The 121,896-nt window shown below is 40.7% G+C and overlaps 2 protein-coding genes across 2 annotated transcripts; one reads left to right on the top strand and one right to left on the bottom strand.

Moving 5' to 3' along the window:
- Positions 1–235: 235 nt before the first annotated feature.
- On the bottom strand, positions 236–33,402 carry scp2b (sterol carrier protein 2b). Its single transcript, XM_028588569.1, has 5 exons — positions 33,197–33,402; positions 21,653–21,752; positions 17,909–18,038; positions 17,008–17,087; positions 236–930 (listed from the first exon to the last, which is right to left on the bottom strand). Exons 1-5 carry the CDS (start codon positions 33,217–33,219, stop codon positions 835–837), a joined length of 429 nt encoding a protein of 142 aa, XP_028444370.1. The 5' UTR covers positions 33,220–33,402; the 3' UTR covers positions 236–834.
- Positions 33,403–34,781: 1,379 nt separating this feature from the next.
- On the top strand, positions 34,782–115,040 carry uhmk1 (U2AF homology motif (UHM) kinase 1). The gene is made up of 9 exons (XM_028588110.1): positions 34,782–35,579; positions 36,213–36,342; positions 94,662–94,848; positions 108,096–108,287; positions 112,379–112,473; positions 112,627–112,703; positions 112,883–112,981; positions 113,054–113,142; positions 114,249–115,040. Exons 1-9 carry the CDS (start codon positions 35,273–35,275, stop codon positions 114,393–114,395), a joined length of 1,323 nt encoding a protein of 440 aa, XP_028443911.1. The 5' UTR covers positions 34,782–35,272; the 3' UTR covers positions 114,396–115,040.
- The last annotated feature ends 6,856 nt before the right edge of the window (positions 115,041–121,896 follow it).

Genomic DNA, 121,896 nt, shown 5'->3' with positions numbered 1-121,896 from the left:
GATCATGTGAATTTAACATCTACCACACTGAATAAACCCTAAAGCTTAAACATCAGGCCAATACAGTATTTTCATTTTAACATCCATAAATTCACCATTACTATTTGATCATAAAAGTCAAGAAGCCCTCATTTTAAAAATCAGGGCCAGCATAGAATCCTAAAGTCAATGGCATTACTTAAGTGTGTGTGCTAAATACAATTACTGCTTAAGAAAAACAGACCCACGTCAAGAACACATTGCAGCAAAAGAAAATTTATTAAGTAGAAATCCTTTTAGAGGTTCATACAATAATGATAGTACAGCAGAAAAGTACAACCCCCTCTGTTAAAACATTGCGCGATCACAGTAAAAAACATGTTATTGGCTAAAAACCTTAGAGCGAACTGCAAGTCTTGGACGAGGAGGCACTTAGGCTGCTGTCCATGATTGTGGAAAATTACATCAATCTGCTCTACTCAAAACATTTCCAGACACAGTACACTAAAAGAAAGATTTCTTTAGCAACAGACATGGGAAGTTATTGAAAACTGGACATAAACTGAATTAGTATCTGTAAGTATGGAGCACTTGTCACTACTCTAGTGTACTGAGTATTATTGTGAGAGGGACTTAATTAGAGAATCTGTCTATCTTATTCTCCAGTTATATTGGCAGGGCTGCTGACTCCCCTGGTCAATCAGTGAGGTCGCTTGTAGACAAAGTGGTTCAGACCTGTAATGAGAAGCTTTACAGACCTTTGAGATTTATCTGAAACCAGACTTGCTGTAATATTCTTCGTGGTTAACTATTCAGTGTTCAGAGGTGTAGTTGCAGCTAGCTCCGACATCTCATCTACAGCTTGGCGTTGCCCGGCTGCAGCTGCAGGCTCTGCAGCTTCATGGCCAGTCCCATGTTCCCCGTGATCTTCAGCTTGCCCTGGAAAAACGCCTGTGAAACAGAGAGGGAAAAATGTCATCCAGACAGTTGTGAATCTGAAGTACGGTTCAGTCTGTATTGGAGAGAACTACATGCTGCTAGTTTTAAGAGATACTGTGAGAGATTAACTCAACCCAGGGAAAGTGGGACACAGCAAAAACTACAAAAAAGCTGATGAAATGTCAGGAAACTGCATGACACACAGGCACAGAATGGGTAGAGTTAGATAAATGAATGTTTGTGGACCGGAGTGCAGGAGGTAATGATTTAACCACTCTGAATGAGCAGAAATTCTTAGAATATTAAAAAAGTTCTCAGAAGGAAATAGAAAACTTTTTTCATAGTGTGACAGAAATTGTAGAACTGAAATTATCAATTTTTCTTTTGTATTAAAAACATCATGCAAATGGACAACCTGTCCAAACTCTAAATGTTGGGGGATAAAGCAGTGGAAAAACTGCATTTGGAGCATGTACAGCTGTCCTTCATGACATAAACAGTGCAGTGATGGCTTTTGTGGGGGACTCCTGATAATGTAACTGCTGTAAATGGCTGTGTACTGATGGCAGAGAGGTGGTCATGACATAAATCTTCCAGTACAAATGACCTTGGTTGACCTCATGATTCACTGCTTTTGCAAAGCACAATGTTTTTGGAGAACACAGCATGAAAATCATGAAAGAGAATACAATAAGATAAGATGAAGGTTTAATTCATTCCTCACTGAAAAATTATGTATGGGCAAATGCTGCAAAAAGATAAAAACTGGAGACCACTTTGGCATCACCAAGGTAAAAAAATAAAATAAAAATTGAAGTTTAGCACAAAAAAAACATAATTACCATTATCAGGATATATGAGACTAATCTTGAAGGAAATGGCTATTGCTATTTTTTTATATTTTTCTTATCAATCAATCAATCAATCAATCAATCAATCAAAATGTATTTATATAGCACTTTACAGCAACCAACATGTATCCAAAGTGCTAAACATCAGAAACCAAGAGTAAAAACATATATACAATAGAAAGAATGAACATAGAAAACAGTAAAATCAGAAAAGGTTACAAAGAAACAGAAGAATGAAATTGTCACACCACTGCTACGTATTAAAAGCCAGACTAAACAGGTAAGTTTTGAGTTTGGACCTAAAAAGAGCTACATCTGTGGTAGTGTGATTATCAGGGGGTAACTTGTTCCAGAGTCTCGGGGCAGCAACAGCAAAAGCCTGATCACCCCACCGTTTATACCTTGACCTTGGCACTGATTTGAAGAACGCAATGACCGGTTGTGCTCCCACAAAGTTAACATTTCAGACAAATACTCCGGGGCCAGACCATTTAAGGCCTTGAAAGCAAACAATACAATCTTAAAATCTATTCTAAAATGCACAGGGAGCCAATGTAGGGTGTAGAGAACGGGAGAGATATGTGCACGTCTAGATGTATTTGTTAAAAAGCGAGCAGCAGCATTTTGCACAAGTTGAAGACGTGAGATGGAGGTCTGATTCAGACCAACATAAAGAGCATTACAGTAATCCAACCTTGAACTAACAAAAGTATGAATCGCCTTTTCTAGATCATGCCTGTTAAGGAAGGGCTTAACTTTAACCTATTTAAATCCCATGAAAAGACAAAAACAAACAATGAATCAATCGGTCTCTCAATCTTTCCAACTTTCTTTACCCATTTGTGGCTCTCAGGCCCAATTCCATTTTTTTTCTCAGCTTAGTTGTTTTTTAACAACCGTACTCATACAAGAGTAAAGAGTGCATTTCTTGGATTAATACACGTTTAATGTTCTAGTGAGTTTTTCCAGCAGCATGATGGTGTATGTGGGATTGAGTCCAAATAAGATAAAGAGTGTGTGTGTGTGTGTGTTTTAAGATGCAAGATTTGTTTTTAATAGTTATTGGACAACAAGATCCTGGCACATAGTAATAATATATATCAGGCTTTGGATATACACAATACTTAGTAGGATCAATTAAAGGTACAATATGTAATATATTTACTGTAATAAATCCAAAAATGACCCCAATGCATCATCAGATATTAAGGAAACATGTTAAGTTTAAATACTATCTTTTCTGACAACAATGGTAATGTCCGTTCTGTGACAGAATATCGGTTTGTGTTTTGGCCTGTGTGTTGTTATCAACTGCCCAGTTTGACAGCCAGGCCGGGTTGCCAAATATACCTGTAAAAACGTAAACCCAGCGCACTACAGCTGTAACATTAGTGCAGTCAGTTGCGTGACCGGGTAAATATTGGAGATGTATTTTAAAGATGGAGAAAGCTTAAAGCAGTGGTTCTCAAACTTTTTTCGTCATTCCCCACTTTGGACAAGGCTGAATTTTCAAGCCCCACCTGCCCCCATCGCCCCAAAAGATGCTAATGAAATATGCAACAAGCTTAAAATGTTCCAGTAGTATCAGTATAGTAACAATTTGTATCTAAATACAAACTAATGATCTACATCCAATAACAAAAGTTAAAAAAATAAAGAAAATAAAAGTGCAGCTGTGTCAAAATTTGTATTAAGTTCAAAAATAGAAAATAAATAAAAGTGCCACTTTGCAATCTGTTAAAAAAAAGAAGAGAAATCCATTTGGCAAGACAGGTCTATTTATCCCTGCATTAGTGGCTGCAAGGAGCCTGTTTTGCATTGCACAATTTCTTAAAGCGGGGTGGCAGGCTTGATACTGCCACTCTTAAGTCATGCTCAATGTTCAGCTGAGATCTGTACTTTGTTTTCAATGATGCAACAGCTGAAAAGCCCATCTCATAGAGATATGATGTGGCATAATAATATAATCCAATAAAATAAGATATATTACACTGCAAAATGAGCACTTTTATTACACTGCATAATGAGCACTTTTACTTTTGGTACTTTAAGTACAGTATATTTGATAATACTTTTGTACTATTACTTAAGAACAATGTTGAATGCAGGACTTGTAACTGACAAGTAATTTGTAACTCTACACTGTTTTTTTTCTACTTTTACTGCAATACATGATCTGTCTTCCACCTCTGTAGATCAACAACAACAGTCGTGCATGAATAGCTGCAGCTGTGTTTAACACTGAAAACACACAGTTCAGTTCAGCATTTACTCAGGGCTCTCAAGGTTTTTCGGAAGTACCTCCTTAAATGTGTGACACTTGAGAACCCTGGTTTACTTGCAACTCCGCTACAGTAGCAGCGAACCTTACGTTACCTGCCGGTCACATCGTCTCTAAACGGTCCGCTCACAGTGAAGTCCTGCACGGATCAACAGATGTTAGAGTCCGGCGGCTGCTCGCTCCGTTTGTTATAATACGCACCGAGCAGATTAATGGAGCCGCTCGGTGTTTGGCTAGCTAATAAGCCGTTAGCCTGTTACCTTGAGCTTTGTCTGAAGACCTGAAGACGCCCAGTGGCCAGCCAGGCTTGACACACCTGACACATTCTGCACATCCTCCGATCAGTTTGACCGCTAACCCCCCATTGTTGTGTCCATTGACATATATAATAATATTGTCCATTCATCAATTAGCCTACATTAGTAACAGTTCATTTTGTTACGTATGAACTTAATCCTAGGAAAGGCGAAAAATATAAGACCTTTGTAACGAAATCCAATACTTTTAAGGCCTTAATTTGAGATTATCAAATTTAAGATTTTTTCAATGCTTTTAAGATCCCGCGGGTAGCCTATGCTGACACACACAGACACACAGAACACACGCGCGCAGTCACTCTCTAGTCTAATGCACGGTCTTGCCTGGGTGTTGGGATGTCTGGATAAAGATACTGTATATAGGCATAAAAAGGAAAATTTCCTCCCGTTTGGCGCGCCCCACCTGTCACGTCTCTATTCCCCACCAGTGGGGCGCGCCCCACACTTTGAGAACCGCTGGCTTAAAGGAACACGCCGACTTATTGGGAATTTAGCTTATTCACCGTAACCCCCAGAGTTAGACAAGTCGATACATACCCTTCTCATCTCTGTGCGTGCTGTAAGGCTGTCTGACGGCTCCAGCGGCATCAGGCCAGCACAGAACATGCAGGTGACTGGTTCCAGTAATCCTACTGCTCCGAATAAGTGACAAAATAACACCAACATGTTCCTATTTACATGTTGTGATTTGTAGAGTCACAGCGTGTACAAAAAACAACGTAACATGAGACACAGCCGTCTTCTAACTGTAAACAAACCGGGAACTATATTCTCAGGCGGAAGAATATAGTACTTGGGCGGAGTGATATGCTCGCAGCAAGCCTGTCTGAGAATATAGTTCCCGGTTTGTTTACTGTTATTTTCCTCCTGAAGAGTTAGCTAAGCATTAGCTTCAGGCTAATTTATCACGGCTACAAGGGACAGGCATTTTATGTCATTTCAACATTTGTGTACTCAAATTGAATTATATAGCTAGTACCCAAGTTGGTTACTTGCAAAAACAATTGAGACACAGCCAGTACAGTGATCCCGACTGGTCCTGGCTAATGCTGCCATGTTACCCTGCGGTAACACTGCTAACGTTACCGGAGGACCAGGCAAGCGGGCCACGGCTGTTTGCAACGTGTAGCCTGTTCAGCATCCGTAGTCGACAACGGTGAGTTATTTTAAGCCAAGAGAGGGGGGCTGTAAATCAGGAAGCGATTGTTGCCGTAATTGTAAGCAAATAAAGTGTGTTCAGTTGGAGAGGATGGCAAGGTAGTTTTATTTTTAGCGGTTCTACCGTAATTGTAAGCCGAGGAACTGTGTTTGTCCGTCGGGTGGAGAGGACGGCGAGGTTGTTGTGTGGCCCGGGCCTCCCGGTGCAAGTCGCCCTCGACGACAGTCGCCCCCAATGACCCGGGGAGTGCGCGAAAGCGGGACCCAAAGCCTGACGGTGGGGAGGCAAACGTCATGAGATATCGAGAGGTGTGAGCTGCAAGGTCTGCGGTACATTGCCGTTGCAAATGTAGTGGTTAACAGTTCATCTCCATGCATTTACAGACTACCTTTAACAATTCTTTACAAAACACAAACTTCTCAACCCCCCTGACCACAGGGGACAGCAGAGAGAAATGAGAGAGTGACTGAGAGGGTGGAGGGGGGGAGGCAGTTGTGGTGGTTGAAGGGGCAGGGGAGGTGATTAAGTTGTTGTAAATGGTGTCATAGGCGCCGATTTATGTTTTCCTCTGTGGGTGCTCACAGGCGCACACCCTTTAAAAAAAAAAAAAATAGTCAAAAATTGGTTGCATTTCAGAACCTTAGGAAATGGACAGCGGTTGACACAAACACACACACCTATTAACTCGATAATGAAGCCATAAAGTAGGCTTTCAACTCAGGACAGCGCCACTTCTCACAAATACAGATAGGATTGGAGATGAAAAGACACGTAACCGCGATCAGCTTTGTGGGAAATTAAGAGTCAATGACACCGACATAATCAATCACACTATGACAGACGCTCCACTTAGCACCAACTGCAATGTTTAATTTTAAATTAATGTAGCCTACTGGCACACACTTGGGTGCTTGAGCTCCGGAGCACCCACGGTATCGGCGCCTATGAATGGTGTTGATTTTGGATTTAAAAAGTGAGAGAAAAGAGTTGCATTTGTCCACTGTGAAGGTGGGTTAAGAATTTTGTTTATTGTAGAAAACCAGGGGAGCACGCAAAAGCAAAAACCAAAACATAACGGTAGGAGGCAAACATCAGTAAATATTGAGAAGTGTGAGCTGCAAGGTCTGTGGTACATTCCCATTAGGGGTGCACAATATATCGACTCAATATCGTTATTGCGATATCACGTTGCGCGATATTATACCGGAAGTCTCACGATAATTACGCGATATTTTGTTTACGTTGCATCCCGTCCGACATGTAACCAAAGAGTATAGAAGCAACAAGAGGAGAAACTCAATAGAACATTGTGTTGCATTCGGTCAAGATGGCGGAGCTGCACTCAATAGACCGTTCCATTGCAAGCTGCAGCACAACGTTCTACTGAGTTTAACCTCTTGTTACGTCTACACTCTTTGAAAACCTCTCGAAAAATACACTTCCCTTGGTAGCGTTGCAATTCCCCGACTCATTTCCTGGTTCTCCATAAACAACATAAAATCAAGGAGAGGGTTAACTTCTCCTGCTCCAGATTTCCCACCGTGTTCAGAAAGAATAGGGGAGACACTTTGGTTCTCTCACTATAACGTTAGAGTCGCTACTCACTCCGAAGAAAAACGCCGTCACTCTCTCACTCTACCTCGCTCTACCACACACACACACATCGGCTGGCTCGACGCACACACCAGCGGAGAAGTATAAACAAACATCAGGTGCGTGGAGTGCCTTATTTAGGTGCCACTTAAATGCCTGCGCTTCTCTCTGAAAACGGACGTTAGAGGGAACTCAACTGAAACATTGCCGCACGGGAGGCTAGTTAACAAACACTTGGCATTAGCGTTAGCTAGCTAGTTAGCGATACACCTGACAGCAGGTAACGTGAGCCTACCGTTAGCTAGCAGTTAACCGAGCATTTTAACAGAGTAAAAAATGAGGTTAAAATGACAGCTTAACGGTGAAGAGTTTGTCTGTATTTCACTTGAGAGAACTGTAACACCAGACTGTAGCTGCCGTTGTTTGAAAAACAGCACAGACTGAGCCTCGCCAGCCTCGTGCTGCATTCAAAGAAATTGTAAAATACGCTTTCCCATACAGTGTTTGGCCCATTGACATATTATATAAGGTTTGGCCTCGCCAGCCTCATGCTGCATTCAAAGTAATTGTAAAATACCTTTTCCCAGCCAGTGTTTTTTTCGTTAACAGGAATTTACTGGTGAAATAAGATAGTTATAAGTTAATGTTATTACATTTTTTAATATATATATATATATATATATATATATATATATATATATATATATATATATATATATATAATTCTTTCAATTCAGGCAACATTTTAAATGTATTGTTTTAGCACTGGGAAATATGAAATCTATTTTTGATGTGTTTTCCCATAACTTTGGCAATTTTACATATGTTTAAAAATATCGAAATTAATATCAATATCAAAATATTCATCATCGATATTGCAATATCACATTTTTTTCAATATCGTGCACCCCTAATTCCCATTGCAAATATGCCATTCACATTGAGTAAAAGGGCCAAAACTTGTCTACGTTGATTATAGCGCCCCCTAATGGCTGATCTTCGCCACATTTTGTACAGAACGGCATGCCAAATGAGCATCACAAGTTTTGTGTTGATTGGCAGAGATATTGCAATTGCAAATTTCCCATTTAAATGCATTGAGTTATTGGCCAAAACACAAACGTTGATTATAGCGCCCCCTAATGACAGAGCTTTGCCAAATTTGGTACAGAGGGTAACATTTAATTTGGCCGAGGTATACAATATGATATGTGTGTGGTACCTAGCTAGGAAAATTTGTTCGTCAAATGCGCATACTTAACATAACAAAATTCTTTTAATAACTTTTGGTCAGGTCCATCTGTAGATGCTATGTACCAGGTTTAGTGCAGATCAGTCGAACTGCCTAGGACAAGTTGGAAAAAGTTGGTTTTGCGTATTGCCCAAAAAACTTTTAAGCAGAAATGGCCGTGGCCTATATCATGAATCTAGACTTGGATCCCATAGGCCACACCCACTTTGACCCCTCAGTACCCCACTCTAGGGTTGGCCTCAAGAGTGGCCTAGATGGTACCCATCAAATTTTGTAAAAGTCAGATGAGCCGTTCATGAGATATAAACTTTTTGTACTTGCACTCCCTAGTGACCAATTTCCGTAAACGCGTGGGGGACCTCCAGAGGGTCATGGCAAACAAGAATCTAAAGTTTGGCATTGATAGCATTCATTTTGTCCGAGATATAGCAAAGTTGGTGTTTTCATAGTTAGCTACACAAATTTGTTTGTGCGTAATATACGCAATTTGTATCCTATAAAAATTATTTTAATAACTTTTTGTAAGGTCCATCTGGAGATGCTACCTGCCAAATTTCATGCCAAGTGGTCGCACGGTCTACACTCTAAGAAATATCTGTATATTAACAGTTGTATGACTGTATATTTTAACAGAAATTGTCCTTAGTACGTGATTCACAGGTGTAGTTCGGTTAATTTACACTTTGAATTGCATTATGGGAACTTCATCTCTGCCAAATCTGTTTCTGGCGGCCATATTCCATCCATGTACAAAGTGGGATAAAGCGGTACGATTTTGACCTGCATTTCAGCGGTAAGTAATTTTATGGAAAATATTAACAAGTGACTGTTTTCTTAGCAGTATTAGTTTTGAAAGGTTATATTGTCTGTTTTGGTAGCATTCAATTCTTAATTTTTGATGGTTAATGCTAATATGGTTAGCTAAAATTAATGTTAGCTAACATGAGCTAGTGTTCACAACTGCATTACCATGTGCTATTAATCAGCACTTTGAGATTTGGAGATTAAAAAACTGATTTTTTTACCAACTAAGCAGCTTTGTATGAGGTATTTTCTGTAGCGTTAGGTCAAATAAGAACCCATTATGCCCTGCTTCAACATTATTTTTTGGCTCCTTATGAATTATTTACACTACATTGTCCGTATTTTTAATCTGAGCGGGACTTTTGTGGCTCATGAAACATTAAAGCTGCAAGCAGCAATGGACAGGCCCTCGCGCCTCTATGGGCATCGGGGTTACTGGCGGACGCCGCTCCTTGTGACCGTGCATTTGCACAGCACTCGGACACTGCAAATCGTCACCAATGAAAAGGGAACTCTCTGCTGAGTTCATTGATACCTCACATAAGACTCTACCTTAAAGCGGTCACCATTTATGAAAGGGGCGTGGTTTAAGCATTGGGAGCAGGCCAAACCATCACCAATGAATAAGGAAGTCTCTGCTGAATTCATTGATACCTCACATGAGACTCTACCATAAACGGGTCACCATTTATGAAAGGGAGCGTGGCTAAGCACACAGGGGCAGGCCAAACAATCACCAATGAATAAGGAACTCTCTGCTGAGTTCAATGATACCTCACATAGGGCTGGGCGATATGGCTGAAAACTGTATCACGATATAAGTGTTTCATATCGGTCGATATCGATAATTATTGATATTTTTTATGACCTATTTAAAATAATGACCAGGAGAAAAATATATTAAATTTAAACATTTTTATTTTAAACTTAACCTTCCTCTGATTATAATCCCCTCAGTTATAAAAGCAGAAATGTCAACACAACCATGGAAAACACTCTAATTAAAATGTAAACATAGGTCTAAAATCACAATGAACACTTATCTCTTAACATTAAGATGCAAAATTAAAGAATAAGTAAGAAATGCTTAATAAAGTGTAATAAACACGGTTTGACGACATTGGTCTGTCTACGGTCAGACATTGACACTGATTTTTCCTGTTTGCTTCACAACCTCTGGTTTCTTCTGATGAAGAAAAACAAGTTATCGAAAGTTTTATTGACTGCATTTTCTATCGATATTGATTACGTGTCTATCGCGAGACATCGTTATCGTTTTATCGCCCAGCCCTAACTTCACACAAAGGTATGCCTTAAACGGTTGAAATGCTATGAAAGGGGTGTGGCTTAAGCATAGGGGGTGGGCCAAACCATCACCAATGAAGAAGGAACTCTTTGCTGAGTTCAATGACACCTCACACAAGACTACCTTAAACGGTTCAAATGTTATGAAAGTGGCCGTGGCCTGAGTAAGTGGGCATGGTTATATTATAGGGGGCAGCTCAGTATCACATGTATTACCTGCGGACACCGCTCCTTGCGACCGTGCATTTGCGCGGCACTCAGAAGCCGCAAACTGTCACCAATGAAAAGGGAACTCCCCGCCAAGTTCAACGATACCTCACACAAGACTCTACGTCATACGGTTCATTAGCTGTGAAAGGGGGCGTGGCTAAAGCATAGGGGGCGGGTCCAACAATCACCAATTAAAAAGGAAGTCTGTGCTGAGTTCAATGATACCTCACATAAGACTACCTTAAACGGGTCAAAAGTTATGAAAGGGGGCGTGGCTTAACCATAGGGGGCGGGTCAAACCATCACCAATTAAAAAGGAACTCTGCTGAGTTCAATTATACCTCACACAAGACTCTACCTTAGATGGGTAAGGTTTTATGAAAGGGGGGGGTGGCTTAACCAGAGGGGTGGGCCAAACCATCACCAATGAATAAGGAAGTCTGTGCTGAGTTCAATGATATCTCACACAAGGGTCTACATGAAACGGGTCATTAGTTATAAAAGGGGGCGTGGCTAAAGCATAGGGGGCGGGCCAAACCATCACCAATGAAGAAGGAACTCTCTGCTGAGTTCATTGATACTTCACACAAGGGTCAACCTTAAATGGTTCAAATGTTATGGAACGTGGTTCAAGTTAGGGGCGGGTCAAACCATCACCAATTAAAAAGGAAGTCTTTGTTGAGTTCAATGATACCTCACAAAACACGGGTCATTAGTTATAAAAAAATGGTAAACTCAAGTTACAACAACTTCTTTGTTCATCGCTAAACACTCAAAATGGCAGCCACGCCACGCCCACACCGTCTGACGAAAAGTTTTTCTTTTAATAACTTTTCATCGTTAAGGTGTTGGGATGTTGCAGACCAAGTTTGAAGTCCATCGGATGAAATTTCTAGGAGGAGTTTGTTAAAGTATAGCACCTTGACTTTTCTAGGGGGTGCTAGCGAGCCATTTTTGTGCGCCTATTCCCAAAACCCTTAAAATACGTAAATTTTCACCAGATTTGATGCGACCGCCAAATTTGGTGAGTTTTTGAATATATTAAGCCCCTCAAAAAGCCAATTAATTTGACAGGAAAATAATAATTAAAGCTGCGAGCAGCGATGGACGGGCCCTCGCGCGTCGGGGTTGGCGCGGCACTCAGACGCCGCGAATCGTCAACAATGAAAAGGGAACTCCCCGCCGAGTTCAACGATAGCTCACACAAGACTCTACGTCATACGGTTCATTAGCTGTGAAAGGGGGCGTGGCTAAAGCATAGGGGGAGGGTCCAACATCACCAATTAAAAATGAAGCCTCTGCTGAGATGAATGATACCTCACACAAGACTCTACCTTAAACGGTTCAAATGTTATGAAAGGGGGCGTAGCTTATGCATAGGGGGCGTGGCAAACCATCACCAATGAAGGAGGAAGTCTCTGCTGAGTTCAATGACACCTCACACAAGACTCTACCTTAAACGGTTCAAATGTTATGAAAGGGGGCGTGGCTAAAGTTTAGGGGGCGGGTCAAACCATCACCAATTAAAAGGGAAGTCGGTGCTAAGTTTAAAAAGAAGTCTATGCTGAGTTCAATGATACCTCACACAAGGGTATACCTTAAAAAGTTCAAAGGTTATGAAAGGGGGCGTGGCCTGAGTAAGTGGGCGTGGTCATATTATAGGGGGCAGCTCAGTATCAAACGTAGACCACACATTCTGAGTTTCATGCAAATCGGATGATGTTTGTCATATAAGGCGCATTTCCTCTTGCCAGCGGGGGGCGCTATGACCAAAACTCAATTTTGGCCTGTAGGTGTCCTCAGGCCTGGACCCTTGTCAATCGTGAGAAATTTCGGGCAGATACGACAATGTACACTCAAGTTACAATAACTTCTTTGTTCATCGCTAAACACTCAAAATGGCTGCCACGCCACTCCCACACCGTCTGACGAAAAGTTTTTCTTTTAATAACTTTTCATCGTTAAGGTGTTGGGATGTTACAGACCAAGTTTGAAGTCCATCGGATGAAATCTCTAGGAGGAGTTCGTTAAAGTATAGCACCTTGACTTTTAGGCCTACTTCCTGTTGCCACTAGAAGGCGCTATGACTTTAAGTAAATATTGGCCATTATTTGTCCTCAGGGTTGGACTCTTATGAATCCTGAAAAGTTTCGAGGTAATCGGACAACGTTCACTCGAGTTACACCCACTTCCTGTTTCGGCGGCGAAACGCACAAAATGGCCGCCCCGCCACAGCCACGCCCTATGACGAAAAGTTTTTCTTTTAACAACTTTTCATCTGTAACGTCTTAAGATGGCACAGACCGAGTTTGAAGTTGATCGGATGAAATCTCTAGGAGGAGTTCGTTAAAGTACGACATATGGAAATGGCCAAAATCGCACTAATTTCGAACTTTGAAATCAAAAAGGCGGACTTCCTGTTGGGTTTAGGGTATGGCTGTAATGAAGTTTTTTGTACATCTTGACATGTTACATATGTGTACCAAGTTTCGTGAGTCTACGTTAAACGCACTGCAGGGGCTAAATTTTTTTTAACTTTCTAGGGGGCGCTAGCGAGCCATTGTTGTGCGCCTCTTCGCGAAACCCTTAAAATACGTACATTTTCACCAGACTTGATGCGTCCGTTAATTTTGGTGAGTTTTTGAATATGTTAAGGCCCTCAAAAAGCCAATTCATTTGACGGGAAAAAGAATAGAAAGAAACAAACAAACAATAATTCCTTCAGTTTCAATAGGGCCTTCGCCGCTGTCGATGCTCGGGCCCTAACTAGAACTGCAAGCAGTTATGACGGGGCCCAAGCCTACGATGCCAGTTGCCTCCGATGCCAGTCGTCCCCGACGCCCCGGGGAGCCGCGCCAGTCGCCCCCGATGACATGGGAAGATGCGCCAATGCGGAACTTGGTGAATATCGAGAGGTTTGATGCACAAGGTCTGTGGTACTCTGCCGTTGCAAATGTAGTGGTTAGCAGTTCGTCTCCACGCATGTACAGACTACCTTTAACAATTCTCTACTTTAAACAAACTTCTTAACCCCCCTGACCACATGGGACAGCAGAGAGAAATGAGAGCGTGACTGAAAGGGTGGAAGGGGGTAGGCAGGTGTGGTGGTTGAAAGAGCAGGGGAGGTGGTCAGGTTGTTGTAAATGGTGTCATAGGCGCCAATTGATGTTTTCCTCCGAGGGTGCTCACAGGTGCACGTCGTTTAAAAAAAGATAAAGTAGTCAAAAGTTGTTTGCATTTTAGAACCTTAGGAAATGGACAGCGGCCGACACGAACACACGGCTATTAACTCGATAATAAAGCCGTAAAGTAGGCTTTCAACTCAGGACAGAGCCACATCTCACAAATACAGATAGGATTTGAGATGAGAAGTTTAACTGACACGTGACCGCAATCAACTTCGTGGGAAATTAAGAATCAATGCTACCGACATAACAAATCACACTATGACAGACTCTCCACTTAGCACCAACTGCAATGTTTAATTGCACGGTATCAGGGTATATGAATGGTGTTGATTTTGAATTGAAAAAGTGGGAAAAAGTTATATTTTGTCCACTGTGAAGATTGTAGAAACTTTGTCAGGTGGGTTAAGAAGTTTCTTTATTGTAGAACACCAGGGGAGCACGCAAAAGCGAAAACCAAAACCTAACGGTAGGAGGTAAACATCAGTAAATATTGAGAAGTGTGAGCTGCAAGGTCTTTGATACATTCCCATTGCAAATATTCCATTAACATTGATTAACAGGGCAAAACACTTATATGTTGATTATAGCGTCCCCTAATGGCCGATCTTTGCCAAATTTGGTACAGCCCCTCAGAACGACATGCCGAACGTGCACCACAAATTTTGTGTTGATTGCTTTTACTGTGGCAGAGATATTGCAATTGCAAATTTCCCATTGAAATGCATTGAGAAAATTGGCGGGAAAGAAATAAACGTTGCTTATAGCGCCCCCTAAAGGCCGATCTTCGCCAAATTTGGTACAGAGTATCGTCGTGAGATGTTGAACAAGGACCTCAAGTTATTTGCTGATAACGTTTAATTTGGCCGAGATATGATATATGTGTGTGGTAGCTAGCTAGGAAAATGTGTTTTGTCGTCAAATGCGCATACTTTAATGTAACAAAATTCCTTCAATAACTTTTTGTCAAGTCCATCTGGAGATGCTATCTACCAACTTTAATGTTAACAAAATTCCTTCAAGGAAATGGATGTAAAAATTTCTAATTTTGTCAAGTCCATCTGGAGATGCCTATCCATCTACCAAATTTTTGTGCAGTGGTGAATCTAGAGTTGGGTCACATTGGGTCCCATAGGCCACGCCCACTTTGACCCCTCGGTACTCCATTCTAGGGATGGCCTCAAAAATTGGCCCCAGATGGTACATCAAATATTCGGATGAGCCGTTCATGAAAAACTTTTTGTAGTTGTAGCGCCCCCTAGAGACCAATTTTTGTAAAACGCATAGGGTACCTCCAGAGGGTCATGGCAAAAAATAATCTAAAGTTTGGGGTTGATAGCATTTATTTTGGCTGAGATATGGCAAAGTTTGAAAGGGTTTTCATAGTTAGCTACACAAATTAGTTTGTGCGTTATATGCGCAATTTTTAATCGTACAAAAATTCCTTTTATAACTTTTTGTCAGGTCAGTCTGGGGATGCTAGGTTCCAAGTTTTGTGCAGATCGGTCGCACGGTCTAGGAGGAGTTCGAAAAAGTAGGTTTTTGATAAATCACAATTTTTCACGCATAAAAGTCTAGGCGGAAATGGGCGTGGCCTATATCACGTGATTCAGTTGGATCCAGGGAACGCGTAGATGTATTGTTTTTGAATGTCGGGTGTACGGTGTGGGAGTTATGGGGCCAAACGCGTTTTTGTCTGCTATAGCGCGGTCCTTGCGGGGTTTTGGACCAGTCCTGAAAATGGCAACCCCCCACAATGTACGGTTTAGGCTGCAGTCGGAGTTTTAGGCGGAGAAGAATAATGGAAAATAAAAATAATGAAAAATCCTTACAAAAACAATAGGTCCTTGCAGTTTCACTGCTCGGGCCCTAATAATATATATGATAATATATAAGAAACTTTAAAGTGTTAAATTGAGACCAGAATTTGGTGTGGTGGTAGTCTTTTATTTTACCTGACCGACAGTTCCGTGCCTTTTTTACCATCATCTGATGTGAAAATCTAATTTTCACACAGTCAAATAAATACAAAGAGTGCAGTGATTCAACAGATAAGATTTGACTCAGGTGCTTCTCGACTGTTGGTGTGAGTCAATGTTTAGAGACTAGCCCTTACATTCTGAAGTTCAACTGAAGCAAAAATGAGGCATCAGAGTTTCTTCCAAAGCTACGGTCTTTTAGTACAAAAGTCCCTCTTCATGTAATGGTTCTTCCACAGCAGCTCGGCAAGAAAACACAGTCCAGGAAAACACAGAGGGAATTTCATACTAAAAACATTGCAACTTTGGAAGATACCCACTTGATTTTACTCTATTCTTTTGTTTTGACTGCACTTTCAAATCTGTTTTTGCACAGACAGAAATGTGGATTTTGTCCCCCATCACTTACATTGGAATTGCTTTAGGAAGCGATATCTTTATGGCCAATATGTGGAGGAGAAACAATTACAGCAAATAGAAACCGTTCCAATGCACAGGTAGATGTACAGTATGTGTTGTTTCAAGACATAAAATGTTTACCTATTCTTAAAGACGAAGTGCATCAATATTAACTTTGAGTCAATGAAATAAAGGAATTCATATACTATATATTCATTAGTGAATTTCCCATTTCATAGACACAAGCTGCTCTGACAAAAATAGAGCTGATGCGTGAGTAAAGCACTTAGATGGATGGATGGGCGAGTAAAATCCATATATATATATATATATATATATATATATATATATATATATATATATATATACATACACACACACACCATCCATATATATATATATATATATATATATATATATATATATATATATATATATATATATATATATATATATATATATATATATATATATATATATATATATATATATATATATATATATATATATATTATATACATATACATATATATATATATATATATATATATATATATGTATATGTATATATATATATATAATAGCCAACCCTCATTAAGCGATCATTAACCGTTTCCCACCAAGCCCAGAGGCTCAGACATACTTCACGGCTGGTATAATGGTATAGCCTACTTGTGCCTTCTCTGAATCAGAATCATCATCAATACTACATGCAAACGTGTCCACTCAAACCACACAAAGATTGAATACTCACAGACTGTGGGTTCATCTTCCCTGTCATCAAGGCCAACAAGTCTGTATCTGACATGGCAATGGTGCAATCTGCTTTCTTAGCTGCAAGGCAGAGATACAGGAGATACGCTTAGTTAAAAAACAGAAACAGGCATCTCAGGGATATTTATTCAGTGACTTGCAGGTCTTTGAAGGTGTAAAGGCAAAAAGAAATATAAATGTCTAATAAAGCACACACAGACTAAGCAAAAAAAAAAAAAAACAGTCTGCACAGACCTTGAACTTTAAACTGCATTTCCACCTATAGTTAAGTATTAAAGTGCTCATATTATGCTCATTTTCAGGTTCATAATTGTATTTAGAGGTTATATCAGAATAGGTTTACATGGTTTAATTTTCAAAAAAACACCATATTTTTGTTGTACTGCACACTGCTGCAGCTCCTCTTTTCACCCTGTGTGTGGAGCTCTCTGTTTTAGCTACAGAGTGAGGCATCACACTTCTCTTCCATCTCTATTGGGAGTCGCACATGCGCAGTAGCTAAGTAAGGACTACTACCCAGTCAGAAGCAGAGTATGAGGGCGTGCCATGCTAGCAGCTAGGCGAGCATTATAACGTGTGTTACAAAGTGATGCATGTTCGTCACGAAAGTAAAGGCTGGACTACAATAGAGCCGTTTGGTGCAGTTTGTGAACATTGTTTTCTGTTGGAGATGGTTCCTTTGGGTGGACTTTGGGCTTTTTCACTTTGTAAACCTATAACGTGCACAAAAAAAGATATATAACACAGTAAAAGAAAGGGAAAAAAGACAAAAAGCATAATATGAGCACTTTAACAAAAGTACATTTCACAATAACTTTCCACTGTCACATGAGATAAGAGAAAGCCCTGATACGGTTTAACAGGCCCCTGAGATTTCTTACCTGCGTCATTGTGAACACAGCCTTTGCCGTTCTTCACGTCCACAAACCAAATTGCCTCCTGTCCATCTGGGCCGTCCTTTACTTTGAAGGCAAACACTCCCCCAATCTTTTTCACAAACTGCTCCCCTTCCTGTTCAAAGTACACAGAGATTTTACACACAGTAAACCTTACTAAGTTTTTCCACTACCTATATTTACAAGCTTATAGCATAGTTACTTAGCTAGGGGCCACATATTATCAGGGTCTAGGACTAGGGTTGGGTATCATTTCGGTTTTTCCCATACCTGTGCTAAAACGATTTGTTTTTGTATGTCCTCTTCATCTCCAAGAGCTTCTGCAACACAATTTTGTAAACAAAGCCATCTATCTATAAATTGCAGGAACGTCTGTCTGTGTGTGTGTTATGCGCATATCTCTTGAACCATTAGTCCAATGGATTTAAAACTTGACAGGGGTCTTGCTACGGGCAAATAGTAAGTGCAGTGCCAAGTTTGACGTTGATTGGATGATAAATGCAAAAGATATCATCGGTAAAAGAAGCACACATTGGCTTTACACACACACACACACACACACACACACACACACACACACACACACACACACACACACACACCCCCTTAGGTCTGATTACCCCACAGTTTCATTGTGATATTTTGTGATTACATTCTGAATGTGCAACATTCTCTGTCAGGTAAATCAGGAAGTTAGTAGTATACAGGGGAGTTGCATTTTAAGTGGTTTGGGGTCCTTCTCAAGTACTTTTTGGGGTTTTGGTTTTAATTCTACAAGCAGCAATACCACAGGCCAGCAATCGTCCCGTTCCAAACAGGTACATTTTCAACGGGTACATTTACACTAGTACTGAGACATTTTATGGAGCTGATAGGCTTAATTAGCTTTGTATCAAATCAACGAACGTTCATTAATATAAAATAGTTGTTGCTTTAAGTGTTAAACACATAAATACACACATAATTTAAACAAACATACCTGTCAATATACATAGTATATACTGTCATATCCACCTACCTCAGATATATCAGCAAACGTTTATATTAATTATAATAATAATTCTTTATTTATTCCAGCACCATTTGCACGTTTGCATTATCCAATCCTCAATCCAATAGAGCCGTTTGTTTACATTAGTTAACAACACCTGTTTTCCGTCAAACGTGACGCACCAGAAGAAAAAAAAACGAACGCATACTTTTCTACTTGCAATGGGAAAGTCAATCATTAGCAGATATTCCCGCTCAAAAACCTGCATATATGCGCACATTTTTGGTGGGAAAAGGATATAGGAAACTAACAAGACTGACTTGTAATTCTTATTCATAGGCCTACTATAGAGTCACACACCATTATATAGCCGGTTACGCTGCCACCTGGTGGAGATCCCAATACACTACAAACTTAAAATGGTCAATACTTTAACACAGCTATTTTGGCTGCTATAACTAAACAAAAACGTATTGGCAGATAAAAAACGTGATCAGGGCATCGCTAATGTAAATGGACTGGTTTTATATAGCACTTTTCTAGTCTTAAGGACTACTCAAAGCGCTTTTACATAGTACAGGAACCATTCACACACATTCATACACTCTCATCAGATAAACACTCACACACATTTACACAGGACACTTCGACATGGGACTGCAGGGCCAGGGATCAAACTCCCAAACTTCCGATTGGCAGGGGACTGCTGTACCACTGAGCCACAGCCACACCTCTAATCACACCTCTAATGTATGTTTAATGATATATACACTACCGGTCAAAAGTTTTAGAACACCCCAATTTGTTTTAGTTTTTTATTGAAACTTTAGCAGTTCCAATGAATAGCTTGAAATTGTACAAAAGTGGTGAACTGCCTGAGGTTAAAAAAAATTTAAGGTTACCCAAAACTGAAAAATAATGTACATTTCAGTATTTTACAAAAAGGCCTTTTTCAGGGAACAAGAAATGGTTTAACAATGTAAAGCTGTTCTGCAGGAATGGAAGTTGATCAAGCTTTGAAGTTGGTGCTACCAATTCCCACAGGTGTTCCAACTTGTTTGGATTACTTACAACCCCCTCTGTTTGTATAAAGGTATTGTTGGAACACACTGTGGTACCGTACCCTTGTGAGCATTATTTGAACAGTATTGTACTGCAGAAAGTAGAGTGTTGCTATAAAAGGCAATTAACAATGGAAGAGAGACAGACCATCATAACACTTAAGAATGTTGGTCTTTCCTACAGAGAAATTGCGAAGAAAGTCAGTGAGTACAGTATTCTTCACCATCAAAAGGCACTTAGAAACTGGGGGAAACTGACAGGAAGAGGTCTGGCAGACCCAAAGCCACAACAGAATCAGAAGACAAGTTTCTGAGAGTCAACAGCTTGCGTGATAGGCGGCTCGCAGGACAACAGCTTCAAGCCAACATGGCATCATGACTTTGGGTAAATATACACGCCACTTTCATAAAGCCAAATGGCGTGTTATTGTACGCATTTTCAGCTATCCACGTGTATGCCTACGCTGTATACAGCTGAGGTAAACATACCCACCATGTGGCCTCGCCACGTTGCGTGTTATTGCGAGAACGCGACGTACTATTGTGAGAAGCAACGTACTATTGCGAGAACAACATCACACGCCTGATAAAAAAAAAAAATGGTTGGGTTTAGGAAAAGAACACAGGGAAAGGCTTTAGTAACAAAACAGTGACAAAAACACAGAAAATAACGACAAAAACACGCTAAGGAAAACAATAAATGGTTGGGTTTAGGAAAGAAACATTGGGTAAGGCTTATTAAAAAATAAATAAAATAAAAACGGCTGAAACGGCCACACGCGGGACGCAAAGCCGGCTCTCCCGGGTGAAAGTCCTGTGTTTTGCAGCAAGAAAGCCTTTGCTAAGATGTCAATATAAGAAAAAGAGGCTTGCCTGGGCCAAGAAACATCGTCAATAGACTACTGACTGATGAAACAAAATTTGAAATCTCCGTTCATCACACAGGATTTTTGTACGCCGTCGAGTAGGCGAAAAGATGGTTCCTCAGTGGGTCAACTGTTAAAAATTGAGGAGGAAGCATGATGGTCTGGGGCTGTTTTGCTGGATCCAGGGTCGGTGATTTGTACAGAGTGAAAGGCACCCTTGGCTACCACAGCGCCATGCAGTACCCTCTGGTATGCGCCTAGTTGGTCAGGGGTTCATCCTACAGCAAGATAATGACCCAAAACATAAGTCCAAGCTATGCCAGAACTACCTTAGGAAAAAAGAACTAGATGGTAAGCTTAAAAACATGGAGTGGCCAGCACAATCACCAGACTTAAACCCCATTGAGCTGGTTTGGGATGAACTGGACAGAAAAGTGAAAGCAAAGCAACCTACAAGTGCCACACATTTATGGGAACTTCTGCAACAGAGTTGGGAAGAACTTTCTGAAGAACATTTGATTTCCATTGTAGAAATAATGCCACAAGTGTGTTCAGCTGTTATATCTGCCAAAGGGGGCTACTTTGATGAGTCAAAAATTTAGAATACATTTTAGTTTATAAATTGATTCCATGATTTAAATTGCTCATTTGTTCTATTCTTTCATTTCAGAGTGCAATAAGACATTGAACTGCATGAATTTCAATAAAAACCTGGAAAAATTGGGGTGTTCTAAAACTTTTGACTGGTAGTGTATATAGTCACAAGTCTGCAATTAATGACAATATCTTCTATTGTAAGTCATGTAATCACCTCCTGGAGCTTCTTGTTGATTTCCTGGAACACAGCGTGTGCCTTGAACCCCTCCAGTCTGTTACTAGTACTAGTGTTGCTTGAATTAATTGCTTGAATCCTTGAAAAGATAAAGGGAAATGAATGAGAATGAAAAAATTAAGGTTAGCAATGTAAGAAATTGATTAAAACCCTGCACAGAAACATACATGGTTGCTGAAGACAAAACAATCACTGATTAAACATTCACTGTGATAGTTATTGTCATGTATGGATCTTGCCATTGGATCTCACAATAGTTTGTTTACCCTTGTACATTTCAAATTGTAACAGTGTTTCCGTTATGATTTTTTCCGTCAGCGAGGGGGGTGGGGGGTGGAAATCACATTTTCACTTAATATGACCACTAATACTGTCATTACTAAGATAACATTGTGCCAAAATATGAACAATAACGTTCCCATTGGTGGGGTCATTTGCTAGTTAACCGCTATGAAAAAATCAAGCAAATAGACTACACCTTAGGATACCCGAAACAGGTGATACGTCATAGCTTATTTTAGATGCAGTTAAGCAACAAAACAAAATGCTGAGGGAACATTACGTTTTTCATGTTGGTTTTGAGCAATACACATTCCCATTAACCTACATTAACCCAACCCTACTCCCCGTGAGGGTTGGGTTCCGAACCCAATACTGTTTTTGGGTACCAAGCGAATTACGTCGGTACTACCGAGGGCCGAGTCACAATAAATCAAACAGTGCCAAATTTCGGTACCTGAGTGCGCAAATAAGTGCAAGCTTTTCTGTTCTCTCTGCAAGTTGTCAGAGAGCGGGTCTCATCACACACACAGAGCTTTGGAGCGGACAGAGCAAAACTACGCAGACTGAGTTTGTTTAAGTCACAGCAATGCTAGTTAAGCAGTTGCAAGTGTAGTTACACTTTTTATAACTCCACGCAGACACCGTTCACTATAATATTAATGGCGTATTTGGTATTTATATTGATCAATACCAGTGTAATAAGACCGATAGTTTCAGTTTCTCTCCAGTATGCACCACTGCGGTTTCATCAAACTGGTGACTCAGCGGCACCAGGCAAACAAGCAACCAACCAGCCAGGCCGGCGGCGGCCAGCAGCACACACACACAAGCAGCACAGAGACTGGGGAGAAGAATGGCAGAGAGGAAGAGGAGCACAGTGTGGCTATATTTTCAGGCCAAAAATTAAACAGCGGCAAGCTGTATAATTTGTAAAAAGGCTGTAAGATACTAACCTGACTCCGCCAGATAGATTGCTTCGCATTTGCTCGGCATATCCATCTGGGAACTTTCCGTTGGAGAACTTTTGGGAAGGGGTGAAAATACTGGTTAGATGATTGGATAAACCATCTGTCTATCACCTATGTTGGTGATAGACGGGCCAAATCAACCAATCAGATCAACGAAGCGTATGAAAATACAACCACAAGCCCCTGCTGCTGCAGGCAAGGCATAGCTCGTTAGCTCAGCAAGCAAGCAACATGTCGGTAAAGGATATTTGCCGTTTGTGTAACGAGAATTTACGAATAAAAGGCACCCTGTCAGGTTCCCGGTCCATATTCCAAAAAAAAGATCCAAGAGAAAAAAGCATTAGCAAGCAGCTAACAGAATTAGGTCTACCGCTGTCTGAAAACACTGGTTAGCGGATTGGATAATCCATCTGTCTATCACCACCTAAACCCGCCTCAAAACCAACGCTGATTGGCCCGGGTGTTTTTTGCGAACGGCTCCAAATTTTCTCTATCTCAAGATGCCAGACTGATCTGCGAGTGGAAAACTGGAGCTCGCAAGATCAGGACGGTCTCACGATTTAATACATTAAAAAGATTTTACTTTTACTTATTTCATGGTACTTTTACATGGTATTTCCTCTATGTTGATTGGCAAGTGGCGGACCGCCACGGTTAGATTCCTCCCGCCATCGTATCAGAAATGTACAAAAAGCAGTCTATCAGCAGTGATTGTTAGAGAGCACGTCAGAGAATAGCGCGAACACGTGCTTCACACCGCAAATGGGCACGGAGAAAGAAAAAGAGACAGGCTGTCCGGAGGACCCAGTTCAGTCCATCCACGCCGTAGTTGCCTACGTTACCGACTCTGGCTTTGCCTTCGGCCCATCAGTGATACCCACACTTGTTACTCAAGACCGCTAGTTAAGTTTCTCTGACAGAGACTATGATTATTACTAAGCAACGTAGATGCATCTTAAAACTGCGCAAGAAATTTAAAACAAAACCGCAAAAATCCGATGCCTTTTGTGGAATGTATATAAAAAATTTAAATACAGACTCAAGAGTGCGACTAATTTGTAAGGGTGCAACTAAGATTTTTCCTAGGTCGCACCGGTGCACCTAACGTCCTCGCATCCGCTGCCTCTCCACAAACGAAGCAATGTCGTTTATATGGATATGGTTTAATGTTGCGTTACATGACCCATTCCTTCTGTAAAGCCGTGCCTGTGTTTAGATCTCTCCTCCACACAGCCCCACCGCCATTTACACACACACAGCGCACCTACAACATGGAGAGACACAGCGCCGCCGGTCCACACTGCTGACATTTGTCTAGAGTTTTAATTGTTATTAACACAGCTGTATATTGTTAAGTATGAGAGGGAAACCTGTATTGGTACCAGTGTTTCCGCTGGTAACTCTCTGTTACTGCGGCCGCCACGGCGAAACACACATTAGAAGTTATTAAATGCAACTAACTTCAGTTGGTTGAGTAATAGCGTGTGAGACGGAGCCTGCTGGATCATAGTTCATAAAAATGCAGCGCAGTGACGATACAGACATTTCATAGCCTACACAAGACGGGTGTAACGCCGCTAATGAGTCAGCCGTCACTCTCTGAGTAGCCTAGCATATGCTTCAGTCCATCGCACTCCCTCGGTCTTTTTTTTTTCTTCTAAAGATTTCGGCCTTTATTTTGATAGGAAAGCTGAAGACATGAAAGGGGAGAGAGAGGGGGGATGACATGTAGGAAAGGGTCGCAGGTCGGAGTCAAACCTCTATATTTACCAACTGAGCTATCCGGTCGTCCTCTCTCTTTTAGTCTTTTATTGTTGTTGAAAGCTTATGAAGGAGCTTTCTCAGATATTTTTTTTATATATATCCTAGGCTATTTATTTTAGATAACTTTCATTTACATGTGTTGCAGCTGTATATTTTCAAACTGGTAAAGGAAACCCTGTCTTTGATTTTTATTTTAAATCTAAATCGGTTTTAATAAAAGAGCTTAAGAAAAGTGACTTTGACTTAAAACTGAACATTTAGCCCACTTTGTAAAAAAAATACAGAGCTATATATCGTGTATCGCCATTCAGCGTTACGGCAATGCGAGGAAAAATTTGGGTGCACCTAAATTTTGTGCTGGTGCACCTAAATAAAAAAAGTTAGGGGCACCAGTGCAACCAAGGCAAAAAGTTAGTGTGGAGCCCTGTTCCGGTTATGAGGCTTGTCCCGTGTTTGATCATATTTGGTTTGGGAGAAACTCTATCCTTAGATGTAAAACCTATAAGCAATATTACACGAGAGGTTGTGATTTAACATTTGGACGACAGTGATGCGGGCTAGCTCCGAAGTCCGTAACGCTAAGCATCATTGAAGTGCCAATGTCACTGTATCGTCAGTCAGCCAACGTAATTTAACGTTAGCTTTGTAGAGATCGTAGGATTTCACAAACTGAAGAAATACTGCACATATGAACACAAAAACTACTTTGCCAGCTCAATCGTGTTGTATCAAAAAGATATTTGCTGAAAATATTTTTTATATCGACAGCTTCAGCTCCTGTACGTGCGCCACATGTAGCTAGTAGCTGTTTTTAACATAGCACCTTGTCGTGTCATCGTGTCGAAGTCTCTCTGTTTACCTACTGTTAAAATGCTACAAGGGTTGGATTCAGGTTAAGGTGGGGGGGGGGGGGAACAGATCTCGACGGGGTTCGAAAAACACCGGCACAACTGACGTAGCTAGCTAATGCTAACATTTCCATTTGGTGGCAAGTCGTAATCCTGTAACGTTACACACTGTGTACATTTTTTTCTGCGAGACATGCAAAGCATCTGCCTAAATGAGCACAAAGAAGCAGCAGCTAACAGCAGCTCCGCTCTGTTCAATATTTCCCTAATTAATTATACGTCATTTCACTCACAACAACCCATCCACTATGGCTAATTAGAATGATAATTTTTATGACTCAATCTGCAATAAACGGCTGGTTGCTATGGACACTGCTAAGAAACCACGGATGGAGCTAGCATGTTGTTTGAATCACGTGTGTAATGAATATTACAACTATTAGGCTTATCGTGTTTTCATCATATTTGGGATATAATGTTTACATGGCAGAAAAATCAGGTTGTGTTCTCTCTCTCTCTCATATCATTATGTTGAATGTAGCTTTAAAAAAAAAAAAAAAAAAAAAAAAAAAAAAAAAAAAAGACAAAAATGTATTGACAGTAAACAAATATCAAGAAAAGAGGTTTGATCCCTGGTCGGATCTGCTTGTTGTAGGCCTATTTAAGGACATTTTACATGGTGCAGCAGATCTGCCAGCTGGTCGTAGCCATTATGCTAACTAAAGCTGGTTTTCATAGTGTATCACAGGGAGGAAGATTCGTTATATACATATGTACATAATATAAACAATTATACATAACGACGGGTCCTCATTCTGATGAGGAAAAACAAGTATTTGACCCCTGGAGAAGAGAGGACCAGATGTGAGTCAGTTGGGAGGGCTCAGACACATAGAAGCCTCCAAATCGGATGAAAGGGCATGGAGATGCCCAAGAGCTTCGCAGCACAGATTTCTGCCACTGACATGCCTCTGAACAGGGCTGTCGATACATGTAGACAGAGCCTGTGTAGAATGTTGCCACCACCATGCCCTGGGGGGGCTTTGGGTTGTACTCGGTGTTCGCCCCCAAACTGACGTTTATAGGCCTGGGTGATAGCCTCGCCTCTTCAGCCAGTGGGACAGGCCTGTTGTTTTTCTTGACAGGGGGACCCCCTTGGGATTGTTCCATGTAGTGGACAAACAGCTGCCTTGTGTCCAGTTCCCCCCTTGTGGTTTTGGGATGATTCCTATCCGATGATCAGGGACACCCCACGAGGCAAGATCTTGTGTGGAAACCAGGTTGGCGGTGGTGTGGTGCTTCTTATTTGTGATAACTGCAAACCAAGGGCTTTCCGATTCTCTGTAACCCATGAGCCTTGTGCAGATCAACAATCTTGTCCCTGGTGATGTCCCTGGTTGAATGTGACTCCTCATGGTGGTGATGTTGGATGCTGGTTGTTTGGGTGTTGACATGTCTTTTATACAGGCAGGTGAGGCAGGTGTATTTGATGTAGATAATTGGTTCGGATTGGGGCTGTGTCTTAAAGAGACTAAAACCAGGGAAAAAACCCTGGATGGTTAAAATTCCCTCTTTGGGACCATATGATTAAAAGGAATTTGTTAAACTTTTGGTGTGAAGGAAGGGTTGGGCTGTAGGGTGGCTGCCGCCCCTCTGATTGGGAGTTCCTGTAGTGGACAAACAGCTGCTGTGTCCGCCTTTATGTCCGCCGACGTAAAACATACTGTGATAACGCACGCACGGGCACAATCTGTGAGAGGCCTCCTCAGCGTCGTTGTTATGAGGCAGGGAAAAAACCCTGGAGGAAAAAACCCTCGACCGAAAGGAATTTGTTAAACTTTTGGTGTGAAGGAAGGGTTGGGCTGTGGGGTGGCTGCGCTCCGTGACTCTGATTGAGAGACAGGACGGCGAGACTGACAGCGCACACTTGCTTGGCTGATGTCAGTGCAAGGAGGGCGCCGTTTTTAGAGACAGCAACCTGAGAGGGGCTTGTGCCAGGGGCTCGAAGGGGCTTCCCAGAGCTCGGAGTACCAGGGTCAGATCCCATTGGGCGTGAGAGAACGCACGGCAGGTTTCTGCCGCCGGACCCCCTTTCAAAAAAACGTTTAACTAGGGGTGCGCAAAAACCGTTCTCTCTCCATAGCCTTCGTGGCAAGATGAAATGGCCGCGGCGTGAGGCTTTGACCGTGGATGGGGCCAAGTCGTTATCTACCAGTGTTTGGAGATAAGTCAGTACGACGGGCAGGGGGCACGATATGGGGTCTGACTCCCTCACCGCACCAGCGGTGGAAAGCGGACCAACGCGCGTAACACGCTGTTGTAGAGGGAGCTCGCGCTCTGAATGGTGCGCACCACGGCAGGTGGCAAGCCTAACCTCTGCAAGCGTTCCCGCTCAGCAGCCAGCCCCACAGTCGCTGGGTTATCACCGGGGGTGGGCTATCGCGCCGTCCAGCTGTGACAGGGCGTCCCTCGTGCCCACGGCAATTGCCAGGGGGGAGCCGCCAGCAGCTGGACCAGCGTCGGGGAACCAGGATGCGTTAAGTGCGCTCCGGTGCCACCAGGATGACCGACAGGCCTTCCTCCTGGATGCGTTCAGGAGGCGAGGGATCAGAGGGACCGGGGGGAAAGTGTATAGGAGGGTTCTGGGCCAGGGATGGTGGGAGAAAGCGTCCGCGCCCAGGAGTGGGTTGTCCCGTGAGCTCAAGGAAAACCACAGGCGCACTGTGTGTTTTCTCGTGAGGCGAACAGGTCCACCTCTGCTTCCCGAACCTGCTCCACAGCTTCCGCCGACGATAGTGGGATTCAATTTCCACTCGTTGTGAGAGGTCCCCCCCCCCGACATTAGGTCTGCCGCCCGGTTTAGTATCCCGGGGATGTGGACGGCCCTGAGGGACAGCAGATGACTGTGAGACCACAGCAGGAGGCTCCTGGCTATTTCCAATAGCCGGGCCGAGGGTACGCCACCCTGGCGATTTATGAACACCGCTGCTGTGACATTGTCTGTCTGCACCACAACATGTCTCCCTGCTACCTTCGGGGCGAAGTGCTTCAAGACCTTCAGCACCGTGGACAGCTCCAGGCAGTTTATGTGTGGGAGGGGAGGAGGAGGCCATTCCCCTCCCACCACCTGTGATTCGCACATTCCTCCCCAGGGACGCATCCGTGTACACTGTCACGTATGACGTCATTCTGCCCAGGGGAACCCCAGCTGACAGGGTCTGGGGGTTTCCCCAGTATGACAGGTCTGACTGCAGAGAGGGAGGGATAGTCAGCATTCGCCACTTGTGGCGTATGGGGTGGATGTGCTGACGAAGGAACCACCTCTGGATTTTCCTCATGTGGAGAAGTCCCAGGGGTACTACCATGTATCCCGCGGACATCATGCCCAGAAGGCGCATGATAGACAGCGCTGACACCTTTGCTTGGGCGTGGTGCGCGACAGGAGAGAAAGCAGCGCATCTTGCCTCGGCGTTGACAGCCTGGCCCTCATAACAATCGAGTTTAGCACTACGCCCAGATAAACTATCGATTGTGAGGGAACCAATGCGCTTTTCTGCCAGTTTATGGCGAAACCGAGTGTCTGCAGGTGCTGCAGGACTGACACGGTGTGTAGCGCCGCCGTTTCCCGAGAGGGAGCCAGGATGAGCAAATCGTCCAGATAAAACAGGACTCCGACGCCTTTTTTCCGCAACGGCTGAAGTGCCGTCTCCATGCACTTGGAAAAAGTGCGAGGGGCCAGTGAGTAACCGAATGGCAGTCGGTTGTACTGAAAAGGAGCCCCTCGGAAAAAGAAGCGCAGGAATTTCCTGTGTCTGGGGATGACTTGGATGTGAAAGTAAGAGTCTTTCAGATCCACGGATGTAAACCACTCCTGGTGGCGCACGCATTCCAACACGTTTGATAGTCAACATGTGGAATGGACGGACCATGACGCACCGGTTGAACTGGGACAGGTCGAGGATGGGACGAAACCCGCCTGACTTTTGGCGTGAGAAAGTATAGTAAAAACCCTCGTTCTCCTCCCCCGGAGGAACACGGGAAATTGCTCCCTTTGACAGCAGTTCCCGTAATTCTGACGTCATGGCGTCTGATTCCGCCTGGGACAGCACAGTTGTCTCCAACACGCCCGCAAAGCGAGGCGGGGGGGAGGCGAACTAGAATGTGTAGCCCCGTGATATCAGTTTTGACATCCACAAGTCCATGTGTGTCAGTCTGATCCATGCCGCGCTGTGCTCTGAGAGCGGGGGCGCGCATGTCTGTGTGTTGTTCACAGACATAGCTAGCAGGAAGCGTAGAGCCCGTCCCGCCGCTGGGCGAGACATGGGTAGAACGTATCGCCCAGCCCATGGTAGGGCCCTGTAGAAAGGGTGGCGAGTCATCGTCGTCCTCATCCCGCTGGCATAGCCAGGGGGAGGAGGACAACTGAGCAGCGCTAAGTGTAGCGGCATGGCGTCTGCTCCTGCTGTCTGCATAGTGAGAGAGCGGTGCAGCTCCGCGAGCAGCGGTGACCTGGTGTGTGCTTGTGTGGGGAACATCTGTCATATTATCAGTGTAGTGTTCAGTGGGAACAAGGGCTGCTAGGTTGAGGGGAAACTGCTCTTTAGAAAGACTTGAGTGGCCCTTAAAAAGGGCCGTTGTGTTTCCGATTCTCAACCGTGGAGGGACAGACGTTCCCCGCGCCCGTCATTGCCACCGCCGCTGCTTGGTGGGTGGCTCGGGGCGGGTTAGACCAGGTGGGGGCCGCCTTCATGATCCTTCGACCCCGTGAAGCCTGCCGGTCGGGGGCCGGCTGTCGCTGCGGTGGGGCAGGCGGAGGGGCGGAGATCGAAGCCTGGGAGGGCGCAGCCGCAGCAGAGGCTGTGGGGCGTTTCCTCTTATGGCGGCTGGTGGAGCGGTGGCGCTGTTGTTGAGGTGCTGCCTTCCAGGAGCCAAGCCGCCTTAGCCGCTCCGCCTCTTCGGCTGCCTGGTGGAGGTGGGATGTGGCCGTCTGTAGACGAGGTCCAAATAGTCCATCGGGAGCTATGGGACCGTACAGAAGCTCGCGCCTGACCTCCGTGGGTAGCTGTGACGTGTGGAGCCAGATATTTCGCTGGGCCACAGTCTGCCACACCTGGACCCTCGACAACGCCACCGTGGTCGCCGTGCTGAGGGTGAGGATGGCAGTCATAGCCTTGCCGATCTCCGTAGCTAGCTCCGGAGGAAGCGCCTCCGGGTTGGTGGCCATGGCGGAGACGGCGGAGGCTAGCAAGGCTATGTTGTTTTGCGCCGCTAAGCCCTGGGCCGCACACTGGTGAGACCGGTCAGTGACTTGGACGCAAACCTGGTCCTGGGGGACGGGGGGGTCGGCTTCCGGTGGCCGAAGAAGGTAGCCTTCGGAAGCAGGATTGACGCCAGGCTCTGCTCCAGAGGGGGGAGCAAAGGAAAGCCTGCCTCTGTGTCGCCATGAACCCGTGTGAACGGGGCATAGCGCGAGACTGGCGCCCTCAGTTTCCCTGGCTGAGAGAGAGCCTCCTCCACAAAAGGCCGAAGCTCCGTGAAGCGCGGCCAGAGTGGGGCCCGTTTGGACGGCGGCTCCTGAGAGTAGAGGTCACCGCTCAGGAGGCCGCGAGAGGGGGCTGGCGGCTCCGCTGGAAGCGCTATGCCCCTCTGGTCCGCTGCCCTTTTTATGATCTCCGGCAGGTCCATAAAAAAGAGCCTTGGTGGTGGAGGGTGGAGCCACCTGCGGCAGAAGGGAAGACCGCTGAGGCGGTGCCCCTGGCCGTTCTGGAGACGGGGAGAGCCGTAGCGGAAAGGCATCGATCCCTGTCTCCAGATCCAGTCCTCCCAGTGGGGAGGAAGGAAACCCGGTGAGAGAGTAGTCTTTCGGGGGAGACGAGTCATTGGACTCGTGCCCGTTGAAGACGCCCTCTTCCAGCGGTTCCAGGGCGTCGACGGTGTCGCGTCGGTCCGCCCAGCTGCCGTCCCCCTCTCCGTCGACCTCAAAGGCCAGAAAAGCGTCCGCCCGCCGTTGAAGCTCTTTAGAAGGCAGGCGGGCGCAGAACGGGCAGGAGGCGTCGGAGGTGAGAGCCTTGCCGGCAGGAGAGGTGCCGAGGCAGGTCTCGCAGCGGGGGTGGAGGTCCGGCGAGAAGATGTAGCCGGCCTCGCAGGAGGGGCAGAGGCGGACGCCGCTGGAGCTGGTAGTTTTCATTACCTTCTTCATAACTGCTCTTGCTTGAAGAAAAAGTGGGAGCATAGCAACGGGTCCGCCCTGTTTTTATACAGTAATTGCGGACGTAGCTGAAGCCCGTGCGGCACGCAAGGGCGGGAAAGAAAATCTTCACGACTGCGCATGCGCGAAGGGATAAACCCATAGCGTGGCTTAGAGGGCGAAGCCTATACGAAATAGAACTGCTGCTTGATGATTATTACCGAAGCCTGGCTGAACACACTCACTCATCCCAGATGGCAGCTAGCAGCTAACAGGGTAGGTAAATTTAAACAATGTCGGAGTTGAAAACGCATCTTGTTGTCATGTAAGGGCCCTGTTCATGTTGCACAGACATTTTAATTGCATTTTGTGTCTGCCGTTTTAGCTAAGTGGGAGCTCTGGGCATTAGCTGTAGTAGCTCTGTGTTGCTGTCAATTCGTCTCGTTTTTTTGGCTAGCAACAGTACTCACATACGTATAGCGATCAAAATTAACGTAAAAATTGCCCGGAGTTCTCCTTTAAGTCATGTTCTGTCCTTAACACACAGGCCAAAACAAATACAAACATTCCATCCCAGAATACAGACTTTAGCATTGTTGTCAGAGAAGATAGGATTTAAAGTTAGCATGTTTCCTTAATATTTTGTGACAAATTGTGGTCATTCTTTTATTAAATACAGTAAATATATATATAAAATATTGGACCTTGAAAATTTCAGTTTTCACTGTTGATTTGTTTAACTGTTAAGTTAAAAAAATACATCTTTCCAAAAGACAATGAGTAATCGTGTTAAATAATTTCAATATTGACCAAAATAATGGTGATTATGATTTTTTTCATAAAGGAGCATCCCTAATATGGCTGTATCGCAGCACTGTATATCTGGTAAAACAGCTGACATGACACAGCACAAAGCCCACTTAATCATTTATTACTTGCACAAAAAATGACTGTGGCCTCCCCCTTTTACACCTTCACTTCCTAGTTCACAGTCGGTGAAACATCAAAACAGCCACTTTCAGTTAAATCCAGGATGTCACCATCGTTATGCACCTGTCAGCTAGCTAGCCGAGGAGAAGCTGACACTGCACAACAAAACAAACTAACAAACTGACTGTGCTGGTAACATTAGTCCACAATCAGCTAATGAAAAGGATAGCAGTACATTTATGTAACGTTAGCCTACTTCTATCACAGATTTACGGCAGTTAAAACTACATACAACTACAATATCGTTTGTGCTAATTATGTTGTAACCAACGGCAAGCTAAAGTCTTGTAGTATTGTATCAAAGAGCTAGCTAGAGTTAAGTAGCTAGAGACTTCAACATACGTTAACGTAACTAACATTAGCTGTTTGTTTGATATTTCGTAGCTACTTGGAACAACAAGGGTGACCTTAATGAATGATTTAAAAACATGTAACCTTAACATGTCACAATAATACGGTACGTTACGGTGTTTAGTATTCTTACCTTGGTGTCAGTATTTCAGGCATTTTGCTAGAACGGTAGGTGAACAGAGAGTGCCGCAATTTTAACAGACCAACAGCTAACGTTAGCTTGTACTTTGACTGCTGTGCTGTCCATATATATATACAATGGCCTGCTGTCTGGTTTGCTAACTAACACTTCCTTGTTTCTTCGAAGGAAAAAAAGATGTCACGCGTCATATCATTACGGTAAAACACATGCGCAGTAAAATCTAGACTGCACCCAAAGGTTCAGAGATGGTTTAGAATAATAATAATAATAATAGTATAAATGTTTTTGATAGGTTCTTGCAATAGCAGTTTTTGATTGAAAAAAAAAAAATAATTTCAGTTTTAAAGGAAACCCCTTTTTAACTTTGTTATTATTACAGAATTTGTCTCCAACTAGTCACATTTCCTGCCAATTCATGTCTGAGAAATCTGAGTAAATCTTGTATGTAATTCCTGATGTGTTTATTTGAGCATTTATTCTTGTAATGTCAACCAAGAAACTACTATTAAATGGATCGATCATTGAAACTTTGATTATCAACATATCCTAATTTTATTCTAGTCATTTATGTGTTTATTTGCCAACCTTATGCTTGTTTTTGTTTTTTAAATGCAGTGCTTACTTGTGTTCAATTTGTTGTTGTTTGTTTAGGACTCTTGTAATTGTAATTGCTCGCTATATATTTTTTTCTTTTCTTCCTATTAAATGGATAAACCCCCTAGGGTTTTCTTAATCTCATTGAAATCTTTATTTTATTACTTTATTTTCTTTTGTTACTGCTGTCTTGATTTTCTTGTGCAAAATAAACAAATAAAAATCCTAATTTCAAAAATTGCATATTTAGTCATTTATTTTTATGCCATGCCCTAAGCGCACGCCATGCGCTTAGTGCGCTTAGATCGTTAAAATAGGGCCCAAGGAGTATATTAGATTCAGTAAAGCACAGTCCAGTTAAATCTTTAAAAGTAGTAATATCCTTGGATTCTGCAGCAACAATACAAAGTTTTAAGTCAGGACAAACGACAAGGAAAGATCTATTTATAGAGGTACATTCGAAGCTCCTAAATTTACAGCATCTAGGAATAGATATTCATTTTTGTTGAATTCCGGCACATGTGGGTAGAGGGAAATGAAATAGTGGACAATATGGCTTAAAGTGCATTACATAAAAATAATAAACTAAACGTTAGGTTGTGAAAAGCAGAAGTAAAATCAATCATTCATCAGAGAGTTAATATTAAATAGCAGGAAATCTTGGAAAACGATACAAAAGGTAGAGAGTATTACAAAATTCAAAAGGCGGTTAGGGTGAGAAGATATGAACGTAAAGGTAGAAAAGAAGATGTCAGGTTTACTCGGTTAAATTGTAATACAATTAACCAGATAAATGTAAGCCATATTTACATAAACAAGTAGGCCTGATACAAAAGTTGGAACTGTAAAAATCAGCAGGTTTTTGCAAATCCTTCAGAAAGAGAACATTCATGTACCATTAGTCTATGGTACCATTGAGAGGAAGTATTGGGATACGCCTTACCGGAAGGGGGCAGACTGCAGGTAAAGATGCACCGGAAAGTAGAGACGAGGAAAGTAGAAACGGAAGTAAGACTGATATCAACAACCTGAGTTACAACTTAGGCAAAACTTGATTGCAGTTAAAGCTATTAACGTTCAACTTTAACGTTATTGTATTCGATACAAATGTTGTATTATGGGGAAAGCATTTCCCTGTGTGTCGTGGAAGTGGTTTGTTTTTGTGCTGAAACTCAGTGGCTAACGTTAGTTTAGCCATTTGGAGCAGCTAACTTTTTCTCAGCTGACTTGCGTGAATTAATTTTGACAGCCTCAGTAACTTTAAGCAAACAGTAACAGTCTAATATGCCCAGGAAGTGCTATATTTTTATCAAGGTTGCGGGCGCAGCTGGATTGTCTGCTAGCTGTCGTTGACACGTCCTAGTAGTTTTACGTGGCGTTGATATAGCCCGGTTTGCTCGCAATGCTTCTGCAGCTGCCCCCCCTTGTCAACTAACGTTAGCTGGCTCCTCTCCTCCTGTGTGTTGTTGCCCGATGGCTCACTGCGGTTCCCCCGAGACGAGCCCAAAGGTACAGGCACCGCGTCCCGAAAGCATCGAACCGACACAGGGTAGCGTAGACCGAAGCATAAAGCCGGTACTGTTCGAGATCTTCGGCGAGATATGGACGGTTCAATCACGGCTCGGCCAGGGAGTCTCAGCCTCGGTGTACCGGGTCAGCTCAGGCAGAGCCACCACCACCGCCGCTGTCAAGGAGTTTCAGGCCGACACTCATGGAGGAGATTACGGGTATCACAAGGAGAGGTCCGTGCTGGAAAATATCCAGGGACATAAAAACATTGGTAAAAACATTAACGTTAGCCTGTTTTACTAAAATATGTTGACCTGTGTCCGTGGTAGGAGGCAAAGAATACTCGAGGGCTGCCCCCTTTTAGTAAATTAGTTGACTTAATGCTGAATAAATTATTGGCAAGAAACTCATGAGCACATCGTAAGCGCACGATTTAAAGTGGTGCTTTTGCGTGATTAAATGTCATTACTTACTATGAGCTAACAGATTAATGCTTTCATGAAAGAGTATATAATACTACTGTTTTCCTTATGTCATGTCTTTTACAAATAGAAAATGCCAAATCATTTTATTTGAATTTTGCTTGTCTGTGGAATACACCTGGTAGAATATTTTGTAAAACAATTCACGAAAAAATATGATCAGCTTTTTAATTCTGCATATGATAACCTATGAAACCATATCTGATTTCAGTAAAACATTAAATTTGTCAGTGTTCAGCAAAAATAATTATGGGTGACAATTTTTGCTCTATAAACATATTGAAAAAACAAACTTGTATTGTCATTATCCTGTAGTAAATGGTATTGTCTAGTAGGAGGGTTCATTTACTTTTTCTTAAACGTGATACAGTGCAACAGTGTAGACCTAGCTGCTTGTAATGACAGCTTTGTTCTCCTCTCAGTGACACTGTACGGGGTGTTCACCAACCACAGCTGTATGGGTGTTGCCACCCGCTGTCTTCTGCTGGAGCTCTTGGATGTCAGTGTATCTGATCTGTTGGTGAGAGGCAGCAGTGGTACCCAGGTTGGTAGGTAAGTGAAGAGATGCCCCTGCTTCTCATACAGTATAGCCTAACTGACTGTACAAGGTTGCCTGTTCAGCAAGAGTGGCTGCACCATGTATAGATTTGATTGCTTAGGGCTCCAGACTAACTTTTTTTTTTACTAGGAGTACTGTAGCCCCTAACTTAAAAAAAGGGAGGGGCACACACAGAAAATTAGGGGTGCACACCTTAAAGGGTAACTACTGTTTTTTTTCAACCTGGACCCTATTTTCCTATGTTTTTGTGTCTAAGTGACTGATGGGAACAACAATCTTTGACCTTGAGCAAGAAAGCTGCAGTCGGCAGCGGCGATGCAAGCTACAATGTAAGTTAATAGGGCAATTGTCCAGCTTGTATTTACCTTCACAAAAGTGCTCGTTTTGCCACTGACAGGCTCAGATTAATATTCTAAGTGTCTGACAACATGGAAAGGATCCCTTCAGAGATAGTCCTTTTAAAACCTCTTTGAGACCTTTCTGTTTAACCAGAAACCGCTCTAAACATGTAAATCGGTAAACTATGTGTTTATTTCAACCAAAGCTAGAGTTGAGATGGTTGGAAAAGTGGAAAGACGACCTAAAATTCCTTTTCATAGTTTTTTTATTTTGTTTCTGTCGGCTTTGAATGAAGTGTATTTTACGATGCTAAAATTACTGTTTATTCGCATGGAGTCTGGTGGGTTTAGCAAATGCGATTTTGCGGATGTTTTTATGTTTTAAAAAAAAAAGGATCTTGCTCTTTAACAGAAAGGTCTACCTCCTTAGAAATCCTTTCCTTAATATGGTCAGACTTCTAGAATATTAATTTGAGCCTGTCAGTGTCAAAACAAGCAAATATTTTTGAGAGAGCAAGACAAAGGGGACTGCAGTATGCATTCAAGGGATATATCTATGACATAATATGCAACCGATTAGAGAATAATTTTATCAACATTTTTATTTGAAACCGGGACAATGCACAAATAAACATTAAACTTGTAATACAAGAGAATATGTCTTGGGCCAGATTGAAGCTAAAGCCTATAGGTCCCAGCGCAAGCAACAGCCGCCTCATATGCTGACCATTCAAATGGGAAACACACAAATTGAGGAACAGCTATGTTCATGCACAGCAGGGTAAGTGAAATTTGAAAATCTAATAATTATAAATCAAACAGTTTATCCATAAGTCTTAATAAACACAAGACATTAGTCTGACCACTTTGCAATGTTAACATTCTCCCGCTTATATTTTTAGTGCGCCAGGCTACTGCTCACACATCGTGGGTCTAATATACGCCTTAACCTGGCAAGAGCCAGAGATGCTGAGCTTAGCCATACATCATCAACAACACAAACAAAGTCCTCCTGCACGAGTCTACCACAGCAGTGGCACAAGCCAAGGGGTAACAAAATAAGGGCAGTGCCAATATCATTGGTAGTTGTCGCTAAATATATATAATATGTTTTAAAGTTTAAAGTATTTAGTTGGGAATGGGGCCTCCCACACTGCTTGATCCATGCCTGGCATTTCTCCCTTTGGGTTTTAGTTTTCGGGAAGGGAAAAAATTCCACCACCCTGTCCAAACTTTTAGGATACCGGGTATCAGATTTGCCCAATCCATACGCACAACGCTTTGGCATGTTTCCCTCGCTTGAAAGCTTGCCAGACCTCCCGCGCCTAGTTACGGTTGCTAAGCCACTAGACCTGGCGCTAATACGGCACCGGTGCCTTAACGACCGTTATCTACCGGACCGAATAGCAAAGCGGATTTCGGTGCCTTATTTAGGTGCCACTTAAATGCCTGCGCTGCTCTCTGATGCTCCAAAAACGGACGTTAGAGGGAACTGAAACATCACCACACGGGACACTAGTTAACACTACACTTGGCAGCAGGAAACGTTAGCCTACAGTTAGCTAGCAGCTGGAGTAAACACGGTTAAAATGCTGACAGCTAAACTGTGTAACAGTGTTTCTGTATTTCACTGTAGAGGATTCTAACACCAGACTGTATCTGCCGTTGTCTGAAAAACAACAAAGACTCAGCCTCGCCAGCGTCTTGCTGCATTCAAAGTAATTGTAAAATACCCTTTTCCCATCCAGTGGTTGTTTTTGTTGTTAACAGGAATTTACTGGTGAAATAAGTTATTGTTATTACATTCATAATAAATCATTTAATTTTGACCCTGTGGCCTTAGCAATACACAAGCCGTTCTTTTGTGCTCCTTTTTTGTTTTTTTAAGATCAACTTTTTATTGTTTTATATTTTTGAACAGACAAATACAATTGAACAAGGTGCTCCATTTTTTATGTGTGTGTGTGTGTATATATATATATATATATATATATATATATATATATATATATTATATTTAAGCTCTTTCATTTAACTTACATTGTTTCGCCGCTGCAGCGATCTTGCTTAATACTGGACCAATTTCAAAGATGGCTGTTCCCATCAGGTTGAAAAGAAAAACGGTAGTTACCTTTTAAATCGACCTGCTAGAAATATCAAACAAATACAAAAATGGCTTGCTCATTTCTCTGTCGACAAGAAAACAGTTGTCTTAAACTGGAAATCAAAAAACGCAAAAAATATCAACAACTGGATCAACCTATCAGAATACATATCTATGGAAAAGATAACAGCTCATAACAATAACCATCTCATAGCATTTACATAAAGATGGTGCCCGTTCTTACACTCCTTTGGGCTGGGCTAATGCTGGGCACATTCCCATACACCTAAATTCCTTTACCTCTACATATTATGTTTTCATACTGACACACGCACACACACACACACACACACACACACACACACACTTGTATATTCAAGCTATTGTTTATGTTTGCCGTCTACTGACCATCTTCGCTTGACTTATTCATCTATTCTTTTCATGCTTCTCTTGCTCACATACAAATCCATTCACTGCTTGTCATTTCAACAATTTTTTCATAGTGTTTTAATTGTACTTACTTTCTATTGTAATGACCAGACTTAATAATGAAGACCATGGCTACCCTTAATATATTAATAATAGCATTGTCTCATTGTATTATGTTTATTATTATTGATGTTACTCTTACCATCCCGGGTTTTTTTCTGGCTCAGAATAGGCCTTTTGGTTGACGCATTAAGCAAGTCTTTTTGAGCATGAATCAAACACTAAATCTCCTGCATTCTGTTACATTTTATGCAACAACTCTTTATTCATGTGAAGGAAAAAAAATGGACGTTAAAACTGGGATCCAATTAGTGCTAGCTTCACAGTGGAGCGCTCAAGTCCAGTCACAACTATGCAGCAGCTTGCTCATCAGTGAAAGCTGCATTCGTAAAATATAGCAGCTGTGGATAAGACTAGTTGACCGCTGGAAGTTAAAGACGTTTTGGCGCTGGTGATTTTCCTGTGGCGCTGACTAAAACCTCTTCGGGGGGCGCCAAAAAAATTCTCTATGCAGGAAAAACCTTGATTAACATTAACACACAAACCTGCCAACTGACTTTGTGGTTGCACAGGTACTCACTCGCCTAGCAACATTGAGGCTAAAGCAAACCATCTCTTTATTCTGTTATAGTAATGAGCTTACGTCTGTTACATAAAAGCCAGTGCTCACTGCATCCAAAGAGAACTCTGGCTGGTCTAATAAGAGTTGATAAAATGTGCTGTGTTCTACGGTGTTAAATCATGCCATGTTATCTGAGGTGGCCAGTGAGTTTTTGCGCATGTATCATGCTTGCTTTTTGATTGGAGAAAAAGATTCCTTTGCATGTCGTTGAGGGTTGGTGCCTACTGGCGCCCAGCACCAGATATTACCACTCAAACTAGCAAACTGACCCAATTTTAATACCTAAGGAGTAAATCTCATCAGCATCAGTGAGCCAATAAGCATGCAGCATGGTTCTACCAAGATCTAATATTGCTGGTGATTGGCTGTCTATCGTAACACTTCGTAGAGACGAGCAGGAAAAACTCTGTTGCGCTCACATAGTAGGAGCTCAAAATAAATAAAAAGATTTGTGCTATAATGTGTAATGTTGTAATTTCCTTGTGTTTTATTAAATTGGTATCGAAAAATAATTATTGTTTAGGAACTGGTATTGAAGGCACGGTATTGGTATCGGTATCTACATTTTTTATCATTATATTCAGTATAATGGCTAAGCCTAAAAACTTAAAGCCACTGAGGGGCTGCCATACGGACTTAAAACAAACAAACAAACAGTCTTTGGCTAGTAAACTAGCTGACGCGCTCTCTTCTAACTTACACTGCTCCGTAGCCTACTGTGGAAATCACTGACATCAACAAACATTTCATCGTCTCCGTGAGTTTGCGCAGTGTAGCGATTTAATGCGCCAAAAACTGTTTGTGCTCCTTCGCTTAACAGCACCCCTAGTTACCTGTTGAAAGGTTCCTACCTATATAGACGTAACTCATATGCCTACTAGTGCCACCAGTGGACAATTTGTGTCCTACACCCAAACCAATGAAAATGGCTGTTACATTCAGTATTCCTGTAAGGGGGCTTTCACATCTGGGACCTGGGCCCGGATCCGACTGCAATTGACCCCAAAGTCCAGTTTCTTTAATAAATATGAACAAGGCTTGAGTTAACTTTTTCCCAAGGAGCATGTTTTGCTCCCAAGTTGAAAATGTAGGAGTGACTTACATAAGGGAACTGTTATTACTGTTGTAGCTAATTTGTACAATAATATAATGATCTTATGAATAAATACCATTATAAAATGTACCGCGTATTAATGGCAGGGTTTAACGCAACTGGGTTTTAATTTTCTTTGAGTTAGGCCAGCCCATATCCCGATTTTAGCCGATTCCAATTTCGTTTTTTCTAACCACAGCACACACAAATATTTATTTTCTATCTTTTCTTAAATAGAACATTTTACATTTTGCATAGAACATTTTTTTAATAGATAATCGATTGCTATAAAATAGAACTATATAAATTACTCCTGGTGTGGGAAATTCACACACATCTAAAGTGCAATGTTAGAACCATTTCCTTCTTTTCACATCCAATATCCAACTTAATATAATAAATATAGCCTTGCAGTATAAAGATATTTCTCAAAACGCACACGCAGGCCTGTTTGAACGTCAACAGTAACGTTACCTGAAAACATAAACGTCACCACTCATTTTACACACAGTTTAGCAACAAACTAAACGCTGGGGGAAGATTACGACATTTTTAATTGGTTGGTTGGTTTTGAGCGGTATGCATCCCCACTAACCTGGAAAGCATTTTAAACAGTAACGTTAATACAGCATGTCGGGTTAATACAGCATGTTGGAGGAATACAGCGTCTCTTTTTTTTGTTTTTTTTAATACAATCACCGCTCGCTAATGTTAGCTTCTTGTTTCATCTGGGGTCTGATCAACAGTAAATTCATCAAAGTCAGTGTGCCCAACGCTATTTTTCAATAAACTGTAGCTGTCATATTTCACGGGACCCGTGGTTTTCATGTTCCATGTGCATTTGACCGGCATGAAATCGGCATATGTCAGACTGACCTGCCGGTCGCCGGTCATGACTGAGCACGTGAAAATCCGCCAATTCCGGTCACTGGCCGGTCAATCGGTGCATCTCTAGTTTTAATGCGTGCTCCAGTACGGTTTGCATTAGGTGTTAAAACCAACTGTACCAAAACCGAATTGGACTACTATTTAACGCGACTATGAAGCGGTTTTAACCGGTCATTAAACTGTCTCACTGTAATAATGATGCCATACAGACAGCAGTCGGACAAAGCTTATCGAAAGCCAAAGCTAAAATTAGCAGCTTTGGGAGGCTGGCTTGATTTTGGCACTGGGATTTGCTTTGGCTGGCTATAAACCTCTTTATGGGCGCCAAAACTTTCTCTATGCAGGAAAAACCCTGCCATCATTCCTACTGTTATGCATTATACAGTGAGGCAAAAATGTATTTAGTCAGCCACCAATTGTGTGAGTTCTCCCACTTAAAAAGATGAGAGAGGCCTGTAATTTTCATCATAGGCACACTTCAACCATGAGAGACAAAATGAGAAAAAAAATCCAGAAAATCACATTGTAGGATTTTTAATGAATTTATTTGCAAATTATGGTGGAAAATAAGTATTTGGTCAATAACAGGTCAAACGTTTTCTGTAAGTCTGTAAGGTTTTCACACACTGTTGCTGGTGTTTTGGCCCATTCCTCCATGCAGATCTCTAGAGCAGTGATGATTTGGGGCTGTCGCTGGGCAACACGGACTTTCAACTCCCTCCAAATATTTTCTATGGGGTTGAGATCTGGAGACTGGCTAGGCCACTCCAGAACCTTGAAATGCTTCTTACGAAGCCACTCCTTCGTTGCCCGGGCGGTGTGTTTGGGATCATTGTCATGCTGAAAGACCCAGCCACGTTTCATCTTCAATGCCCTTGCTGATGGAAGGAGGTTTTCACTCAAAATCTCACGATACATGGCCCCATTCGTTCTTTCCTTTACATGGATCAGTCGTCCTGGTCCCTTTGCAGAAAAACAGCCCCAAAGCATGATGTTTCCACCCCCATGCTTCACAGTAGGTATGGTGTTCTTTGGATGCAACTTAGCATTCTTTCTCCTCCAAACACAACTGGTTGAGTTTTTACCAAAAAGTTCTATTTTGGTTTCGTCTGACCATATGACATTCTCCCAATCTTCTTCTGGATCATCCAAATGCTCTCTAGCAAACTTCAGACGGGCCTGGATATGTACTGGCTTAAGCAGGGGGACACGTCTGGCACTGCAGGATTTGAGTCCCTGGCAGCGTAGTGTGTTACTGATGGTAGCCTTTGTTACTTTGGTCCCAGCTCTCTGCAGGTCATTCACTAGGTCCCCCTGTGTGGTTCTGGGATTTTTGCTCACCGTTCTTGTGATCATTTTGACCCCATGGGGTGAGATCTTGCGTGGAGCCCCAGATTGAGGGAGATTATCAGTGGTCTTGTATGTCTTCCATTTTCTAATAATTGCTCCCACAGTTGATTTCTTCACACCAAGCTGCTTACCTATTGCAGATTCAGTCTTCCCAGCCTGGTGCAGGTCTACAATTTTGTTTCTGGTGTCCTTTGTCTCTTTGGTCTTGGTTCATAGTGGAGTTTGGAGTGTGACTGTTTGAGGTTGTGGACAGGTGTCTTTTATACTGATAACAAGTTCAAATAGGTGCCATTAATACAGGTAACGAGTGGAGGACAGATGAGCCTCTTAAAGAAGAAGTTATAGGTCTGTGAGAGCCAGAAATCTTGCTTGTTTGTAGGTGACCAAATACTTATTTTACTGAAGAATTTACCAATTAATTCATTAAAAATCCTACAATGTGATTTTCTTTTCTCATTTTGTCTCTCATAGTTGAAGTGTACCTATGATGAAAATTACAGGCCTCTCTCATCTTTTTAAGTGGGAGGACTTGCACAATTGGTGGCTGACTACACACTTAAAAATGATGGGTTAAAAATAACCCAACTTGGGTTGTTTTATAACCCAACCGCTGGATCACTATTGCACCGGACCAACAGTAGTTAATTTGACCCAGCAAGATGGGTTGGTCATTTTTAACCCAACAGATGAGTTAAATATTCTACCCAAATGCTGGGTCAAATTAATTAAAATTCTGGGTTGATTCAACTACATATTTGTTATATAGTGTACCCAAATGCTGGGTCAAATTAATTATAATTCTGGGTTGATTCAACTACATATTTGTATAGTGTACCCAAATGCTGGGTCAAATTAATTACAATTCTGGATTGATTCAACTACATATTTAATATATAGTGTACCCAAATGCTGGGTCAAATTAATTACAATTCTGGGTTGATTCAACTACATATTTGTTATATAGTGTACCCGAATGCTGGGCAAAATTAACCCATATGCCAGATTAATTCTAACACATTACAATACAATTTAAGAAAATAAATTGCAATAAAACTGTTAAACTACAAACCTAGAACAGAATACATGCTAGATGTATGCATATATTATTTAATAAACACTTAAACAATACAAAAACAACATAATGGAATCTTTGAAAAAAATGTATTATATCAACAATATAGTGGAACTGGTGCAGTTCATATCACTCAGGTAGGAAAACATTCAGAGCAAAACAACAATTATGAATGAACTGGCTGAACATTCAACAGGTCTATAGTGAACAAATTCAAATTCCTATTAAAAAGCTGCTATTAAGAGCCATTAGCTCTACTTGCAAGCAAGTATTCTACTTTGAATAAACTTTACCATTTTAGACTCCCCTCCTGGCATTTCACGTGACCAAGTTTCAAACAACTTTGATGCAGCATCCCCATGCAGGACAAGCCTGTGCAATCTATAAAATGGAAAACACATTTTTAAAACAAATTCAATGTGGCACACTAATAAAACATTATAAACAATGCATCCTTATATGTAACATCATATTTCCCTATACCTACCATGCCTTTGGTCATTAGGTGAGGGAACTCTTCGAGGATCTGATCGATGGTCCAATTGTTGTCCCTAATCCACTTGGCCCTGTAGACTGCTGTGTTCCGCATGTAGGTCTCTATCTGGCTGAGTGGCTGAGAATTATTTCTCAACCATTCTTTAAGCTGTGACCCACGTTCGTCTGATATGGTACATTCTGTAAAAAAGAACAAGAATGTTGTCATTCACTGAAATATGGATGTTTTGCTTCATCAAATAATTTTTCAGTTTAATAATTACCTAGTATGAGAGCCCTTGCAAGAGCGCCATCATCTGGCGTTTTTGGTGGTGTCTGTGCCGTGCTCCGTGACCTGCTGGTTGATCTCAGCCGCTTCCTGACGTTCCGCAGCCTTTCCTCCAGGAATCCAATGGCCGGCTCTATTCATCTATTGGAGTCACTTTGACATATTACATGGAATAATTACATTACATTACATGGAATTGTTAATGACAAAGCTATCCATTGATCTGAAACAAACACAAAAAGAGCTTAAGCAAAGATACAATTGCTATTGTATTAACTATTCAGATATCATCATGTAAAAGCAATGCAGACTAACAGCAGAATGTAATCCAATGTGAAGATAACAGCCATTTTATTTATGTGACAATGTGAATTGTTTTTACCTTTTTACAAGAATATTTGTGGCTGCTCAAAGCATAGCCTTCCGGGCACGAGTGTCAGTACAACAGTACAGCAGTGATTCCCAAACTTTTTATTATATATATATAACCCTTAACTCAAGTGGCCCTTGTCGTTTGCCAGGCCGCCATTTTAAATAAGCATTTGTTCTTATCTATTGTGGGTCACCACATTACTTAAATAAATGCACATAAATGCATTTAGTCAGACATATCAGGTTATCTCACTGTTTTTACATACTTTAATCAATCATACACTGTTATGCCTTCACATTTCACATTAAAAGCTTCAGGAAAAACAAGCGCGTTCATTTATAGCCAGTTAAAATAATATAGCTAGCAAAGCAACTAACTGACAGCCTGTTGGCTAGTAAACTATCTAGCTAGCTAGCTAGTTTGTTAACTGGCGAATCACCTGGCTAGCTTGAAACTAGCTGGCAAATTAGTCTGGTGAATTCAATAAACATGACCATATGCCCATGGGCATTATGAACTTGTTTCATTAATTCATTAATATAATTCAGACCAAACGGATAAGCTGTAGGCTATCCATGCTTCCATGATAACGGCTAAATGGCTAACGTTAGCTAGCTACGTTGTTAGCCAAACTAACCAACTAGCCTCACAATATAAAGATAGTACTTTAGTAACGCAACACAGACAATGTGAATTAGACATGTAGCTAGTGTACACAAACCTTTTTATTATTTATTTGCCTCGTTGGATGACCAGACTGGTTCTCTGCTGTGACAAGCGCTCGGTGTGTGGACTCTGGTGTTGATCTGATGACGTTCGAAGCACAAACAACCCAAGTGCTGGGTCAACCGATGTATGTTGGGTTGATGGATTTTGACTCAACGCATGAGTTGCACAAAATAACCCAACTTCCATATAAATAACCCATAATGGGTAAAACATTTCATAACCCAGCGGTTGGGTAGATGAAATAACCCAGCATCTTTTAGGGTGTAAATACTTTTTTGCCCCACTGTATACCTATATTAATTATATTATTATTTAAATGTGGGTATACAACAGCATTACTATTATACTAAAATAGACGTAATAAATACCGTTAAAATGCATAGAAATTTTATTTTTATGTTATTGCCTACTATACTTTTCTCTCTGATTACTATTATTATTATCAATATTTATTTATCCTTTCATTTCACTAATCACTTAGCCTGGGAGGTGGGGTCGGGCTGGATGGGGTGGTGTCCTCGTGGCTGGCCTCTGATGGCGTGGGGTTAGAAAAAATAAATAAATAAATCCCGAAAAAAAAAAAAAAAAAAAAAAAAATTAAATGCCACTTCTTAGCAGACAAACTCCCTCCCACTCGGGTCTGGGAGAGGTCCACATACAGGATGTTGCATCTGGGTGGGAAAGACAACGGGCCGGCGACCACCCAAGGGTTTGGTCGGCGGCTCAGAGAAAGACATCACAAAGTTTAAACACAAAAAAATTAAATAAACTAACACGGGGGCGGGGGGAGCTGCCCCACCCCGCCTGTCTCCTGGGGGGAGCTGCCCCACCCCGCCTGTCTCCTGCTAGGTCTTTCGGTCGTGCTGTGGCAGCCCCGGCGCAGGGTCCAGCCTCTCTTCCCACTCCACATAAAGTTCAGCAAGATAGACATCGCCACCGCCAATTATGTTACCATTACTAGTATATTGTAATATCATAAATACCATTAGCCTATATTATACTTATGTATTATTCACACTAGGGGTGGACGATATATATCGTTTACGATAATATCATCAATGTTGTGTTAACGATGTGCAAATTTACATTATCGAGTATTTAAATTACCAAGAAAAAAATACTTCAAAACACTTATTGGAACGCTACACATTCACTAATGTCAACAAAGATGGCGGCGCGCAATTGTGTAGCGGCTACTAGCTCTCCTGTCGGTGCCTATTTATACAAGTACAGCCACACTGAACTAATCAATATAGAACTTCGATACAACACAGCTGTTACGAGAGACTTCCAGGCGGTTCACAACATCCCAAAGGACACAGCCAGACCGGGCGCTCCAGGTTGTTGTCGGCGCTAGCACGCCGAGCTAGCTACCGGCAGGATGAGAAAATAACTACGGCAAGAGTCAGACCAGAGGCGGAGGACTGCATTTTTGTGCATAATGAATGGCGTAACAACAGCAGGATCGTTGCCCCGCACGGCTCATCTGACCTGGAGCCCTGTTGGTAATATACAGGCCATTTTATTTACCACGAAAACAGCACACTGCCGTCTACATAGCCCCAGACGCTAACGTTAGCACAACTTTGGCTCACTGCTAACCATCGTGAACAAACTGCAGCGCGGGGGCGGGGGATACATATTGTAGCAGGGGACTTTAACAAGGCGTCCTTAAAGCCAGTACTCCCCAGCTTTTTCCAGCATGTAGATTGTGTTACTAGAGGGAAGAACACAGTAGACCATGTATACTCTAACATCAAGAAAGCACACAGAACTGCTCTCCCTCACCTGGGCCAGTCAGATCACATCCAACTATTCCTGATCCCAGCATACATCAGTCAGATCACATAAACTACTCCTGATCCCAGCATAAGTCCCGGTCAGAAGGACTATACAGCCAAGTAGAAGGACTATCAAAACCTGGCCTGACACTGCCCTATCACAGCTCCAGGACTGCTTCCAATAAGGACATGGTTGTGTGCCATATGTTACAGAACAGAGCCCTTTGTTTATTATTATGATTTCATCTTGCTTGTATGCTGCATAACTTACATTACAGCAGAGGTGTACAACTGAATGTGTACTCAGAGTTCAATGTTCCTACACTAGTTCAATTAGTATTAGTATAGTAGTATTTTGTCTTTGAATTGTTTTTACTTGAATACTTAAATTTTAAAGAAAATAAGAACTGTTTTCATTCAACATTGTGCCCATTATTATCATCAGTGATTAAGTAACTCAGACTTTTAAAAACACATTTTTAAAGGATATCGTCTAATTATCGTTATCGTCAAAATCGGAAAAAATATCGAGATATTATTTTTTGTCCATATCGCCCACCTCTAATTCACACCATTTATTATTGAATAAATATTTTATACGTGACAAAAGTGCTGATACAGCTATACTAATATTCAATTATGTTTTTATTTATTGATTACAATTGTACTTTTTTTTTTTTTTTTTTTTTTACTTTTTACTCTGGTTTAGTTGTTTTTCTTCTTAAAAAAAAAAAAAAAAAGAATTAAAAATGTATATATCTCAATTATTATCATCTCTGCCACAATTATTACATTCCATCCTACTAAGGCTCACCAAACATGTACGCTGGTCATCCAAACATCAATACATGAATACATCATCCATACACACATTTTCCTTTAAATATGACTTGCACATTTGTACATTCAATCTTCAATCACACCAACCTTTAATGAAACCGCTGTATATATTTTTTGACTATCTGTAATTATGTTTGTCTACGTATATCTGTTTGCTCTATATGTCATCTTTTTGTAACACACTATCTTCACAAATAATTTTTTTTTAAAAAAATCAACCTGCAATGCAATATTTCACATTTACCCCATTGTAATTTTTTAATTGAATGGTGCTTTACAAATGCACATTCAGAAATGTAAACCATGTATTATTATCATCAATTATAACCAGTGGCGGCTGGTGATAATTATTTTTTGGGGCGCTTTCTTTGTGTGAAGAGGATGCAAATAAATACAAAGCAGTACCAAAAAGCATGTTAACTACTTAAACATACATTTTTCTCTCCTTTCCTTCTCGCCAGCAAATTTCTCAATGATTAAAGTCTGTCATCTCAGTAACAAGTCTTTTTCCATGGACAGCATGGACAGTGCATTCTGCCTCTCCTGGGTCATGGTGTTTCTGAGAAAAGCTTTGATTCTTTTCAAGGTTGAGAAGCACTCTCAGCTTCAGCAATATATATATATATATATATATATATATATACTGTGTAAATGTAAGGTAGTAGCCTGGAGTAGACCACTCCAGGCTGTTGCAATGGCTTTCAAAAGAAAAATAGGGCCATTTGAGTTTTTTCCCAGTTTTGAGTCCCATACAACACAGTAGTTTTTGGTGTGTAGTTTTTGGTGGCTTCATATTTCATTTAGTCATTTATTTTTATGTTGCAAATTTATTATTTTCAGGATGCTGTTGTATAATATTAAAATTATGATTTTTGTAAGTATTTATACCAAACAAAAAATGTTTCTTGAGTGAATTGAAGTTTACGTGTGGCTTGATGTGGTGATAAAGTTCCAGAAATAACTTAAAATCCTGATCCTCCAGTAGCATGGCCAGGGCTCCTGCTCCTCTGACAGGGTTCAAAGTCAAAGTCACCTGAGTCTTGTATGCTCTCAAAACAGCGAATGAGATCCTCTGTGCTCAAAAACAGTATTGATGGCTATGAAAGTTCCATCTGATCTGTTGGATCTGGATCCATAGACTTATGGGCAACCACTTTATCCAAAAAACATGTCGCTTGTGTGACTTGGAAAAAAAACTGGCAAATCGACCAATGTTGGAAAAAAAAATTTTTCCCCTTGGATATGTGAGAGGTGGCCTATTGCATTTTCAGGTTGAGCTTATGTGCGGATGTAGTGGGCATTTGGGTACACATCTTGTATTTTCCTCTGAATACCTGAAGTGGCACCCCTCATCATACTGGCCCCATGATATGCCTGGTAGATGAGCTTACTTTTCTGATCCTCAGGAAGGATAGAAGCATGACACTCTTTTAGTGCAGTAGCAATGGTCTCAGCTGTAGCTGACTGCAGAGGGATCTTTCCTGCATGTTGTTTTTGTTGTCGATGTACACAAGCACAAGTTGGGACTGTGTGTCAATAGTTTATCAGTGTGTTTTGCCTCCAATGGTGCCTTTAGGCAGCGCTGCCTGGAAGGCACCGTTGGGAGGCACTGGTTAGGGTTAGGTTTGGGTTGGGTGAATAAAACACTTAAAGACCTCCTTAAAAAAACGGGTTTGATTATATAAAAAAAAGCTGTTAAAAGACAGACAGATATTAAAAGCAGGTTTAAAGAACCACTGGACAGGAAGGACAGCAGGAGATTTAAAACTTTAAATAAAAGGTCACCTCCACAACTACCCTGGTGACATAACAAAATAAATACATAAATATATATATATATATATATATATGAGTTATGTAAATAAATAAATAGCCCGGCATCCCAATACAAAATAAATTCTATCCAAATATTAAAAACATCTTATTTAAACTAAAAAATTAAAACATTTTAAAGGGGTCATAAATACTGTCTGAGTTACTTGCCCTTGAGGTTAAAAAAATATATACACATACCATTAAAAATTTGTAATAAGTGCTATGTTTAAAAGTGCTTTAAAAGGTAAAAAGTGCCACACAATAAATAACCATAAATAATTTAAAATAGATCATAGAATAAAACCACACTGTTAGTAAAAATGCATAAAACCAATGGCATGTGTATCATTATGTTAAAATCTTGAGGCAAGTAATTCAATTTGTAGTAATAATAATAATAATAATAATAATAATAAATATTAGCAATAAAAACAAAAGCACAATCAAATTATTAAAATATAGGTAAGGAAGAATAAAAGTTATAAAGGACAACCAAGGCATCTTTAAAATATTTATTAAAAATAAAAACATTAAAATATTAGGTAGGACCTCCTCTGCAGGTAGAGATTAACCCCCGAAAGGAAGGAATAGTAAAATCGGAGAAACATGCTGTAAAAGACATAAATATAGAAATATTACAACAAATATAGTTATTATTAATCATAACTTTAGATAAAAACAATAAAAAGTCTTTTAAAATAGAAAACGAAGGAACAAACAAGGAAAATAAAAGAAAGCATGCAGGAGGGTTAAAAGGTTGGGTATGATGCGCTGCAGAGGAGGTCCAGATAAAACCTAAGGAGAGAGGAGACCAGAGCAGTGGGAGGGGAAGTATTTCTAAAAATACCCTGTAAAACGTAGATTAAAAAGAGAAGTGGATCCATTTTAGTATTTTTCATTTAGACCTGTAGGGTCTATGGTTTTTAAAAGATGGATCCACTTCCTCTCCACTGCCCGACGCTGAGCCGTGGTCCAGGCTCTGTTGCTCTCCAGGCCCATGCTCTGAACATTTTGAGAGCCATGGAGTTTAAAATGTGCATATAAAACAGTTGTACCATCGCCCCTATTTAAAATAAACTGGTGTTGCTTGATTTTTAAATATAGTGCATTTCTTGTCTCCCCCACATACAATTTGTGGCAGGCCCTGCACCTAATTGCATAAACCACATTGATGGTTGTGTGCTGCAGGACCTGCCCCAGGTTAAAACCAACTCGGCTGTAGGGGTTAAAAATGTGGGGGAGACTCATAAAACTAACATCCAAGCCTCAAAGCGCTTCCCTAGGGTCAGTATTCTTATTTTAGTTTGTGTGAATTAAAATATCTTTTAGATTTTTATTCCTCCTGTAGGCGATGATCATACGGCAGTCCCTTAGCACGTCACAATCGGCCCCCGCCCCCTGGAAATTCCTTTTTATGGTAGGTATAAAATTCCTCAGATTTTCTCAGTAGGTAATAACCAGGGGAACGAGGGCGGAATTGGATGGCTGGATGATGGTTTCTTCTTTGTTTTTAAACTTGCCGATGACCTCCGCCTTTATACCTCTAAGGAAGCGCCTTGAGTAAGGTAGATGTCTGCGTATGATGGGGAATACTTGCGGTCCATTGCACGCCTACAAAGCTGGAGATAGAGTTTATTGTTAAAAGTGAAGTCATTTCTGGTGAGTGTGATCTGGAGTAACTGTAAAATGTGGCTGTTAGGTTAGGGTTAGGTGCCTTGAAGGCAGCGGTCGCAGCGCTGCCTGGAAGGAGCAGTTGGGGGCAAAAAACGCCATTGAGCGTGTCAATATCTGTTGTTTCATCTGCCTGGATTGATAAAAAATCACTTGTCTGGACTTCTTTGATTATTTGTTCTCTTGTAACAGACAACATACAGTCCAGTAGCTCGTTCTGTATATTTTTTGACGTTCCCTTAAATACAGTGGCACTGTCAAGGTGCTCTTGCAAAGCTCCATCAAGAGAGGCAACAAAATCCACCAACCCGCGTAATATCCCGGGGTTATCTGAGCTCTTACTCTCATCATGGCCACATAAAGCCAAGTCAAAATTTCACACAGAAAATTTCACACTTCACATTATCCTGGATAGTATGTGTAAATTTGTTGTCACCTCTTCGTTGTGCCTTCTAATGCCAATCCTGTAGCCTTAATCTAGTTGTTCAGCAATGCTAACTCTGCCCAAAAACATTAGCTTCAATGCTATTATCAAGATGGCTGCAGCTACTTTCATGACGTTTGCATTTTTCAGAGATGTTTTGAGTCTCTTACCCCTGTTGTTGTTCACAAAACCTCAGTGCCGACACTTTAAAATAAAAGACAGGGAAAGCAAAAAAGTGCATTGCTAACATCACATCCATCCAGCCAACTTCGTTTCTCATAACAAGCGTGGGTGAAACTCCGGGTGTAGCTTCGTCGTCTGTCACTGGCCTGCTGCTGGATTTGTAAATCGGGTTGGTCCGGTCCGAGATCTTTTATCCTTTATCCTTTCTTTTTCTTCCAGCAAACGCCTTGTGAAAGTTTTTTGTAAATCAATGACAGAATTTGGTTTAACTGCTGCCATTGTCATTGTCACTGCTGTCACTGTGTGATTTGTCAGCCCAGCAATTTTTGGCGCAGTGACGTAGCGCCTGCATTGAATGACAGGTGTTGAGAACCAATTAGATTAGATAAAATAACATGTATCCAATTCTGATTCGCCAGGGACACAGCGAGCTGTGCCCGGAGGAGAATCTTTAAGAAACCAATTTGAGACCAGCTTCAGGTCAAATGCTTGCCGAAAGTTTAAGGACTCAGATACACATCAATCTGTAGAAAATAGTTAAACAATTAAAGCCAGTTTTTATTAAATGCTGAGGCTCTTATTACCAGTTGGCACATCGTATGAGTAAACTTTTTTAAATTTTTTTTATTTCTATTTCATTTTTATATCATTTTTGTGTCCATTTATATTTCTGGAATTTTGATGTGACTGTGACGCTCTGTGCCGTCTCTAACGTCTCTCTCGCCCAAGTGAGAGAGTGGTACAGCAGCGTGTGGCAAATGTCAGAGCTGACATTATCATTGATGTAAAAATGCAAATAAATTAGTGAATGCACAGGCAATTAAGCGATATCCCGCAGTTTTGAAATAAAGTAATCAAATTTGCAGGTTGCACATTAGCGTGTGATAAAGTTTCCTGCATATTTCTCCGATCTGTACCAGTGTATCCCAGTGGTACACATGTGCGGTAGTTTGAATGCACGTAATTGTTGTAAAAATTTGCTGCTGAAAAGAGAGTTTAGCGAAGCTTCAAGATGGCTGACACTTGGTTTGCATCGGTAAGCTTTGTGTAAAGACAACGGTCCAACCCCCTATGGACGGGTTGAAAACATGTGGAAGTAGCTCCTACTACTGGCTGTAGTCCATTGCCTCTGGGCAAAAAATCTTTCCATGACGAGGGAAGCACGGTCATTCGAAAATACTACCGTGTTTCAACTGATACAAAGCTTAATGCTAAATCGGTGAAGTATCCCTTTAAGGTGATGTTGTATTAGGTGAACTAAATTTAACTTTTCCTCGTCATACTGCAATCACCTTGATATTAGTACAGTGATCACAACATACCCTGGTAAATAAATGCTTCTCCTACATTCAAGTCCAAATGTATCTGCAGTTGTTGGTTGACCCTGATAAAAAAATCACAACACTGAATCTGCCATGTTTTACAGAGTGACTAGATGCCCTCTCCTGAAGCTTCAGTTTAACGAGGTGTCCCTGGACTCACCAGACTCTCCTCACAGTATGAGAAAACCATCAGAGGAGGAAGTTATTGCTAGACAGGTGTCATACTTCAGTCAAGCGATGGTCTAAAGCACAGCGGCCAACAGCATCAGGAAATCCTGAGTCTCAGTATCCAGAAGAAGATGTCATGGTGACCACTGTGACCTTAGACCCTACATTACTAGCTGACACAACTTCAGTATACAAGAAACCCTTTACTCTGATGGAGAACATGATCTCTGGACAGTTTCCATCAAAGTTAAAGTTGCTGCTCTGTGGCATATTTTAAGGAGCTCCTTTGGTGTGAAGTATGACATTAATTACAATAATTACATTCATAATTCCACAACAGGTGATATGAAAAACATATTTCATTACAGTGTTTCCCAACACACCAGCCACCACACATTGCGTTATTAATAATTTTTTTTAAACGCTATTTAAAACACGTTCCACTGCATTTCCTTTCCCTGCTCTGTCTTTCTGTCACTTGTGTCTCGCTCACATACACACACACACACACACACACACACACACACACACACACACACACACAGCTCCTCCCACCGTGCTGTGTTTGGTGTTTTTAGCCCCAATGTTGCCTTCCAGGCAGCTCGGCAATGGTTATAATTAGTGTTAATGTGAGGGTTAGCTGCCTGGAAGGCGACGTTGGAGGCTTAAAACACCATCAAGCCCACCGTTCACACAGCATCTGTCTCCATAAAGGAGAGAAGACGGCTGGCGAAATTCACAAGTTCACGAAAGGTTGGTATATATCTCATGAACACCTTTACACAATCACACATTCACAATCACCCACCCGACTCTTAGCAAACAAGAGATTGTGCCTGCTTTAGAGAGTTAACAAGTCGCAAGTTTGCGGTAAAATGCAGTTGGGTTGTTGAGTTCAAAACACTATATATAGCAGCTGTGAATCAAATAAACGTATTATAAATAATGTTATGTCATTTTTTATTCTTACACTGAATGTTTGTTGTTTACAAAAAAAAGGAAGTCTCATGATTGTGTGTTTTATAAGTCAGTATGATGACTGGACAGGTAATGATTGGGAGAAGGCTGCATGCACTGTGTAGATTGGCTAATGATAAAGGTGGGTGGGCATAGAGCAGGTTGTTTACATCGTACTGATTCAAGATCAGTTTTCTAAGAACGAGTTGAGATTGAAAGAGTGGAATTAATTTGTAACTGATCCCCGGTCAGATTGGGTTGTATCAGCGAGTGAAAGTGTGGAAAAGGGAGAGAAAGAAGCGGCTGCTTTAAAAAAAATGTCCCACGAATAAATAGCTTTTTTTAAATAGCTGGGAATGATGAAGAGGAGGATGTCGAGGAGCTAGCCAACGTTAGCTTGGAAGAATCGCTGCCTTCTACCAGCTACACTCAGCCACAGCTAACGGTAGCTAACGTTGACTTTAGCGAAGTTGTTTTGGAAAAAGACAGAGACGAGGCCGATCATCAGCATTACAGAACAAGGTAATGGCACCTCAGGTACCATCATCTCTGAAGACTCTGCACTATGGGGACCGATTACAGAGACTGTCCGGGAGGAAATTATACCCAGAGGGATATTAGCCTTTCAGAATCGGGCGGCTAAATAGCCAGCATCTCGGAGGGTGAACAATCAGCTGGCGGCAGAAAGACACGCTCTCTCGAGGCACTGACCCGACACCTTCACAACGGTGAAACGGTACCACAGGAGTGGATTCTATATTCACTGTCCACCGGAGACATTTATTGCTTTGCCGGTGAAGTGCTACCAACACACAGCAACGCATTTGTAGTAGGGTTTAGCAAGCTGCTGAGGGAGCTTGACTTTGAGGATTTGATCTGCGACTTTGCAAAGAAAAAGACAAGAAATTAGAACTTCTAAAGGTAAGAGCTATTATGCTGTTTATTGAACTGGAAAGGCATACTTGATGCCTGCTCAGCTGGACTATTCATTCATCTTTTTTTTTTTTTTTTTTTATTCAATAGTCACAGTGGATAGACAGGAAGGGGGGAGAGAAAGCGAGGGAATGACATGCAGCAAAGGGCTGCAGGTTGGATTCAAATCCGGCTGCTGCAAAGGACTCAGCCTACATGGGGCGCAAGTTCTTACTGGAGGAGTTAGAGGCCGCCCCAAGTCATTCATCTTTTGACCAATAGTGATTTGGCATGTGATTTATGTATGCCTATTCAGTTAGCTGTGCAGTACGCACCTTACCATGTAGCCTACTTCATGGAGGGTGGGGAGAGGCAGAGGTAGAGTGGTCTGCGATTCCCCCCCCCGCCAGCACCCGCACCCCCTGCAGAAAATGACTTCCCGCGCCTCTGTCTTCCACCACTGTTTAACACTAGGTTCCCCAATGTTTTTTTCCTAAACCCAACTGTTTATTGTTTTCCTAAGCGTGTGACGTTGGTCACCGTCGTGTTTTTGTCGTGATTTTTTTAGTGGCGACGCCACATGGTGTGTATGTTTACATCCGCTGTATACAGCGTAGACATACACGTGGATAGCTCAAAATGTGTACAGATAACACGCCATTTGGCTTTAGGTGGCGTGTATGTTTACATAAAGTCATGATGCCATGTTGCTTTTTCAGTCCCCCCAGCGGGTTTTGGGGGGTTAACTTTATTGTGTTGACAGATGACAATATAAGTTATATAGTATACTCTACAGTACTTCAAAGGTACATAATCTGTAGCTTGACAAACATTTCACTGCATAAATATGGCAATGGCAATGAAAACATCTAAGATCTAAGTTACTCTGAAAAATGGACACAGCACAGTCCTCACAATAGCTTTTGATACTTTAGTTACTAAGCAGTCAAGGAGCAAGACACATGTCCAGCAATAACTTCCTCCTCTAATGGTTTATCATGCTGAGGAGAGTCTGGTGGGTCCAAGAACACCTCATCTAACAAGAACCTTCAGGACAGAGCATCTGGTCAACGTGGCAGATTCAGTGTTGGACTATACTGTCACTTTTGATCAAGGTTAAACTGTACTCTACAACTGCAAATACATTTGGTCTTAAATAAAGGAGAAGCATCTATTGAACAGGGTGTGTGGTGATCAATACTAATATCAAGATGATTACAGTATGATGAAAAGAAGTTTAATTTGTATTCTTTATTGTTTAACTTACTACAACATCATCTTAAATTTAGTTATGGCAACACCTAGTTACTCAGTTTAGTCAAGTATGGAGGAAGAATTTGATTAGCTATTAAAACCCATTTTCATTCGTATATCTCGAGTTAAAAGTATGGCTGGGCAGTCGAAATGTTAAGTAGTGCTGGTTAAACCCACCAGCGATCTCGGCCGACACTGTCTTTTAGCAGGCTCAGTTGTAAAACCTAAAGATATTTGGTATTGATGACAAAATCCTCGTAATATAAACCTACCCGGAGGACAATGTCAAGCCGATTCATGCCTTTGAGCACAGCAGTGAAGTGACTGCATTTTTATAGCACTTTTATAGTCTTAACGACTACTGAAAGATCTTTTACATAGTACAGGTACCATTTACCATATACAGTACACACACATTCGTACACTAGTGGCCAAGGCTGCCATACAACGTGCCACCTGCTCATCAGAGGAACATTCACACACATATGGTGCAGCATCGGGAGCAATTCAGTGTTCAGTGTCTTGCCCAAGGACACTTTGACATGGGACTGCAGGGGCAGGGATCAAACCACCGATTGGTAGATGACCACTCTATCACCTGAGCCACCCTACTTGAATAAAAAAACTCAGTTATAAAACTGTTACCATCAATATTATATCAATATCGATATATGAGGCTAGATATCGTCTTACATTTTGGATATTGTAATATCGCAAAATGACACGAGTTGTCTTTCTTAGGTTTTAAAGGCTGCATTACAGTTAAGTAATGTAATTTTCTGAACTTACCTGACTGTTCTAGCTGTTCTATTATTTGCCTTTACTCACTTATTACTGATGATTATTTATCAAAAATCTCATTGTGTAAATATTTTGTGATAGCACCACTAGTCAACCCTACAATATCGATGTATTTGATCAAAAATAATGGTCAACAGACTCCTTTGAAAATGGCCTAACTTAAGTTATTTAGCCCCCCTTATTGAAAGCTACTTTCATTTGATAGCAAATATCTTTAGGTTTTACAACTGAGCCTGCTAAAAAACTGTTCAGTCAGGACCAATTCAATTTCAATTCAATTTCAATTTACTTTTATTTATAGTATCAAATCATAACATAGGTTATCTCGAGACACTTACAGATAGAGTAGGTCTAGACCACACTCTATAATTTACAAAGCCCCAACAATTCCAACAATTACAGTAATTCCCTCAAGAGCAAGCAGTGCGACAGTGGCGAGGAAAAACTCCCTCTTGGGAAGAAACATCAGACAGACCCAGGCTCTTGGTAGGCGGTGTCTGACGGGCCGGTTGGGGGTGTGATGAACAGTGGCAATAATAGTCACACTAATAATGGAACAGTGACTGGATGTAGCAGGAAGCTGCAGGGTTCAGCAGGAAGCAGCAGGGTTCTATCTATCTATTTTTGACAGCGGCGAAGGCCCTATTGAAACTGAAGGAATTATTCTTTCTTTCTTTCTTTCTTTCTTTCTTTCTTTCTTTCTTTCTTTCTTTCTTTCTATTATTTTCCCGTCAAATGAATTGGCTTTTTGAGGGGCTTAACATATTCAAAAACTCACCAAATTTGGCGGGTACGTATTTGTACGTATTTTAAGGGTTTCGGGAATAGGCGCCCAAAAATGGCTCGCTAGCGCCCCCTAGAAAGTTAAGAAAATTGAGCCCCTGCAGTGCGTTTAACGTAGACTCACGAAACTTGGTACACATATGTAACATGTCAAGATGTACAAAAAAATTCATTAGAGCCATACCCTAAACCTAACAGGAAGTCCGCCATTTTGATTTCAAAGTTCGAAATTAGTGCGATTTTGGCCATTTCCACATGTCGTACTTTAACGAACTCCTCCTGGAGCAGTGATTCTCAAACTTTTTCGGTCATTCCCCACTTTGGACAAGGTGGAATTTTCAAGCCCCACCTGCCCCCATGGGCCCAACACAATGCTAATGAAATACGCAACAAGCTTAAACTGTTCCAATTTATTGAACAACTAGTATCAGTATAGTAACAAGTTGTATCTAAATACAAACTAACAATCTACATCCAATAACCGCGAATTCAAAAATAAAGAAAATAAAATTACAGCTGTGTTAAAATTTGTATCAAGTTCAAAAATAGAAAATAAATAAAAGTGCCACTTTGCAATCTGTTATAAAAAGAAAAGAAGAGAAATCCATTTGGCAAGTGAGGTCTATTTATCCCTGCATTAGTGGCTGCAATTTCTCAAACTGGGGTTGCAGGCTTGATACTGCCACTCTCAAGTCATGCTCAATGTTCAGCTGAGATCTGTACTTTGTTTTCAGTGAAGCAACAGCTGAAAAGCCCATCTCACAGAGATATGATGTGGCATAATAATATAATATAATCCAATAAAGTAAGATATATTACACTGCATAATGAGCACTTTTACTTTTGGTACTTTAGTTAGTAAGTAACTTAAGGACAATGTTGAATGCAGGACTTGTAACTGACAAGTAATTTGTAACTCTACAACACAGTTTTTTCTACTTTTACTGAAATACATGATCTGAGTAAGTCTTCCACCTCTGGAAATCACCAACAACAGTCGTGCATGAATAGCTGCAGCTGTGTTTAACACTGAAAACACACAGCTCAGCATTTACAGCGCATTTACTCAGGGCTCTTAAGTTTTAAGGACAGGCAGTGACAACTTTTGTTGAGGAAGTAACCTCCTTAAATGTGCATATGACAATTATTCACCTCAATGATAAATTCATTAATTTTAATGAATTAATACACCCCTGGACTGTAATATTTCAGATGTGTTTTGAGCAAGATTTCTGCTAATGTTCAAAACTTTGTGCACATTCAAAATATATCTGTGTTCTCTGAGATTTGGAGGAGTCGTGATATTTTGAGAAAAATAAAGTACCTAAAAAAAACCTATAAAATAATCTACCTGCATCATAGTCTGCTGTGCATTACGTGATTGCTGTGCTGATACGGTAGATCTCAGACCTTCTGACAGACACAGAGCCCTGTTTGGGAACGTTTAGGGAAGTGTCTGTACGCTGCTCTATGCTTTTTTCTCATTGGTTGTTGCGTCAAATCTTACCCAGATACAAAAGTGCTATTTTCTGATTGGCTATTGTATATGTATAGCCCCTTTCTATTTTTTTGATTGGCTGATAAGTGGCAGGCTTGACTAAGAACTCCAGGTGAGACACCCTTGATTCCTGTCAGTTCCATAGTGAGAGCGGCTCACCGGAAAACTTCTGGGCGCTGCAAAATATTAAATATGTTATAAATAGTTTTTCCGCGTGACAAATACAATGTGTGGCGGGAGTGCGTGACAGTCACGCTCAATGTGTGACACTTGAGAGCCCTGGTTTACTTGCAGCTCTGCTACAGTAGCAGCGAACCTTTAACGTTACCTGCCGGTCACATCGTCTCTAAACAGTCCGCTCACAGTGAAGTCCTGCACGGATCAACAGATGTTAGAGTCCGGTATCTGCTTGCTCCGTTTGTTATAAGACGCACCGAGCAGATTAATGGAGCCGCTTGGTGTTTGACTAGCTAATAATTAGCCTGTTATCTTGAGCTTTGTCTGAAGGCGCTGAGTGGCCAGCCAGGCCGCACATCCTCCGATCAGTTTAACCGCTATTTTGTTACGGTATGAGCCTAATCCTAGGGAAGGCAAAAAATATAAGACCTTTGTAACGAAATCCAAGACTTTGTATACCAAATTCAAGGCTTTTAAGGCCTTAATTTGAGACGATCAAATGTAAGACTTTTTCAATGCTTTTAAGACCCCGCGGGTACTCTGACACACACACACACACACACACACACACACACACACACACACACACACACACACACAGACACTCTCTAGTCGAGTGCGAGTGCGCGGTCTTGCTGATTCCGGGAGATTTGATCTCATTTGCGGGCGTCAAGGAGCCGCTATCAATATGCGGGAGACTCCCGGAACTTCCTGGACAGTTGGGATTTCTGGATAAAGATATAAAGGCATAAAAAGGAAATTTACTCCAGTTTGGCGCGCCCCACCTGTCACGTCTCTATTCCCCACCAGTGGGGCGCGCCCCACACTTTGAGAACCGCTGTCCTAGAGATTTCATCCGATCAACTTCAAACTCGGTCTGTGCCATCTTAAGACGTTAAAGATGAAAAGTTGTTAAAAGAAAAACTTTTTGTCATAGGGCGTGGCCGTGGCGGGGCGGCCATTTTGTGCGTTTCGCCGCCGAAATTTCTCACAATTGACAAGGGTCCAGGCCTGAGGACACCTACAGGCCAAAATTGACTTTTGGTCATAACGCCCCCCGCTGGCAAGAGGAAATGCGCCTTATATGACAAAAATCATCCGATTTGCATGAAACTCAGAATGTGTGGTCTACGTGTGATACTGAGCCGCCCCCTATAATATGGCCACGCCCACTTACTCAGGCCACGCCCCATTTCATAACATTTGAACCGTTTAAGGTAGAGTCTTGTGTAAGGGGTCATTGAACTCAGCAGAGATTTCGTTTTTAATTGGTGATGTTTTGACCCGCCCCCTATGCTTAAGCCCCGCCCCCTTTCATAAAATGTGAACTTTTTAAGGTATACCCTTGTGTGAGGTATAATTGAACTCAGCATAGACTTCTTTTTAAACTTAGCACCGACTTCCCTTTTAATTGTTGATGGTTTGACCCGCCCCCTAAGCTTTAGCCACGCCCCCTTTCATAACCTTTGAACCGTTTAAGGTAGAGTCTTGTGTGAGGTGTCATTGAACTCAGCAGAGACTTCCTTCTTTATCGGTGATGGTTTGGCCCACCCCCTATGCATAAGCCACGCCCCCTTTCATAACATTTGAACCGTTTAAGGTATACCCTTGTGTGAGGTATCATTAAACTCAGCAGAGACTTCCTTCTTTATCGGTGATGGTTTGGCCCGCCCCCTATGTGTATGTAAATGTTGGGAGGAATGGTTACACGTGATTTATCATACTTTTCTCTCATCAAAAATAAAATGCAAAAACCATAAATGCAATAGAAAATCATAAATGCAGTAACGAAGAATAAACACACTACAAATTTGGAAAGCCCCCATGTTCTTCTTGAAGGGTACCTTATTTCAGTCCTTTTCTGTCCATCTGCTCCATGTGTGTGTGTTCAGAGCACTCTGCTCTGAAAGTGTGTGTGTTTATCTCAAAGGAATGTCAGATGCTCCTCAAAAGAATGTGAGAGAGAGAGGTGGTGTGTCCTCTACAATTGTGAAGTGTATTCTGCTGTCACTGTCAGAGAATGTGCTCTGCAAATGTGCTGTGGTTTTCAGAGAAGAGATCAGTATCACTGCTGTCTTCTGGAAAGATTTTAAACAGCAGGCTACAATACCAGTGTGTAGATTCTGGTTTTCCCTCCTTGGAAAAACGTCTTGTTTTTCTCCTCTCTCAATGTGTTGCAAACAGTGAGAAAACACTCCAGTTTCCCCTCTCGCTTCAGAAATGGCACGTGGGTGACTCAGCAGAGGATCTGCTCATCACTTGTTGCAGGTTGTAGAAAAACCTGTCCTCTTCTCCTCCGGAACCTTTTGTAGTGATGCGTGTATCCAGGTGACTCTCCCTGGAACCTTTCACCCCGTGTGTCTCTGTCACCGTCTATTTGCCAATCCTTCCTCCTGAAGTTGTTATCACCACAGAATCCCCATGCTTGACACCTGGATTCTCATGGCCAAAAGAGCAGAAGAAAATTCTCACGCAATAACCTACCCTAACCTATCATTTCCCTTATACTGCCATGGAAGAAATAGGTGTTTTTTATTATGGGCCTCTCCCTACCTATGTATAAATAAAGAAAAAAAATCTTTAGAACAAAATTCTTTAGATCAGATCAGAATCAACAGAACAAAAACAATTACTATTGCATGCCCTTACACTACTGTCAATCAGGGGGTAGATGATCTTTTTGTTTACAGTTGAACTATCAATTTTGTCAATTTTGTTCTATGTGTTCTCACCTGAGCAGATTTTTTAAATGTACAATTTAAAACAACTATTCTAGCACTTTGGTTATTCAAGGTCTATTAAACTGGAGCTACAGTGATGTCACAACAAATGTTTCAAACATCTTTAGAAAAATCAACCTATATCTGAGGAAAAAATACATTTTAACACTAAAATTATTTAACACTATTTATTTCCCTTGCTACTTTTCCCTACCATTTATTAAACCCCTTATTTATCATTGCTACTATATCCCTCCTATTTGAGACATGACAAAGTTCATGACTCAAAAGCAATATAAATAATCTGTTTAATATTGTAGCCATTAACATTATTCTAGGTTTTACAGCAAAACTTGTTTATCAGTTAACAAAAGTTTAATGAATACTTTCTTTAGGGGAATTTTCACCATAGTAAAGTTTTCAACGTCAACATCAAGTAATGTAGTTTAGACAATTTGTGATATAGTAACTCAAAAACTCATTAGAGTATGATATGAAATGTACTGCTTTTAGGATTAAATCTCATTTAAACCTTCATTTATCCAATATCACCATTAAACTAAGACGACTTACCCAAAATACATTGTTTATGTCATTTTTTATCTACAGTTTACAAACCAAAGTACCACTAATTACCATCTGCTAGTTCCAAGAATCATTACAAATTAAAGTGTTTAGCCTTATAAAGCCAACGCAGTCTCACGTCAGTTCGTGATGGCATTACGAAATTAAATCTATTAGAACGTGATACCATTACGTTATTGTGAAGATTTACGTGTTGGGGTCACGTTTTTATACTAATGTATTTCAATGAGATGCATCTTACGTAATCACAACACAAAACCTTCTGCCACTCGGCTGCAGCAGAGAAGCTGGATACAGCTTTGATATTATTGGTATTTTTAGCCCAATAATCGCTGTTTTAATCAACATTTATTCACCAGATCTTATCACGGTTTATATGTATTTCTTTTAATGTTATTATTTCAGTCTATTTTGGCCAGGGAAGCTGGATTGCTTTGTTGTTTATTGATATTTTTAAAACTATAACGCAACATCTTTCAACATGTATTTAGCTGTTATCATGGTATGCATTTCTTTATTTTAATAATATTATTTCGGTCTTAATACCGGTGAAATATTACAGTAAATAAGACAGAACAGTAAGCTACGATATGAGCCGAGCTGGGCGCATTCAAAGCCGATGTCCCACGATGCAATGCGGGCATTCATTCACAGAATCAGACGGCGATCAGCGTGTCTATAACGCCAGTATCGCTTCAATGTACGTAAGGGATAATGTAGAGCGTTGTTATAGCGAATACAACAATGACAAGGTGATCAGGACCCCGACGCCAATCTTCTTCTAGCGGATTTATTGATAGCTCTCCTCCGGAGGGAACAGAACTGCGTCCATGGCAACGCTCTGCTATGCATGGCAACGGTGTGTTATACTTAGCAACGGTCTGTTATCAAGAAAATAACAGACCGCATTCTACATTAGAATATAAGCAAGCCATGTAATAAATATATATAATCAGTAGTTTTGTCACCAGCAACAATACGTTGCTCAGTTTTGTTCAGTAATAACGTTTAAAAAGAAAATCAGCTGAAGACTCCGGAAGTGACGTCGTAATTACCACTCGGCGGATAGAAAAGATACAAATACATAATATTCGTAATATTGATGTTTTTGTCTAACGTTGTATTTGAGGAGTTAAACAATAAAGATAGCATCAATAATAAAATACAGTTTCATGTATTTATCTCATGTATTGTGTTCTCGGCCGGCGGCATCAATCTAAAACGGAATGAAGCCCACTCACGGCAGACAGCAGAAAGAGGAGCCGAACACGTCCTCCCACCCACCCCGGAAGAACTACAAGTGCTCAAGCTTTGTAACAGATTCTGGGCCGCGTCTATAGTGGGAGTTGTAGTTTTTAAATATATTGGTATATTTCTCATAAGTAGAAGTTGGTAGTGTAGAATTTTGGTTTTCTGGGATGGGGAACACACTGGTGTCATCAGATTTTAAAAATAGAATCGTTAAATAGGTGAAAATAGCTTATTACCATATTTGACAGTGCTTACAGTGGATACACTTTGGTGACCATATCTACATGATAGCTGAGGTCCAGAGCTTTCTATAACAATTCAGTTCAATTCAATTTTATTTATAGTATCAAATCATAACATAGGTTATCTCGAGACACTTTACAGATAGAGTAGGTCTAGACCACACTCTATAATTTACAATATAACAGCTGGTTTTATGTGTGTAGCACCTTCTATTGCTAAATGACATCAGCTGAAGACTCCGGAAGTGACATAGTAATTACCACTCAGCGGATAGAAAAGATTGCTGCACGTAAAAAAAAAAAGAATTTAGAAGAAGAATACAATAAAATTTACAAAATGTATACAATAAAAATACCAATAATGAAAAAATGGTGTTTTATGCTAAGCAAGCACTTTGATTTGCGTTGTCGCAGAAAAATACTTGGCCTATATAAACAAACTACAGTTGAGTGTTTAGAACTACAGCCTAATGGCTTGTTTGACTAATGGGCATTTGTTTTGACTTGTAGGCTACTGTTGTGAAAAACAAAAAATAAACTACTTACAAAGAGAAGCATTTTTCATTTTATTTTCCATGCATAGTTATTTAAAAATGCAATTTTCAAATTTTGTAGTTGATGAATGTTAATAGCAAAAACTAAAGGGGAAAAAAACATGAGGATATTTATGTGTGAGACTTAATTTGATTTAACATTACACTGCATTATTAGTTGTTTTAAATAACTGACTTTTTTAAAATAATATAGGCCTATCATATTAATTATTATTAAGAAGATGATCCTCATATCAATCAGCATGGTTACAGCTTGTAGCTATAACCTTTGTAGCCTTTACTGAGACTACCTTTTCAAAATTAAGAAGGGGCTATAGTTTTAGGAAGCATTTTAAGCAGATTTTTGCTGAGGTTTTTGTTCACAGAGATGTATAGCTTTGTATGGGTATTTGTACACAAACGTGTTTTGGCATTTTTGGTACACTTCTACCTCACCCTACTGCACACAGACACAAGTACTTTTGCATATTCTGCTAAAATAGAGACCAGAATGCGGTGCCATACCAACAATCTCATTCAACCATTTCACAAAATTAGGAGTTTCATTCATTCATTCATTCATTTAATTTATTTGTATAGCACAAGTAAACACAACAGAAGTTGTTTGAAGGCTTGTCAGTAAGCAACAGAAGTTGCTACACACATACAACCAGCTGTTATAAAAAGCTCTGGACCTCAGCTATCATGTAGATATGGTCTCCAAAGTTTATCCACTGTAAGCTCTGTCAAATATGGTAATAAGCTATTTTCACCTATTTAACGATTCTATTTTTAAAATCTGATGACACCAGTGTGTTCCCCATCCCTGAAAACCCCAGGGTGTATCCAAAATTCTACACTACCAACTTCTACTTATGAGAAATATACCAATATATTTAAAAACTACAACTCCCACTATAGACAGAACTATACTATACACTATAACAGAATCTGTTACAAAGCTTGAGCACTTGTAGTTCTTCCAGGGTGGGTGGGAGGATGTGTTCGGCTCCTCTTTCTGCTGTCTGCCGTGAGTGGGCTTCATTCCGTTTCAGATTGATGCCGCCCGCCGGCCGGCCAAGAACGCAATACATGAGACAAATACATGAAACTGTATTTTATTATTGATGCTATCTTTATTGTTTAACTCCTCAAATATAATGTATTATAGCATTATAGTTTTAAAAATATCAATAAACAACAAAGCAATCCAGCTTCCCTGGCCGAAATAGACCGAAATAATATTAAAAGAAATATATATAAACCGTGATAAGATCTGGTGAATAAATGTTGATTAAAACAGTGATTATTGGGCTAAAAATACCAATAATATCAAAGCTGTATCCACTTTCTCTGCTGCAGCCGAGTGGCAGAAGGTTTTGTGTTGTGATTACATAAGATGCATCTCATTGAAATACATCAGTATAAAAAACGTGACCCCAACACGTAAATCTTCACAATAACGTAATGGTATCACATTCTAATAGATTTAAAGGGGTGATAGAATGATTATATAGGGTATTTTACACTGTTCCTTAAGGTCTCCTAATGTGGTATGTAACATTGGTTGGGCTGAAAATTGCCCTAATGCTATTTTATTAGGCCCTTAACTACCCTGTGAATATGGCTCTATTTGGAACAAGAGCTTTTCTTCCAAATATGGTATGCTCATGAATATTCAGAATGAGCTACGTGCTGATTGGTTTGAGCAAACTACATAGAAACACATGGGAGACTCGACAGCAGGTCTCACTGCAAAGTTATACATTGTTTGTCGGGCTATTACGTTATTAAATTCACTTCTGAGACTTTTTTAAGCGAGAAATCAACTATATAAACCTCAAATATGGGACGTTTTACGAAAATTGATGGCTTATTGCAAATTTGGTAAGACTGTGTGTCGGAGTTCAGCTGCCGGTGCTGCCTGTGTTGCTGCCTCACTGCCCAGCCTGCCTTCCTCCACAGACCCCGGCCTGCAGCTCCCCTCTTCCTGCTAGCTAAATGGCCCGTGTGTGAGAGTGATAGCGCGGTCAGCGAGCTTGTTACACCAGCAATCTCTTACCACAGTTCCAGTTACTCTAGGCTGGCTGTCAGTTGCCGGCATAACTAGAGTAGCTATATTTACAGTTTGAATTTTGTCACGCCACTTATACAACATATCTCTAAAGGTCTTAAAGCTAACAACGGTGTCCGATTTCATGTTAATGAATTTTTGTGAAGATTAGGGGTTTCGTTATCTATGACTGTCCCTTCATGCTAGCTATGTGTAGCTACAAATCACGGATAGCTTCATTTTCGGCATAAATGAAGTATATTTACAGTTTGAATTTCATCACGCTACTTATACAACATCTCCCTAAATGTCTTATAAAGCTAACAACGGTGTCCGATTTCAAGTTAATGACTTTTTGTGAACAGTGGGGGTTTCGTTAGCTATGACTGTCCCTTCAATCTTAGCTATGTGTAGCTAGCTACAAATCACGGATAGTTAGCTTCATTTTCAGAGTAATTTGTTTATATTTACAGTTTGAATTTCGTCACGCCACTTATACAACATCTCCCTAAATGTCTTATAAAGCTAACAACGGTGTCCGATTTGAAGTTAATGACGTTTTGTGAACAGTGGGGGTTTCGTTAGCTATGACTGTCCCTTCAATCCTAGCTATGTGTAGCTAGCTACAAATCACGGATAGTTAGCTTCATTTTCAGCGTAATTTGGTTATATTTACAGTTTAAATTTTGTCACGCCACTTATGCAACATCTCCCTAAATGTCTTATAAAGCTAACAACGGTGTCCGATTTCAAGTTAATGAATTTTTGTGAACAGTGTGGGTTTCGTTAGCTATGACTGTCCCTTCAATCCTAGCTATGTGTAGCTAGCTACAAATCACGGATAGTTAGCTTCATTTTCAGCGTAATTTGGTTATATTTACAGTTTAAATTTTGTCACGCCACTTATGCAACATCTCCTAAATGTCTTATAAAGCTAACAACGGTGTCCGATTTCAAGTTAATGAATTTTTGTGAACAGTGTGGGTTTCGTTAGCTATGACTGTCCCTTCAATCCTAGCTATGTGTAGCTAGCTACAAATCACGGATAGTTAGCTTCATTTTCAGCGTAATTTGTTTATATTTACAGTTTGAATTTCGTCACGCCACTTATACAACATCTCCCTAAATGTCTTATAAAGCTAACAACGGTGTCCGATTTCAAGTTAATGAATTTTTGTGAACAGTGTGGGTTTCGTTAGCTATGACTGTCCCTTCAATCCTAGCTATGTGTAGCTAGCTACAAATCACGGATAGTTAGCTTCATTTTCCGCAAAATTTGTGTGTATTTACAGTTTGAATTTCGTCACGCCACTTATACAACATCTCCCTAATGGTTTTATAAAGCTAACAACGGTGTCCGATTTCAAGTTAATGAATATTTGTGAATTTCAGAGGAATTCTAAGAGGAGCTAGCTCTCATTGATAGAGCTACATCAGCCGCAGGCTATATCAATGAGACTCAGGGACAAGCGGCGTTTATTTCTCCAATCGTTTGTTTAAATAACTCAACACATTATAATTACACACATTAAAAGATTAACTGGAACCTGTGGTAAGAGATTGCTGGCGTAACAAGCTCGCTGACCGTTCTCTCACTCACACACCGGGCATTTAGCTAGCAGGAAGAGGGGAGCTGCAGGCCCTGGAGCTCTGTCAGAGCACCGGCGTTTAGTAGTCAATTATCCAAAAAACGGTGACTTTGCGCGGGTATGGAGTGCTGTGGGCTGCCAGTCGTGACGGAGCTCCAAGTATCTGATGGCCGGGGTGTGTGAAGGAAGGCAGGTCGGGCGGCGAGGCAACACAGGCAGCTGAATTCCGACACACAGTCGACCCATATTTGAGCTTTACATAGTTGATTTCTCGCATAAAAAAGTTTCAGAAAATTTTGTAATGGAATAGCAGAGATCTGTGTGACCTAGCTAGATTAAGAAGACTACCTGATCTCAGATCAGTCGTGTAGCCGATGTAAATGTTGGGCTGACAAAGGTTCCGGTTTTTGGGAGGTTGACGTCAACTTCCAGCTTTGTTGGGATTCGCCCGTTTTCAGCGGCAGTTTCAAAATATGAGATTTTCATAGTAAAGGGGTGTCAATGGGACTTTGAGCTTCTATGTATGTCCTATTTACCCACCGAACTGTCGTTATTCAACTATGACAGGGTAAAATCGGTTTTGCATTCTATCACCCCTTTAAATTTCGTAATGCCATCACGAACTGACGTGAGACTGGGTTGCATAAAGCACACCTAATCACTTCTAACTTGAACATCTATTTATCCAATTTGTTTACCTGTTATGGGAAACATATCAGCATAGACCCAGTGCATTTACTGCTTGAAGGTCCTGAATAAAACAAAACTTTAACATTTCATAATAAAAATGATTCTTCTTATTTATGTTACATGAGAGAATAAGTGTACGTGTTGGAGAATCTAAACACGGAACTATAAACCCCATCCGTCAATAAAGAGTTAAAAACACGGTCGGATTTCTGTCGATTACTTCCTGTTTTAGCATGTACTGATGTATTCTGGGGCCTGTAGTCCGAACGCAACTTGATGACTACAGGTTAACAATTTGTCAATCAGTCAACGTCACACTTGTGTGTTTTGCCCAGAGATAACGCTGTACCTGAGACAAAAGTGTGGTGAAACATCAGTAGATAAAAAATGGCGTGTTTGCCATGTGAATATGCATCTGTTGTAGGCACAGGTTCTCTGAATATCTGAACACTGTGAATACAAGGCATACGCTGTTGTATAGGTTTTCTATAGTCTCCTATCGATGGAGACAAATAAACACATTATCAGTAGTGTCAGTCCAGTCAGTCAATTTTTACAAATAGTCACAAGGTGTCCTAGGTCTGTCTCCTCTTCTGTTGGAGACAAAGAAACATGAATGTGAGCTTTTGAGTTAGAATTTCTGAAAAACTTCTGTAGTTTATCAGTCAAGGTGACAGCCACTGGACTTGTGTATCCCAGTAGACAAAAGAAAACTCATGCTCGTCCTTAGATTTGTTCAAAAAAACTTTTCCAACGTAATCTTCATCAGGGTCAAAAGGTGACAAAAGGAATGCATGTAATATTTGTGATTCCTTAAACTTAGCTACAGGTGTCCCAATTAGTTTTACCGTAGTCAGGAGATCAACAGACTGACATGGTACATGTTCCATACTTTTAGGCTGTAACAAAAATATGTCAGCCAAAGAGTGATTTTTATCAAACCGCACAACTTTAAAGCCAGTGGGCAGAAAAATAAACATTCCTAAGACCCGTGGGTGAAAGAATGACTTCAATTTCAAATAAACATTTTCAAATCTCTGCCTAACAAATTTTCAGGACACTCAGATAGAAGGGAGAAAGAAACAATGAACATTTTCCTTTCTTTTATAGTTCAGGATCGTAAGAATCTGAACACACACATATCATAAGAATGGTGAACTTTTCTGAGATAACCATTCTTCTAACCATTTCTCTAAAGAAAAAAAAACTAGTTTACCAGAGAGCTTCTGATTTGAAGAACAAAACTTCACTAAACCCAAATTATTGCTCCTGAATCAACTAAAAATCTAATTTTCTTCCCTTGTATAATTAACACCATGCTAGGCAATTTGTATACACACCAGACAAACACATTGAATACGTGGACATATTTTCCAAAGTCGTTTCTATTCAATGTGCAGTATTTTGCATCTAATTTGATTTGTCTATCGTGTAGGGTGTGTTTGTAACGTGCAAAAAGCATGTCTTCATTGCAAGCATGTATATCTACGTGTGTCTGTATAAACCGTTTTTAGGGATCTAGCAGTCCCAGCATCGGGGGAGACTGCAGAGCCAGTTTCATATTCACGAACGCTTCAATAGCTTTGGCAGCAAAAGTCTTACAGTGACATCAGGAATGTATACAGACATTTTAGGTGACCGGCTCAAGTAAAAAATCCTAATCGTTAACACTAAACAGAAAAAGCTGCTATTCTGTTCATTTTACATGAAAACAGCACTGCACCAAAAAAACTTTTCTTGAGGAATAAAAAAGCAGATGCAGCCTTGAGAGATGTACAGTAGAAAACACAAGCTGGGCACTAAAAAAAAGGTGATATTGGTTGTCAGGTTTCATGCATTCAGAGGCAGGTCTGATTACAGACGCTGCCTCAGTGAGGTCATTTTAGCCACACTGTAATTAACAAAAGTGGTTATGTCAGATGCATCATTACGAGAAATTCTCAATCCATCAGGTGTGGAAGTTAAGCCAATGTTAAAAGTGCATTTATTCAATATCACTACCTAAACCAAATAAGTGGACATAATCACACACCAAGAATTGTTTATCCCATGTACAGGAGAGAGGAACAGAGAATTGTTCTCTTACTGTTTGACCTGCAGCCCCAATTGACCAAATAGAATGACCAAATAATCTTCAGTGTCAAATCTATAGCTCTAATAATCAAGTTATGTGAGTGGAACCCCTTTAACTTTACACTCAGTAGTAGGCATTTTCTTGTAGGTTTCAGAAGATAACATACTATAATGGTTTAACTGAATAGATTATTTTTCAGAACTTTCTAACCTATCAATTGTCCCTAATAGCAAAAACAAAAACAGTGTATCAGTGCAAAGCATTTCTTCATTGCATGAAGCGAGTGTGTGTGTGTCAGCACTACCTTCCTCATCAGCTGTTGGACTCAGTCAAACAGAGGGACAGGTGTTGTTCTCTGTCTGAGGTGGTTTTTGTTTTTTCATTGGGCAGTTACATACCCAATGTCCAAAGTCCTTGCAGTACGAACACTGTTCTGGGTTCTAGGGCTCACCATTTTGCCCCCAGTATCCCGCCTCGGCCTCTTCTTGCTCGACCACCTCCTTTGTGGGAGCGGCCTTTTTCGGGTACGTGCTCCATATGTTGCCCACCAGCCTGTTGTAACATGCAGACAAACGCTTCAAACATGGTTTTCTCACGTACTCGTTGGTCTTTCCACTTGATGCAGGTCTTCGTCCCTCCGTTTCTCCAGCTCGTCTTCCTGATTTTTAGAGAAAGCTCAGAACATGGGCTTTGGTTAGAACTGATGAGGAGGTTATTGGTGCATGTGTGTTTTTGCATTCTTCCCTGAATCACTATTTTATCTATATTTTAAAACATTCTTTGTTTTTCCTGTACTCAGTAGCTTTAAATCCTCTGTCTTAATTATTGATTTTCCCATTAATTTTCTTTCTACTTCTTCTAAAATCTTGCTTTAACATTCTCAGTGTCTGTGTACACAAAGATCCGTTTCTCGGAAAGCCAAAGCTTTTTGACCAGTAGGCTATTGTTATGGAAGTTTCCTTTGCAGCTTGGGGGGAAATTTCAGAGTTTAGTAAATTGAAACAAATAAGACAGACTGAGACTAAAACCAAGTTGGGTTGTTGTATTTTATTAAAAAAGATATATTTGCAAATATAGGATCAACATGATTTCACAAAAGGCCGCAGCCCAGTGTGGAGTCAGTTTCTCAAATGAGTGAACAAGAACACCATGCTTATATGCATCTTCAGAGTGACAGCACACACGCACTTAGATTATTATGACGCTACAATTTTGACAGGCAATCTGATACACATGAAGACAATCAGAGAAATACAAGAGACATCTTGGAGTCATCTCACCTCCTCCTCCCTGTATGACTTTCACCCCCCAGTTACATCTTAACTGGCATGGGAAAACATGAGATAGTTTTGGGGTGACCTTGTACCTTTATCGGTTCAGGCAAACAGAGCTCACAAAATGTTCCAGACTGGATGTCTCACAAAGTTAGAATCAAAATCTACATGTGGAAAATGAGATAAACTCTTTCAGCATTTGTGAGAGAAGTAAAGTAGAAATAAAACATTAAAATATAAGGAATTGTGTTTAAATGTAATTTTCCCATTACATTCCACCCTTTTGATTACAACCTAATCACAATACACAAATTACTTTAATGATTTATATATTTTTTGCAAATAGCGTCTTCCATGTCCATGTCTTCTATTGTCAGAGGTTGCTAGCACTTGACAAATCGTTGGAAACAATCTTTACCATTGTTTCGTGTGTGTGTGTGTGTGTGTGTGTGTGTGTGTGTGTGTGTGTGTGTGTGTGTGTGTGTGTGTGTGTGTGTGTGTGTGTGTGTGTGTGGTCCCCTTCTTGGCTGTTTTGAGCCTCTGTAAGAAGGAGCATTTAAACCCACTGCTTTTCAAAGTTTGATCTATGTCATCATTGATTCAAAAATATTGCTTAAATGGGGTTAGTCAATTAAACAAGGTTCATACAGATAGTTATAGTAAACATTTTCTGTTACCACCAATATTCCATTAAAAATATGTACTTAAGGTACAATAAAAACAGCAATATCGAACAGTCCAACCATTTTTTGAAACTGGAAACGATCAAAGCAGTTTTTCTGTCAATCAATTAATTGATTTAGCAACTAATCATTTCAGCTGGACTTGTAGGCCTATATATTGGTTGGGCAGTTTGATGACAATAAAACATATTTCATAAACATATGTTTTGTGTACAAAAATCCTAATTCTTTTTAACCCAAATATGTCAGATTACAAATAGCATCTGTAAGCATTTGACAAAATTCTGATACTAACTTTTTTGTCTTTGAAATCCAAATTAGTTATTCCTAAAAATGACATAATTTGTCTTTGAAATCAAAAACCAACTGTTTGTTTATCACCTATATGACATGAAAATTTCTTTTAGACCCCAGTGTGGGCTAAATTCTCTCAGATAAAAAGCAAGAAGTAGATCAAATATAATTGACTTCCAATTGAAAGTAACTGTTAATTTGAACTCCTATACAATCCATCAATAGGAGACCTATTATCCTAATTCAAAAGTACTTTTAGCTCTCTGGTACCAGCAGGAACTGGCCTGAAAGGCAACTTCTTGTTTTTTCTAAACTTTTAGGCATTTGAGTCAATTCAAGTTTTTTATTTTGGTGTGCTGAAAGCTCAGAGACACAAGGTCTTGTGGCAGACTCCTCCTCGCTGGACACGCCTGCTGTAACCTGAGCCAGTCTCTCATAGACTGTCATCCAGTGCACTTCTCTCTAAAGCTCTTGTTTCCTCTAAGCTTTTCCTGACTGAATTGTTATCCCTTCTATTTATAAAGTATACTAGTATATTATATATTTTTATCTTTATGGTATAAAAGTATTATCTTTTACTGTTTATAAGAGTTATCTTTAACTTATATTTTACTTTTCATGTAAACATATAAATATAAGAGTAAATATTAAATGAATATGTGTATACCATTGTCTCAGTACATTACTCATAATGTACATCATTAAGCAGTCACATCAACATTAAACATTTTCATTTAGATATTTAGTCTTAATCATATCTCCAAGTTGTTGATACATTTAATCATCATGGTTTCAAACCCCATCTCAGAACTCACACAAAAATAGTTTACAGATGTTTTATGTCAGATTTTACCTAAAGCCAAAGTTATTTCTATCAAATTTTCATCAATCCAATTCAGATTCGAACAATGAAACGTACTTTAAACATTTCCTGACACATCAACTGAATACTTATCTTAAAAGTAAAAATAAGTATTTCTAATTATCTTCTCCTAATAATGCTTGTATTTTCAGAATGTGAGTCTGTGTGCTACTTAACTTCACAATGCGTCAGATGTGTCAGAGCAGAACGGTGCTCTTCAGAGAACTTCTCTCAGTCCGTCTGCTGGTCCGTACCTCCAGACAGTTTTCACCGGTCCGGCAGCTGGAGGGACGCGACTGACACAAATGAGGCGCCGTGTGGCACAAAACAGAACTCCAAAAAGCATTATTTGTTCTTTTATCAATATTATCACTTGGAAAAGTGTCTACTTATTTTAATGAATATCAATAATTATAAAACCGCATTACTTTCCCTCATGCTGGTTTAACTCTATAAAATCCATACAAATTGTGCTAAAAAGGAAACACTGCTTTTGTAATTGTTCTCTTTTAGATTACTTTAAGGGTTGTGTTTCGGTAAATAGTGAAAGTCAATCAAAACAAAACTAAATTTTCTTTAGAATAGTTTTCAAATTTAAAAAATGATGTGAACACCCCATTCATTAAACACCCAATTTATTTTTGCTACTATATCCCTTCTATTTGAGGCATGACAAGCTCATGACTCAAAAAAACGCAGCACATATAAATCTGTTCAGTGGTTTAGCCATTAACACTGTCCTGTGTTACACAGCAAAACCTGAATAAAAGCAACACAAAATTCAATAAATCATTTCTTTTAAAAGAAAACCATTCACCAAAGTGTTTTCAACGTCAACATCAATTAATTTAGTTTTAACCTATTTGTGATATAGCAAATCAAAATACAAACAAAGTCTTTAGTGCAGTTTTACTAAAAAAAAAAAAAAACTCACTAGAGTACAATATTAAATTAACTGTTTTTAGGCTGAAATCTCATATCAGCCTGTATTGGTTTCAATATAACCAATAAACTAAAGCAATTAAACAAAAAATATGTTGTTTATTTTCTTTTTATCTTTAGTTTGCAACCCAAAGTTATACTAACCGTTGTCTGGTAGTTCTAAAAATCATTACAAATTAAAGTTTTTAGGCCTATAGAACAAACCTAAGTACTTCCAATTGACCTCTATTTATCCAATTTGTTACCTGATATGGGAAACATATCACATTCTTATAATTCATGACAAACTATATCAAAATAATTGCTGAACTCTGCATGCACAACTCCTGTTTTTCTCTTATCTCTGAGTGTGTGTGTGTGTGTGTTGCTATGGCCTTGCTGCTCTGTAAGCTTAGTCTACAGTGAGGGGTTACCAATGAGTGTCTCTGCTGCTCTCATTGTGGTTGTTAGCATGTCATCAGGAATTTGTGCCTTTTGCACTGAGACATAATACGTTACCAGTTGGTCCTCACACAGTGGTGTGTCTGGTGGGTGTCCTCTTTACCCAAGTCCAATGTGTGGAGGTGCTGTAAACAAAATCTCAAAAGGGTGACAGGTTAAGTCGCTTGCGCGTGCACATTCTATACCTCAGTACAATAAGCAGAGCTTTTGTCAAATGTAGGCATGTTGCATTTTGAATGCAAACCACTATACTTGAGATTTTGGTAGGAATTCACCATTTTGGAATTATTTCAGTAAGTAGTGCTTTGGCTCCTACACTAGCTGACAGTATTCTTGATCCAAAAAGAAATCATTTGTGAACCAATGTTGCTTCACCATTGTGAAACAACTGTTTTTCCCTCAATTGTATTTCCATCATCCTAATCATACTTTTTACACCTGGTTTTAACCCATGTGTCAACTTTGCAAAATTTAGGAAAGAAAAAGCTGGATAGCTTTCTGTTAGGAAGAATGAGCTCTACTGCTTGTACTGAGAGATGAGATGGTAGAGGTCCAAATCGGATAGCATCAGAAACACCTACAACAGAGAAGCCCACACTGCTAGAGTCTCTGGAAGAAGAACTGTTAACCTAAAAAAAATGAAATCCGGGGTTAGTGAGAGGTGTGTCAGAGAGGTCCGGTCATGGTATTCAGACCACCTGTAGCTCTGCAACACCATTGTTTCTCTCGGTCAGCTGGTGTGTGGAGAAGAAAATCAGGGTTAAGAACAGTGCATCTGTTAGAGTGACATTTTGCAATTTAACAGAGTAGTAATATCTAAGGTACCTGGTCACAGAGAGTTTTATTCTGTTCCCACAAAATGTGTGACACAGAATGTGGAACAGGGCGTATTTAATACTTTGAGTGGCAGAATCAAGTTTAGCAGAGAAATTTGCAACCGGACGGAGTTTTGTCGCCGTGGTGTTGCAGCAACACAGAGTCACGCAGCTCTTGTGCTTATCAACGGTCTGCCTAAACTGTTTTTAGGGATCTGGCAGTCCCAGCGTCGGGGAAGCCAGTTTCATATTCACAAACGCTTCATTAGCTCTGGCAGCAAAAAGTCTTACAGTGACCTCAGGAACGTGTACAGACATTTTACGTGACAGGCTCAAGTAAAAAAAAATCCTAATCATTAACACTAAACTGAAAAAGCTGCTATTCTGTTCATTTTACATGAAAACAGCACTGTACCAAAAAACTCTCTTGAGGAAGGAAAAAGCAGATGCAGCCTTGAGAGATGTAGAAAAAAACACAAGCTGGGCACTTTAAAAAACTATATTGGTTGTCAGTCAAGCTACAACACAGTCCATATCAGTCCAAATCAGATGTGAGGTTGTCAAACTGTCATTATGTCTCTAAAGACATTCTTCATCAGGCCCTGTAGTAACATGAGCTGTGTAATGCAAGTTGTCAGGTTTCATGCAGTCAGAGGCAGGGCTGATTACAGACGCCGCCTCACTGAGGTCATTTTAGCCACACTGTGATTAACAAATTTGGTTTTGTTAGATGCATCATTACGAGAAATTCTCAATCCATCAGGTGTTGAGGTTAAGCCAATGTTAAAAGTGCACATTAAATCACTACCTAAGCAAAATAAGTGGACATAAATCAGACTCCAAAAAAAAAAGTTTCCCATGTATATGAGAAAGGAAAAAAATTGTTCTTTTACTGTTTAACCTGTTTCCCAATTGACCAAATAGAATGAAAGGAAACAGAGGCCTCACGATACGATAAAATGTGTTCGATTTTTTACAATGTTTAACCAATGTATTATCCCAATTCAGATTTTTCCCAATTTCAAATGAGAAAAATTTTATCAAATGACCATTTCTCTGTTTGTACATCTCACTTCAATTTAATTTCAAAATGTGATTGTCAAGCAGACAAACTGACCAACACATATATCAAATCTTTAGCACGAAAAATCTAATAATCATTTTTTCACCCATCCCTAATGACCACTGCACTTCAGTGTCAAATCTTTAGCTCTAATAATCAAGTTATGTGAGTGGAACCTCTTTAACTTTACCCTCAGTAGTAGGCATTTTCTTCTAGGTTTCAGAAGATAACATACTATAATGGTTTAACTGATTAGATTCTTTTTTCAGAACTTTCTAACCTATCAATTGTCCCTAAATAGCAAAAACAAAAAAACAGTGTATCAGTGCCAAGCATTTCTTCATTGCATGAAGCAAGTGTGTGTGTGTGTGTTTTTTAGTAGTACCTTCCTTATCAGCTTTTGGACTCAGTCAAACAGAGGGACAAGTGTTGTTCTTTGTCTGAGGTGTTTTTTGTTTTTTCTTCGGGCAATTACATACCCAATGTCCAAAGTCCTTGCAGTACAAACACTGGTCTCGGTTGTAGGGCTCATTATTTTGCCCACGGTACCCGCCTCGGCACCTTCTGGATCGACCACGTCCTTCGTGGTGAGCGGCCTTTTTCGGGTCCGCGCTCCATATGTTGCCCACCAGCCTGTTGTAACATGCAGACAAACGCTTCAAACATGGTTTTCTCACGTACTCGTTGGTCTTTCCACCCAATGCAGGTGTGACTGATGTTGTCGGTCCTGTCCGATAGTTCAGTCTGTGTCTTCTTCGTCCCTCCATTTCTCCAACTTGTCTTTTTTGAACTGAAAATGATGAGGATTGGTGTGTGTGTTTTTGCATTCTTTCCCTGAATCATACCTTTAGATTCTTTTATCCATAAGTAAAAATTTTCCTTATTTTTCTCCAGTTTTTTAAATCACTTTTATTTTTTGTTTTTTCATCAGTTTTTTTCTTGTTCCTCTAATTCCTGTCTTAAAGTTTGATTTTCAATTTGCTAAAAGACCCATTTTCAGGAAAAACCCAAAACTTTTTGGACCAATACGGCAGACACCCCAGGCTTTTGAGCCAGACAAGCACCATGTCATCCACCACGGTTCCCGTAGGGACGTGTGAGCCGGATCTGCCCGATCCGTTACCCATTTTACTGGGAAGAAGTACTTCTATCCTACTTACAATCGTCACTGTAAGGCCCGGTTTATATCTTATTTCGGAAAAACCAAACACAAAAAAACCTAACAGTTTCTGAAAAACCGTTTATTAGATTTACTTCAAAACCTAATTAGATTTGTCCCCCGAAAATCTACAAAGCAAAGTCACACCCGTGCGTGGATCAGTTTTATGGTGCAAAAATACTGCTGGAGTTCTCACAATTAGGTATCTTCACAACCTTTAAAAATACCAACAAAATCTATACAAACAACCCCAAAGTGGTTATCCTATTTTAGTATCCAACGTCAGTATTTGTTTCTGGAAGTTTACTACAGCCAATTCAAATTACTTTTAATTCAATTTAAATTAAAGTGTGATCTTACCCTGCTGCGTGGAATTGCTTCCGTCTTAATAGATCAGTGTTGGGTCAGTAGAGGCCTCCGTGGTTTCTGATCCTCTCTCTCTGAATGCTTTTGGGCGAGGTAGAGGCGAAGATCGTTGGATCTCGGATCGCGAGTCCTCAGTCAACCACGGAGTCTCTTTTATCTGACCCCTGCACATGATATCCCATCTCGTCGCCATTTGTTATGGAAGTTTCCTTTGCAGCAGGGGGGGAAATTTCAGAGTTTAGTAAATTGAAACAAATAAGACAGACTGAGACTAAAACCAAGTTGGGTTTTTGTATTTTATTAAAAAAAGATATATTTGCAAAATAGGATCAACATAATTTCACAAAAGGCCGCAGCCCAGTGTGGAGTCAGTTTCTCAAATGAGTGAACAAGAACACCAGGCTTTTATGCATCTTCAGAGTGACAGCACACACGCACTTAGATTATTATGACGCTACAACTTTGACAGGCAATCTGATACACATGAAGACAATCAGAGAAATACAAGAGACATCTTGGAGTCATCTCGCCTCCTCCTCCCTGTATGACTTTCACCCCCCAGTTACATCTTAACTGGCATGGGAAAGCATGAGATAGTTTTGGGGTAACCTTGTACCTTTATCGGTTCAGGCAAACAGAGCTCACAAAATGTTCCAGACTGGATGTCTCACAAAGTTAGAATCAAAATCTACATGTGGAAAATGAGATAGACTCTCAGCATTTGTGAGAGCAGTAAAGTAGAAATAAAACATTAAAATATAAGGAATTGTGCTTAAATGTAATTTGTGTATTGTGATTAGGTTGTAATCAAAAGGGTGGAATGTATTGGGAAAATTACATTTAAGCACAATTCCTTATATTTTTATGTTTAATTCATACTTTACTTCTCTCACAAATGCTGAAAGAGTTTATCTCATTTTCCACATGTAGATTTTGATTCTAACTTTGTGACACATCCAGTCTGGAACATTTTGTGAGCTCTGTTTGCTTGAACCGATAAAGGTACAAGGTCACCCCAAAACTATCTCATGTTTTCCCATGCCAGTTAAGATGTAACTGGGGGGTGAAAGTCATACAGGGAGGAGGAGGTGAGATGACTCCAAGATGTCTCTTGTATTTCTCTGATTGTCTTCATGTGTATCAGATTGCCTGTCAAAATTGTAGCATCATAATAATCTAAGTGCGTGTGTGCTGTCACTCTGAAGATGCATATAAGCATGGTGTTCTTGTTCACTCATTTGAGAAACTGACTCCACACTGGGCTGCGGCCTTTTGTGAAATCATGTTGATCCTATATTTGCAAATACATCTTTTTTAATAAAATACAAAAACCCAACTTGGTTTTAGTCTCAGTCTGTCTTATTTGTTTCAATTTACTAAACTCTGAAATTTCCCCCCATGCTGCAAAGGAAACTTCCATAACACTATGACAGACATCGTAAACATTCCGGTCCATATTTATGAGTCATTCACCCACAATGGGTCCAGTTGCATCACTGGGACGGGGAATTTCTTCTTCCATGATTGACCCTTGGACCTTATAGTATACTATGTCTTGGTCGATGTGATCGTCACCACACCGCGAGGTTATTTGTTCGGGAAACTTGCGTGAAAACCCATGTACAGCCCTGCGGACAAAATCAACTTAATAGTCAAATAATTCAACCTATTTAGTATGTTTTGCCTTGTTGCAGTCTGTCTCTAAATAATCAATAGGCTCTCTTAAGCCTGGCTCAGACTACAGGAGTTTTAAAATCCTAACCGATTTTGAAATCTGGTTGCAGCACACACTTGAGGAGAATCTTTGCAGATTTTCTTCCCTCAAATCTTAAACATGCTCACACTACAAGATTTGAAAATAGTGGGGCATCACACACTACAAGATATTCTTAAGATTATCTTGCCAGATTTAGCACCTCACGTGACGCGATCTCACAGGGAAGCGCATGTAAACAAAATGGATACTGTGTCACGGCAACTTGCTATAGTAATACTTATCCTTTGTACCATTAAAAAACAAAAGAAAATAAAACGAGCGTGGACGATAATATTATTCAAACAAACTATCGTATTTTCCGGACTATAAGTCGCACTTTTTTTCCTACTTTGGCTGGTCCTGCTACTTATAGTCAGGTGCGACATATATATATATAATTTAACATGTTAATTCATACTGAAACATTACTGTCTACAGCCTCGAGAGGGCGCTCTAAGCTTGTGACAACTATATGCTGCTCTTAAAGACAACTGAGAAAGAAAAGAGATAAACTGCAGGTAGTAAAATATGCAGCCGAAAACAGTAATTGAGCAGCAGAAAGAAAGTTTGAAATGAGGGAGAAACTTGTGAGGGACTGGTGAAAAAGGTTACTCTTACTGCAATGAAGAAATCAAAGAAATCAAAGAAAGCTAATCGGCTAATCGTGGGCTGAAAGCTAGATGGCCAGAGCTGGAGGAACAAGTCCACAGGTGGGGGCTTGAACAACGTGCTGCCGGGAGGGGCTTGACAACGGTACGCGTCTCACGCCCTGCTACTTGTTCTGTGTGACTTATACTCCGGAGCGATTTATAGTCCGAAAAATACGGTATGTGCAATGCATCTTTTGTTAGACCTGAATGTAGCAGATGATCACTGACCTAGATCTAAAGTTTACATTTGCCACCTAGTGCGCTAGCAACTTTGTACACTCACCCGGTAGGTCCAAATCTGCAGCGATCTCTCCCCAGCTCTTCTCTTTATCATCCCGATTATGATATTGTTTTGATGATACATTAAACAGGCACTCGTGCTGTCGCCACATCTCCACCATCCTTTCTTCCAACTCAGTTGTCCACCGGACCCGTACTACAGCTGCTTTCGCGGACATTTTCAAAAGTTTCCGTCACTTCTGTCTCCTTGCAGACCTGTCTCTCATTGGCTATTGTGGAAGTACTGACGTAATCATAGTCGTTTCATGCCCGATTATAATCCTAGATATCAAACATGTTTGATATTATCGGGGCGGCCCCGATGTGTCTGCGAGCAGATCGGGAGGTGCAAGATTCAATCTGTGAACGCCTCACATTACCAGATAATCTGCGCCGAACATCGGGACCGATCGAGGTCCTCAACAAGATTTTTTCTCAGATTCTCGGGAGGGGTAAATCGGGCATTAATCGGCCTAAAACTCCTGTAGTCTGAGCCAGGCTTTAGAGTATCGTTACAACCCAGACCGTCCCGCAGGCTGTCCTTATAATGGTCCAGAACTTGTTTCGAGTATCGTTACAACCCAGACCGTCCTGCAGGTTGTCTTTAAAGGGTCCAGAACTTGTTTAGAGTTTAGACTATTTGTTTTTGTTCGGGAAACTTGTATGAAAAACCCGGTGCGACCCTGCAGTCAAAAATCTCTTAAATAGTTAATTTATTTATTTATTTTTTACTCTGCAGTCCGCCTCTTTAATCAAGAAACGTGCTATCAGTTTCGTAGATTAATTTTTAGGCCTTGCCTACTGTTCTGCCAGTTCTCTTACTGGTCTTGTCCATCAATAAATTGTCTTATCACCATATGAGAATTCAATCATAAATATGTCTGTGTCTGCCAAAAGATGTCACTCATAACCCAGTTATATCTTTGTCCTATCTAATGACCCAAAAAAAATACCCAGTTACTCACTTCCCAAAAGTCAGAATTAGTTTCATTTATTCTCTATGGTTAAAGAGAATGATTTCGCCAATTATTCATTACTTGATTCGTTTAGCAATGGTTGCTTGTTTAGAATGTTTTGAACAAACCTTGAATTCACAATCCAATTGTAATTAATCAATTTCATCTTACCGTGCTGCTTGAAATCTCTTCCTGTTCGTTTTTATCGGAGTGGAAAACAGTCAAGAGCGCTCCGCGGTCCTAACCCTCTTCTCTCTGAAAAACCTTTTTAAGGTTATAGTTTGAGGCAGGTGATTTTTTATCCCTGGATAGCCAGTCATCAGCGACCCAATGGAGCTCTTTTTCTCTGTTAACTCAACCATCCTGCCGACTTGCGGTGGAAGTCTTCCTTGAAGCAACAGCGTTAGTGATATTCATGATAAAATCAAAACGAATAACGACTGTTTGAGAATTAAACCAAAGTTTGGTCTTTGAGTATTTATTTACATTTGCAAATGCAGAGAAAACAGTTTCACAAGTACCACGGCACATCTGAAAGGGTCTTCTAACCTAAAGTCTAAACATCCATACTTCATATAGTGAAAACCTCTGTTAAGCCACCCCTCTAAATGTATCTTTTTAGCATGGCCATAGTTGAAGAGAGGACATCATTAACAGTCAAACCATTGTCTCACCTTCCCCTCTGCTCCTGTTCTTTTCATTAGCCTAAACAACCGTTTTATCTCAGGAGACAGAAACCTACGTAGTTCTCACTGTCGTAAACAGTCATCGGCCCTCTTCACTTCTGTCTAAGCAAAAAGTCAACAACGTGAGGAGCTTCAAGCTAGTAAAACTAAATAACTCTCTAGGCTATAGTCCACGGTTGCCAACTATTTCACTTGGAGTCTTTTGAATCTACACATGAAGAAGCTAAATCTTGTGGCGTTATAAAACAATCTTTAAACAAATGGTTAATATCATTAAACAAATGGTTAAAATAAAATTTGCCACCACAATACTTCCACAAGAAGCTGCTGCTCACTCTGTATAAAGTATGTACAATGCGTATTCTCCATTTTGGCATCAGTAAATCTGTGATCGACCTCGCGGTCTTTTGAGGAAAGCCGTGGACGCGCATCTATCTGAATTACTTCAGCCTGGCTCGACCTAGTCGCTCCTCCTCAGCCTGGCTTGGCCCTCGTGAAACGCACCAAGCCAGGATGCACAGATTAGACTAGGTCAAGCCTCGCTTTATTGGTTATCCTGGATTTATAAATTCTGCTTTTGTGAAACAGGCCCCTGTGGATTGTGTATATTTCTGTTCTGTGGTGTATCCTGTGGATTGTGTATGTTTCTGTTTCCTGTTTTATTTTGATAGTCTGTTTTCTGTCTTGTCGTGTCTAGTTTTGCTTCCTGTGTTTTCCCGCCTGTGTGATTGTCCAGTCCTGGTGTCACCTGTCCCGTGTTTGTCTCTTGTCAGATCGTTTTGAGTCCTGTCAGTGTGTTTCAGTCAGCGTACCTGTGTTTGTAATCTTCCCTGCAGTCTTTTGTTCCTTTTTTGCCTCTTCCTTTGGACACCTGGTGTTGCCTACTGCTTTTTGGATCCCTTTGTTTGTTGGAACTCAGCCTTTTTGTTGTTAATAAATCCTCAAGCTCAAACTTCTCTTGCCTGATCTCTGCTTTTGGGTCCTCAAATTCCCCGGCGCATGACACCAAGCTTGACTCCGTGACCTGCCAGAACTCGCTATGCTTCATTAATCGGCCAAGATCGCTGGTGGGTTTAACCAGCACTATTTAACATTTCAGACTGCCAAATCCATAAAAACACCAGGCAAACTGCAGTTTCCAAAATATACCACACTAAGGTAACATTGTGTTGGGTACTGGTAGGGTACAGATTCAATCATTGGCAAATTATCAAAGATGTTTTGTGAATATTAATAAAGTTATGGATATGGTTATTAATAACCAAATCAACATACAATCAAAACGGGGCACCACCCTGAACTTCAGGGGCCAATAACCGAACTGTGAAATCGTCTCATTTAGGTGGTGTTCCCTTTTTAAATACCGATCTTAATTAATTTGGTTAATTTATCTGGTATTCTAAAGGAACAGAAGGAAGGGTGAGTCCGAGCACAGACTGTGTTTAACCAGCTTGTTATTACAATAGGTACACAAATAATCACAGACAACTGCTATTTACAGTATGATATAATTTATTAACTTCAAAATCATCAATGGCTAATCAATAATCCTTTGATCAATTAAAATCAATATACCCTTTTATAAACTACAACAAAAAGCAGAAACAAAACTGTGTGTGTGTGTGTGTGTGTGTGTGTGTGTGAGAGAGAGAGAGAGAGAGAGAGAGAGAGAGAGAAAGGAGGGGGTGATGAGGTGTAGTCTAGCCAAAGACTACAAAAATGGCTACTCCTGTGAGCTGCACAAAACAATTTAACCCCAAGAGGGCGGTAGTGGTAGGCTAGGCCCAAGATTAGCCGTTAGCTCGTTCAGGCTAGGCTACGTGCTACAGACAATAGGCTAGGTGCTAGCCGGTTAGTTTATCTGTGAATGACTGAGGCAGCTAGCAAGGCTAGCAGCTAAAGCTAACGTGTCTGCAGCTTTATGGCGGCGCCACTTGTGGCTAGGGGCTAACTGTTAGCTAGGGTGAAACACGTGCAGACAAAAGAACACACTACAGAGCGCAGTTATGAAGCTGAGCTATGCTATCGTGGGACTACGGTTGCTGGCTGAGACCAGCTGTTCACCATAGCATATATGTTCTTTGTTACACACGATGTGGCTGGGGGGTTAGCCGTTAGCTTGTATATGTGTGTGTGTGTGTGTGTGTGTGTGTGTGATAGAAGAAGCACATTTACAGAAAGAAAAACACACTTGAATGAGAAAAGAAAAGGCACCTTGAGTCTTGATTTTCTCGCTCTGAAAATAAACTCTTGTATGCTAACAAGGGGATGTTTACATGTTTAGCCTCTCTGGTAAGCTAACAGCTGATCTGTTGCCTACACGGGTCCACGCCGTGACTGTCTCGTCTAACGGGAGTTTTACTATCTCGCTCAGAACAGTAACTAAGCTCCATGGAAGGAGCTAGCAATGCAGCATTTACAGTTTACCTAAGCTACATTATTCAACACATCATCAACAAGTACCCTGATCAAAGATACATTCACAGCCAAACAGATTAATAATCAAAGCGTGCAGTAAGAGCACCGTATTAATCAGATCACAGTAATGGTAACACAAATAGCAACAATAGCACATTACTCATTAATAATACACACCCTGTTCTAATCTGCCCAGAACACTATTAAGCCTCTTACTTTTGGATGTGCAGTTCACTTAGTTGTTCGGCGGATCCTTCCGTGATGAACAGAAAGCGAGTTAAAAACACGGCCCCGTGATTTAACGAAACAGAAAAGCTCCCTCCGGCAGTTGGATTTTGAGCTCTGTCAGAGTCGACTGTAGAAGACGTGATGTCCTCCTTTCCTCGGACAACAGGGTAAGTTACCCTCTGCAGATTTGGTAAGAGACGGAAAATCTCCTTCACCAGGACCCCCCTTTAGTACCATAAAGATACTATTCAGCTCAAACTCTACTGGCAAGGTGAGGCTGTGGATTTCTCGGCAGTGCTGTGAAGTGTCATCCTTTCAGTAACGAAGGCTACTAGTGGAAAGACAAGAAGTTTCGTCAATGCTCAGCATATTTATTCCCCCGGTCAGTTGGTCTGATCCGTTCAGGGTCCATGGTCCGATCGGAAATCAGTGTTCTTGAGCAGGTCACATGCTCTTTGTTCCCGATCAGTTTAAACAGTGCTCTTTGTTTCAGATCAGTTTAAACAGTGCTTTTTGTTCAAGATGACCACCTGTTGGTCATGACTTCTTTATCTCAGAGGCCTCTGTTTACAAGATAATGTTTAATATCCAGTTTAATTCTTCCTTACTGTGGTCCCAACAATTGCTTTAATAGCTTACCTTACAGGCTGACTTTAATTTTACCTATTCCCACGGTTCAAGCTGTACAATTAGCTATCCTTAAACGTTAGCATGGCCAAAAAGTAGCAAACTGTTGACTGTTGCCATAACAGCACAAACCTCATTGCAAAGAAACTGCAGAAATGATGCTGAAAATATGAATGTAATTTAATTGACAAAATCCTCATAATACAGCATAAACCTACCTGGAGGACAACGGGAAGCTGATTCATGCCTATGAGCAAAGCAGCGAATGGACTGCATTTTTATAGCGCTTTTATAGCCTTAACAACTACTAACAGATCTTTTACATAGTACAGGTACCATTTGCTATATACACATTCGTACACTGGTGGCCAAGGCTGCCATACAATGTGCCACCTGCTCATCAGAGGAACATTCACACACAAATGGGGCAGCATCGGGAGCAATTCAGTACACTTAGAAATGGGACTGCAGGGCCAGGGATCGAACCACCAGGCAGTTAGAGCCGAAGGCTTCTTCTTCCGTTTAGTTTAACCGCATTTTGCATCCATAAATGTTGCATTACCGCTATCTACTGTAGAGCGCTTGGTCATCCCTGCAGGTTGCAAATTTTGTGCAACACAACTCAGTCTCAAAAAGAACCACACAAATCGGTTGAGAGTCACAAATATATTTTAATTGAAAAATGCTAAGTTAATGTACAAATTATAATATACTATACTGTAGTGATAAATAGTAATAAAGAGGCACTTATACAGACAGAAATCAGTACAGCACAGACAGATTCACATTTACAGACGTGCATTGTGTTTTAGACACAGGAGTTATGTGACACCCCCTACATTTGTGGATTTTGTGTGCCCCTTTAACAATGTAAGGGAGATGGCCCTTTTTTGACATCATTACATTACAATAACAATAATTACATTACAACACCACCATCAGGTTGATTGTAATCCTATTTCATGGGAAGCATTTAACATGATTTCCAGGTGTGGTACCAGGTTTCATGTCTCTAACTTCTTCCAGCTCATAGCAAATTGAGCAAAAGCATAAGATGGCAGATAATGAGGAATAAGCCACTTACACCAATCATTAGGCTTGTTCGAGATGAAAGGTCCCATGGCATGGAAATTTCACTTTGAGGTTTTTTAACATTAATATGAGTTCCCCCAGCCTGCCTATGGTCCCCCAGTGGCTAGAAATGTCGATAAGTGTAAACCAAGCTCTGGGTATCCTGCTCTGCCTTTGAGAAAATGAAAGCTCAGATGGGCCGATCTGGAATCTTTATCTCCCCTTTCTCTGCTTTGTCCGCCCAGAGAATTTGGCCTGCCCATGAGAAAGAGAGACATCATGGCTTTCAAATGAGCAAAGTGGCAGTTGGTCAAGGCCACACCCCCAACCTCCACCTTGCCCCCCTCTCTCCTCCTCAAGCTACAGACACAGAAATGGCACAAACTAAGGAAAGCTAAACAGACATTTAAACACATATACATCTTTTGCTGAGCAGCTAAAACACTGGATGGTCAATACATATACATGTCAGCACTAACACTATTTATGATACATATTATTCTGTTAGTTTGAGTCAACATACATGAAAATTTTGTTTCTCTTAATGATCTTAATGGTTATGTCTGTTCTAATTTATGTGTATGTGTATGTATATGTATGTGTGTGTGTATATGTATATATATATATATATATATATATAGATATATTTTTTCTTTTACTTGTTGTTTTTCTGTGTTGTATGTCTTGCTTTTGTGTTGTGCCTTGTTTTGTGCTACGTTGTGTGTTGAGCTTTGTTTTGTTGTGTTCTGTTTTTGTGATGCTTTGTGCTAAGTTATGTTTGCTTGTGTTGTTTTTTGTTTCTTTGTATTTTAAAAAGCCTTTTTAACATCGAAGGCAGGGGACTACAGATGAAAAATAGCCTTTTGGCTAATTCTGGCTTTTTTAACCGATGGGAAATCATGTGTTTTATTAATTTGCGCTGTCCCCTTTTATAAATAAACTAAACTCAAGCTCATTGTGGGACTGGCTCTAGTGGCTGTAATTCTGCACCAAGAAGCTGAATTATGGGAAAGAGACTTCAGATACAGTATTAGGGGACCACTAAGGCCTATATTTTTTATTTTTTTTATTTAACCTTTATTTAACCAGGAAGATACTCATTGCGATTAAAAATCTCTTTTTCAAGAGTGTCCTGGCCAAGGCAGGCAGCAGTACAACCACACATACAGTACATGCAAATACAAAATACACAAAAACACTAAGAACACAAAACAACTGAAACAGCAAATCCCTCAAAGTCAACCACAATTGTAACCAAATCAGGTAAAACATCTACAGCCAGATGTGACTGCCTCCAAATCAAACAACATCCTCTTAAAAACGACCAATGAGACTAGTTCAGTAAGTTTCATGGATTTCTGTAACTTGTTCCATGTAGAGGGAGCAGCAAAGTTAAAGGCCTTTTTCCCCAGCTCAGTTCTAACCTTTGGAACAGACAGAATGAAAAGATCCTGGGAACGAAGATTGTGGGTCCCGGTACTGTTTACATTGATATAGGTCAGAAGGTAGGATGGAAGGAGACCTAAAATAGCTTTGTATATGAGAGTATGCCAGTGTTGAAGTCTCCGTGTTGGTAAAGGAGGCCATCCAACACGTTCATATAGTTCACAGTGGTGAGTGAGGGCTTTCATACCAGTGATGAACCTCAGAGCTAATAAAAGCATCCAAAGAGCACCATGTCATGGGACCTTTAACTGTGCCTCATCCAGGGATGGAAATTAACTTTTTTGTTCACTGTGACTGGTGGATTCTAAAATCTACCAGCCACTCAACTTTTTTACCAGCCACATTCTTTTTTTTAACCGGCAATTGTGAAACTGCATGTAAAAAATATAATATAACACAATCTTTAATACTCAAGCATGTTTATTTCATAAGGTCTTAAGGAAAATACTAACTCTTAGCACACGCATACAGTGTTTCTACTAGAATTCATAGTCTTTGGATCAGAATAAAATCTGTTTTACTACTGTGAGTCTGTTCAGTTTTAACGTTACAGATATCACACAGAGCTAATGAACAATTCAGATACATAACACATTTTGCAATGTGCATCTCAACACATTTTAACTCACTATGACCACTACTACTTTCATTACTAAACATTGTTCCAAAATATGAACAATAACGTTGCCGTCAGTGGGCTTACTTGCTAGCTAAACACTGCAGCACATAGACAGTACCTTAGAATGTTTCGTGAAACAGGTGATTTAACTTCACCGCTCATTTAACATTCTTTGTCATGTTGGTTTTAAGAAGTATGCATCCCTACTAAATAAACCTGATAAACAGTTTAAACAGTAATGTCGGGGGAATATAACGTCTCCTGCAGCGGGGAGTCAGAGGGGCCGCAGCGTTGGCTAGCAATTAACTTTTTTGGTCACTGTGACTGGTGGATTCTAAAATCTACCAGCCACTCAACTTTTTTACCAGCCACATTCTTTTTTTTAACCGGCAATTGTGAAACTGCATGTAAAAAATGTAATATAACACAATCTTTAATACTCAAGCATGTTTATTTCATAAGGTCTTAAGGAAAATACTAACTCTTAGCATACGCATACAGTGTTTCTACTATTCATAGTCTTTGGATCAGAATAAAATCTGTTTTACTACTGTGAGTCTGTTCAGTTTTAACGTTAAAGATATCACACAGAGCTAATGGCTTCTTGTCTCACCTGGGCTCTGATAAACAGTAAATTCAGCAAATTCAGCAAATTCAGCAAATTCAGCGTCCATAACGCTACTTTCCAAGCGACTGTAGCTGTTTGCATGGTTTTCATGGTATATCAGCCGCCGAGGCTTTTGTTGCTGTTTGTCACTCTGCCTGAGCAGAAACTGCTTTACTCGCGCTGTTGTTTATTTGGGGGACATTCTAAAATGCTTAACGTAAAAAAACGCTTAACATGAAAAAGCTTAACGTGGTTTAATGTACCTTAACAACGATCAATGATCACCAAATTTCTCTCTGATATTGCTCCTCATAACCATTGAAAACTGTCAAAAAATCTAACCCAAATTCCAATTATTATGGACATTACCTGAAGAAGAAATCGTTAATGTGAGATAACTTCTATAATCGTTGGATTTCGGTTTAGTTTTTCTGACAGGCTTAAGTGTTCATGACAAGATATGGCCATGACAAATTTGGTGATCATTGATCGTTAATGTATAAATGTATATAGCGCAAACACTGGTATGCTACATTTATTTACCCGCCACCGTGGCTGGTAATTCACCCGCATTTGGCGGGTGGCAGGTGCTAATTTCCATCCCTGGCCTCGCCTGTAAAGTGGATGAGAGCAGAAACACTCACATCCTGTTAGGTCCCATTGCGATTAAATAAAATGTTATTGGACCCAGATATATTAGCTTGTACAGTCTCCAGTTGTTTTTATTAAGACAGAATAGCTGTCAAAATTTTCTACCTGCGATCTGTTGCTGATGTTAATAAATGACAGCCTTTAGATGATCCGTAATCTGAACGTATTTGAATATATTAGGGGCGTTGAAAATGCGGTCAATGGCTAAGACTTATTAGGAGGCGCTATAGAGCCAATATATATAATAATACGCCCAGGCCTAAATATGATCTCAGATCAAAGTTCTTTCTATTTTGAACATGGCTGCACAATTTTCCAAAAGTAACAAAACACCTGTTCGTAAAATGAAAATGAACGTACGAAATGATAAAAAATGAAAAGCTTTGCACTTTAGCTTTCGCAATTTAGCTTCGCAATTTAGCTTCGCCAAAGTCTTTGGAGTATACTGACAAATTTTGAAGTCAATCCGCTTAATTCTGTAGGAAGAGTTCGTTAAAGTACAACCCCTAAAAATTGTCAAAATTGTCCAAATATGCAAATTCAATTTAAAATGCCGAACTTCCTGTTGGGTTTAGGGGGTGGCTCCAAGAGGCTTTTTTGTTATAATAATAATAATAATAAACTGAATTTATATAGCACTTTTCATGGACTCAAAGTCGCTTTACAGGGCAGGGTAGATTATAAAAACATAACAAAACAAAACAAACAAAACAAAACAAGTAGAACAAAACAAGATTCAGATTAAAAAGGGAGGGGGGGCAGGGGGGCTATGGGTAGGCAGAGTTGAAGAGATGGGTCTTGAGGCGGGACTGGAAGATGGTGAGGGACTCAGAGGTGCGGATCTCTTGGGGGAGGGAGTTCCAGAGCCTGGGAGCTGCTCTGGAGAAGGCTCTGTCCCCAAAACTGCGGAGTTTGGACTGTTGGATGGAGAGGAGACCGGCTGAGGTGGATCTGAGGGACCGTGAGGGTTGGTAGGGGGAGAGGAGGTCAGTGAGGTATGAGGGGGCCAGATGGTGGAGGGCTTTGTAGGTGAGGACCAGGATTTTGTAGGTGATCCGGTGGGAAATAGGAAGCCATAGGAAGGGTTTTTGTAAGGTTGGACAGCATACATATGCATACCAAATCTCATAGGTCTAGGTGAAACATACGGCTGGGGCTATTTCTTTGAAATTTTGTAGGGGGCACTATTGAGCCAATGTATGACAATGGATGACCATATATGTTCGAGTTACAACAACTTTCTGTTTCATGATGTAACATCAAAGTTTGCCGTGCCGCCACAGCGACACCCTTCGACAGAAAATCAAGATTGTTCAAATGAGGCATCATCATGGTCTTAAGGCTTTCCTGAACACTTTTGAAGTGGATCTGGTCAACCCGCTAGGTAGAGGACATCAAAGTGTAATGACTGTAACTTCCTGTTGCCAGTGGGGGGCACTATGATTATATCTCAATATTTATATGAAGATGTCTTCAGGCCAGGACCCTTATAAAGCCTGAGCAGTTGGGGGCAGATTGGACAATGTATAGTTACTAACCACTGTTTCATGACGAAACATGAAACATCAACGCCATGCCCCGCCCACACTGTTTGGCGTGTGCTAAAAAGCTTTGCAATGTAGCTTTGTCAAAGTAAATTTGAAGTAAATCTGGGTAAATCTGTAGGAGAAGTTTGTTAAAGTACAACCCCTGAAAATGGCCAAAATCATCAAAAAAATTAATTTTCAATTCATAATGGCTGAGGTTTTTTTTTGTATGTCTTGATACGATACACATGCCTTCTAAATGTCATGCCTCTACGTGAAGGTGAAAGGAGGGGGCTTTAACTGGTTTAACTGGAAAACACGTAGGGGGCGCTATTGAGACAATTTGCCATGCTCTAGGCCGAGACCAATATCAGATCGCAATTTTCAGTGTGTGCGTACCAATTTTTGTGCGTTTTTGAGTAGCCCAACCACCTCATATCTGTGTTCAAACACATATAATAATAAGAAGAAGAAGAAGAAAAAGAAGAAGAAGAAGAAAAAACATTAGAATTTCAATAGGGCCTTTGCCCCCAACGATGTTAATAATAAAAATATAAAACAATAGGGTTCTACCCCTTCGGGTTTCAAGTTCTGAAAAACAAGAACTTGAATAAAAATTTCCTAAAAACAATTGGAAAAGATAATATAATGAATAATGGTGAGTTCAGTCATTGTGAAGCCTTCATATATTTAGGAGAGCTTGAGCTTTCTGTTTAACTTCATGATATGATTTTTTTTTTTTTTTGCAGACCCCAGCAGGGCCATTCCATGTGGCTTGTCCAGCACTGTGCCAAAGACATCTTGATGGCTCTTGCCTTCCTTCACAGGGAAGGCTACGTCCACGCTGACCTCAAGCCGCGCAACATTCTCTGGAGTGCTGATGACGAGGGCTTCAAGCTCATTGACTTCGGCCTCAGTTTCAAAGAGGGAAATCAGGTGGGTGTGCCTGGGAATTTGAAGGTCAGTATAATAGAGCAGGCCTCACTTGGGTGAGAGAGCTAGTGATGTGACCGCAAAGAGAAGAGATCACTTCTAATTAAGAAAAATTACATATAACATTAAAGCTGCTTTGCCTGGCCATAAGCAGCCAACATGTTTCTTTAATTCTGAGTTTAAGTGCACTATTGCAGATCAGATACGTTTTTACCTCGTCCAAACAAACTAGTGTGTGTTGAGTATTGTGAGCTCCTCTTTCTTTGGCTTGCTCATCAATAAGGTTATACCCAGGTCGACTTTGTGTTTGAATGGGGTAACCCTCCTCAATCTACTCGGCTTCGTGACCCAGGTAGCGAGTTGGGTTTGATCAGGGTAGACTAGTCTTGATTTCAATGTGAATTGCGCTGGGGCAGGACAAATTATGATTGGTTGGAAATGACAGTGGGGCAGTCTTCACCGGTCCCCGCACACTTTGAAAAAAACAACAACATAGACTTTATCTCACTGTGCTTTACGCTGGGTTTTCACCATAGACTGTATAAAACTAGGATTTTCACAGGCAGCTTCAACGACAGCAGATCGGAGCAGTTTAATTAATTTCTGAACAGCCGCTGGCAGTGTGTGCCCGGATGTTCAGTAAACTGCGTTTTGCAGAACGGTTGCGGAGTTTCACAGGCAAAACTGCCTGTAAAAACCCAGAGTAAATGTAAATGTATGTATTATGTATGTATGTATGTTTAATTCTCTCGGCACTGCCACTCTTCACTCTTCTCTCTGGCATGAGACACCCGTGCAGACTGCAGTTCAGTGCAGCTGCTGAGTAGTGCGAATCGCTTTCTTTTTTGCTTTCTTTTTTGCTCTCTTTTTGGCTCTCTTTTTTGCTCTCTTTTTTGCTCTCTTTTTACTAAATGAGTCATGAAGCCGACAGCAAACCCACCTTCACTTTAAATGTTCTCCCCTCATCTTAAAATAGTCAAAAATCAATACTAGAGTAAACTACCTTCTTTTCCAGCTGCTGCAATAAATATGCAGAGGAGGAGAAATCAGTCTGCACAAATCATCTGAGAAGTGTTGGTTATTTATTTGTTTTTTAGAACGTAATCACTGCGAAACAATCATAAAATTAAAACTGCAAGCAGCGTTGGACGGGCACTCGCACCTCCTTGCACGTCAGAGTTACTGGCTCCTTGCGGCCGTGCATTCAGAGACTGCAATTTGTCACCAATGAAAAGGGAACTCTCTGCTGAGTTCAATGATATCCCACACAATAGTGTAAATCAAACAGGTCATAATTTATTAAAGGGGACATGGCTTAAGCATAGGGAGCGGGTAAAACCATGACCAATGACAATGGAACTCTCTGCTGAGTTCAATGATAACTCACACAAGACTCTACCTTAAACGGTTCAAAAGGCATAAAATGGGGCGTGGTCTGAGTACATGGGCGTGGTTAAAGTATAGGGGCCAGCTCAGTATCACACCACACATAAATTTCATGTAAATTGGATGTTGTTTGTCATATAAGGCTGATTTCCTGTTTCCAGCGGGGGGCGCTATGAACAAAAGTCAATTTTGGCCTATAGATGAACTCAGGGCTGGACTCTTGTCAATTGTGAGAAATTTCAGGCAGATATGACAATGTACACTAAAGTAACAACAACTTCTAAATGCTCAAAATGGCCGCAATGCCCACACTGTTAGACGAAAACTCAAGCTTTTAATAACTTTTCATCGTTAATACAGGGCTCCAGACTAACTTTTTTCTCTAGGAGCACAGGCCCCCAACTGAAAATTTTAGGGGCGCAACCAGAAAATTTAGGGGCACACACCGTAAATCAACATGCTAACCAAATATTCACATTTCTACTAATTTCCACTGTATTACTAATAAATACTTTGATAATAGATGCAGAAATTACAATGTGCTGTTTCAAATTCAGTGTCACTTTTGAAGATTCAACATAGAAGGCACTATTGCTGTCATGACAGTAAACAAAATATAAAAAAAATATACCAGCTCTAGTCTACAATTACAATGAATTCAACTTAAACTTAAACATGCATTGTTTAGGCTACTATCCTTAGGGTTGGGTACCTTCCGCATCTGAACCAATATCGGTACCGGTACCTGAAATTCAGTTCCAGTACCCAACGGTACCTATTTTTGGTACTTTCCCTCTGTAATCACAAAACAATTATTTCAGTTGTAAACATAAATCCAAACCTATTTATCCTATGTACTTAGAACGTTATGTTATTTTATTAGAATATGTTACACTCTAAAGAAATTAAACAAAAATAAAACCCTTCCCTCTCTCCTCCCAAACCTGTCCCTACAACCTATTAAATTGACTCTGTAACTTTTTTAGCCTGTTTTATTTTCATGACCGTTTTCAATTGCTCTTTTATGATTCATGAAAAGCACTTGAATTGCCTTGTTGCTGAAAGGTGCTGTAGAAATAAAGTTGCCTTGCCTTACAACCTCAGCCTGTCACTGTGCCTACTGCTTGTCTCAGAGGAAGTGTAACGTTAACAGCACCGCGAGCGAGGGCGTGGCCAGTGCGATATGGAGTAGCTGTGTTCCGAGGAGGCTCTGCTCGATTGTTATTTAATCATAAGTTTCCCACTGAGATAACACTTTAAATCTCAGCATAAAAGGATGACGAAGACAAGGAACAACAAAGGAGGGGAAAAGAATGACAAAATGCCCGATGAACTCGGTGTAACGGGTGAGACGGTCGGAGAATTAGCTACCAAGCTAAACAAAGCTAGCTTAGGCACAGCTTCCTCGTGCACAGAGTCAAATCCATCCACAGCAGACCTCATGAGTGCTAGTGATGGCGAACTGAAGCTTTCTGAAGCAGTGAAGCTTTCAAGCCAATTGTATCGAAAAAAGGTTCACTACTCGAAGCTTCAGAACTCTTTGAGGACATCTGGTGGTGAAGTTAGGGATAGCATTGTGTCAACCTGTTTCACAGTTATTAGCCATGAATGTCTTTAGAGTAAGCCCGACCCAACCCGAGCCTGTGCGCGTTGTGTCCAAGCCCGGGCCGACACATTAACTGGAATCATGAGCCCGATTTTAACCCGACACTTTTTTAATACGTCTGACGTTCTCATACAATTCAGAGTTGTTTGAACTGAAAATCTGAAATCTGTTTAAAATGATCTTAATGAATAATGCAACAAGGACGAAGCATGTAAACTGCGCTGTTTGTTTATTCAGAATGGAACGGATCGCAAATGGATCTGAATGAAGAAACGTAAAAAAAAAAAAACTCAATGTATTTCTCTGTGAGGGCTTGCCTCGCCCTCACGCTCGGAGAAGTAAGAGGACGTTGAAGGCTGACTATCATCTTTTCTGCCACGGCAAGCCTGCTTCATGTGTCTGTTCATCATCCAAGTCCCCGTTTTATTTGCTGTTGTAGGCGACAGCGTGCCGCACTTAATGCATTCAACAAAGCCGACACATATTGTCACTGCCCACGACTTGTTTAAAATGGTTCCATACCTCCGACTTTCCTCCAAACTTGCTCAAAGGTAATTCTCCTATTTCTGATTACAACATAGCTTTCTCCCCACCCAATTAGGCTATAGGCCTAGTAAAAAACACAAAAGCTTGATCAAGGGCCCGGCCTGGCCCGGCTCGGCCCAGGATAGTGGCGGAAAATAACGGCCCGGCCCGAAAGTCTGGCGTGTTCGGACTTGGGCAGAGAATCTAAACTCTACTTTAGAGTTGAAGATGAACACATTTTGAGTATGAATTCATTGATAAATAAATAATGACATAAATAACTAAGCCTATATGTGGGACCTTGCATAAATAAAAATGTAATTGCCTTCTCCGCCAAAAAAAAAAGAACTATAAAGTTAGGATTTTGGTTGTGAACTGTCTTGTGTTTGAAAACAAATACATCAATTTGGGAGGGAAATGAATGAAGAACACATTGCACACTCATTTCTGTGATTAAGTCTATGTAGCCTAGAGCAACATTGTCTCCTCAGCCAAATAGGTGAGATAGGCATGTGCAAGGCACTCTAAACTCTCTTTTATAAACTCTCTACTCACTATAAACTAGGCTACTCGCTATGAACTTTCTATTGGCTATACACTTTCTTACTGGCTATAATAATCTCTCTATTAACTAACTCTCCTGACTCTGTTGACTCTCTACTGCAACAACCCCAGCCCCGTGTCGCGCTGTTCGCGCAGCTTTTGAATTGAACTTCGAAGCAGTGACGTGGGTGTGTGTGAAACGAAGCTTCGGACGTCACTGGTCACGTGATTATCTCCAAACGAATCGAGCTCCGATACAAAGCTTCATTCCAAATTGGTTCATGTTTGCGGTACATGCCTCGAAGCAGAGGGTTCACGGGTAACATCACTAATGAGTGCCATCACCTCTTTGAACCAAAACGTGACGACCAAACTCACGGCCATCTCAGACACCATGGGCGCCATGCAAGCTACTATGGCTATTGTGACAGGGAAGGTACGTGACTTGGAGGAAGCCGTGAATGAACATGAGACTTTGTGTAAAAATCTGCAAGACGGTTTGAATGAACAACATAAGAAACTAGCGGACCTGGAATCCCGGTCAAGGCGCCAGAACGTCAGAATTATTGGTATCCCTGAAGGAGCAGAGAAGGGTAAACCAGTGGATTTCATAACCAAGCTGATTTCAGCTATACTCTGGGCTGAACACTTCACAAATCCGATGATGGTTGTGGACCGAGCACACCGCTCTCTGGGCCCGAGGTCGGCGGAAGGAGCTCGCCCACGGCTGTTCATCGTCAGACTCCACTACTGCCAGACCCAGGAGCTCATCCTCAAACTCGCCCCACAGAAATCTCCGCTACAATACAATGGGTCGAAGCTTTTCATCTTCCCGGACTTGACAGCGGAGGTTCTTAACCAACGTAGAGTGTTTGATGAAGTCGGCAAGACATGCAGGGCGGCCAACCTCCGCTACGGCTTTCTTCACGCGGCTAGATTCCGTGTGACCGTGGATGGTGTCACCAGGATCTTGGAACAACCCTGATGAAGCAGATCACTTTCTCCGTGATAGGTTGTCCGCCTCCTCGTCTTAAATCATCGGTCACCGGTAAATATTTTGGTCTTATCCAGCTCGGTCTATAATTGCACTTGACCGTAAAATGTGCTGTTCTTTGTTTCTGCCGCTAGGGGTCTCTCAACCAAAACAATGGACGGTAAAACTGGACTTTTGATGACGTTGGGAAGAAATTATGGGAGTTTTTAGTGTTAAACACCTTCGCTGCCGGTTAGAATGCATCAGCTCACGGACGAGTTTAGCCATTCAAGTTTATTCACGTTACGTTTAGTAACGTTTATTCATGTTATTGTAATAAAATAGTTGCAGTTTCCCCAACATAATTACGTTTTTCTTGATTAGATTTTTATTTGTAGCTGACCAGTTAGCTAGTGAGCCAGCAAGCTAACAGTAGCCAGCAGCTAAAACAAAATATTTCACATATCAATATCACCTTTTGGATGGTTTCAACACCGGGGCGGACGGGGTTTGTTGTAACGCTAGCTAGCTACTACTATTACTAAATGAGGCTGAGAGACGGGTGTGGCTGGGGATTGTCGGGGAAATCTCCGCGACAGCAACCCAGGACGTTTGATGCCTGTTGTGCAGCAGCAGAACTCTCCCAGCTGCCCGGAATTATCTCCCCTTCACTTTTCAGTAATCTTAACTTTTCGTTTTGGTGCTTAACCCACCTTTTGTCGGGTTAATTTAGCTAACCGTAAAGACAGCTAAACGCGAAGGGGGGAGAAATTCGGCACATAGCTACACCGGTTGCGCTACGGAGATGTAGCTATAGCTACTGCTATGGATGTTGCCGCTGTTGTGACTCGGTGCTGGGTCTGATATAGTCTGTTTCCCGACGTTTAATTAAACTGACGTTAGCGTCGTAATCACTAGGCACTGGAGATAAATTCTGGCCGGCGGTTGCTGTGATGAAAGTAGCTGGCTGATAGCTGACTTGGGGCTAACGGTAACTAGCTAGCTATATGTCCCGGGGCTGTTGTCAGCTGTCATCCCGAATGAGTCTCTCTGCGCCATGGGAGTGAGACAGACAGACCGGGGTGTGCTACTTTGGCTAAATTAGCATTAGATTAATCGTCTATCTATACAGCTAACGTTAACGTTACTAGTGAAGTTATTCGTGGGTTAGCTCAGTCCTGTTAGCTGTGGTTGAAACAGTCATATAAAAATAACTTTATTAGCGTGTTGAACGATTTTGTAACCTCATAATGTTACCCACAAAGCTTTAGCATCAACGTTAGCACATTGTAGTAACGTCAAGCCGGTATCAATATTGAACTTTCAAAATAGATAAGGTCTCTGTTGTATTACTGTGATAAAAAGTGAGATGTAATTAATCACAAAATGATGCTGTATGGCAAAAAAAGCAGTATTATGGTTACAAGTATTTTTTTTCTGTGACATTGTATGATTTACAATTACTCCTGAACGTATCATCATGGTGCCAGTGTTCTGACGGAAGTAAGAGTAACTGGAGGGTGAAAGGTATATGACGCCACTGACGGAAGACTAAAGGAAACGTGCCGTGTCTGAAAATAAAATAACAGATTTCTCTGGGTTTGACATTTGGTGGAAACATTTGGGATAGTGTAAGAACACAACTCATAAAAATATATAACATAGGTATGGTCATTTTTAGACATTTTAAAGCAGAAATGTTACATATTGTACCTTTTAAGGGATGAAAATGTATTTTCAATAGAGACTTTCGAGCGGAGCCGGGGAGGGAAAGGAGCGATGCCTACGCACCAATGGACATTAGGGAAGTTTGAAACGGGTTTCAGTTGGGGAAGCCTGTCAAGTTTAAAGGGGTGGGGGGTTGAGGTGTTCAGGGCGTTCAAACTGTTCATGTTTTATGTTGGTGGTATAATGGACATATGTCATGTTAGGATGTTGAGAGAGAGTAAGCATGTTGATGAGGTTATAAATGGCACATAATATTAGCAGCAAGTCACACTGTGGCACAGTTAAGATATTAAGCTGGAATGTAAAAGGCCTGGGTAATCCGGTGAAGAGGGCTAAGGTTCTTACTCATCTTAAATCATTGAACCCTGATGTTGTTTTATTACAAGAGACTCATGCCAAACGCTCAGTCCAGATGGTGCTACGTGCCAGCTGGCTGGGCCAGGTGTATCAGGCTAATTTTGGAGCTAAGGCCAGAGGAGTGGCGATTTTGTTTAGGAAGAACATACCTTTTATTCAGAATAAGACAATAGCAGACCCCAATGGCCGATTTCTAGTTGTGTCTGGCTGCCTGTGCTCCACTCCAGTGACTTCTGTGAATATATATGGTCCAAATTTTGATTGCCCAGAGTTCTTTAGAGATGTATTCAACTCTATCCCAAATATAGACCAAACAAATGTCATAGTTGGGGGGATATGAACTGTGTTCTCGATGTGAGATTGGATAAAAAAATTAGAAAATCTTTGCAACAATCAAAATCAGGACAGTGTTTAAATACAGTCCTCAAAAACTTAAACATTGTGGATATATGGAGATTGATATTCTCGCATTGATTATTTCTTTCTCGACTCTAAACTTATTCCAGCGGTGGTCGATGTCACCTATCACCCCATATTAGTTTCAGATCATAGCCCTGTTTCCTTAATCTTGAAAGTGGCAAATTTGAGCACAAGAGGCTGCACAAATTGGCGCTTCGATGCTGCCCTATTTCACAAATGTGAAATAAGGTAATAAAATGATAAGGGGGGTGTTGATGATTCGGTCTTTTGGGAAAGTTTAAAAGCAGTCATGAAAGGACATATTATTTCATATACATCATGGAAAAGTAAAAAGCAGGATGCAGCTTTGAAAGATATGGATGCTGAACTATGCCGGCTAGAACAGTCCTACCAGTCTACTCCAACAACAAGCACCATGGGTGAGATCACCAAGTTGAAGTGTGAGTACAACACCATACTTTCTAAGCGTGTGTGTTCTCAAATGACGAGCTCAAGACAGAGACTATTTGAGTTAGGCGATAAGCCACATAGGCTGCTGGCGAGGCAACATTCTATCACAGCATCACAGGCTATACTCCAAATAAAGAACAAAAGAGGACAGACTGTTACAGATCAGCAGGGAATAAATAAATGTTTTGAGGATTTTTACCATGATCTGTATAGCTCAAACAATTCTACTAGTAATGACGAGATTAAGGAGTTCCTGGAAAAGTGTGATGTCTAGATTAATAAATGACATCTTGATGTTTGAAAGTCTAGGTTTTGACATCAATGTAGATATAAATGTAATACAAAATTTCAGAGAAAATATTTTCAAATGTTGCACTGGTCATACAGAACGAAATATTCTGTAACGAGATGTTGTCTTGCTTTAATCAAATCAGTAGGCTATATAAGGGTAGTAGGATAGGCTACGATAACAACGTGAGTCGGTCGGTCCAACATCAGATAGGCTGTATAGGCTCTTTACAGCTACACAGACAGCCCACTTACCCATTTTTCAGAGTTTGAATCTGTCGGCACTATGTCCCGAGATCAGCCCTCCCTGTATCTAGCAGCAGGAGCAGCGCCGCATCAGACTAGTTTCTGGTGTGTAGGACACAGAAAAATCCACGCAGCTGACACGCAGCTGAGACGCAACAGAAACGCCACGCTCGCGAGACGCGTGCAGTGTGTAACCGGCCTAACTGACTCACTATATCAGCGCAATATTGCTCTACTGCTGAAAAAGGACCAGGGGCCTCATGTATAAACGTTGCGTACGCACGAAAAGCTTGCGTACGCTGGTTTTCACGGACACTTCGTGATGTATAAAAAATTAACTTGACGTGAGAATGTGCGGGCCGTCACGCAAACTGTTGAGCAGTCGTGAGAATGTGCGGGCCACCCGCAAAGTCTTTTCTGGCTCTGTAACGTGGCGAATTCTAACTGAAAAGTGCCGAAAATCACTAAACATTACAAAATAAAGTTTCCACTACAGTTACTGGCATACGTCTGTAACGTTGTCTATGAAAAAAAAAAAATTATATCTGCTGATACTCCATAAAAGTTTGATCATTTATGTGGACAATGTTTCACATCTTTCACACAATTGTTTAATTCGCAGGTTACGTAATATCTGTTAAACATGAGGACAGAAAATGATTGATAAATCCACTTAGAAAATACTTTCAGTCATCCTCTGTATTTCCCATAGATGAAATATCTTACTCGCGGAAAATTACACGGAAAATGCAGTAGTGTCTAGAGTCTTTAGTTGCTGAGGCTCAGACATCCAAGTCGCACAGGAGGCGGGACGGACAGATGCATCTCCCCAGGAACAAACGCTGTGTCGGGGGGACTAACTCATGTGATGCGTCATTAATCCCGTGGATGATTTGTAGGCTATATTGAACAATGGGCCGTCTTGACTGTCTTAATTCTGCACATATTTCGGTTACTGTAGTCCTATTTACTATTTCATTATTTCTTTTCTTCATTCTTTTCTTTTCTTCATTTTCACAGTGGATCTGTGCGCACTGTCCCCTGCCGTGGAGACGCTGGCCTCACTAACATCTCCTCCTCTGAGTCAGGTCTCCCTCGCGCTGGACTCAGTTTCACTGAGCTACTAACACTTAATAAATAAAATAAATGGCATTACATCAGTGAGTTCAAACTGCTTATTATGCGTAATTTGGACTGACACTGAGATGTATGTTGTTCTGTAACTGGTGTGGCGCTGCCACTATTCTCTTGCTTTCCACTTAAACTTCCTAAACTTTATTTTTTTATTATTCTGCCATGGTTCGGTGCATTCACCGCCCAGTCACCATTTGCCATTCTGGCATTTTCTTTTATTGCTTATCCAAGATGACAAACCTCCAAACGGATCATTTTTTCTCGCCTCCACCTCCGCGATCAGCACCTCAACCTCAGTCAGTGAAGTTTTTTTTTTTTTTTTTTTTTTTTTCGTCTGCAGCGGGATAACCCATTGTGATTGGACAAAGAATGACGTCGGGGACGCATTTATAGTAATTTCCATATTCATTTATGGAAGGAGGCAAGGCGGGGTCAGTCACTCATTCATGTGCGCTCAATTTCACATGGATTGTCATGTATAAAGGAAAGGTGTGCAGGACCTGCCGTACGACCGGTTTTATACATGTGAATATTTCTGTGCGTAGGTACTTTTCAAGTTTTGGCCATACGCCATCTTCTGGTATGAAAGCTGCGCAGTCTTTTATACATGAGGCCCCAGGACCCCACGACCTGTGTCTCTTCTCCCGGTGGAAACTAAACTATTAAGCAAAATTCTAGCTAACCGTCTCAATAGTCATATCTCCAGAATCATTCACCCAGATCAGACAGGGTTTATCCCTAATCGACATATATACTTTAACATGAGAAGACTATTTAACATATTATATAGTCCTCTTCGTGACACGGAAGATAGGTTATAATATCCCTCGACGCCGAAAAGGTTTTTGACCAGGTAGAGTGGCCATATATGCTGTCTGTATTGGCAAGATTTGGATTTGGCAAATCTTTCATTAATTGGATCAAGATATTAAACAAGGAACCCAAGGCCTCTGTAGTCACAAACCTAAATAAATCTGGTCATTTTCGGCTATATAGAGGGACATGCCAAGGTGATCCTTTGTCTCCATTTATCTTTGCCCTTGCTTTGGAACCTTTAGCCTCCTGTATACGCTCTAACCCCGAAATACACCCTATAACACATCTAGGAATTTGTCATAAGATCTCGGCCTATGCTGATGACGTTATATTATTTATTTCAGACCCCAAAGCCTCTATATCTCCACTGCTGCAGCTAATAAATAAATTTGGCTCATTCTCAGGATACAAGATAAATTGGGGGAAAAGTGAACTAATGCCTTTGTCAAATTTAGTAGATATGACATTCCTCAAGACAACTCCATTTAGAATTGTATCAGATAAGTTCACAAGTCTGGGTATTATAGTCACAAGGAAGTTGAGTCAGCTACTACGACATAACTGGGATGAGAAAATTAATCAGTTGGAGAGGAATCTACAGTTCTGGAACACCTTACCTAAATCAATGGTAGGGCATATTAACTGCATCAAAATGGTGGTCTTGCCTAGGTTCCTTTTATATATTTCAATCAATCCCAAGGGAGAGGGGCATTATCACTTTGAGGAATGTTTATATTGAGGGTCACTTCGCCTCCTTTCAGCAGTTACAGCGGGCATTCCAGCTCCCAGCTTCCCATTTTTTTTGTTTCCTACAGTTGAGACATTTTGTGAGGACTCATGTTCCACAATACAAATGTTAACCTCAGCATGTAGCATTAGATAGTTTTTTTCAAATCAAACCTTATACGAGAGGGGCTATATCTAAACTCTATGGAATCATACAGAATGTGAATAATACATTGTCAGACCCATTTAAAGAGGCTTGGGGGAGAGAACTGGATAAATCTGGAAAGACTGGAAATCTCTGATGAGATGTGGGAGAATTGTATTAAGAACATCCATAATAGCTCAATCAATGATATAACAACATAACTTGATACAATTCAAGGTAGTACATAGACTACACTATTCTCCCTCCAGATTGCAGAAAATATTTCCGGAGGTGTCATCCCAATGTATTAAGTGAAGAAGGAACACTATCCCACTTCTATCATGTCATAAGTTACAATCATTCTGGGGCTCCTTGTTTGAGTTTTTCACTAAGGCCTTTAATCATCCATGTAATCCAGACCCACTCACCATATTGTTCGGAGTGGCCAATCCAGATAGTGTGAAGAGTAGTGGTGAAGCCAAGGCTATTTCCCTTTCAACATTGTTAGCCAGAAAGCTGATTTTACAAACTTGGAAATCTGAAAGGTCTCCTACACTTGAAATGCGGTTGAGAGAGCTGGGAAATGTCTTGAGGTGTAGACACATATAGCCAACGGGCGACCATTGCCAGAAAACCCCGTCGATATGATCAGTCCCCCGAGGTCCAAAAAACTGCCACAGAACAGACCAAAAAGACGAGAGGAGACGAGACGTAATACATCTCTATAACAGCAGGCAGCGCTAATCTGTAATGTTGCCCAAGAAATGAAAACCGGCAGCTGATTGGACGAACGCGTCACATGGGTTTGTTGAGGAGTTTGTTAAAGTACAACGTGGAAATGGCCAAAATCACACTAATTTCAAACTTTCAATTCAAAATGGCAGACTTCCTGTTGGGTTAAGGGTATGGCTCCAATGACCTTTTTTGTACATCTTGACATGCTACATATGTGTACCAAGTTTCGTTAGTCTACGTTAAATGTACTGCAGGGGCTCAAATTTTTAAAGTTTTGTAGGGGGACTAGCGAGCCATTTTTGTGCGCCTATTCCCGAAACCCTTATAATACGTAAATTTTAACCAGGCTTGATGCGACCGCCAATTTTGGTGAGTTTTTGAGTATGTTAAGCCCCTCAAAAAGCCGATTAATTTGCCGGGTAAAGAATAATAATTCCTTCAGTTTCAATAGGGCCTTTGCCGCTTTTGGCCCTCTGGCCCTAATTAAAGCTGCAAGCAGCGTTGGACGCGCCCTCGCGCCCTAGTAAGCTTTATTTATCTGTCCTTACTGTACAATGACAGATTCAAGTAGCTACGAAACATTAGTTCTGCTGGTATACAGATGGACTGAAGTATGTGACAAGTTAGCTGTTCACTGAATATGATGTGCAAGCCTCGCCCATTTCGAGAATTTAAGGTAATTGTTATGGTTGACCCAGGTGATCTCTGAATTGTCATGATATACCCATGTAGACTGTCTTGAATTTCCAAAAGGAGGGTTGAACCCTGATCAGACAAACCTAGCCCAACCCTGGTAGGTGGTGTGAAAGAGCTATTCATCTTTCCCACACTGGGTGTTAGATACTACACATCTGCCTCCTTTCTGAAATTTGAATTTTGAATTCAGACCTAAAGAATTTGAGTTTTCAATTTAAATAAATCTTCATATATTTTAATTCTGTTAATGTCTTTTCATTTATTTTATTGACACAGTTAGGAAAAGCTTTGTTAAATTAAGTAAATTTTACTTTTCTGTATTGTTTTTATACTGTAAGATTACATTTGGACCACCAACAATGTACTATGGCCACCAAGTTTAGGGGCTTGGTGACTCTGGGGCCATTGCTTCAAAAATATTACCTTTACCTGATCAAGTGTTGATTCTATTTCTCACTCTGCCTCACCTCCTCCAGGATGTCAAGTACATCCAGACAGACGGGTATCGTGCTCCAGAGGCTGAGCTTCAGAACAGCCTCGCTCAGGCCGGGGTGGAGGGGGACTCAAGCTGCACAACCGCTGTGGACATGTGGAGCCTGGGCATCATCCTGTTGGAGATGTTCTCAGGAATCAAGCTCAAAGACACCGTCCGCTCGCAGGAGTGGAAGGTATGACAAAGCTCTACTCAGGGTGGATTGTTGATAATGATTTAGTAGAATCAGACCATTTTAAAATGTGTAAATGTTTTTTAACATGTAAAATGTCTTTACCATCCCTTGCACAATTATTAATTATTAGAGTACCAAATGGATGTATAATAAGAACTGGAAACAGTGTTCAAGGCAGAGCCCTGTTTAGTCCTATGAGAGTTCTTCAATGGCGCATGAAGCCTTCATGGAGCCAAACATTACCCAGATTATTGGCTCTGCTTCCCCACTGTGCGACCTATACAGCATGCACACTAGAGACCTCCGATGGCCAATGATTAAATGATTTAATCGTGCAGCTCTTCCATACTTTCCAAATGTTATCGTCATGTTATAACCAGGCTTGATGCAACCGCCAATTTTGGTGAGTTTTTGAGTATGTTAAGCAAACACACACGCCTATTAACTCGATAATTATGCCGTAAAGTAGGCTTTCAACTCAGGACAGCGCCACTTCTCGTAACGGTAGGAGGCAAACATCAGTAAATATTGTGTCTGTGGTACAATCCCATTGCAAATATCCCATTAACATTGATTAAGTAAAAGGGCCAAAACTGGTCTACGTTGACTAGCGCTCCCTAATGGCCGATCTTTACCAAATTTGGTACAGAGCCTCATGGCAGTGTGCTGAACAAGCATCACTTTTACTGTTCACTGTTGCAGAGATATTGCAATTGCAAATTTTCCATTGAAATGCATTGAGTTATTGGCCAAAACAAATAAACATTGATTATAGCGCCCCCTAAAGGCCGATCTTCGCCAAATTTGGTACAAAGCATCGTAGTGCAAGGGTCCCAAGTTCTTTGCTGATAACATTTAATTTGGCCGAGATATGATATATGTGTGTGGTAGCTAGCTAGGAAAAATTGTTTGGTCGTCAAATGTGCATAGTTTAACGTAGCAATACAAGTAACTTTTGGTCAGGGCCATCTGGAGATGCTATGTACCAGGTTTCGTGCAGATCGGTCGCACGGTCTAGGACGAGTTTGAAAAAGTTGGTTTTAGACATTGCGCGATATTGCGAAAACAGTTTTCAGCAGAAATGTGTGTGGCCTATATCACGTGATTCAGCTTGATTCAAGGAACATGTGGATGTAAGAATTTCTAATGTGCGACGTGTAATGTGGGAGTTAAAGGCAGAAAACCATTATAGCGCCACCTAGTGGTCCACGTGTAATTTTTGGTAGATGTGATCCATCACCCATTGTCCATCTACCCTGTAAATTTAAAGTTGTTCACATTAGTGTAAGTGGTGAATCTAGACTTGGGTCCTATAGGCCACGCCAACGTTGACCCCTAAGTACCCCACTCTAGGGTTGGCCTCAGGAGTGGCCCTAGATGGTACTTATCAAATTTTGTATAAATCGGATGAGCCGTTCATGAGATATAAACTTTTTGTACTTGTAGCGCCCCCTAGTGACCAATTTTTGTAAAACGCGTGGGGGACCTCTAGAGGGTCATGGCAAACAAGAATCTAAAGTTTGGCGTTAAAAGCATTTATTTTGGCCGAGAAATGGCAAAGTTGGTGTTTTCATAGTGATTTCATAGCCTTGCTACCGCGGTTTCTTGCATCCTCGGGCTTGGACCCCTAATAATATGATGGAGATGGAAAGTAATCATTAGAAAAACAATAGGGTTCCACAGCCCTGCTGTGCAAACGGCATAGCCTTGCTACCGCCGGGTTCTTCCTGACTCAGGCTTGAACCCCTAATGATGATGATTAATAATAATCCTTAGAAAAACAATAGGGTTCCACAGCTCCGCTGGAGATGTGTACCGCGTTGTCTTGCATACACGGTTTCTATGCCCCCTCGGGCTTGGACCCCTAAAAATCCATAGAAAAACAATAGGGTTCCACAGCCCTGCTGTGCGAACCGCGTAGCCTTGCTTTGGTAAAAATCGGATGAGCTGTTCATGAGATATAAACGTTTTGTACTTGTAGCGTCCCTTAGTGACCAATTTTCGTAAAACGCATGAGGGACCTTCAGAGGGTCATGTCAAACAAGAATCTAAAGTTTGGCGTTGATAGCATTTATTTTGGCTGAGATATGGCAAAGCAGGTGTTTTCATAGTTAGCTACACAAATTTGGTTGTGCGTAATTTGCAAAATTTTTATCATATCAAAATTCTTTTTATTAACTTTTTGTCAGGTTGGTCTGGAGATGCTACGGTCCAAGTTTCATGCAGATCTGTTGCACAGTCTAGGAGGAGATCGAAAAAGTAGGTTTTTGATAAATCGTGACTTTTCACTTATAAAAGTCTTGGCGGAAATGGGCATGGCCTATATCACGTGATTCAGTTTGATCCAGGGAACACGTAGATGTATGGTTTTTGAATGTCCGGTGTACGGTGTGGGAGTTATAGGGCCAAACGCGTTATTTCTGCCATAGCACCAACTAGTGGTGGAAGTGGATCAATTGTTGCGCCTGAGGTCCTTGCGGAGTTTTGGACCAGTCCTGAAAATGGCAACCCCCCACCATGTACGGTTTAGGCTGTAGTTGGAGTTTTAGGCGGAGAAGAATAATAATGTGATGATGATCAATATGATCAATATGATTAATCCTTAGAAAAACAATAGGGTTCCACAGTCCTGCTGTGCGAACAGCATAGCTCTTGCTACCGCCGGTTCTTGCAGACTCGGGCTTGGACCCCTAATTATGGAGGAAAATAATCCTTAGAAAAACAATAGGGTTCCACAGTCCTGCTGTGCGAACGGCGTAGCTCTTGCTACTGCCGGTTCTTGCAGACTCGGGCTTGGACCCCTAATAATCTTTAGAAAAACAATAGGGTTCCACAGCTCTGCTGGAGATGTGTACCGCGTTGCCTTGCATACGTGGTTCCCATGCCCCCCTCGGGCTTGGACCCCTAATGAACAATAATAATAATCTGTAGAAAAACAATAGGGTTCCACAGCTCCGCTGGAGATTTGTACCACGTTGCCTTGTATACACGGTTCCCATGCATACACGGTTCCCATGCCCCCTCGGACTTGGACCCCTAATAATTAATAATAATAATCCATCGAAAAACAATAGGGTTCCACAGCCCTGCTGTGTGAACCGCAAAGCCTTGCTACCGCGGTTTCTTCCATCCTTGGGCTTGGATCCCTAATAATATGATGGAGATGGAAATGAATCCTTAGAAAAACAATAGGGTTCCACAGCCCTGCTGTGCGAACGGCGTAGCCTTGCTACCGCCGGGTTCTTCCAGACTCAGGCTTGAACCTCTAATGATGATGATTAATAATAATCCTTAGAAAAACAATAGGGTTCCACAGCTCCGGTGGAGATGTGTACCGCGTTGCCTTGCATAGCTGGTTCCTATGCCCCTTTGGGCTTGGACCCCTAAAAATCCATAGAAAAACAATAGGGTTCCACAGCCCTGCTGGGCGAACGGCGTAGCCTTGCTACTTTCGGGTTCTTCCAGACTCAGGCTTGGACCCCTAATAATCCTTAGGATTACAATAGGGTTCCACAGCCCTGCTGTGCGAACGGTGTAGCTTTGCTACCGCCAGTTCTTCCAGACTCGGGCTTGGACTAATAATAATTTAATTTATACCAACATTTAGGGTACACCACCAAGATTTTTTTTGTACGTCTCAAAATGTTTCTTATGCCCACCAATTTAGTTAGTCTACGTGAAACTTGAACTAACAAAACAGTGGACTTCAAGTTGATTGTTTGACTCTTTGGAAATAAATAAAAATACTCACATATAGTCACATATATTTGATGATTAAAAGAAGAAGAATTAATTCGAGCAATTGGTGGACTTGTGATTTCTGACATAGACAATGTGATTTTGTTTTTGCTATTTTGAAAAATGTTTACATGTTTAAAAAGGTAATTAACAAAGTTAGAGGAAGGCTATTTGTATTTATATTAAAAAAACAATAAATATACATTATAGGACTATATTAAATGAATAAAGGAAGTTGGTCGAAGTTTCACAAGTTTTTAATAAACTGTTATGAGGAAGGAAAAGTCAAATAGAGCAGAACCTTAGTTGCAAAAGAAAGATAGTATCTTTCAATCTGGTTTCCTCCTCTTTAGGATAACAGTACTGCCATTGTAGACCATATTTTTGCCAGCAACAGTGTGGTGTGCCCTGCAATCCCTGTCTATCACCTCAGAGACCTTATCAAAAGGTAAGTTGTCACACATATAGCTATTAATTCAGACTGCTTCTCAATGACCTCTATGCTATTTACTATACTGTGTATTGACCTGCTTACCTGTGTAAGCAAAGGAATATTGTCTATCGTAATTTTGTTACACTGGACTTTTCTTACTTTGTGTAGCATGCTTCTCAATGACCCAAAGCAAAGATGCACTGCTGAAACTGCCCTGCTGAGCCCATTCTTCAGTATTCCCTTTGGTATGTGTCAATATTTGAGACGTCCTCCAAGATTAATACATCTCTGAGTGAACCATATTTACTGTTTTGTGTGTGTGTGTGTGTGTGTGTGTGTGTGTGTGTGTGTGTGTGTGTGTGTGTGTGTGTGTGTATGTGCGCACGCGCGTGTGTGCGTATGTACGTGCGCATGCCTGTGTAAGCTCCTCGCATTGAGGACTTGGTTCTGCTTCCCACGCCTGTCCTGCGTCTGCTTAACCTGATTGATGACAGCCATCTGCACAATGAAGAAGAGTATGAAGGTACAACACCATATATTTTTTCTGTCCTTAAATTATGAATGACTTATGAATGTCTGTCATTGTTTCTCCCAGACATCCTGGAGGACATGAAAGAGGAGTGCCAGAAGTATGGCTCAGTGGTTTCTCTGCTCATCCCCAAGGAGAACCCAGGGAAAGGACAGGTTAGACTGTTATTCTATAAACCCACAATCTTTAAAAAAATCATTTCAATTAAACAAAAACTTATGGAGTTATAAGAGTAAGAAATGCCATTTATTTCACAGCTATTTTTTATCACAGAGAACCCTACATTGTGTTTAAGATGTGCAAACTTCCTTAGGTCGTAGCACACCAAACTTTATGAAGACTTTATGAAGAAGGGGCCAATATACTCTTTTTTTTAGTTCAAGTGGTATATAAAGATATAGATGATTTTAGCATTTATTCTGTTAATGGACTTGAGTAAGATAAGTACCCTTACTACACTGGTACAGTGGTCTCTCCTTTAACTAGTCTACTGTATATCGGCAACGTTTTATTTACGGGATTGTTTCGGTGCCACCGGAGGTTCCGCCGGATGTCCCTCATTTTCAGCCAGATGTCCCTCACCTTCCGCTTTCTTTGTGTTGGCATTCTAAATTCCGGTCATCCTCCGAGCTAGAACTGACAATCAAATTAAATCAAATTATATTTATCTTTTTTTGAGTAAAATACTCATCGCAAGCTCGAAAAGCCATTTTAATTCCAGAGGTTGCCTCGCTACGTACACGTTCCACTAAAACAAGTTCATTCCCGAGGCTATTTTGCCCTGTGCCACCCAAGGCAATTGTGATTGGTTTAAAGAAATACAAATAAAGCAGAGCACATTTTTCTCCTATGCTGGAATGTTGTGTGGACTAGTCAGAGCTTCCTCCGCAGCATTGTGGAGGTAGGTCTGGCAATGCGAGACTACTCCTTTACTCACCCCCAATGTCTACTGTGTGCAGCAGCTGCATGGCTGTCCACTCTGGTGCAGGAGATGATCCACTGCCATTCACTTATGAGTGTATATAAATGCTTTTCATTTTCTCATTTGTATAATTGTAATTGTCTTAAAATTAGTTTTTAGTGATACTATTCATGTTATGTGTCTCAACATATAAACAATGTATTTTTGTTTGTAGCAAGTGAGAGAGAGAGAAGAATGCTTGTTAAACAACAAAACATTAGACAAGTAGACATCCGAGGTTAGCACACGTTCAGTCATTTACCTATTAATTCCTCAACATGTCCTGTGTGTTTCCATCAGGTTTTTGTAGAGTATGCCAACTCCAGTGACTCCAAAGAGGCTCAGAGGCTGCTGACCGGCCGCACCTTTGATGGGAAGTTTGTTGTGGCTACCTTCTACCCTCTCAGCGCCTACAAAAGAGGTTACTTGTACCAGACTGTGCAGTGAAGTCCTACAGCTCAATTTACACTTCTCCACTGTTTGCAAGAAAAACACAACTCAATAGGCTACCACATGGGAGAAGTAATTTATCCCTTTGAAAATAACTACAGCCAACCCAAAGTTATGAGTGGTTGCCCTGCAGTTTGAGTTCAAATGATTCCGTTATTAATGAGCGTAGTTAAAAGTTCTGCCTATCATTCATGTGTTTTTTTTTGTTTTTGTTTTTTTTACAGTAAATCTGTGTTCCATGCAGAGTGTAAATTGAACTCAGCTATGAGAATTGTACAGCAACACTTTATTTCTTCTTTCTCCAGTCTGCACTACTGTTGTCAGTGCACATCCATCTAGTTCTTATAAGTTACCTGCACCAATCTCATTTATTGACTCTGTGGTCTGGATACAGCAGTTCCTTCCATTTCACTCTCATTCATTCATAGAAATTACCATAATAAAAGAATGTGTAATTAAGACAAGTACAATCTTCTCTAGAGATGCACCGATTACAATTTTCTAGGCCAATTCTGATTTCCGATTTTTCATTGAGTTTGACCAGCCAATACCAATTTTAGCTGATTACGATTTCTTTTTTTCTAACCACTTTACAGCACACACAAATACTAATTTTCTGTCTTTAATTTAATAGAAAATTTTACATTTTGCATAGAACATAGAACATTTTTTGAATAGATAATTGATCGCTATAAAATAGAACTATAATTACTCCTGGTGTGGGAAATTAACACACATCTAAAGTCCAATGTTATGGAAGAACCATTTCCTTCTTTTCACATCCAATATCCAACAAACTAAACTTCTGTATGTATGAAAACAGGTAATGGCAATAAAATAATATATAAATAACAAATAAAAATAAAATAAATATAGCCTTAATACAGTTTAAAGATATTTCTCAAAACACACACACAGGCCTGTTTGAACGACAACAGTAACGTTACCTGAAAACAGCGTGTAGTTCCTTTTTTAGCAAGTTTGCTTTATGTGTCATTGTGCATAAATATGAACACTACTATTGCTGTCAACAGGCTTATCTGCTAACGTTAGCTACCGACGGTTACCTCGGAACAATCCAGCAAATTGACGGTATCCTAGAGTGCCGTTACCTGAAACAGATGATTTAACGTCACCCGCTCATTTTACACACAGTTTAGCAACAAAACTAAACGCTGAGGGAAGATTACTACGTTTTTAATGTTGGTTTTGAGAGGTATGCATCCCCACTAACCTGGAAAGCGTTTTAAACAGTAACGTTAATACAGCAGCCAGCGGGGAGTCAAGACCACACCGTTCGCTAACGTTAGCTTCTTGTCTCATCTGGGGTCTGAGAAACAGTAAATTTATCAAAGTCAGTGTGCCCAACGCTATTTTCGCTATGTAGCTGTTATATTTCACGGGACCGCCTGAGTGCGGTTTTCATGTACCAGTTTTTCAGCCTCAGAAGGGAGAGAGAGAGCGGCTGACTGTTCACCTGAGATCAGTAGAGCAGACGGCTCTGCAGAGCCGTGTATAATTGCGACTTTATGACATTTCATAAACAGCTGAATGAGCGGCACTGCGCCGCTGCTACATGCATATAGTGGAAACCCTGCATGTGCACATGTGATGCTGATGTTGCGTGATGTAAATCATGCGGCTCCCGAGTGAATTTGACCGGCATAAAATCAGCATTATGTCAGACTGACCGGCAGGTCGCCAGTAATGGCTGATGACGTGAAAATCGGCCAATTCCGGTCACCGGCCGGTCAATCGGTGCATCTCTAATATTCTCTGAGGTGGGTGAACAGAACAAAAGCCTTTGTCAGAAGAGGAAGTGTAAATTCAGACACTGATTAGAAACATGTAGCAGGAAACACTGATCTCTTAGTAGTATGAATGTGAATATCTGTCAACCTGTTAAATAAATAATTGGAATGTCTGTCAACTTGTTGAAAAATAATAATACTTACTAATAATAATCCTTATCATATTATTATTTGTTATGTTCAACGTTTATTGAGAGAAAATGGTTTTGTACATGGGATATACAGGTATCCTCTGCTGGCTCCTTAGGCAGTTTTTAAGGAGAAATAGTTTGGATTGACCCCACAACCAGTAGTTTTCGCTCACTCACTGCCATTGTCTGAGCTAGCCAAGGGCCCCTAGTGCCCTGTCCTGTAGCCTAATGCTTTGTAGGTTTTTAATATCAAAGGTCTACATAATCATAGAATATTTTCATCATCATTTGACTATGCTCCCATTCATGAGGACATACAGTGAGTTCTGTGTTTTGACTGCAATGAAAAGGACATATGAACAAGTGAATATTTTTGAGTAGAACTGAAAATGATTGGGGATTCTTCTGGCTTGCACAGTGAGAAAACGACTGTCGTATAAATCAAATCTGAATTGTCCAAAACCTTTTTTTAATTAGAAAATGAGTGTATGAACAAAAGTAACAGAAGAAAAAAAATTCTTCTAACTTACTAAAGCAAAGTACGCTTTAATTTGACCTTGGTTTAATTGGAATTGTAGATCAGATATACAGATATAAGCAGTAGTTTAAAGTGTAACATTTGTGGTGTCTTCAACATTTTGCTAATGGCTTAGATTGTTGTTGTTGCTTTCACCAAAGTTGGACATTTTGAAATCCTCCACATAGTGGATTTAAAGAATGTGTAAAGAAGTTTTACTTAGGGCTGCGCGATATGACGATATATATTGTGAAAAAGATAGAAACATGTCTATCATATGTATTTTTCTATATTGTTTCTATCACAATGTTGAAAAACCTACAGCCAAATTGCATTATGGCAATATTTAAATAATTTGGCTAGTGCTTTACGTTCTGATCCTTAACGTTATGTATATATATATATACACAGCATTATAAAAACATAGGCTTTACCATATGGTAATTTCATATAGACTATTCATTTATTGAAATACCAGAAAACATGGTATATTGTGATATATAACATTATCAAATATTGCGATATAAAATTACCTATATTAGGATAGAAGATTTTGACCATATCGCCCAGCCCTTGTTTTACTAATGTTCTATTATGTTCTAGGAAGAAGCATGATTATGTCGGATAGCAGTGACAAAGAGACAGTAAGCTTGGTATTTTTGTAAGTGGAATGTACTTGTGGAAATAGTTTTGTTCTCTTTGTTTTCATTCTCTTGGTTCTACTTTGTAATAACAGTGGATATGTACTACCCATCAAGTCCACTCTGTCACACTGACAGGTTAGATTTTTTCTACACAACTGCCCTGTGATATTTAAGCTAGCTAACTAACCAAAATACTGGTATAACAAGAATTTGTGCTACAGCTGCATGTGTCTATTCCTTGAGTAGCCCAAGCCATTGCAGATGCCTTAGAGAATTATTCGCTTCCAGCAGAACCCAGTAATAAAGCCAGACTCTTAGACAGCAAAATCAAGCAGTCATCTATTTAAGGGGATATTTCACCATTGGAAAGATTAATATATCTTTAAATTGTGTCACTTATGTAGTAAAAATGTGTTTTTTTTTTTTTTTTTTTTTAGAACTTGGTGGCTTCTAGGCCAAGAAAAGCCAGAATATTTGTTTTTGGCTCATGTGGATGAAAGACACCAAATCCCAGAATGCACTTGCTTCGCTGCTTTAGCGTCTACTCCCAAGCCACGCCTACCGTTTACAGACAGAAAGACAGTGAGACGATCAACTCAACAAGTGTGTTTTATTGGCATTTCAACCATACACACGAAACAACGTTTCACCATTGCTCTAGTGGTGTTACATATTTAAAATATATAAAAACGACCTTATATAAAAACGACATACAGGCTACATTATATGCTTCGTAAAGTTTAGCTAACACATAGCTACTAGCATTAGCGCTTCATGGGCTGTGGTATAAACACAGCCGTAAATTTGCGTGGGATGTAGAATGGTCAGCATTTAACAGTCACAAACGCCACCAGCAGTTAGCAGTTAGTTGGATACAAGCACCCCGTTTCTGCAACAGGCAGTCCATGTTAACATAGCACACCTCGACTAGTCTTACCCGGTGACAGAGCAGCAGGCTGGATAGTCCGGTACAGCAATATTTCCACAACAACAAACAGTTGTGTTTGATGATGCATTAGGGCTGCACAATTTGGAGAACAAGTCATATTGGGATTGCGATTTAAAATACTTCGATTGCGACATAATAGTATCAGGAGTCTACTTGCTTGATTATCAAGGAAAATGCACAAAATACAAAAGAATTTAATCAAACAAAGTTAAATGAGCATAAGAAGAAATACATAAAAAAATATGTGCAATACTTTTTTTAAATAACTTAATATTTTACTAAATTAAATAACTAAAAAATCTTTTCAAAATAGACATTTTCGCTTTGCTCAACAGTACAAATGAAATAAATAAAACAATAAATAAGAAAAAAACTTTTTGTATTCCCTTATAAACAACATTGAAGATGGGTGTCACCATATGACACACGCTACCGCCTAAACAGACACAGAACACGCACACAGAACGCATGCTGTGCGCGTAAAACGCAAATTTCGTGCAGCCCTATGATGCATGACAAATTACTGTGTACATTGGGATTTTATATGGTATTGAGGTACTGTGCGGGTGTAGACATATAGTATCACATACTGGAGGATGGTACTAGTTCTAAATCTGATAGAAAAGGGCACAGCAGGTTTTTAGAATTATATTGTGATTGCTCTGCTTTTATGGATAAAACTAATGCTTATTAATTGATCCAGCATTTGTGTGCATCCAGTGTTTTTGTTCAAAATGAAGTGTGTGCTATGCAGGGGGAAAAAGACGTGTACACCCAAAAGTACATAGAAACGTGCCACACAGTCTTAATGTCACTTTTCACCCATACTATGACATTAATGGACTAGTCGCTTTTATTTTACTCCTGGTGACGCTGTGTTAGCGTGGTAAACGCTCACTATGGCAACAGTTAACCATTAAGAGATCTGGAACGGAGGGAGAGATGTAAGCCGTAGTTTAATTATAACTTGAATCAGATATTTTTAGATTATTTTGATAACTTTTGGTCAGGTCCATTTTTTTTTCCACACAAACTTTGCCACTTCTCGCCCAAAATAAATGCTATCAAAGTGAAACTTTTGATTCTTGTTTGCCATGACCTCTGGGGCTCCCCAACAAATTCTACAAATATTGGCCACTAGGGGGCGCTTCAAGGACAAAAAGTTTATATCTCATGAACGGCTCATCCGATTTTTACGAAATTTTGAGGGTACCATCTAGGGACACTCCTGAGGCTACCCCTACAGTGGGATACTGATTCGTCAAAGTAACACACTAATGTGAGCATCTTCAAATTTACAGTGTAGATACAATGGTTCATTGACCTCACATACCAAAAATTACACATATGGAGGTGGCGCTATAACAGGGGTCGGCAACCTTTTTGATATGAAGTGCCCTTTTCAAAATTTCTTGTTTATTAGTGTGCCATGTCAACATTAAGTTTAATTATGACATCACATCAAAATGTAATATCCAAGGAATCTATAATTTTATTCCATAGCAACATTTGATAACCTTTATTTCTCATAATCAGCACCTTGTAATTATTATTATTGTATATTATTATTATTGTGATTATGGAAACATGGTTTTAGTATGCAGCGTCCTGATTGGTGGAAAATGTGCTGACATAATGGGCTGATAATAAAACAACCAGCATCATTATCAAGAATCAAGAACACGAACATAACGATTTCGTCATTCACGTACATATTAAGTAGCCACATGTTTTGGTCTTATAGTGCGTCCATATTTACCGCTCCAGCGGAGAGGATGGTTTCTTCAGCCAGCTTATAAGAATTTGTCCAAATTTCAAGATTCCCTGCAAACTAAGATAAACAGACTACAAACCAACAGATTTTATTTTAGCTTGTTTTGTAAAAAATTGCTATTTGCAGAGTAGAGCTGTGTTTGCACGGAGGACAAGAGGGGGAACTGAGCAGACAGAGCAGATTGAAATATCGCTTTCTACATGTTTATGCCGGTCTACACAGGTGAGTGCATTGATAAGTATTGGCTTTTAACTCAAGAAGGTTTTAATGTAGCCTACTTACAGTAACAAGACTAGCGTTAGTTCATCTGCCCCAGCGGCCGTTGGTAATCCTCTTTGTATTGTTCCCAGTCAGAGATATGAGTCAATCAAACTACTGTAAATAACAGGTCGCACAACTGTGAACGTTTTGGCATGCGGATGAGAGAGTGCTTCAGCATTTCAACCATGATTTCAACACATCAATAACTCTCTTGCACACATATTGCCAGCGTGCCATTGGTTAAGGTGGCACGCGGGATTGCCTAAGGTTGCCGACCCCTGCGCTATAATGTCGTAATAACTCCCACATTACACATCGCACATTAGAAATCCTTACATCCATGTGTTCCTTGGATCAAGCTGAATCTGATGATGTAAACCACGACCATTTCAGCTAAGTTTTTTCGCAATATCGCGTAATGTGCAAACCAACATTTTCAAACTCCTCCTTGGCTGTGCGATCGATCTGCACGAAACCTGGTACGCTACTTTTTGTCACCTTACAAAAAGTTATCAAAAGAATAATAATAATAATAATAATAATAATAATAATAATAATAATAATAATAATAATAATAATTAAAGCTGCAAGCAGCGATGGATGGGCCCTTGCACCTCTGCGCGCGTCAGGGTTATTGGCGCCACTCCTTGCGACCGTGCATTTGCGCGGCACTCAGGCACCGCAAATCATCACCAATGAAAAGGGAACTCCCCGCTGGGTTCAATGATACCTCACACAAGAGTTCATTAGCTGTGAAAGGGGGCGTGGCCAAACCTTTACCAATAAAAATGGAAGTCTCTGCTGAACTCAGCAGAGACTTCCATTTTTATAAGGTAGAGTCTTATGTGAGGTATCAATGAACTAATTGATACCTCACATAAGACTCTACCTTAAACAGGTCACCATTTATGAAAGGGGGCGTGGCTTAATCATGGGGGGGAGGGCCAAACCATGACCAATGAATAAGGAAGTCTCTGCTGAGTTCATTGATACCTCACATAAGACTCTACCATAAACGGTTCACCATTTATGAAAGGGGGCGTGGCTAAGCACAGAGGGCGGGCCAAACAATCACCAATGAAGAAGGAAGTCTCTGCTGAGTTCAATGACACCTCACACAAGACTACCTTAAACGGTTCAAATGTTATGAAAGGGGGCTTGGCCTGAGTACGTGGCCATGGTTAAAGTATATGGGGCGGCTCAGTATCACATGTCGACCACACATAAGTTTCATGTAAATCGGATGATGTTTGTCATATAAGGTGCATTTCCTGTTGCCAGCGGGGGGTGCTATGACCAAAAGTAAATATTGGCCTGTAGATGTCCTCAGGCCTGGACCCTTGTCAATCGTGACAAATTTCAGGCAGATACGACAACCTACACTCAAGTTACAACAATTTCATTGTTCATC

The sequence above is a fragment of the Perca flavescens genome, chromosome 9 (genome assembly GCF_004354835.1).
Source record: "Perca flavescens isolate YP-PL-M2 chromosome 9, PFLA_1.0, whole genome shotgun sequence".
Lineage (NCBI taxonomy): Eukaryota > Metazoa > Chordata > Actinopteri > Perciformes > Percidae > Perca > Perca flavescens.
The sequence above is the reverse complement of the archived record's forward strand: the minus strand, read 5'-3'. Positions and strand labels throughout refer to the sequence as shown.

Coding starts and splice junctions, on each gene's coding strand:
- uhmk1 (XM_028588110.1), top strand. CDS start 35,273: ATGGCTCACTGCGGTTCCCCCGAGACGAGCCCAAAGGTACAGGCACCG. Junction 112,474..112,626: donor CTCAGAGACCTTATCAAAAG/GTAAGTTGTCAC, acceptor TACTTTGTGTAG/CATGCTTCTCAATGACCCAA. Junction 112,982..113,053: donor CAATGAAGAAGAGTATGAAG/GTACAACACCAT, acceptor TGTTTCTCCCAG/ACATCCTGGAGGACATGAAA.
- scp2b (XM_028588569.1), bottom strand. CDS start 33,219: ATGCCTGAAATACTGACACCAAG. Junction 18,039..21,652: donor TCAACAAGAAGCTCCAGGAG/GTGATTACATGA, acceptor TACTTTGAACAG/GAAGGGGAGCAGTTTGTGAA. Junction 931..17,007: donor GGAAGATGAACCCACAGTCT/GTGAGTATTCAA, acceptor TCTGTTTCACAG/GCGTTTTTCCAGGGCAAGCT.